This window comes from Ixodes scapularis, unplaced genomic scaffold (genome assembly GCF_016920785.2).
Source record: "Ixodes scapularis isolate PalLabHiFi unplaced genomic scaffold, ASM1692078v2 PGA_scaffold4__175_contigs__length_147842914, whole genome shotgun sequence".
NCBI classification, from domain to species: Eukaryota; Metazoa; Arthropoda; class Arachnida; order Ixodida; family Ixodidae; genus Ixodes; species Ixodes scapularis.
The window spans coordinates 22,266,939-22,411,117 of NW_024609879.1; the positions used below are offsets into that span (position 1 = coordinate 22,266,939).

Below are 144,179 nucleotides of genomic sequence, written 5' to 3' on the forward strand. Positions count from 1 at the left end.
TTTCAAGAGAACGAGCAATACTAAAGCAATTGCACCCCACCAGTACAGAAATTATGTCTATAAACCAGTGTGTCGAACCGAAAAAAATACCGGTTCGGTTACGGTTCAGGTTCAGGTAAGTTTATTTTGTTCGGGTTCAGTTCCGGTTTAATTCGATCCGCGAACCGGTTCGCGAACCGGTTGGGGGCGCTGAACCGGTTCGCGAACCGGTTCGAAAATTATAAATGATAAATTGCATCATGAAAATAAATTACAAATAAAACATCTGAAATCAGCACATACGAAACGGGATATATCGTAGTGTAAGGCTCAGGGATTTCTACCAGGAATGGTTTTTTTATGTGCACTCAAAGGTTATTTCACCGACGTTTACGCATTCGGACTTTATCTAATCGGGTCCGACGCAGTAGCTGTAAAATCCGCGACCTCCTTACAAACCCACCTACAAGTAGAACTCGCTAACTATCCCGCCACCTCGGCGTGTAAGCAATTGAAGGAACAGTGGAGAGAAAATACAGCTTTCTTTATTTGAACTAGCATTCGGTAACTCAAATTAGACCCTTAAAGAAGTTTTCATTAAACAAGATACGGAATATGAAAAACGCTTCACCGAACGCAACGCCTGAAGGATGTAAGAGGATAAATATTAAAATAGAGGAGTTCGCTGCCTCACAAATATGTTAGCTTCTAAGTGCCTATACGAAACCGGATGTATTATTAGAGAGTTTTAGCGAACCGTTTTTGCACATCCGATACGGTACGATGGGCCCTCCGGCACTAACTGCGCATGCGCCTGTCTTCTGCGATCTTACCGTAATGCGCTGGTGGAACCGTAAGGCACGACCGGCACGAACAATGGCCGACATGGACAGTCTCGCTTGGTTGGCAAAACGGCTATTTCGCTGGCGGAGAGAGCGTGCCGGGGCTCCAAACATGAATAAAATAGATCGTGGCAGTGCCTGGCAGGAGCGCCATGTGTGACACCAAGTCCATAAAGTTTGAGTCAGAAAATAAGAAAAAGAATAAAGAACAGAACGCAATAGGACTTCTTCAATAGAAATAAATTGGTGTTTAGCGTTCCCAGAAACCGTCTGCTCGGTAACTCAGTGGATTGGAGCGCCGATTTCTTGAGCTCGTAGTGGACCGGTAGTGGAGAGTTCGAATCCCGCTGGCGCAGAGACGTGTTTTTTTTTTTTTACATGTTATAAGTTTTTTTTTTGTTCTTTTTATACAAACATTGGATGTGCATTTTGAACACTTATCACCCGTTTTTTACAGCTGCTATTATGACTGAGGATTACTGTGGTGGCAACAGAGTGAGCACCAACCTTCTGCATGAAGGCTCTGGATACTTTTTAGTTTATAAATGTTGCATGAAATAAAAATTTCTGTACAAATGCTAATCACATATATCCTATAAAACGAGCCCTTTGAATATTGGGTGATAGTTTTAATAAGTGTGCAGCAGTAAAGTTACAGGTTTTCCTTTATATTTTCTTCGTGGTCGTACCGTGCACGGCGCAACGATCGGTAGTCGGGCGTACGACCGTGATCGTTGCTATCTGTACCGTAAGGGAGCAGCATGAGCGCCGCATCTACCACCGTCCCTCCACCTCCTCCTCGCAAGCGGTTTACAGCAGTAGACAACATCTTTCTACTTCGGGAGGTGCTAGCCGCTACTCCTTTTTCACTCTAGCACTTTGGAATGACGCAGCGTTGAAAAAGAACTTCTCGTTGCGAGGAGCGAAGGAACGGATTGACCTCCTCGTAAATAAAAATAGAGATTTGAGACGTACTGAAAGATACGTCATTCCAAAAATATTCACACTGTATGGAAAGAAAAACAGAAATCATTACATTCCTTACTTATTTAACGAACTCCCAGAGTCCCTTATGAATATAGAATCCACTAGGGTACTAAAAAGGAAACTAAGGAATTGGTGTCAAGCATTTGAGCTCTAGATATCGTAGCCTAACCGTTGGAGATGTTTCGTACTTTTATTTCATGGTTGCGTGAGTAGACTTGGCTATATATACACCTATATTTCATGCTCTAAATTTTTCCTTTTTGTACTTATTTGTGCTGCTAATTTTGTGTTCCTTTCATTTTTTTTTTGTGCTGCGGAGTGTTTTCTTTTGTAACAACATGTATTGTAGTTCGTCGCCTGACCCCACATACAAGCAGAATGCTGCTTTTGTGGGCCAACTCTTTATTTTTTATGGCTTGATCTTAAAATAAAATTGAATTAAATTGAAAATTGAATTGAATTAGCTTTGTACAAGAAAAATGGCCGCATCAACTTGAGAAAGTGAGTATATTTTGGTTATTTTTGTATTTTCTTCGAGATTTAATATTTCTAGTTTTATTTGACCATGGCTTTCTTAATACTCGGTCCTGCATTGGGCCTCGAGGGAAAGAGACAGGATCGCTAGCAGACAACTTCGAATGTTGATGATAAGCGCGCGCGAGCGTGTTCTTGTGCCAAATCGAGTTTGCTTTCGGCAACGTTTCAGCATATCAGGACGTGTTTGGTGTAAACATCATATTTGGTTGATGTAAAACACCGAAGCTTGCCCGCTGAGAACGCATGATTTATTAGAAAACAAGTCACCATGTACGATCGAGGCATTATTTTATTCCCCAAGTATATAAATCTGGTAAACTGAAAGAAAAAAACCCAAAATACGCTGGCACATCATTCGTGGTATCCGCACATCATTCCTGGTATCACAACTTTTTTTACCATTCTGATGTTAGCCTGAGACTGAGGCAGGAAAATAGGAAGTTTCAAAGTAGAAAAAAAGGAACAGTCGAGGATACGTCTCTATTGAGACGTATCCTCGACTGTTCTTTTTTTTTTCTACTTTGAAACTTTCTCTTTTCCTGCCTCAGTCTCAGGCTAACATCAGAATGGTTAATTTCCACCAGCTCGCCTGCGCACTTACTACAATACAACTTTTTTGTTTACTCAAAAGCTACGCCAAGTTGAACGTCCTATGCCTTGTCGCCAACAAGCAGCTTCTCTTAGTGTATCGGTGCTCGGTGGCACCCGAAAGAAATGCGACTGACTCCGTGTCACGGCACACCAAAAAGAATGTTCATTCCCTCGTGCCCCTGCACAAGTCACGGGCCCCACGGCAGGCGCGTGCGTGCCTCGCTTATAGAAAGTGGGAAGTTCAAAAGAGACTCACGCCACACTTAGTGCGCAGACAGTCGTACAAAATCACTTTTTGATAAATTTCTTCCGCTGAATAGAGCAACTCCAAGTCACGGTCAAAAAGATGGAGCGCCATTGTTGTCGGAAAGCTCGTCTGCTTCTTAGCAGACGAACATTTTAGAACTTCGCTGTGCCAGGGGCGACACGCCGTGGTGCGCCAGGTTTTGTATTACGGAAGCGCATTCATTCCAGTAAAAAAACGAGACGAACTATAAGTAGGTATACTATATTTTTGTTTCTCTATATAATTAGGGTGCGATATTTATTTACTTGAGTTTCTGCGATTTGTACAAACACACGCAAATTTGTCTTTTCTCGATGAGGCAGATGCAGGTTTCCGTTGCCAGGGGGCGCGACCTGTACCGATCGTCTGCTATTGGCTGCAAATACGGTTCCCCCAAAGCCGTTTCAGGGCACACGATCGGTCCACACGCCCGATCCAAGGTATCGATCGTTTTTGTTTATCGATCGTATTTTGTTCCGGTTCCCTAAAACTCTCTATTATCAAACTCCACGGCCTTTTCTTTTCTCATTCCGATGGAAGCAAGCTTCAAGAACTCGCGCGTTCTAGAAACTGTTATGAAATGAGCACACAGCAGCATTTAGGATTTACGAGATTGTAGGAAAATGAAATCCCCTGACGCGATTTTTTTTTGCACAGCCTTCCAATTCTCTTTCTTCCGTGCAAGCCGCGACCAGCGCAATGCTGGTTCCTATGTCAAGATTCATGGATGCAGCGTTTGTCAAGATTCATGGATGCAGCGTTTATATTCCTAAGACTGAGTGGAGAAGGAAAATATGTAAGCGAGGTGTGTGTCAGTTGACGGCACTTAAAAAACAAATGGCATTGATAGCACATTCATTGTCAACAGCGCGTGGCCGAACCGTTTTGACATGAGCCGGTAACCGTTATTTTTTTTCCGGTTCAGTTCCCGTTCGGGTTCATCGCGACAACAATATAACGGTTCGGGTTCGGGTTCAGTTCCGGAAAAAATACCGGTTCGGTTCTGGTTTTCGGTTCGGTTCGGTTCCGGTTCGACACTCTTTCTTTTGTCAAACTATTATTAAGTGGAACACCCTGCTAGAACAAGTTGCTAATTATTGCAGTCCTAAATTGTTTTAAGCAAAGCTGAATGAATTGTTTAGTGAAATTTTGCATGTGTAAATGTATATTTTGAGCATGCGTGGGTAGCTACAACCTACAGGGCTCACTTCGCACGGTCAGTGCATGATTGAGTTCCTTATTTTCTGTGTGCTTTTCCGACAGGTCTGCAGTATCTCAAATAAATAAAATAAAATAAAAACTTTCCTTCTCTTGCGCCCAAATCAACTCCTGCGGGGAGCGCGGAGGGGCAACTTCAGCGGCCGGGTTGTAACGCGTTGACGACACCACGTAGTGGAGCTCGAAACTACGCCAGTACCCAGTCAGCTTTGCCCGTGCCGTGTCACGTCTCCCGTGATGCAACGCGCTCTCCGACGGTTGATCTTCAAGTGCTTGCTGGAATCGGTACTTTCGAAAGAAAAATACAGACATCCGTTCAAAATACAAACGTGCGATTGCCATTACAAGATGGAGTTAACTGTGTTTAACGCATGTCTGAACATAGCTTTTTCCAAATCTTACCCGAGTAACCTGCCTCCTACGTCAGCGGGTAATACCACGTGACATCGCGAGTAAACGATCCGCGACTCGGTTTTGGAACGGCCGGGATAATCACCTGGATACTAAGCGGATTGGCTTCGTCTTGGGCTACGGTCAAAAGAAAATACAGCAGCGATGGCAGAAAATAGCAGAAGATCCTTTTGATCACAGAAAAAGCACTCGAAGAACGATAGCATTAATGACGACGCGGTGTTTTTCGGGGTGGAACCACCAGCTCCTTTTACTCACCTTCCTTTTGAGCTGTATATTGAGATCAAAATCATTTACTCCTTACAGTTAGACATTAAAAAAAAATTGTTTTTATTAATAAGCGCGATCACGGTGATTCTAGTCGCGGTGCCCTAAAGCGCATATATTCAACGCATTGTAATTTTCACCGATTATGTTTGCAGAAAATTTATTCCACACGGTGTAGCGGTACAGCGCGAGAGTGCTTTCTCGAGAATGATATGAAACTCACGTTCGCTATGACGTGAATGTAATTACAGTGAAATTTTTGATGCCTTCACTGCTTTACAAGCGTTATCCTCTCATTACACACACACACATTTTCGGCCTTGAACGTGAGAATACGACATTCCCCCCGACGCCGAGGACGAGGATGCGGAGAAGCTCCTGTTAACGCTCGCACTCTGATAATAACAAGTATACTTTACCGGGGAAGGTGGACGGTCTGGATGTAACGCAGTCAATTCCTGCGTAGAAAACAGCAAATCGCAATAACCACACATGCTGCAGCTAATTCTTTGTCATTTCGAACGTCCGTCACCAAAACCAACGGAGCAAGCGAGCTTTGACGGCTGTCGGCGCAGGAAGCAGACGACGAACAGATCACGTGACGTATTTACTCGATTTCATCCGACTTTACCTCCCGATCGAGGAGGGTAGGGTGAGTAATTACTTCGGAGTAAACAACCCGCTTTTGGAACGCGAGTTCTGACGTCATCGAGTAAGCTCGAGTAAATTTTGGAACGCCATGGTACGAAACCTTTACTCCGGAGTCGGATCGAGTAAATTTTTGGAACAGAGCCAATGAGCGGTATATTTTGACATTCGCTTCAGTATGCCTTTATTGAATGCGCCGATGGCACAATTGACGACGTGACCTAAACCACTACGTTACTCTTCCAACCGTCAATGTGGGCATATATATATTGTTACGAAGACGACGACGCACATCTTTGGGAAATAGGGGCGCGCGCTGGCATGTTTTCCGACTCGAGCTGAGAGCGATTCGGCTGTTCCTCCATTGATCACCTCTGGTCTTCCTACAGCGCGCTATCAAATACACCTCTCACAAACACCCTCACAAGTGGTGGAGTTGCGGACGATTCCCGGCTTCTCGGTTCCTGTGCTAGCACGATCGGCCCTGGAGCTTCGCAGCGGACGTTGAACGCACAACGCAATGCCGGACGAGGCGGGCAATGCTAACAGACAACGCCCACCCGCTGCACCGCCCATCAAGAACCGCCAGCGAGATCCTCCAGTTTTCAACGGAGCATCAGAGGCAGATGCCAACGACTGGCTAAGAAGTTACACTCTCAAGAAAAAAGGGTGTAAGAGGGTGTATCGTTACAGCCTTTGTCCAATATAATACACCCCAAAACTTCAATTCGACATATATTGCCCTATAGTCGAACAGACGGCCCCAAATTTTACGAGGGGCTTGATAGCCGTGTGGTACAACCTATTAAAATAGCTAATGTACGTGTTACTGAATACAAAGAAAATAATCGGAGTTTTCTTGGCCCTACTGTAGAAACTCGGTGTCTTTTTTTCTATGGTCTTTGATACGTGCTTTAGCTATGTAAACGTTATATTGCACCGTTATTAAGCCGCTCGTAAAATTTGGGACCGTCTGTTCGAATATAGGGCTCAGTGCGTCGAAATGAGGTTTTGGGGTGTATTATATGGGACAAAGGGTGTAACGATATACCCTTTTACACACTTTTTTCTTGAGAGTGTACGACCGGGCTAGCCTGCATAACAGGAGGGACAATACTCTCAAGCTTGCGAATGTAGTATTCTTCATGGAGGATAAAGCACTCCAATGATTCGATAATCGCAAAGAAGTGATAAATGCCTGGGGTGGATTCCAATTGGCTTTCGCGGAAGTATTTGGCAAACCCGAACGCCGGAAACAGCAGGCGAAAGATAAACCTGCCCGAAGATATTAGACCACAACCGAGTCCTCCACGTCTTACATTGAGGACGTCCTTCGCCTGTGTTGCAGCGTCGACACTAACATGACCGAAGATGACAAAATCCGGCATTTGTTCAAAGGCTATCGCACGACCTATTCTCAATCGTAGCTCCGAAATGTCTTCCAACTGTTGACCACCTCATCACAGGGTGCAAGAACTACGCAGAGCTCAAGAGCGCCGGCATAACGAAGGAACCCTTCGAAGTTCGAACTCTTGCCTGAAGTATCCCCACAAACCACAACGGCGTCCGACCTCTCCCACAATTAGTTCGGCAAATCATCCGCCACGAACTGCTGCCGTAGTTCGGCACACCACGATCGTCAGATGTCACCCCAAACCAACGGAGCGACACCAAAACTATACAGAAGGTAGTACAGGGTGAAGTAGGCGCTGCTCTCCAACCACTCGCTCCGCCTACCCCTACGTATGTGCCAGCACCACCAGCACCCGCACCCTGCGGCCCTATGCTGTTCGACACGCAACCCAACTACCAGACGTCCTTCCCACCCCACCCCAACCCCCACGACGAATTCATGGACAACGACGACGCGACGATTTGTGGAGAATAGAAGACCAGCGACAGGTGTGCTTCCATTGTCACACCGGTGGTCACTTCGCCCGTTACTGCCGTCGACGAATTGATAACACCTATCATCATGCTACTGGCAATCCGTCTCTCTATTCCAGAGATTTTGACGACAGCCGCTCCTCCGACGCACACTGCTCAGCCAATGCTTCACAAACACCTCAAGATCGCCGCGGCCAATCACCCTTGCTGTACCCTAGACGTTAAACGTCGCGATCAGTATCACCCTTCAACCACGCAGCCGCAGCGTCGACGCCGTAGTCAAACTAATTAGGGCAGCCTGTGTTGCCACCGGAGGTCATGCTGCACTGCCACAAGCTGCTGAAAATTCACCTCTTATTGGACCGGCGACACTCGGCGTTCATATTTCAGGGCAAACATTCGCTGCCTTGGTCAACACAGGAGCCTCCAAATCATGCATATCAAATGATGTCTGCCGTCGCTTAGGTAAGGTAATTGCTCCAGCCAACGGACACCTACTGCGCGTAGTTAACGGTGAATCGGTGCAACCTCTCGCATGTGCATCAATGTCCAATCTCATGGCAGACATATCCTATATTCTAGTATTCCTCGTCGTTTACAACTGCGTCGCTGATGCTATTTTAGGCTGGGATTTCTTGACGTCCAAAGACCTTTATTAACTGTGCTAGAGGCGAAATAGAGCTGAGCTGCATCGACCCTGTCGCTGACCGCTCTCATTCGACAAAGTTGACCCTTCGCACAGACGACGACCTTCTTTTGCCGCCCCTATCTGCTCTTGCCGTAGCGCTCACAGCCGACTCTTCGTTTATAGGCATCTCTGGACTAGCGGAACCTGTCGAATCACTATTTGCGAAGAAAAGTATTGTCGTTTCATACTCCATCGTGTCCCTAGTAGAAGTCAGCGTTTGTCTTTGCCTCACCAACGCATAGACGGAGTCGCAGATACTTCCCCGGAACAGTCGTGTCGCCAATATGACCAAGTATGAAGAACACCTGATGGCCCTCTTTCGGAAGATTTGTCCCCACCTACATGTCCACCCGCTTTTCCGTGCAAGGAGACCCCGCAGGACTCCTTGGACGATGGTCCCTCAAATTGCAAAATTATAGCTTCACCGTCCTCTACAAACCTGGAAAACAAAAACACCTGGATGCCGATGGCTTGTCTCGATTCCCTCCGCCGCTCGCCGCTCCTCATCAAGATACAACAAACTTGCTCACGATAGCACCATTGACACCAGTTGACAGTTCCGGAGCTCAAGTATCCGATCCTTACTTAAAAGCGATAATCGATCACCTTCTTGGGGTAACCCTACATGTCTCATAGAGCACAGCACACTCAGCGCGTTTCTTCGCCTTTCAATACGGCAACCTATTCAGATGAAATTACGAACCGGAAGGACGTCCTTGGCTTCTTGTCGTTCCACGAGAACTGCAAAAAGATGTTATTCGCTCTAATCATGACGACCTTACTGCCGGACATCTCGGCTTCTCTGACACGTACTTCCGAACCTGAACCAGCTACTTCTGGACAGGAATGTACCGTGCCATCAATAAATACGTCCGTTCTTGCCAACAATACCAGACCACGAAGAGTCCAACGTTAAAACCGTCTCTACACTACATTTCATCTCCCCACCACACCATCCCTTCCAAAGGGTAGGAATTGATTTCTTGGGCCCATTTCCCGTCTCTGTCATAACAGCCGGTGGATAGTCGTAGCTATTGACTACGTGACCCGCTATGCACAAACCAAATCTGTTCCTGAGGCTACCGCAAGAGAAGTTGCGAACTTTATTCTCGCCTCCATACAACTACGCCATGGTGCTCCGCAGTCCATTACGAGTAACCGTGGCACGCCCTTCATTGTAAAACTTCTGAATGAGGTCCTCAGCCTCGTCAGTACGATTCATCATGTGAAAGGCGCTTATCATCCGCAGGTTAACGGCCACACCGGGCGGCTGAATGACACACTAGCTAACATGATGTCCATGCATATTGCGAACAACCACACCAACAGCGCAGGAAAAAACCGACGAAGGACGAGTAGAAGAAGTGCACAAACACAGCGCTGACTAACAACTGAATGTTTATTTTCAAGCGAACCAGAAAGAAAACACTGGGTGTGGAAAGAAAAAAAAACAGAAGCAAAAAAAAAAAAAAGGAGGGAACCCGATAAAACAAGACACTACTACGCCATATCACTTTCACACACGTCTGCCACAGTTCTTGATAAAAAACACTTCGTCAGCCCCCAAGTTAACCGACGGAGCACTGACGCATTCTTCCTCCCCCCTTGATAAAATATAAAAGGCCTCATCAATCTCCCGGGCAGTCTTGTTTTTGTTGCGCGCCAAGATCGTCAACTCATTGAACAGGGGAACGCAGCCGCACCTACTACAATGTACCGCAAGGTGGCCAGAGGGTGAGGAACGGAGAGCAAGGGAATGCTCCCTCGCCCTCACGTTCACACACCTCCCTGTCTGCCCAATGTAAACCCGACCACATGTGAAGGGGATCTGGTATACAACCCCTACTGCGCATGAGACAAACGGATCGCGGTGGTTAACATCACAGTGGTTATCCCTGTTCAACCCTCGGTTAACGGCGGAGCATAGTCGAGATAACTTCCGGGGCGCCGAAAACACCACAGGCACCTTATACTTGTTGGCCACGCGCTTGACTTGATGTGAGAGGGCGTGAATGTAGGGCACCACCACTGGTCTGGTTGTCGGTTTTTGCCTCGCCTTAGGACTGGTTCTACCTCCGAACACCTTAACAAGGGACTCAGCCACTCCCACAATCATCGCCACCGGGTATCCCGCAGAGGTCAGCCTAGACACCTGTGAAAGCAGGCTGTCCTCACACCTATGGTGGCATGACTTGAGCAAAGGGGCGCGCATACCCGACGTAGTGATCGCACGCTTCACAAGCTTTGAGTGCGCGGAGCCGTATGGCAAAAGCCTCTTCTTAGAGCGTGGCTCATAGGCCCAACAGGTGTGTGACGGCTGAAGAGTGAGCCTCAGGTACAAAAACTGCAACCCCTCTCCCGTAGGTGTCTCGTACTTAAACGATAACCTGCTTTCACAGGTGTCTAGGCTGACCTCTGCGGGATACCCGGTGGCGATGATTGTGGGAGTGGCTGAGTCCCTTGTTAAGGTGTTCGGAGGTAGAACCAGTCCTAAGGCGAGGCAAAAACCGACAACCAGACCAGTGGTGGTGCCCTACATTCACGCCCTCTCACATCAAGTCAAGCGCGTGGCCAACAAGTATAAGGTGCCTGTGGTGTTTTCGGCGCCCCGGAAGTTATCTCGACTATGCTCCGCCGTTAACCGAGGGTTGAACAGGGATAACCACTGTGATGTTAACCACCGCGATCCGTTTGTCTCATGCGCAGTAGGGGTTGTATACCAGATCCCCTTTACATGTGGTCGGGTTTACATTGGGCAGACAGGGAGGTCTGTGAACGTGAGGGCAAGGGAGCATTCCCTTGCTCTCCGTTCCTCACCCTCTGGCCACCTTGCGGTACATTGTAGTAGGTGCGGCTGCGTTCCCCTGTTCAATGAGTTGACGATCTTGGCGCGCAACAAAAACAAGACTGCCCGGGAGATTGATGAGGCCTTTTATATTTTATCAAGGGGGGAGGAAGAATGCGTCAGTGCTCCGTCGGTTAACTTGGGGGCTGACGAAGTGTTTTTTATCAAGAACTGTGGCAGACGTGTGTGAAAGTGATATGGCGTGGTAGTGTCTTGTTTTATCGGGTTCCCTCCTTTTTTTTTTTGGCTTCTGTGTTTTTTCCTTTCCACACCCAGTGTTTTCTTTCTGGTTCGCTTGAAAATAAACATTCAGTTGTTAGTCAGCGCTGTGTTTGTGCACTTCTTCTACTCGTCCTTCGTCGGTTTTTTCCTGCGCTGTTCCCACCTATTAAGATGCTTAACCAACTCGCCCAACTCTCTGCCGTGTTGAACCACACCAACTTGAATGAAATCCTCCCTTACGTCACCTACGCCTACAATACCGCACGTCAAACAACTACAGGATTTCCTCCTGTTATCTCCTGTACGCTCACGACCCTCCTACTGCTCTGGACACTGTTTTGCCCTTTATTGACACACCTCCGGACCTCTTCGCCTCTGAAATCATTCGTCGAGCCGAAGACGCCCGTCGACTCGCCCGGCTACAAACTGCAATCACAACAGCTACAACAACTTCGTCACACGGACACCCACGTACCAGTGTCTTATAATATTGGCGACCTTGTTTTACTCAAGACACCGATTCGCCAGACTGAAAAATGTGAAATACTCCTATCTAAATTCACCGGGCCATATCGAATCCCACGTCCTCTTTCCGACATCAACTACCAGCTGGTTCCAATATCTCCGCCCCGCGACCATCGCTCCAGACCGCAAGACATCGTAAACGGTCTCTCGCATCAAGCCTTACTCGCCCCAACCCTGACGACCCTACAGTACCGTATGACCGGCACTACTCCACCGGGGGAACTGTTACGAAGACGACGACGCACATCGTTGGGAAATAGGGGTGCGCGCTCCTTGTTTTCCCACTCGAACTAAGAGCGATTCGGCTGTGCCGCCATTGATCGCCTCTACTCTTTCCACAGCGCACCATCAAATACATCTCTCATAAACACCCTCACAATATATATATAGGGTGGCTTCATCTCAAGTTGGGCAGGCTAAGAGGGTCTAATTTTTACTGCTGACGAAAAAATATATGCACTGGGGGCATTTCTCAAATCGTGCCAGATGCCAGTCGTTATTTTGGCACGTAAAACCCCCGTATTTGTCATTTTTCAAATGAAGGAGGGCGCAAGCCGCATGTTCCCCAGATTTTTTGTTCTCGAGTTACGAAGCGTAAAGCCGCAGTCGCAGAAAATAGTGTTTTTGCTCGCGGTCGCAGGTCGCGTGTTTGACACCCTCTGCTGGCGCTAGCTTTTTTTCCTCCGCTCTTCTAACATGTTCTTCTTATTTAATAGATACAGTACAAATGCCTCGACGTATTCAGATATTTGTAGTAATTTTATTGTTTTCTAAAACAAATGTCAAACTCGTCACTCAGGTCGGTGTTTGGTCAAATTTGACAGGTCATTACTTTGTCTGTACTTAAGGTAAACTTTCTTTCTTTAGTTCTATATAAATTCCAAAGCAAGCCCAACATAGATATAAGAATATCATTATGATCTGCGGAATAGCCGCTCCGCTACCTTCACATAAATGTTGTGAAAAATATCAAATGTTGAAAGTTTGAAATAATTTTCTAAAAAAATCTGTAAATTTGATTTTAGACTTTTTTAGATATAAGAGTTGAGCACAAGAAAAAACAATCTAGAAATGTAATTTTTTGGTTGTATGTCCTCTATTTGAGCCGCGATCACTTGAAGTGTGTGCTCATTGTACTAAAATACAGCCACGTTACCGGCATTGTGTGCCTCTACAATTTGAAAAAATGTTTTCATATTTGTTTAATTTTTGAAAAAGAAACGTAAAACAGGCGAACTTGTGGTATTTATTGTAACTCTAAACTTGAAATAAGAGAAAAGCCACATAAACACACTAAAAAACAACGAGTATCAAGTATATAAAAATCAAAAGGCAACGAAACATGTCAAAAATTGTTTCTGTATAGAACGGTTCAAAGTAAACGAGGGTGTTTTTCGGTATTCCGTTATTTTAGTAAACTGAGCACACATTTCACGCGATTCCGGCTCAAATAGCGGACATACAACCAAAAGATTACATTTATAGATTGTTTTTTCTTATAGTCAACTATTATATCTGAAATAATTTAAGAAATAAAAATTTACAAGAATGTTTTTTTTTTTAGAAAATCAATCTGAAACTTTAAACATTTGTTATTTTTACAATGTTTACGTGAAAGTACCAGAGCGGCTAGACAACAGATCATTATTATATTATTATATCTATGATGGGGCTTGCTTTGGGCTTCCTATAGACGTAAAGAAAGAACATTTACCTTAATTACAGGCAATGTAATGACCAGTTAAATTTGACCGAAACTCAACCTGAGTGACGAGTTTGCCATTTCTTCTAGAAAACAATATATTTTCTAACATTATTTCAATATGTCAAGGTATCTTTTTAGTACCTAATAAAGAAGTGGGAAAAGTTAAAAGGATGGAGAGAAAAAGAATAGCGCCAGCAGAGGGTGTCAGACACGCGACCTGCGACTGCAGGCGAAAATATTAGTGTCTGCCACTGCGACTTCTACGCTTCGTAACTCGAGATTTAAAAATCTGGGGAACATACGGTGTCCGCTCTCCTTCATTGGAGAAACGCCCCCAAAAGATATGTTATGTTCTTAAAAATTATAACTTGGGCCCGTTAAGCCTGCCTGATTTGCGATGAAACCACCCATATATATGCCATTTGTTGGAACGGGGATTGGGGTGGTGTGATGGATTGTAGAGGACCGGGTGTCTTGGTGGTGCGACTTTTCGGTGTTTGGCAAAGAAGGCAACTTCGAATGTATTTGTTAATTGTGCGTGACACGCCGTTCCAAAAATAGCGATCACGAATACGGAAGTACGTCTTGCTAAAGCCGAGATGTCCGGCCTTCGGGTCATCATGATGGGCGCGGATGATGTCTTTTCGAAGCAGTCGAGGCACGACCAGAAGCCAAGGGCGTCCATGGGGTTCGTAGTTTTTTCGGTAAAGAACCCCATCATGCAGCGTGAAAAGGCGTGCACGCCGTTGTATGCGCCATGATGAGGGCGTGGTGGGTCGGAAGAGGTGACGAACCATGGGTTGTAATTCTTGGTCCGAAAGTTGAGCATTCGCGACGTCGATAGTGTGCAAAACTGCAGAAAGTTCAATCTCGGTATGTGGTTCGTGAGGGGAAGAATCAGCCGAGAGTGGACACCGCGACAAAGCGTCCGCGTCTAGGTGGCGTTTTCCGGATTTGTAAACAATCGTAAAGTCGTATTGCTGAATCTTGAGCGACCAGCGCGCCAAGCGACCAGATTGATCCTTGAGCCCGGTCAGCCAGCAAAGGGCATGATGGTCTGTTACTATGCGAAAGTGAATTTCGTAAAGGTATGGACGGATTTTGAAATTGCCGATATGACCGTCAAGCATTCGCGTTCGGTGATGTGTAGTTGCCTTCACATTTGGTTAGGGTGCGGCTAGCATATGCGATCACAAGCTGGGTGTTACGAATGTTTTGCGCAAGGAGAGCGCCCAGGCCATGACCGCTGACATCTGCGCGAATTTCTGTATCGGCACCTTGTAAGAAATGCCCAAGGATCGGGACAGAGACCAGGGCCGCTTTCAGAGAAATGAACGCTTCCATTTGATCTTGGTCCCAGTGGAAGAGTTGGCCAAGACGAAGTAACTTGTTGAGGGGTTCGGCTATGTTGGAAAAAGCAGTTATGAATTTTCGAAAGTATGTGCAAAAACCAAGAAAAGCGCGGACATCTTTTAAGTTTCTAGGAACTGGAAATTCAGAAACTGCTTGAATCTTGCTTGGATCAGGACGAATTCCGTCGATACTGACCAGATGACCAAGTAACTTGATTTCTCGAGCTCCGAATTTACACTTTTTAGAGTTCAGCTGGAGGTTTGCGTTACGAAAGCAATCTAGTACTTGCCGAAGTCGGTGTAGATGGTCGTAGAACGTTGTTGAAAAAAGCACAACGTCGTCGAGATAGCATAAACATATATTCCATGTGAGGCCCCGGAGCAAAGTGTCCATCATGCGTTCAAACGTTGCTAAGGCATTGCACAGCCTAAACGGCATCACATTAAATTGGTAGAGGCCGTCAGGAGTAACGAACGCTGTTTTTGGTTTGCCTTCCTCAGAAACGGGGATTTGCCAATACCCACTGCGTAGGTCTAATGAGGAGAAAAAAGATGAGCCCTGAAGAGCGTCTAGCGTGTCGTCGATTCGAGGTAGCGGGTACACGTCTTTCTTGGTGACTTTGTTAAGGCGGCGGTAATCGACGCAGAACCGCCAGGAGCCATCATCTTTTTTCACGAGAATTACGGGAGATGACCATAGACTTGACGAAAGTGCGATTATTTTCTTGTCTAACATGTCGGCGACATTTTCTTTTATGGTCCTCCGCTCGGCTGGTGATATTCTGTATAGCCGGCTTTTCAGGGGAGTGACGGGGCCGGTGTCAATTCGATGTGTCAGGGTGATCGTCTGAGTGAGAGCGTGGCGACTGAAGTCAAACAAGTCGCTGTATGTGCTTAGTAGACGTTGGAGAGATTCACGTTCAGCATTCATTAGGGAAGAGTCTATCATTTGGGCAGTTCGCTCGCTGAAAGTGTCAGCCGAAGCAGCTTGTAGCTTTGTCGTAGTAGTTGCTGGAGATAAAGAGGCGATAGCATGCTCGTCACACGTTTGGATTGTGGCGATACGCGATCCACGAGGTAGCATGAGTGGTTCCGGAGAAGGGTTTATAATGTATAAGTGAACTCGTCGTTTTTTCATCATGGCAACGGAGTGGGGGAACAAGAACGCCCTTTTTTGCAAAAGTAGTCGCGATAGGCTCGCGATAGCTGTACGGAAACTGCTGAAAATGCGAGCAGGCATATGTCGTCTGCAGTACGAAGAACAACCGGAGGCGAATCGGGAAGAGTGTCTTCTGTGTTGCAGATGTTAAGATGGAGCTCGCCGCTGCTACAGTCAATAAAGGCCTCGTTTGAAGTCAAAAAGTCGCACCCGAGGATGACGTCAGCGACGCAGTTTTGTAGTACTGTGAAAATGAAAATGTAAAGGCTTCCTCCGAGAAGCATGAACACGGTTGAGTAGCCGAGGGGTCGCACCAGTTCTCCATTGCCCATGCGTAGTAAGCGTCCATGAGCGAATGTGAGCACCTTACGCAAACTGCGGCGAACGTTTTCGGCGATGCATGATTTGGCGGCACCGGTATCCAGTGAAGCCGTAAATGTTTGTCTGACAATTACAACCTGAACGGTCGCCGGTCTATTACAAGGAGGGTTGTTGTCGAGTTTGAAAAAGGCAGCCTGACCTCCGGTGTTTGTACAGGCTGCTGGGCTTAGCTTGATGTCTCAGTAGTTGCGGCGACGGTGTAGAGGGGCGACACAGAGCGCGAACGGCGAGGGTAATGCGATGGCGACCGGCCCCGGCCAGTGGTGGGCGACGAAGGGGAAACTCGAGCGCGTCGGTCTCCAGAAGGGATACTCTCGTTCTGAAAGTAGGGGGACGGGCCGTGGGGAGAGTGTCGGTAGACGGCAGCGTCCGCTGATCGGCGGCAGTAGCGTGCAATATGTCCCGGCGTTTGACAGTTGTAACAAATTGGGCGGTTGTCTTCTGTGCGCCAGATGTCAGTTCGTCGACGTGGGTCATAGGACCCTGTCGGAGGGTAGACCTGGTAAACGGGAGCCCTGGTGTAGCGGGGCTGAGGGTCATGCGCCATGGAGCAAACAAGTGGAGCCACCGGCGGTGCTGGTATAGGCGGCGGTGTTGGCGGAGACAGGTGTCCTAACGCAGAGCGAATTTCGTGTTGCACAACCTTTTGAAATGATTGCACATACGGATCTTGGGGGGCAACGTCAAGACAGGGTTGTAAGTGAGCCAGGTGAGGCCGCAGTTCATCACGGATAATGTTCCGGATCATTGTTTTAATATCTGTGTTAGATGCAGGTGCAAGGCATACCTCAGGGATCCGCTCGAACAGTTGCTTGTTGATGCGGGCGCTTTGGAGTTCCTCGTATTTCTTACATTCGTCGATGAGGTGTTGGACCGTTGGAGGAGAATTGGGAGCGACGATGGTAAAAAGTTCCTGCGAAAGGCCCTTGAATAGGTGTCGGATGCGGTCGTCCTCTGGCACGTGAGCATCAACGCGGCGACACAGCCGGAGAACATCTTCAATGTAGGCAAGGGATGATTCGGTGTTAACCTGGTAGCGGTGAGCCAATGTTTCCTTCGCCTGCTGTCGGCGCTGTTCCGGCTTACCAAAGGCGTCGGCAAAGCGTGTCTTAAAGGCGTCCCAGGAGTTAAAATCATCTTCATGGTTGTCAAACCATTGAAGTGCTGTTTCTTTCAAAAAAACACTACATTCGCTAGTTTTAATGAGTCGTCCCACCGGTTGTGTTGACTTGCCCGGTCGTAGCTCTTAAGCCAGTCGTGGACGTCGTTATCGGATGAACCAGCGAAGAGTGGTGGGTCGCGTTTTCAGGTCTTAACAGCTTGAGTGTGTAGCGGCGTTGCGGCTGAGGTTGTGGCCACAGCTGTTGGCGGAGTAGGAGAGCCATGGGCATTGTCCCCTTCTTCAGGCATAATGGCTGTTGTGCGGCCGCTGCAGAGTTTCAGACCGAGGACTTGAGGTGGGTCGATGCGAGTGAGAGGTTGGGGAACGGAGAGACCTCCACCACCTGAAGGGGTTTTTAATGGGGATGATTTAATGGAGGTAGGTTGGCAACAGACTGCTCTACAGAACGGTTAGATCACCAATTGCCTTGTCCTCGAGCACTCAGCACGAACTCTCCAGGCGGGGGCGCTTCGTCTTCTTCCTAACAATATACTGTAAAACCCTTTATTTTTGCGGCCCCTATTTTTCGCGAATCGGTCACAGATGACATAATCGCGACCAATAAATTTCGCAAATTTCAGACGCCTGCATTGAAAATCTTAAGGACCGAAATTTTCGCGCGCCCTTAAATTTCGCGAATTCTTCAATTCGCGAAATTCGCGAAAATTGAGGGCTCGCGAACATTAAGGGTTCTACAGTATATATATATTATATGGGTGGTTTCAACTCAAATCGTGGAGGCCAAAAGCGTAGAATTTTTAATTTCGATGAAAAAAATATATGTTATGGCGCCGTTTCTAAAACCGCAGTCGACACAAACCGCAAGTTCGTCGGATTTTGTGTTCTCGACTTTTGAATTTTTAAAGAGGCCGCGGCGAAAAGCAGTGTTTTTCACACCCGTCGTGGGTCGGATGTTTCGCTTGATCTTCCGCCATGAATTTTCAGTCCACATTGTATTATCTTTTTTGAAGCACTCTGTGGACACATTTAGAAGGCTCCAATACCATGAAATAATTTTAGGCCTTGTGCTTTTTTCTGTAAAAATGTCAAAAACGCCTCCTCGGTCAATTGTTGACGAAATTTGACAATTAATTACTGGCGATCTACTTGAGTTACACCGATATTTTTTATGTCCACGGAGAGCCCAAAACACGCTCTTTATATTTATTATAAAATGCCTTGGCTGTATAAAATATCCTTTGCGGTACGTTTACGTTAATATTATGCAAAAACCAAAAAGTACCATTTTTGAAATTGATTTTCTAAAAAAAAACATTTTTTTATATTTTTATTTTTTGTTCAAACGTAGATATGATAGCTGTCTACACGAAAATCAAGCCTAGAAAGTGTATAGTTTGTTTGCATGTTTTACATTTAGGCCTCAATGTCGGAAAAAGACGTCTTTGCTTTGCAAGACCTAAGTCAGACATAGAGACCCATGCGTCTCTATGAATTCTGAAAAAGTTTTCTTGAATTTTCTTCTGCATTTTGTAATCAATTATAAACGGATATTGTAGTATTGAATATTTATGTATGTTTTGATAAGAGCGGGAACCATGAGATACATATCTAACCAAATCAGCAGGCCTAGTAGACTTTCAATAACCAAAAGGCACAGACGTTGTATTGTTTCGATTTTAAACCTTTCAAAGTGAACTAGCACGACTCGCTATTAGCTGTCATATTACTCAGACAAAGAAAGTCACCACATCGTCGATATATTATATACAATTCTTTACGAAACCAAACACTGGGGCTTGTTCACCGCACATCGCACAGGTCACCAGGAAATGTCCTTTCACTTCCGTAATATACTAAAGTGGTGACACAGAAACGGTCCGAAACACACAGAGAGTTTGTCATGGAGAGGGGTAGGAAATAAAAATAAATAAATAGGAACTAAATTGCCCAACTCCGATCTTAACGAAAATTGCGTTAAAAAAAAGAAAATAAAGTATTTAGGTTCGAGCGGTGGCAAGGCGATAGGTCCACGCCTGGTGGAGAGTCAGACAAAGAAGTCGACGGCACGTAAAAGTAAAAAAAAAAAAAAAAAAACCAATGATTTCATAAAGACGGGAAAACTCAGCCGCACTTGGCAAGAACAAAAACCAACTCCCCCGGGCATTCCCTAAACGGAACGCAACCAAATGCGTGCGAACACGCTCTCTACATCACCGCCAGGCCGCTACGCCATGACGAAATAAACCCAACTGAACAGTGCTAACAAACAGTTAGTAAGAAAACATTGAAAAAAACAACAAAAAACGTTCAGAAAAAACCGGACCTGAGAAACAAAGTTCAGCGGGGCGAAGAAACAGACACGAGTCGGTCCCACGACATTGAAGTCTGGCAGGATGACGGTGTCCAGATGGTGCTCGAATGCGTTCCTCCCTCTATTACGCACATCCACGACGGCTGTGCGGAACAGTGACTGTACGAAAGAAAGTGAAGAATAGATTCGAGCAGGCGATGCGCGGGAAGGTAACCGAGACTATGCTTCAAGCTTCATATCGGGAGAGGAGCTTTCGAGGTAGTTTCTGCAGTTACTCAAACTTTCTCTTCCCCCTTCCCTTTTTCAAAAGAACACGTCAGCCGGCGCTAACGTTTCATCTCGGGAGAAGCCCACTCTTCGCAAATGGTTATAGTTGACAAGGAGGCTGACTTCGACCCAACTAGTCTCCGGGCAGAATACAAACACAAGTATATTTACCAACACGCTCGTTTTAATGTCAGTCCCCGGGCTTTGCTGTTTCCAAAAGAGATAACCCTTTATAAGGACAGAACGAGCGGGTTGGTGGGGATAATTAAACTCAAACACTCCCTTCTCGTTTTCTTCCTCAAGTTTAATAGATAACCCTTCGGTGCTACCGGATCTCCCCGGAGAGAGAGAGAGAGAGCACGGCCGTTTCAGGGTAAGGATAGGGCGCTCGAAGCTAAGGCAAACAGGCGGTATCGTTTCACGCATGCACGGATGGCTGGTTTCAAATTTCCCCACATGCCTAACGAAACCGGCCCATCTTCGTGTGTGCGTCTGCGGGATTTCTGTCCTGCGCAGCCGGTTTTAGCGCGCACGCGGCGTTGTTTTGGCTGGAAGAACAGTTGTTGACCGTCGACATTGTAAGGCCGTGGTGTCCTCATCCTTTCAGACAACGATTCCTTTGCTTTCCCTTGTGCAATACGCTCCGTGCGGGAACTATAGGGGGCGCTTTGAAAAACGCGCGCAGCGCCGCTAGCGGAGGAGCTGGCGTTCGACAGTAAGGCGCGCTCAGCTGCCTGCGGCGCCTTTTCGCGTGCGAAGCTGTGGCGGCGGAAGCGCGCACGGACGGAACTTTTGCTTTTTGAGCCGATAAGTTGAGTGTGACGCTTGCATGAGTGCTGGGGAAGATTTAAGAAAGGCATTTAGCTGTTCTCCGCTTCTTATATATTCAGTTTGAGTCGTTATTAGGGGTAATTTCTTTAGTTGCGGTCGAAAAAGGGGTTTGAGCTATTTTCCGAAAAGCAAGACGCCCGCCACCGTAATTGCTCTCAGTGGGAAATTTGTTTCGCTCGTCGCTGTAAACGTAAGACTGCTGGGACGATGATATTTGGAGGCGAGTGAGATGTTCACTAAGTTTGTGCACTAAGTGGGCCAAGTTTTATTAAGACAGCAGGTGTGAAAGTTATGGTTCGAAAGAATAAAGGAATAAAGCTGTCAGGAATATCCAATATTGGACCCGAAATATTGTGTTATAACCGGGCTGTGCGAAGTGCAGATGTGGACTCACATGTTCTTGGACTTGACCGTAACTTGACACAACAGTTATAATACCAAAAATAGGTGGCAGGGGAAACCAGGTGGAAATTCGGTTTGGGCGGCGTAACTGAATGGCAAACGGTTTTCACCGTGAAAAGTCTGTCAAGAGAATACCACTCGTCGTGGTAGATGGAGACTTTACAGGTAGGAAGGAGCTAGAGGCACTGTACTGGCAATTCAAACAACTTTACGAAAGGTGGCTTCAAAGCCGAGAAAACCAAGTTGCCGGCCAACACACGGTTCGGCCGTCAAAGGCTTTTGCGGTCAGCTGTTGTGTAGTAACCTGGTTGTGCGAGGTGCTGATTCAAAAGATCCAAAAGGAGGTTGATAAAAAAAGAAAGCACCCCATCCATAGATTCCAAGTTTCATTGTAGTTTTCCTTGGACTTATATTTGTCACTTTTTGTACCGTCCGAATCTTTCTTAATGAAGTACAGACTGCGTGCCATACTGGTCCGGAAATATCATCGACACGTACGATGGAGATGAAACTTCTTTGGAGGGCATTCCTTCAACGAAATTCGCTCTGCATACCCGCGACTGTGGGATGGCATTTCAGTTCGAGCTGAGGTGTGTAAGCATTACTAGTACAAAAACAAACGCAGAGTGCAAAGCGGCAGTGTAGAATATGTCAACCGTGCCGACACAGTGGCAGACGTGATCGGGGGACCAAATCTCTCGCGTCGTACGGCACGGGTTCATCGTTTTCGCTGTCCCACAAAGCATCGACGAGGTGAAAAATTGTGAAACTTCGTCCCCATGAGATACGACGCAGAACTATTGGAGCACTTAACAACGCAGCAGTTCATGCTGTCAACCGCAACCGCACCGCTCCGACTTAATGCGTACCAGTGTACGCGGCGCGGTTTCGTTTCGCTGGGGCTCTCACTGCCTGCCTTCGGTAACAACCGCGCGGCGGCGCGCCGGTCGCGTCGCACGGAGTGTATACTCGGACAGACTCCTCCTGGGTGGCTGTCACTGTACGCCGCGTCAACGACACAATCGTACCATTTCACTCCTCGAGACACAAGGTGCGCTGTTAGCTTTACTGTCACGGGCCGTCCCATCTAACACAACGAGCGCGAAAGTTCGTGGTCATCTGCTGGCTCCGAAAGGGCGGGACATTCATGCAGGCCAATGAGGGCCCCGAATCAATAAGACGTCTGCCGACTCCTACGCGTTTGTCATGATTTATAAGACAAGGAAAAAGAAAAGGAACCAAGGAGAGATTTGTGGCAGCATGAAAAAAAAGAAGAAGAATAAAGAGGCGCGAGAGGGGTTCGAAGCAATCCGACGAGGCGCGAGATTTGACGGCTGTCTTCTGGGGTTGCGGAGCTCGGGTCGGCTATGTCCCGTCCTCGAAATCGACTCCGCCAGGCTTGAACCGGTCGGCTACGTTCCGTCCTCGCAAACGACTCCGCCAAGCTTGGATCACCGCGCTCGGCATCGTCAGCTGGTCCGAAGGGCACCAGCGGGCCGGACATCATTCTCCGACGATCCGCCCAACGACGATCCACCCGCCACATCCCAGGGTGACTATACAGGGTGATGACTATTTGTGTTGACAGTATATATCTTTACTTTTGAATGCAATATTTATCTCATTTATCCGACGCTGATCGTATTCCAGTTTTTTTTCTTTTTTCCTTTTTTTTTTTCTCTTTTTTCCTTTTTTTTTTCTTCTTCTTACAGTAAAGTACGTTTGAGTTCTCCCGCTGGCGCTGGCTTCCATGATTCTCCCTCACCTTCCCGAACGAACCTGACAGCGTTAAAAATTTACGACACCTGCTGGTCTGTTAAGAAGTGTTGCTTTCTCTTTTTGGAACTCCTCCGATGTAGCTTGCCGCCTATAATAAGATTTAAATAATCAATAAATATATCAGGGTGGAAATACTGTATTTCATTTTTATGTGGGAACGTTGAAAAAAAGAAAAAAACTATTTCCAAGCTCGTGAAGACGTGCTATTCGCAAGTCCATTTCGAGCCGTAAAAACACGTTTTTGTACGATATTGATGCTTAAATGTAGAACATACAAACAAAATATACACTTTCTAGGCTTGATTTTTGTGTAGACAACTATCATATCTACATTTAAACAAAAAAAAAAAAAATAAAAAATGTTTTTTTTAGAAAATCAATTTCAAAAATGGTACTTTTTGGTTTTTGCATAATTTTAACGTAAACGTACCGCAAAGGATATTTTATACAGCCAAAGCATTTTATAATAAATTAAAAGAGCGTGTTTTGGGCTCTCCGTGGACATAAAAAATATAGGTGTAACCCAAGTAGATCTCCAGTAATTAATTGTCAAAGTTCGTCAACAATTGACCGAGGAGGCGTTTTTGACATTTTTACAGAAAAAAAGCCCAAGGCCTAAAATTATTTCATGGTATTGGAGCCTTTTAAATGTGTCCGCAGAGTGCTTCAAAAGATATAATATAATGTGGACGGAAACTCCATGGCGGGAGATCAAGCGAAACATCCGACCCACGACGGGTGTGAAAAACACTGCTTTTCGCCGCGGCCTCTTTAAACATTCATAAGTCGAGAACACAAAATCCGACGAACTTGCGGTTTGTGACGACTGCGGTTTTAGAAACGGCGCCATAACATATATTTTTTTAATCGAAATTAAAAATTCTACCCTTTTTGCCTGCATGATTTGAGATGAAACCACCCATATATATATATATATATATATATATATATATATATATATATATATATATATATATATATATATATATATATATATATATATATATATATATATATGGGTGGTTTCATCTCAAATCGTGCAGGCAAAAAGGGTCGAATTTTTAATTTCGATGAAAAAAATATATGTTATGGCGCCGTTTCTAAAACCGCAGTCGACACAAACTGCAAGTTCGTCGGATTTTTTTTCTCGACTTATGAATTTATAGAGGCCGCGGCGAAAAGCAGTGTTTTTCACACCCGTCGTGGGTCGGATGTTTCGCTTGATCTCCCGTCATGGATTTTCAGTCCACATTATATTATCTTTTTTGAAGCACTCTGTGGACACATTTAAAAGGCTCCAATACCATTAAATAATTTTAGGCCTTTTGCTTTTTTTCTGTAAAAATGTCAGAAACGTCTCCTCGGTCAATTGTTGACGAACTTTGACAATTAATTACTGGCGATCTACTTGGGTTACACCGATATTTTTTATGTCCACGGAGAGCCCAAAACACGCTCTTTATATTTATAATAAAATGCCTTGGCTGTATAAAGTCTCCTTTGCGGTACGTTTACGTTAATATTATGCAAAAACCAAAAAGTACCATTTTTGAAATTGATTTTCTAAAAAAAAACATTTTTTATTTTTTTTTTTTGTTTAAATGTAGATATGATAGTTGTCTACACAAAAATCAAGCCTAGAAAGTGTATATTTTGTTTGCATGTTTTATATTTAGGCCTCAATATCGGAAAAAGACGTCATTGTTTTGCAAGACCTAAGTCAGACATAGCGACCTATGCGTCTTTATGAATCGTGAAAAGTTTTCTTCAATTTTCTTCTGAATTTTGTAATCAATTATAAACGGATTTTGTGGTATTGAATATCTATGTATGTTTTGATAAGAGCGGGAACCATGAGATACATATCTAACCAAATCAGCAGGCCTAGTAGACTTTCGATAACCAAAAGGCACAGACGTTGCATTGTTTCGATTTATAAACCTTTCAAAGTAAACTAGCACGACTAGCTATTAGCTGTCATATTACTAAGGCAAAGAAAGTCACCACATCGTCGATATATTATATACAATTCTTTACGAACCCAAACACTGGGGCTTGTTCACCGCACATCGCACAGGTCACCAGGGAATGTCCTTTCACTTCCGTAATACACAAAAGTGTTGACACAGAAACGTTCCGAAACACACAGAGAGTGTGTCATGGAGAGGGGTAGGAAATAAAAATAAATAAATAGGAATTAAATTGCCCAACTCCGATCTTAACGAAAATTGCGTTAAAAAAAAAAGTATTTAGGTTCGAGCGTTGGCAAGGCGATAGGTCCACGCCTGGTGGAGAGTCAGACAAAGAACTCGACGGCACGTAAAGGTAAAACAAAAAAACAAAAAAATCAATAATTTAATAAAGACGGGAAAACTCAGCCGCACATGGCAAGAACAAAAACCAACTCCCCCGGTCATTCCCTAAACGGGACGCAACCAAATGCGTGCGAACACACTCTCTACATCACCGCCAGACCGCTACGCCATGACGAAATAAACCCAACAACTGAACAGTGCTAACAAACAGTTAGTAAAAAAACATTGAAAAAAAAAAACAAAAAAAAAAACGTTCAGAAAAAACCGCACCCGATAAACAAAGTTCAGCGGGGCGAAGAAACACACACGAGTCGGTCCCACGACATTGAAGTCTGGCAGGATGACGGCGTCCAGATGATGCTCGAATCTGTTCCTCCCTCTATTACGCACATCCACGACGGCTGTGCGGAACAGTGACTGTACGAAAGAAAGTGAAGAATAGATTCGAGCAAGCGATGCGCGAGAAGGTAACCGAGACTATGCCTCAAGCTTCATATCGGGAGAGGAGCTTTCGAGGTAGTTTCTGCAGTCACTCAAACTTTCTCTTTCCCCTTCCCTTTTTCAAAAGAACACGTCAGTCGGCGCTAACGTTTCATCTCGGGAGACGCCCACTCTTCGCAAATGGTTATAGTTGACAAGGAGGCTGACTTCGACCCAACTAGTCTCCGGGCAGAATACAAACACAAGTACATTTACCAACACGCTCGTTTTAATGTCAGTCCCCGGGCTTTGCTGTTTCCAAAAGAGATAACCCTTTATAAGGACAGAAGGAGCGGGTTGGTGGGGATAATTAAACTTAAACGCTCCCTTCTCGTTTTCTTCCTCAGGTTTAATAGATAACCCTTCGGTGCTATCGGATCTCCCCGGAGAGAGAGAGAGAGTCAGCACGGCCGTTTCAAGGTAAGGATAGGGCGCTCGAAGCTAGGGCAAACAGGCGGTATCGTTTCACGCATGCACGGATGGCTGGTTTCAAATTTCCCCACATCCCTAACGAAACCGGCCCATCTTCGTGTGTGCGTCTGCGGGATTTCTGTCCTGCGCCGCCGGTTTTAGCGCGCACGCGGCGTTGTTTTGGCTGGAAGAACAGTTGTTGACCGTCGACATTGTAAGGCCGTGGTGTCCTCATCCTTTCAGACAACAATTCCTTTGCTGTCTCTTGTGCAATACTCTGACAGACTCCTCCTGGGTGGCTGTCAGTGTTCGCCGCGTCAACGATACAATCGTACCATTTCACTTTTGGTAACACAGGGTGCGCTGCTCGCTTTACTGTCACGGGTCGTCCCATCTAACACAACTAGCGCGAAAGGTCGTGGTCATCTGCTGGCTCCGAAAGGGCGGGACGTTCATGCAGGCCAATGAGGGCTCTGAATCAATAAGACGTCTGCCGACTCCTACACGTTAAAAATTTACGACACCTGCTGGTCTGTTAAGAAGTGTTGCTTTCTCTTTTTGGAACTCCTCCGATGTAGCTTGCCGCCTATAATAAAATTTAAATAATCAATAAATATATGAGGCAGGAAATACTGTATTTCATTTTTATGTGGGAACGTTGAAAAAAAGAAAAAACAATTTCCAAGCTTGTGAAGACGCGCAATTCGCAAGTCCATTTCGAGCCGTAAAAACACGTTTTTGTACGATATTGATGCTTAAATATAGAACATACAAACAAGATATACACTTTCTAGGATTGATTTTCGTGTAGACAACTATCATATCTACATTTGAACAAAAAATAAAAAAAATAAAAAATGGGTATTTTGAGAAAATCAATTTCAAGAATGGTACTTTTTGGTTTTTTTATGACATTAACGTAAACGTACCGCAAAGGATATTTCATACAGCCAAAGCATTTTATAATAAATATAAAGAGCGTGTTTTGGGCTCTCCGTGGACATAAAAAATATAGATGTAACCCAAGTAGATCGCCAGTAATTAATTGTCAAAGTTCGTCAACAATTGACCGAGGAGGCGTTTTTGACATTTTTACAGAAAAAAAGCCAAAGGCCTAAAATTATTTCATGGTATTGGAGCCTTTTAAATGTGTCCACAGAGTGCTTGAAAAAAGATAATATAATGTGGACTGCAAATCCATGGCGGCAGATCAAGCGAAACATCCGACCCACGACGGGTGTGAAAAACACTGCTTTTCGCCGCGGCCTCTTTAAAAATTCATAAGTCGAGAAAAAAAAAAAATCCGACGAACTTGCGGTTTGTGTCGACTGCGGTTTTAGAAACGGCACCATAACATATATTTTTTTCATCGAAATTAAAAATTCGACCCTTTTTGCCTGCACGATTTGAGATGAAACCACCAACATATATGTATGTACCTCTGCTGCGCTGTCATCGCGCGACGCAGCAGAGGCTGGTTGCACTATTACTCCACGGGGCGCGGCGCTGTCGGGGCTGAGATGCGCTCCTTAGCGAACCGAAACTTAAAAACTCGTCGAATTTTCGCGGTTTTTCAGAAAGACGGAAAATACTGCGCGTGCCATCTGCCGTTCTGCAATTTGTTGATTTCGTGCTTTTCGATGATGCTGTGGAATTTTCTAAATGAAACTATGCCCTTAAACACAATATTAAAAAGTTAATTCCGCGAAATAATTAACAACTTCATTATCCCGGACCTTAATTATTTTCCTAAATAGGCCCTGGCCCAGGACCAAAACGAGAAAAGCATTTTTTTGTTGCGACGCGTAGTTTTCGCAATATCGAATTCGTCCACCTGACAAGATACGTGCGCAGCGCTTCATCTGCCCTGCGTCTCGACAGCACCGAGTTCCGATGAGGTTCGTAGAAGCGGTTGGAAAGGTCGGTCGTGAAGCCAGCGCTTGTCGAAAAACAGTCTGACAGCGCCGTGAGGTGTAAAGGACTGCAGACGGAGCTGGTGGAGCAGACGACACCGCTTGCACCCTGCCACCCGCTACATGCCGTAAATGTTCCAAGCGATTCAGCACGGACGTGGGAACAAGGAAGCAATCTGGGCCGCCGCCAGCAAATTTCCAGTTTTCGTTTCTAATCGTTTCTAAATTATGATTGTACGAATAGTGTTTGACCCCTTGAGACACGAATTGAGTACAGCCGTCTTTTACTACTTTGCGACGTGTAATCACCTGTTCTCCCGACATTTCTGGAACTAAGTCAAATCGTCCTCAAAGTCCGACTGGGACCGACGCTTCTATTCGATGGAGCCAATGAAGAGGCGGCAAGAGTTCTTCGTCGAGAGGTACCGTCGCCACGCCCTACCGTCAGTTGTATCTATATTCACGCAAAAAAAAAAAAAACTTTAAAGGGTTTATGAAGAGAACTTAAAATTCCACTTCAATGATTAAAAGAAAAATCGTGTGTGTGTATTCCGGGTAACCTTTACGGAGTTTTAGCCCTAAGTGGAGCCTCTCCGCTGCGTAATTTACTCGAGCAGATCAAGCAATAATCCCATGAGACCGCCCACAGTAATGCGGCAGAGCAGCGAAAAGAAAAACCTCTCACAGTGACGTAGAGCGCTACATCAAATAAAACTCGTCAGACGATTGACCCAAACGATCACAGTCATCTCGTTTTCGTTTTTGACGTTGCGAGGGTAAGTAAATTGCGTGTTTTTAGGTAAAAAACCACAAAATACCTATACATTTTTTAGAAAGGTTTAGTGCAAAAATACATTACTTTTTCAGGACGCGGACAGGCCGACAGGATGTCCCAAGAAACCTTCACTTGTGGATCTTTGGGGTAAGATTGTCTCAAAAAGCGTTTAGACTGGCGACAATGCACCATTATTTTACTGTCTTTTTTACGAACGAACAACAAAAAGATGGCGCATCATTGTGTGTAGTTCATTTTTTTACGCAAACCTCGGTTCTACGCGGGAAGGAAGCTGCAGGAACTGTTTCCAGCTTACGCGTTGCAGGCACAGATATCATCCGGGTTCTTCTGGCAGAAACTTCTGTTTAAATGTGTCCGGAGCGCTGCGACCTTTTGTGCTTATGCGCCGAGCCTTTCAACCAGCAATACATCTTTTAGCCTGTGCTCCACTAAAGTGTTCTAGGCAAGTGCGCTCGTATGAGGACATCCGCAAACGTCCCTTTAAGTGTATAGTACTCCCTCGCTTCTACACTCTTAATCTGGTTCCACTTACGTTCCAGATAAGTTCCACTTTGAGTGCGCCGAGGCAAATTTTTAGCGGATCAGGCGGTTTTAACTGGAACGCTCTTTCTGTATTTTTCTTTTTATGTGGAACACATGCATTGAAATTACACGGATCCGCTGTTCCAGTTAATTATGTTCCACTTACTCAAATGTTGTTGCAGCTAGGTTCTCGGCAATTTTTTTTCTCTCTAGGTGTTTATGCGACTCTGTTCCACTTACCTTATGCTCTGCAGAGAAACACGACAAAAATGAAGGAGGCGTTCGGTTTTTGAAATTTACGACGTGGTGAAGGAGTTTACTTCCTGTACCACTTTTTGATCTCTAAAAAATATTAATTATGATTAATTCGCTTCAAGCGCAAAATCAATTTTTGTAATTATGCAAAATGTTATTGTGATATAAATAATTAAAAAAAACAGTTAGTGCGACGGGGAGCTGGTGGATGTTGATCATGATGTAGATTACTCGAAACTGTGGTAAAAGATGGCAAACTTGGGTTGCTTTGCTCGAGAACCCTAGTTCCTAGTTTGAAATTGAGGTCACCGGTTGCGGCTCAAGTAAAATTCATTGTGGATTGAAATGTATAACAAAGGTTATAACGTTGTGATGTCGGTGGTCAGTGCATGGTCCCTCTCAAACACTAGGTTTCGCGTTTAAAGAAAAACGATCACACACTATTCCTGTCACATTTATTTCGTTAAAATTTTAAGGAATTCGGAGCCGGTGGAAAGGTATTAGACACGATGTTTAACGCCACTTATCGCGTAGAAATGGCTAGCGGCAGAGGGCACTGAACCGACCGCAGCCGACTACGCGCTCCGCGCTTCCTCCGTGGTATCAAGCAGCCAAGGCAGATCAAAACGACATGCCCTGCGCCGCGCCTGACTTCATGGAGACGCGGGAGAGAGCGTTGTTTCGCCGCTAAAACCACGTGGCGACGAGCGCGCACCTGCTCTGCGCAGGAGAGGAGCTATTCGCTCCTCCCTCCTGCAGAGCGCGGCAGCTGCCTCTGTTTCATCGTTTCACCTTATAATGGACCGCAGCGAATGCTACAACCCCACACAGCCAATACCGCGCCGAAAAAGTAGCACGTGACCCCTCAATTGAGCGCGGCGACGAGCGGAGTTCGAAGGCAAGTGACACTCTCGCAGCGCTGGATTGGTTGGAAATGTCTGTACAATCGCCTGCGGTCGGTCGTGACGTGAAACGGAAATTCCTTCGCCGGTTGCGGGCGGAGCAACACAAAAGGCGCCCAACGTGTGTTTTTTTTTTTTTACTTGTTTGTAGAGCAGCTGTGTTTATGGCGAAAACCATTTCAACATTATATATATATATGTTTAACGCCTTGCCACGTAAAACGGAAATCGATTAGCTGGTTTACGTGTCTATAAATATATATATAAAAAAAAAGAAAATCAACGCCACACTATTTTCTGAGAGCTCGGAAAGATTTGGTCTGGCGGTGATTGGGTCGTGACGGGATTTCTCATTACTCATCGCGTTTTGGTGATGTTCAGGCCAAGTAACCTATGGCAGGTGTAATGCCGGACACATTGGGGAATCAGTAACGCAGCGTTGCATTTTGCGTTCTGCTTTCTGTTTGACGGGAAAGACTACTGGATTTGTGCCCGTTTCGTGCGATTTCGTGCGACATCGTTTGGGCTGCAGCGAAGTTTGCGTTGGCTAAAAAAGAGGTAGGTAGGCTTTTATATTTTTTTCAGCTGTAGGAGTACGAAGAAGCGCGGTACCTTGTATTTTAAAGTCAACGTACATGCGGAAAATCGGCGCTTGCTGCTGAGGCTGTTTGGTGCGTTCGGTTCTCTTATTGTTTCTTGAGATTTTCTGCGCTTGTTTGGCGGTAGGCCCATTCACACAAAGCGAGGACGCGCTTTCGGCCTGCGCCGACCTTGCTGTCGTGAAAAGAGGAGTGGCTATACACGGCCTGCCGTCGTCGGCGTCTTTTCGAAATATCTCGCGCCTGTCGAAAGAAAGCGCGGGAATTTTTCTGTATATCTTTGTTTATTTGTCTGGCTTTCTAATTGTGGTACGTTTCCCGTTCAGTGTGTGCTCGGAGACGGTCACTTTTTACAAAATGATCAACAGTGGTGATTCTACGATTGCGCCCAAGTTGTTGGCAGTGTAGTCGGAGGCACGGGCTCCAGCCAGCAGCTTTGAAGGACCCCTCTCTTCGTACTAGGCGCAGAACAAAGCTAAGCTGGCGAAGTCCGTGCCTTTGACATCGCTGCACCCAGCTTGTGTGCTCATGTATATGGCGCGTTAAGTAGTTGCATCGTACGCGCCACTGTAGAATGAAGAGCAAGGTAACATCCTGTCGCTCGCTGAGTGGCTCAAAGAGCGTGGGTCGATAAAGAAAATTAATTCATCCGTATACGTCGAAAAACTCATTCCTCGGAGACGCACGACTCGCTTAGATACAAAAACTAGAAGAAAATTCTTTCCGAAACGCACGTCTGTCTTGGCTAAGTGTGTACGGGCCTTGCGGCTTTCCTTTCCTTTATAGGTGGCGATTGCGAAATTTCTGTTAAACTTTTGTTATGTTTTGACTTTCTTCAATGTCGGCACTGCTTTTTTCTTTTTTTAGGGTGGAAGTTGTAATGCATGTGCTTGTGAAGTCAATGAAAGCTGTCCTAGTGTTTGGTGAGAATATCAAGCGCCCCTGAACGGTGCAAGTATGTGGTATTCATTTATCCGCGTGGGCGTCTGCATGCATTAAAATGAATGCATAATAATACGGTGACCCTTAGGCGTCACTTGCACCATTAATTTAACATGTAGCTACACGAGGGAATTACCCATGCGAACGGCCAATTGCTTCTGATATCATGCGAAGTTCAAGTAAGGCCGCACATTTCAGTTTTCTGTAGGAGACCTGTCCAGTTCGTAGTGTTTAAAAAAAACAAACGAAGGCTAAGCTGCACATGTGCTTGCGTTTCTCGGAAATGGAGTTTCAGTGATTTCTTTTAGTTTCTTAATCTAACGGAATTTCATTAGCCATTCCTCCCCGCGAATCACAAGCAAGGTCTAGCTTGTCTAGGTTCCCGTCAAATACCGCGGCATAAAAAAAAAAAATCCAGCAGTCATGTCACAGCAGTCGCTACCAATATCCTTTGGACGTCCACAGGACATTTATGGGACGTTAGGACATCCGTAGGACATTAGCTTCTCCCAATACGTTCCTAACTTCCCCTCATGATACACGTTGTAGTGTACAGTGACCTGCGCAGTCACCTACGACGTTCAAGACAACGCCAATGAAACAACCGGAACACTTCTGCTTAGAACTAGATAATGTATTGCTTGTATTGCTTTGAGCGCGCGTAATATAAATTTTTCTGCAGCTGCTGCCCGTGCACATGAGACATGGCTTGCTCGACTGTTCCGGAAGACATAACAGGCATACTGAGGGGCCGCTGCTCTGAATGTGAACGTGGTGGATTCAGAAGACTCGTGTAGCTGGTCAACCACAAGAGAGTACCAGTTGGCTGGTGCATTTTGTGCGGTCATTCCCCCATCTCGCATGGTACCCTTACTGGTTAGTATAAAAAAAATTGGGTTGTGTGTGTGTTTATACAGCCTAGAACTTGGTCTGCCTCACAGGGGCGACGAGTCTCCCAGCTGTAGATGAGCAATTTAGCCAGTGCGGTACAGCCGCTAGCCTGGGGTCTTTAACGTGCATCACGCAGTAGTGATACACGACCGCACGTCGGTACGATGCTCATCCAGATCGAAACGGGCAGGGGTGGGGCTCGAACCCAGGACCCCTGGGTTCTGCAGCTCGAGCTTTCGCTCCACGTGCTCCGAGCTGGTGTGCGCTAGACCACTCGGCCACCGATCCCCCACTGGTTAGTATAATGATGCCGTGAACTGTTTGCCGACTTTCATTAAAGGGAGGTTAATATTAAAGACGAAACTTTGCTGCGGGGATTTGCCGGTACATATGAAGGAAAAATATTATTTTTCTTAGTAGTTTGTTCTTGTTGGTGTAAAATTACATGTTAAAAAAAAGAGTATGAAGACTAAAAATGTCAGTGGCGAGTTGCATGCCGGATCAATGTTAAGAGTGCATCTCCATGTAGTTGCCTTCTTGCCTCATGCAGGACTCTGGTTTGTAACAGGCTTTTCTCGACATCATATAAAGCTGTTTATTGCTTTGCTTGTCACAGGCCTAAATAATTTAAGGTAAAAACTTCATGCAGAACAGCTGCGCAAATGCTGGGAAGCTCCTACCGAAAAAGTATCCGTAAATCTTCAGACGCCACTTTCCATAGAACTGCATTAACAGGTTAAACACAAACCAAACATCAAATAAAGCAAAAATTGTATTGCATATATTTTCTTGTGGACAATTTGGGCTCAGCCTGTATAGCTACGTATCTGCAGAGAGATTTACTCTTGCACTGCATTGCGTGCAGGTGACTGGGGACAAAACGCAAATGCCCCGACCTCCACATTTCGCGAACAAGAGGACGGGTCGGTTGTCCACGCAGAAAGAAAGGACACCGCTGAGACTGTTATCTTTGCAGAGGAGATCTAGGAGTTCAGTGTAAAATCTGCTGCAACGGCACTGGCTGCTTCTGGGCCATCTGCACATTAATCAGCTTCCCCACCAGCAGGAGCACATTGCGAGGTACATCATGCATGCAGACACTGTGCCTTTCTGACTAGTTACTTTAGTCGGTTTATTGATCTCATTAAAATAAATCACCCTGAGGTGAAAGGGTATACATGCTCAAGTTGCAGGAGAACATTCAATGCAGCCAAGCGTTACAGGGAACACTTTGATGACTGCCACAAACATGGCTTGTGCTGCCCTGTTGTGGATGGTGAATACTCAAGTGTGCACACCCCCATCCCGGAAAGTGTGCTGGAGCTGGAATGTCCTGAAATCACTGAAGAAGCAATGATATCTGATTTATGTCGGCTGCTGGAGGGACAGCACAGGTGTGCGAATGTTGCTGTTGAAGCTGTAGTGCAAGGTGTATCTGAGATACTTCATACGAAAGGGCTAAACCTTGACATATCGCAGCTCACCAGTGATAAGAGAAGAAAACGCACGTATATGCAAACTGGCATCTACATAAAACCTTCCGAAAAAGTTCTGAAAAATGACTCTAAGGCTTACTATGTCTCATTCACTGCCTTGCTCCAAAATGTTTTCAAGCACCTTGAAACGGCCAAGTACCTGGAGCAGCCTTTCTCCTGCTCTAGTGATGGGTTTTTCAGAGACTTTTGGGATCGCATGAGGTTTAGCACCCATACCGTCTTGACGGATCAGAAAAATTCACTTTCCATTCTGCTCTAATCTGACGATATTGAGCTTGCCAATCCTTTAGGCATGAAAAGAGGCACTTGTGGGAAGCTTGCAGTCCTTTATGTTATGTTTGCAGACTTTCCTCCTTCGAAACAATCATTGCTTAATTCAATTTTTTTTTTTTTGCTTTGGGCAACTCAAGTGACCTAAAAAGTGTAGAAGCAAAGAAAGAATTGCTGGAAGAGTTCATTTCAACAGTAAATGAATTATCATCTCCTGGGATTAGAAGTTGAAGGAGAACAAGTGAACATTTGTGGGTGTCTGCTCGCATTCTTGGGTGAAAACATTGCATGCCATAAAATTGCAGGTTTCAAAGAGTCCTTTTCCCGCAATGTCCGCTATGGTTGCCGCCGCTGCACTTTGCGCAGCTGTGATTTTCCAAAGGCGTTTTTGCGTGCCGAATGTCCCTTGAGACATACAGCGAAATTGAGAGGCAGGTGCAAGAGCTGCTGCACATATATAATGTGAGAGAGAAAAGGCTGCTGTCAGCCTCTTACGGCATCAAAGGGCCATCCATTCTGAGTCTTGTGAATGTCTTTTCATTAGCAATGGACCTCTATTTTGACCCGATGCATTTTTTACTAGAAGGTGTAGTTCCAAAGTAAATTACTTTTTTTTCAAAACACCAAATTCACAATCTGCTCGATTTTACGAGGAGGCAACTAAATGATGCTTTGAGCGCGTTTCAGTTTGACAGGGCTGTCTGCTCCATCTACTACCCACGTCCTTTTGATGCCAAACTAAATTTGGTGACATCTGCAAGTGCTACGTCTGTTTTAATATTGCATCTGCCACTCATGATGGAGGGTATACTCACTGTTTGGGACCTCGGGCAAACATCTGAGTGTTTGGTACTGCTTGCCCAGATCACACAGCTTGTATTGTCTCCAGTGGTGAGCACTGAGGCTTTGGGTGATCTAGAAGTTACAGTTATTAGGCACCAAAGATTGTATTTTACGTGCTATGGAAAAAAAAGCATTCACGCCAAAACTTCATATGCTGGTACACATAGTTAAGCAGTTCAAACTGCACGGACCTGGCCACCACCATTGGACAATGAGGTGCGTGGGAAAGAATGCACTACCAAAGTCCAAAAAACTTTTTAACTTCAAAAATGTGCCGCTCACTGTTAAGTGAGTTCTTTCAAATAAAACTCTTTTAAGGCATGAGGCATGGCGACGGTAACGCAAAGTACGGCTTTCTTGAAAGCTCTAGTGAAGACACAAAATTTGTGCCCTATTCCCTCACTCCTGCTTTGTCCATGCAGGTCTTCCAGCGTGTGCAGTTGGCTCCGTTGGCTTGTCGTTATCATCTTGCACGTGGGACAATTTTCTGCTCAGGGTGGATGATATTATGATGTCTACGACAGTTTCTGGCAGCATTGGATTTTTAAAGATTGTTCCTATTGTAAGCGGTGTAAATCGCATATTTTTTTCTTTGCAACATAATGGTGCCACAGTGCCATGACCAACGCCTCAACTGCTATGTTCTGAGGGAAACGTTGCACGACTGTTGTTGCCAAAGAAAGCTTTTTGATTCCCTGGCCTCTGTACATCTATCGGCACGAGGGTCACTTCCATGGCGTACCTAGGTATTATGCACAGCTGCCATAAGTCACTGCTGCTGTGTCTCATGAGAGTTTAATTTCGTTGCACGCATTTCTGAATTAATTTATTGTTATGGTGAGACCAGTTTTTTTTTTCATTTTGAACATTGCGTAGTCACCAACAAACTGTATAGTGTAAACAACTTCGTTTTGCGGGCTCAATTTTTCATATTTTGCGAAGTGTCGGCTTCAAGAGTGTCTCACGATTTGGAGTGGTATGATATGTGGCAAATTACCGGCGTAACCTAATATTTGCGATTTTGATCTAGGCGCAAAATTCCCGAAAACTATATCGTTTATAGTGTTGTACGCAGACTCGGTTTCATCGGGTTGTGTTGCACCGAAGGGGTGCTACACAACCTGGTGAACCGGATTGATCTCTGTGTTCCTTATCTTGTTAAGAATGGCTTTGGCATTGTAACTTTTTTTCTTTGTCACACACCTGTAATTTGTGTTTAGTGTGAAAGTGTTTTTTGTACCTAGTTTCCTGTTAATAAAGTAGCTATAAAAACTCAAATATTGGGGTGTTAATGCAAAACACTTACGGTCGTGTCACGAATGACAAGTGATGAGGCGATAATAACTGAAAAAACTAAACGTTTAATGGGGCGAACTTGCCCAAAAATAAAAGGAAAAAGAAAGATAACAACAGAGCGTCGCGGGCGTCGAAGCTGCGGGATCGAACGCTGAGGCGAAACTGACCCCGGCTTTCCACACCGAGCCGCTTTTGTACACGCGTGGGCTTCTGGAGCATTCGGCGTAGAAGGTTCAACGCATAGAACATTCTAACCTCGAATCAAGACGGTTCTCGAATTTACCCAAATAATAGTCTGCAGGAATAAACACAAAGATGCACCGCTCCCAGGGATCGAAACCTGGGTTTTCGCGTGGGAGCCAGGTACGATAACCGGTAGGTCACGCGCGCGCTGGCTACTTGGTCAGCTGCGCGCGCGGAAATATATGCATGTACACCTTTAACCTTTTTCTCGAAAACTATGTTTTCCTAATTATAATCGCTGTGTGTGCATCATAAAATATAAAATAAAATTTTGTTCTTCGGTTACAAAACAGCCAAACTCTCATGGACTCTGCCGTTGCTGGAACCAACAGTGTCTTCCAAGTTTCGCAAAGTACTTGGAGCCACTACTTTCGGTCCAGAATCCGCCAAGCTCTACATGGTGCCACATGAACGGCCAACTGAGGAATGAAATGATAAAATTTCTTGAGTGAGTAGATGTGACAGTTGTGGCAATAATATAAACTATAAATTGATGTAATTGGCAATAATATAAATGAAGCTCTAAGGCAAGCAAACTTCAATTTTCAGTGAGAATCATGTTATTGAAAGTTCGAATTGTGCGGTGAGAAGACGGCAGTATTTTGGTCTTGGCGAAGCTCTGGCAGAAGCATACCCCGACTTGCAGTGGAAAACTGGCAGCAGTACCAAGAAAAATACTTCTGACACAGTATGGGTAAGCCCACTCTCCCCATACCTATCCAACACGTGCGAAAATACGTCGGACATATCTCTGATGGTTTATCCATATTTTTGCAGACGAAATTTATTCAGTCAGTTTCGTCAACACGCAAGACAAGGTGGCTACGTGCAGAGAAGTTGCGCTTTACAAAACCTGTGACACCTACTAATGTCCCAGATGACGTTATTTCATTCGCCGAGGCTCGTGCTGAGCTGAAGGTGAGGAGCCATTTACCAGGAAAAGTAGTGCATAAATAACTCTGCAGCATGTGTAAGCTTCTATGCTGCTGGCAATATTCCGGTTCCTTGATTATTGTAGTGTTGTATTATCATTTGTTGCCTTGAATGCAGACTTGTACACGTTACTGAAAAAAGTAACCAATTACAATTACTCCATTTTAGAATGTAACCGATTAAAAATACAGCCTCAAAAAAGTAATCGAAAAATTACTAAAAAGTAATCGATTACATCCCACTTTACATTCAACTTGTTTTTATTACGGTAGCATAATCCTTTGGGTGTCGCGCTCAGCAGTTCCGAAAACGAAAAAAAAAAAGCCTTGATTGTTTTCGCTTAGCGCTGAGTGAGTAACGCAAACACACTTAATCCCTCTTGTGAAAAAAATAAATAAAATAAAAACAGTGTTGTTAAAATACAATACTCGGGAGGGGCTGGATTAGGTAATTTTTCATACCCGAACGTAATCTGCAGTGTGCCCCCAAAAAATTGTACCGAGGAAACGAAGCACAGTGAAGTGGCCCACTAATCCTCGAGGTCCCGCGCTATGTGGTTTCGAAATAAAAAAAAAAAAAAAGCCCGTTGCCCAGAACTAAATGACTCCAACACACCTAACCTCACCCCCCCCCCTCCTAAGAAGAGGAAAAAAAGAAATTGAGGAAAATTGTAATGGATAATTTTGTAATCGATTACAGCAAAAAAGTAATTCAATTACAAGGATCATTACTCCTTAAAGGAAGTAATTGAAGCGTTACAAAATTACAGTGAAATGTAATCGACTACAAGTAATCCATCACTTGTAACGCGTTACGTACTAGTCTGCTTGAATGTAACTGCATCCCATGTAATTAAGGCGTTGTAAATGCACCTCCATTCTATATTTTGAAGGTCCCCCTTTACTTCAATGCGGTTTGTCATTATGTATACATTATTGGAGACACTGTGGCCGATCCAGGAGGTTTGAATTTAAAAACAAAATGAATCTTCTTCTCAAAGCTACTCTACAAGATCGTAGGGCTGGACCACCGGAGGAACTACCTGTTTATTTTTTAAATCCACACGTGGTAACCTTGCTTATGACAAGTTAAGTAGCGCATATAGAAAACTGATGAAAAATTTCAACCCAGCCAACCTGACTTATTAGCATAGCACAGGGTGTCCTAGTGAACTTGCGCCCAACTTTAAACTTAAGAGGTGTGCTCTGGTGGACTTAAACCAACTGTCCGTTGTTGGCAGATGTGTTGCGGAGGTGCTCAAATTTGGTTTAGTCTGCCCATTTTTTAATTGATATTTAGCTGACTTCTTAAATATTGATTTAATGGCAAAGGTATCAATTACGAATTGTCGAGGGCCTTGAGAAACACCCGATGGAGGTGTTTTCAATGTAGTATGATTTGTTTGATTCTGTTTTACAGCCTTCGAAGAATACCAAATCGTAGCGCTCCCACATGCAGCGATTGGATGGTGCATGTCACGTTATCTCCTTCCAAGCTAGGCTGGGAAAAAAAAGCAGGGAAAGCGTACCATGTATATTCTAATTGTCACCATTTCCATGAAATTCTTATTGAAGATGTAAGCGAGTTAGTTACAAGTAGTCCAGCAGTTAGGGTCACACAAAATGTGTACACCTTCTCAAGCCGCTTGCTAACAACAGAGCTAACTTTCCCAAAAAAATCCTTCTTTTAACAAAGTTTGGTGCAAGTTAACTGTGAAAGTAAACATGAAGTGGTAGAAAAACTGCCTGCACGGTTTGCAGAGCTAGCGGGCACCAACACGCATGTTCTGTGGATGCATCGCTTTGCCCCTCCGCTTCATCTGATAACTTCTTGCATCATTCTCTCCGCGGGCCAAGCGAAATTGCGTTCCAGCTATATGGCAATGCTGGTCATTGCACTGGTGATGCCAACATTATTACTGATAGCAGCAGGTGCCATTCTGGGCGAGCTACATTAGTTCCACCCAAATTGTCATATTGGGTGCCATAAACCGCCGTCACCGAAGCGTAGTTTTCTGAACCATCTGTCCGACCTAGTCACTTTGTATTTTGTGTCGTAGGTGTGCAATAGATATAAGAGGAATACACATGGTACATCCCAGCATTCAAAGTGATCTCTAAAATATGCAAATGACACAGTGCCTAATGCCAGCTTAAAAAAGGTACTCTATGAGCTAGTTACACTTTTGTGCCTGCTTTGGCGTGCCCATGGTTGTCCAAAGTTTGGGTGCCCATGCCTTCAAAGCATTGGCACGCCCGTCAGGCTTGCACAAAACAGTCCCTGCTGCTGTCTGGAGCCATGTCGCCCGCCCAAAAAGCAGTGCTTAGTGTTCCTTTTACAAAGCGGCTCCTTGTGGCTCAGTTTGTCGGTAGTACCATGCTGGAAATGATTAGATTGTACAGTGGCGACAGAACGCATTTGTTCTTCCCTGCCTGCGCTGACAGGCAGTGCGGCCATGTAATTCAGACACTGCATGTAAAGAAGTATTAATATGATACTTAACACAGTGTTAAGGTTTACAGGTCCTGCGACTATAGATTGTACTTTTCTTTGCAGCTGGCATTTGAAGCCACACTCCGGTTCAGCACTACGGTTTTCGAGGTGGAGCTCAAACTTCGCGAAACTCGAGCACTACTAAACAGAGAAAATTTCCATGATATTGACCAGGTCCTAGAGCCCAGCAGGGCAGAGTTCTCTCTGATAAGCAAGTTAAGAGCGGTTTTCCACTCCAATGTACAGAACGCAACCAGTGTGATTCTGAAAGCAGATATGTGAGGAGGCAGATTGTTAAAAAAGCATATCATTATTCTTCCAAAAAAGGCAGAGGAAAGGTGAGGAAGGACCTGTGACCTGCATACACAGTGGTTATAAGTGTTACTCTCTGAATGCTGCTTCTTACAGTTATGATCATGTCATGGAAATTCCTCTGCCTGTGCTGCTATATAAATAAAGCACACTTCAATAAATACTGGAATGAGATTAAAACATTGAAGTGTAACACTCAGATTGTTGATCCGAATTTTTTTTTAAAGCCATGTTCGGGCTTACAGTTTCTGATTCTGGTCCAGAAGGCAAAAATAACGGTTGAAACTACATTAAAGCATCGGCTTTAAAAGTGATTACAATTTCCCTGCCTATAGCAAACAACCGGAATTGATCACTGCGTCTGCCACTTCTGACACACCGGTGCAATGCTTCATCTTCACTCGAACTTGTGTGTGGAACTCTAGAAACATGTTAAGGATGCAATAATTAAGAAATGTGATGCACCATTCATCCGCTCCTGCTTGTGGATGCCAATGATCTTATTCCACGCTCTGGACCAACGGCGCAACTGGACGCTCGTGTTCGACGCAGAAAGCCGCTTTATTCGGAGCAGCATTTAGTTTTTTTTCTGTTGTAGTGCCCTTGTAGGGATGTGCAGCTAATGATGTCTAAGTGTCTTACTTTGAATCCCACAAAAATAAAGTGGCATTAAATCGTTTCAGAGCTAGTAACTGTGAACTTTTTTTATGCTTCGATAACGGTTTAGTTTGAAGATGGCGGCAAAGTTTTTGGTTTAGTCCTGGTTCGGCTAAAAATAGCAATTCAGTTTTGGTTTTGGCTTCGCTTCTGGTTTGCCACTTGGTAGCAACCATTCTGCAAATTTATATCATAACGAAACAATAAGATTAACAAGTCGTTTTACAACATGCACAAGAGAGACTGAACAATTCACTTAGTTTTATGTGCAACATTTACCGACGCCTATTTTTTTATTCATGGGTCAACATGAGGTTGGGTCGCGTCTGCCAGGACCAGGTATTTTCATCGATGGCAACCAGATGGAAATTGTTCTCTACAAAAGGACGGCTCACCTCCCTCAACATGGCTCATGGATTACGCCTTGATAGAACTACTAACCATCTACTATGTCCTGAACCTTTCCTACCCACATTGTTTTGGTCAAACCTTAGGACTAGTGCAAACAGTATTGCACGAAAGTGAAAGGTTTGACAGGTGCCTCATGTCTTTTAAGCTAAAGGTGATGCTTAAAGGGGCACTGACACATCAAAATTATATATTTTTTATTATCCGAAACGATTGAAAACGATGCCGGGACATTACCCTGAAAATTCAAAATTTGGAATTTCAGTATTTGTAAAGTAAAAAAAAAAAAATTCCAAATGCCGAATTCGAAGTTCCCGCGCGATCTGCTCCGGTGCGTTGACGTCAAATATTGCGGAGTCCTGAGAGTCCACTTTCTTTCACGACTCCCTGCTGTTGCCATCGCAGCCCAAAGCAAGGAGGAAAGGAGTGATCGCCGGCGGACCGGTTTTGAGCGGTGTCGCCTGTTTTCCGTGGGAAGATACAAATCCAGGAGACGGCACCACAACGGACTCCGATTTTTGGTATTTCAAAAAGAAGGGCCGTAGTGCGTTCGCAATTGCGTTAAAAAACATGTTTTACGACTGCTGTTATTAAATGTTATAGAAATTTCACCTACAAAGCTTCTAAATATCACGATTCTTGACGTCACAAATCAAAAGAAGCGAGGAAGCGAGAGGCGGGAGAATCAAACGCCAAAAATAAAAAGGTGCGCGCGCGCGCGGAAAAAGTTTTTTTTTCGCGATGCGTTTTTTTTTTTTTTTTTTTGCGTGTCTATGACTGGAACTTGCATCGTTTTACACAATAAAAAATACGACCTTTGGGGTTTCAGCGCCCCTTTAAACAGTTGCAACCCACGCAGAAAAAACACGCAGCGAAAAAACGGGTGGCGGGAACATTGCCCACAAACTAACGGTTCGGCTACAAGATTATGTGCACTTTGCTTTAAAAGATTTTTCGATTATGCCAATACTCAAATGTTTAAATAGTTACTTTTGTTGTGCACTACTTTTGAAGGAAGTACCTTATGCCTAGTAATTCTGAAGAATAAAGAATTCAAATGGGGCATTGTTATGGGATTTATGCTTTGTTACATAACAGCTCTTAATTGTGGTGTGGATCTCAATGCTACACAATTTCACCATGCATTGCTGTCGTCTACTGTCACTGTCTTATGCATGTTTGTAAACTGTTCACAATAGGGATCTAAACTTGATATTTCTGATACTGTGGCACACAGTTAAAACGGTAATTAATGGAAAGTGCAACACACAGCAAACGGCATGGAGCCGATCATTGCTTTGTTAACGACAAAAGCCAGAAAGAGGAACGTTGGTTTTGCAGGAGTTATGCATTTCAAACTCGCTTTGCTTTTCCAGGAAAAATCTGACTTTAGATCCCAGCTTGGAACATTTAAAAGGCAACAGGTCTATTTTATCTGAACAACATTCTAGAGAAAACCTACCTTTATTTAACAGGAACAGTGTTCCAGATACCTGTAGCTGGAACACGGTTCCACAAGCATTAAGCGGAACATGGATCCCGTTATTGCACCATAACATATGCGGAACAGTGTTCCACCTATTTTCACGCTATCTGGAACGCAGTTCCACCTAGATTCACTGGAACATTTTTGCAAAAATGTTCCACTTACTAAACGGAACTTATGTGGAACCAGCTTAAGAGTGTAGTGTAGTTCGAGCCTCCTCGACGAGGATCAGGCTTGGGAAATGCCATCGGTTAGTAAAGCTTAGGCAGGTGAAATTTCTTGTTTGGACAAAACAGCGGCACACAAAGGTTCTTCTACGTCGTAATTAGATAGCCCCGTGGCCGTAACCAAAAACACCACTTTCGCAACAGAGTTATCGGTAGGGACCTACCATATAGTTACGGATAGGGCTGAACAACCTGGCATTGAACAGAATTTCGCGTTTTCGGAATTTCATTTGCGTAGTTCGGTGGTGTATTTCTGGGTTTATTTTTTTTTTGTAGAGATTCGGTGTCATTCTGAATCACTTTTAGGTGTCGCAAAAAAATAACAATACAAATTAACGGGCTAGTGTTATAAAAAAACGCGACACAACATGGTATTTTTTCACCGAACACTGCGATGCCTGATATTTGTACACGGATTGGGCAGTGCTCTTTTAACATTATATTTGAAACCGTCAAAAAAATTTCAGAGGTCGAGAGGCGAAAATGGTTTTCCCCAATCCTACCGAAAAACCCAGTATATCTGTTCGAAATGTAAATTTTCGAACTGGATATATAACTGGAATTGTTTCTCAAAACCCGCAATCCTTAAGGCGGACAAAATAATAAGTTATGAAAACTTAAAATTCATGTACAATTGAGGTATATTTCCAGTTCTATATCCCAGATTGCTAAAGGCCGTTCTTAGTTTTTTCGGTAGGGCTAATTCTCGAGCTTTATTTAATCATTTAATTATACTTTTGGCCTGTGGGCCATTAGTGAAATAACCGAAACTTTAAAGTACATTTTATGAATAATACACAGATCTATGATTCAGAGACAGATGCATTTAAACGTGTATAAATCTCAACAAAGTAAGGAACACAGAAAATAAAATAAAAAAAAAATTATATAAATATTGTTGAGCGAGGCCTCTCAAGCTGACTTCAAAACCTTCAACGATGTCTCATTCAAAAGTATCTTGAGGTAGGTTGTTCCACTTGGCCATGGTCCTCGGAAAAAAGGAATACTTAAAAGGTCGATCCCGGCTTTCATCGGCGTCAGCATTTAAGTATGACTGCCCCGAAGTCCCCTAGTAGAGCGAGACTTTAAATATTGAAGCGAAGTCTATGTTTAACATTTTGCGTTGCACCAAATACAGCAGTTTTAATCAGGCTACTCTCCTTCGTTCTTCCAATGGCGGCAAGTTGAGTTGGGTGAGCATCGCACTGACACACTCAGTCCTTCGGTATCTGGATCCGACACATCTGGCAGCTCTCCTTTGTACCTTTTCTAATTTTTAAATGCATTTTTTTTATGAGTCCTGCACACTGCTCGCACATTCCAAGACCGGGCGTTCAAATGTTAGGTAGGCAGTTACTTTTGCTTCCTCTGTTTCTAATTTGAGGTAAAGTCTCAAGATTTACAATTTTCCTTCAGTGGTGCTTGTAAAGTTGTCGATACGGGATTTCCGGCTCATCTCCCAACACGGTTACACGAGGGAATTTAAAATTACTGGCGAACACTAGTGGACTACCGTTAAGTTCTTAATAAAATAATCGCTTTTTTCAATTTTACTTGAGAATACCGTCTTTGCGGGATCAATTTGCATTTTGACCGCTTGAACCACTCATTAATAGTGTTTAACGCTATGATCGAAGCGATCAGAGGCCAGATTCACTAAGAATGTCTTATCTTAAGAGATTTTTTCTAAGAAGTTCGTAACTCAAGAAGTTCTTAAGATGAGCGGAAATCGGCATTCTCGAAGGGGTTCTTACGAATTACTTGCGAACGAACTGGCTACGGCAAAATTAAGTGAAGGAAAGAGAGAAACTTCCGGTATCTCGCGATGCTCGCAAACAACGAGAGCTGCGAGAGCGAAGCGTTGCCCTGACGACGACAGGAGACGCCTTGCCCGCCCCACGTGTAGTTGCCTCATCGACGGCAGTAGTGCGGACCGTGGTCTACGCGAATGACGGCGACAGAGGGCAAAAAGCAGCGAATGCCAAACTTTACGGAAGTTGAATTGGAAACACTAGTCGACGGTTACGAGGCACGTGAAACGCGATAGACGCGAAGGGCGATGACCCGCATGGCTCCGCCGCCAAGCAGCGTGCCTGGCTGCAAATCACTAAGGATTTATATGCCGTTTCCGGCGTAAGACGAGACGTGGCCGAGGTGAAGAAGAAATGGGCCGATTACAAGAGCATCCACAAAAAGCGAGGTAAGGCATCCTTTCAGCTTTCTTACAGTTCGCGAAATACGCGAAATAAGTTGCGATAGGATCGTTAGACACACGCAGCAGAAACCGACTATCTCTAACAGTGTCGCGCTGTGTGTATAAGGCGCGAAATGTTTGGCGTGAATGCAGAGTCGACGACCGAGCGCATTTTATTACTTAGCTTAGTGCTGCCAGATACTGCAGAAGTCTGTTGGCTTCTTTCAACAACAAAGGACATCAATAGCCCAAGCATGTAATGAGGTAGGTCGGCAATTAAGTTCGCTCATACCTAGTGCCAAACACGAAAAATGATCGCATAGCTCAAAAATATCCTTCGTACATTCTACCAACTAGCCCAAGCTTCAGTCTTAGCAATTTTCATACCCACAGACATCGATCGCACAAACAGTAGGGTGGTAGCCTTCGCTACGCGAACGTAATTCGAAAATTAGTGATATTGCTTGGATTAGCATTGCAGTAAAATCTGTTGGAAGTTATAGCCAATCGTTGTCATTAACGTCGTCCCGTGCTTGTCCTTTTTGTGTCTAAGGTTTGAGAATGTTTAACGGTAACCAGCTCGACTGCCTAATCACATTTCCTAAAAAAAAAACAGGTCGTATGTTTTTTTTACGCAATTGTTTGTATTATTTAATTAGTTCTTAGTACGAACCAACTAACCTAACGAAGAGTCGTGATGTAACTGATAATTCGCGCAAACTGCACCCCACTTTGACCCGTTACTTGATACTGACATGATGCACAGGTGCATCCTTGAAGCGCAGCCAGGGAACCACCGGAGGCGGCGTTGATGACAAGCCTCTCAATGATGTGGAGGAGAGAATGGTGGGGCTCCTGAGCGTGGAGGCAATGGCCGGCATCCCTGGCGCCTTCGATATTGGGGTTGCGGTCGAGGTGCCAATGGACGAGCCCTTCAGCCTGCCGTTCTTGGGTAGGTTTACACTTGGATGAACAAACTGCTTGCATCCCCTCATTAATGGGTGTCATGTGTTGTCACAAATGGTTGCCAAAACGTTCCACAATTGTTATGAGGTTCTGCACATGCAGTAGTTGCATTTCATATGGTCGTGTTTCCCTACTCCAACAACCGGTTTAAATTCCAATCATCCCAGGCACTCCCGCAACATCACAGGCAGCAAGCCCGGGCTCAGTCGAGCTAGTTCCCTCCATTGGTGAGCTTTTCAACCTCAAAATTTAGGTGTAGCATGACTGATCATTTTGCTCTGTATTTAAATGATCTAGACGATGGGACCTAATTATTCCGTTAAACAGGACATGACTGTTCTACATTTCTACGAAAGATTGTGTTTGTATCAGAACAATGTTTTTTTTTTTGCAAGATACGACTCCAGGACCATGCAGGCCTGCTTCATCTAGACCGCCACGTGCAAGGTTTGCTGCATATAACTTTTCGATTGCTTTTATAATGGTAGCACCTGTATCATTCGAGTAAATTGCATTTGGCGTCCAGTATAGACCTACATTTCAAAATAGAAACTGTTATTTAACTCTTTTTGTTCGAACAGCGTTAGAATGGAGAGAGTTTGATCATGATCTGTTTGCACCTGCATTTTGACCGAACAAGTTTTCTGAAACCCCCTCTCTGTAATAATGCCTTCAGGACACTGCAGGTAATCATCGGTAAATAAATACATAACATTGCCCATAGTGGTTATAAGTTGAACACCTAATGTCTCTTTTTTTTTTTGTCTTTCAGCTTATTTGGCGTTCAACGCGTACACCCACAGGAAGACGCAGGTGGGTGGCTTTGGTTCTTTGGGTTGAGCAATCAAGCTTGCTCATCACAACTTGTTCTAGTCTATCGGTCATATATTAGCCAGCAGTTTACAAGGCAGTGTACTAAGCTCTATTCGTTTTTCTATTCAGAAAACCACGATGCCGGCGGATGTCTGCTGCAAGACGACGGTGGGGCTTCGCTCCGCACTTCAAGGAGTCACAAACCCAACCAAAGGCGTTAGTATCATTCTACTAGATGTGGATTGCAACACCAACCTCACATTGAATCCAAAGCCACACTGCACCAAATATCCAGCAGTGTGATAAAACTAGTCTGCAAATATCGAAACAAGGCAATCTGCCCAGTAACATCTACCGTAGAAAAGACCACTCCTCCCGTCGGCTTTTTTTCACTTGTTCCACGTTTCTGAGTGCCGTGCATTTCTCTCCGAAAAAAAGTATGACATTTTTTTGCTGGCTAAAACTGATTGAATACCAATATGCCTTTCGTTAAATCACCTAAGCTCCAAGAAACATGATGTGTGTTGTTGCACGCACTGCACATGGTAGTGCGTGCAGCAGCAACTGTTCCGTAATAGATACCTACTTTACAAATGACACCTTGCAAATGCTTTTGCCAACTTTATTTTGATCATTTACTTCCCTAATTTTCTATAAGATAAGGCGAGTGAATATACCTACTTCTTGGTGTTCGGGTAATTTAGCAAAAGGTCCCTTGTCTCATTAACAACTTGTTTTTATCATTCATGCACGCTTCGTATGCCCAACCTGGACATGTATTCTTTACGCGAGTTTCACAACAGTATCATGGAAACATGATCACAAAATGGTTTTCCAATTCTCAATAAGGCAAGCAACCATTTTCCTTTATGTGCAGGTGACATGGAGGACCATAGCCACAAGATTATCGAATCTCAGCAAGCTATTGTTGAACGCCTGGACCAGATTATAGAACTGCAGAAGCAGAGGGTGGCACTTGAAGCCTACAACCTCAACGTGCAGTTTGTAGATGGCTAAATTGTCCCTATGTAATAATAAGAAGACACTCAAGTACAATAACAAAACATTGTTTCTTTAATACACACAAGGCTTTTCTTTTACCTGCACCCATTGATGCTTAAGGTTTAGACGGAAGAGCTCCAACCGAAATCCAAAAAATGGTTCAGCCCGACCTTTCAAAACCTGCTCAGCTTCTTCATCAGGAGTGACTAAATCGTGAGGAGCAGCAGCAGTTTTCATCTTCTTCTTAGTTGTTTTTGACTCGAATTTTCTTCTTCTATTATACAGATGGTTTCTCGTTTGTTGCCGTCGTCAGGTAGCGCAATCCATGGACATGGACTGCACCACAGAAGAAAACTCGAGTCGAAAACAACTAAGAAGAAGATGAAAACTGCTGCTGCTCCTCGCGATTTAGTCACCCCTGATGAAGAAACCGAGCAGGTTTTGAAACGTCGGGCTGAACTGTTTTTGCATTACGGTTGGAGCTCTTCCGTCGAAAATGTTCTCAATCAAGCCAATGATGCTTTGTAGCATGCTTTCACAAACTCACTTAAAAACGGTGTTGACAAGCTCATTTCTGACTGCTTTGCCAGAGGGTGTGTCTTGGGCGGTGCTCGGCCTGTCCTCTTCTTCCTCTTCCTCATCGTCGGATTCTTCAACTGTTCAGAACACCATATTTAGCACAGCACAAAGGGACATCAACAAGGCTTGCAAGAACAGTTATAACATTGCAATAACTCAATAAACTGCCGGAAGCACTTTCCAAGGAACGTGTTTACAAACTATGGGGTTCACACATCATTCTACAGGCTCAAACTGAAATATGTAAATTGAACTGTAAGAAGATAACAATATGCAAAGGTTACGGTAGGTGGTGCCACCGTACTGCAACATCCTGGAAATGCCCAGATTTGAGTCACTAAATAAGCTACGCTCAGAGTAACTAAAATTTCTCTTCAGACTGTGTTGTGGGGGTACAGTTGGCGATCATTATAATTTTTAAATGTGGCTTCCTGAGCGGTGGCAGGAAGTTCAGGCGACACTGTTTCGCTCTGTTGCGGATTCTTTGAATATTTCTGGAGGATGGAAATCCATTTTTTTGGCTTTTCAGACATAGCTTCAGATAACTGGCGAATATAACCTGAAGCGCCAAGATATAACAAGCATCATTGCTCTGAAGCGTAGCTTATTTGGAGGCCCTAGCCCAGACATATATTGGTTGTGACCTGACATCGCATGACTTGTTTAAACAGTGACTAGGTTGTTTATGGCAAGGCGATGTGAATCATCGGATTTTGAACGGGGTATGGTTGTGGGTGTCTGATGGATGGGAGATTTCATTTCCAAAGCTGCACAGATAATCAACATTCCTTGATCTAGAGTGTTATGATATTTACTAAAAATACCGCGTGTGTGTGACCTTCGTTAAACAAATTTAAAGCCTGTATGTGTGAGCCGTGAAAGTGCTCATCGAACAATGTGTGAATTTATACCTACAGACTGGAGAATTTCCAAACAAAGAATAGAGCTGCAGTTGTAGGCAGCTAGACTTAGTCGCCCTCTACCATCACGTCACTAGCGGAGGAGAATGGTACCTCTCGCAGAGCAGATGTGAAATGAGCCCAGAGTCGCACCAAACAAGGCTGTTGCTAGCCTCATTCATTTGTGGAATTTTTAGTTCATCAAAGCACAAAACCTTTAGCAAATATGTCTTTCTTACCGGGTGGTTCTGCAAGGGAGATGTGGTGGCGAGTGCAGTAGTTGTGCAGGACTGCGCAGGCTACGATCAAGCGGCAGCACACACCAGGAGAGTATTGCAGGACACCGCCGGACCTGTCCAGGCACCTAAAGCGGGACTTCATTATGCCAAAAGTTCTCTCGATGACTTGTCTCGTCTTCGTCAGGCCGTCATTGTAGTTCTCCTCCTCCTTCTTTTGGAACTTGCGGAAGGGTGTCATGAGCCATGGCTGGAGGGGGTAACCTGCATCTCCTACAATGTTGCAAATAACACAAGATTTAATGTCAGAATGTGCATAAGTAACGCACTCATCACAAGGTTGAACCTGAATTAAACTAACTCACCCTTTCCGCCTCATACCTACATTGGCACAACTCCCACCAATATTTTCTTTTTTAACAACCAAGTCAGCTATTTTAGGCCTAACGCAACAAAGCACTCGAGCAATGCTTGGGTTGAGAGCCAAAGGGTCGGCAAATTTAGCTCCCACTATCTGGTAGCTCGGACATGAACAGGCGTAGTATTGATGTGCTTTCATAGATAACTACTTTGAGATTTACAGTGAACTCCCAAGAAGGTACACACGCAGCACTTTCCAAACTTCACTCGGCACAACACATATTGACCGCGAAAAAATTGGTAAGACGCTTAAAGGGCCCATAAAACAAATTTTGGGCTGGGATAAACGAATTTGGATTGGGATTTTACTAAGAACATTGTTTAGTTGGCCAAAAGAAAGAAGGCAGAAAGTGAAAAACCTAACTGCAAGTACAAACATTTGAAAACACAGCAGACTATGTCCTACCTCCTTCCCTTTGAAAGCTCTCTGCCTTTTCACTGTGATACATCCGCGGTTCCCAGAGCGTGTCACCCGGCCAAAACGCACGTCACACTACACCGGACCACACTTATACCCGATACCTTTCAGCTGACAGTGTGGTGGAAGCTATGCAATTGCCGGACCAATCAGTTGCCTCCCTTTCATCACTAGTCAAAGTGTGGCTGGCCCAACGAGCACGTAGCTTCCACAGCATTGTCAGCTTCCGGGTGAACGGGGTGGGGAAAGGAACTTTTGTCAGAGTTTTGAGCGACAGGCTAATCTTCCAGGAGTAGAATGGCAGTGTCGGGTACACAAACAAGGGCCCAAGCAAGAGTTGAGAAGGTAAGCTAAACAGGAAAAAGTTTAAAAATTGTTTCCTGACCCCTTTAAGCTTAACCGAAATCTGGATTTCACAAAACATGGCGGCAGACGCGTGCAACGGGATGCTACGAACACCAAAACATCACTCGTGCAGCGATATCTCGAACGGATGACCGTATTTTTCTAAAAAAGGAGGCACATTTGACAGGTATGTTGACGTCTTGTTTAGTCGAGGAGAGGAAATGGCCTTGCGTCTTCTCTGCGTCGCCGCCTTGAAGCGAAGAGAGGAGGAAACTAGATATGTTCACGTCGCGCGCCTCGTTCAATCTCGACTTCTTTTTCAAAAATGCAGCCGTCCACTCAAGATATTGCCTTGAGAGTGGTGTTGTATAGATTGTAGCGTCCCACCTACCGCTCCTGCATTGTTTTCTGAAATCCAAATTTTGGTTCACCCACCCTTTAAGAGTGGCACGTGGCAGTTTTTTTTTTTTTTTTTGTGCCCTATGTTTATTGTGGCCTCCGAGACTCCCGCAGAATCTAGGAGGCTATACCATATAGGCCCCGGCTCGTTCCCAAGGCATGCAAGCGGGCTGCGTGGCCTAGTCGGTAGCATGCCGGGCTCGCAACCAAATGGTCGTGTTGGCAAAACAAGCTTCATGACGCAGTTCAAGGTGTGCAAATCGCTGGAATCCCACGATTATTTCACGAGCGCCTCTAAAAGCGGCGATTGAAAGTTCTTAGTAGCCAAATTTTTTGGTTACTAAGAATTTGGCTACTTCTTAGTAGCCAAATTTACCAGCACCAAAGTGCTGGTAAATGATGTAGGGCTACCATGTCTGATTCGCTGACTGTTGCCAAGCTGTTAAATTATTGGTACAATGAAGCAGAGGGCAACCATGTCATGAACGTGGAAAGCCGATGCAAAGGCTTGCATGAACATAACCACATTAGAAATGTGCTGTCACACACTGGAAATGAAATGCATCAAAACTAAATAATTGACACTGTGTAATCAATTTTCATTGTCCTTTAGAGCTTTCTCTGCCACCCATACCTTTTCTTTCTCGACAGCTGCTCTGTTACAAGTATGCCGATGCAACGATTACCGGCATATGTTAGAAACTGCCGTCTCTTTTTTCCTTGAGGGATTTCTATGCGGAGCAGTTTACCATAATTTTCAATGCAAACGGCTGTCGACTCAATCACCAGCATGTGGTGGTCGCTTGTGCTTAACATAATCTGTCGCAGGTACAGTGGGCATCAGTATGAGCTGGCTCGACAGAACGCCGGCTGGAGCGGTCAAAATCCCTCATTGGCCACCCCTGATGCGATAAGCTGTCAGAAGCGAGGCTGGCATGTACTGCCGCCATTTTATGCAAGGGGCAGGGTGAATCTATGAAAGTCACCACCGATGCACAGCTTATCGCTACTAACATCCCCCCTCCCCCCCCCCCCCCCCTTGCATGAAACTTCGGTATTTGTTCCAGCCTCTATCAGGGGAGCCCAATGCGGAATTTTCACGGCTCCGGTCGGTGTCTCGTCGAGCCAGCTCATATGGGTGCCCACTGTACAACCCAAGTAAAAACAAAGTATGTAGCAAGCAACCACCCTTCAGGCATGTCCCCCGCCTCAAACTTGTCGGCAAGGTCGCAGTTCCGCCACATGAAACTGTCATGCGTGCTGCCAGGCCATTTCACCGTCAGCTGCGTTATTTCCTTTGAGGCATTGCAGATGGCCTGCACGTTAAGAGAGTCATATCCCTTCCGGTTCCTGTAGATGTGCTGGTCTTGTTTGGCAATCTTCAGGGCGATGTGGGTGCCGTCTATGCACCCCAGCACCTTGGGGAACCCATTGATCTCCAGGAAACCTGGAGGATACACATCAAACAAATGTACAATATTCTGTCATGCCATGTGCATTCTGAACACTGTTTGCAGCATTGAAACAAGTGATGCAAACACTTTGCCCGAACGAGAGGGGACTTTATAAGTCAGTCATGCCTTGAATGAAGCAACATAACAATAATTTAAACGCGATTAACTGAACAAGGAAGAGAGGTGAGGGTGCCACATGTAATTTTACTTTCCTTTTTTTATGCTGGCCATCGTTCAGCCTACTGCTGCGCGGACATTCAATATGCAATCTATTACTAACAAAACATCGCAGCGAGCTGCCTACGCACTCGCATTCCGTACGCTATTCTAGTTCCTGATCGGCTCCCCCTGGTAACTCATAAATTAGCGGCGCCCACGGAAAGCGATCTTCGATGGCAGTGTTTTGCCCCTCCCCCCCCCCCCCCTATCAAATACGAGGGTCAGGCAAAGAGAACGGGCTAGAGTGCTTCTTGGTGCGCGTTTATGTCGCTAAGCAAACGGTGCACGACATCAGCGAAACACTTACCGCGTGCAGTGAGCAGTGCGGCCCGCGACGTCGCTGGAAACTTCATTCCGGATTTCGCGAGTTCGCACAGGGCACCGCTCACAGTATTGATAATCCTCGAGGCACTGGTCTGGCTCATGTTCGCAACATCTCCCACCACAGACTGAAAACTGCCGCTCGCGTGAAAACGGAGCGCCAGCAGGACTTGGGCGTCTACGGGCAGCGAATGTGACCGAGCCGTCGGTCGGCGAAGCGCTGGCGCTAGGGCGTCACAGAGCCGCTGCACAGCGGACCTCGGCAGACGGTAGTATCGCTCAAGGTGGTGATTGGCTATTGTATCTAGTGTCCGACGGGTCCGGAAGACGCGCTGCTGCCGCAAACTTCTTCTGGCGTCGTTTTCCTGCTCAATCAAGAGCGCGATGTAGGCAGCCATTTTGGTCGAATGGTTGCCAAGAAGTTCGTAAGTGCATTTGGACCCCTGTCGTAGGATTTTGTCTTAACTTACGAAAAAACTGAGAACATTTTGCTTCGGGAATACCGAAAGGTTCGTAACTTTTGCGTAAGTTATATTTACGAACTTTTTTGTCGTAAGATAGCTTTGAGAATCCGGCCTCTGATCTTCAGGACACATACCGGGTGAAACAAGGAGACGGTAGGCTCTTTAAATCGACCGTAAAATTCGGTTTCTTAACCTATCGCGCTACGACTTTGTGCAGCGTTGCCCACAGATGGTGCATTTTTTTCGTAAAATTTGCAAAGAGCGAACTTACCTGAGGAAAAAGTAAAGAAAGAAAAAGGCTTAGCTCCTATGGAAACGCAGCGACGCCACCGGTCTGCAATCAACACGGCGCCATTTCGCACGGTAGACAAGAGATGGCGCAAGCGGTCGCGACGCCAACTGCCGCCAACGAACGACCAGGCGCCACTGAGAGCCGGCCCTTTAGCAGACAATCTTTCGACTCAAAAGCGGCGCGAGCTTTTCTGGTATCAGTTGGCAATGCATTATTTTATCATTTTTACTAATAAAACACAATGAATGGACACATGATCGATTAAAAAAATGGTTTGTCGGGTTATTTTGACTGTTTTTTTTTTTCGGGGTACTGATGTCGTCTGCTTTGCAGTTCGTCTTTACTACCGCCTCTGCCTTTGGTTCTGCGACTGTTATTCGCGCTGTTTTCTTACGTTTGACGTCGGTATGGTGCGTTTAACTCCCAGCGAACGAGCTAAGGTCGTACTTTGGTACGGGGAGTGCCATAGGACTAAAGAAGTCCGCCGACGCTTCCGAACGGAGTTCAGGCGACGGCCTCCGAACTCGCCTGCCATCCTGCGCTGGATGAGGCGCTTCGAAGAGAACGGATACGTCCGCGATAAGAAACGGACCAGTCTGTCGCCCTCACAGCACGATGTGTACTTAGAGAATGCGATCCTTGGTGCGTTTTCTGCGGATCCGCACCTGTTATCCCGGAGGGGGGCCAGGCTCTTCGACGTTTCTCAAATGTACGTTCTCCGGGCATTGAAGAAGAACCGCTTGTTTGCGTACAAAATGCAGACCCTGCAAGAGCTCTCAGATAATGACAAGGCGAAGCGCCTCGCATTTTGTCAAGATGAGCTGGCCCGAATAGACCGATCTCACCAGCTAGTTTGAGTACGCCACCGCTGCCGATATGCATCGTGGGAGCTGTAGTCTTTCTACACGTGCGACAACCATGCTGGAGGTTTGCGCGAGCAGACCACGAGGCAGCATGAGCTGTCGCGTGAACTGGAGTCTGCCTCCTACGAACTACAGTTATGGCGGCGTCACGCATGCGTGGAACGCTTCGTGGGATCTGTCTATTGCAACTGACCCAAACCATCTCCAGTTTCTGATGTTCAGCGACGAGGCAATCTTCCACCTCGATGGCCATGTGAACAAGCAGAATTTCCGATATTGGAGTGAGGCAGACCCCCACTGGAACCAAGAGGAAGCTGCCCACTCGCCAAAGACTACAGTATGGTGCGGAATTTGGAGAGGAAAAATCGTCGGGCCATTTTTTTTTTTTTTTTTTGATAGCTCAGTGACTGGCGAGTTTTATCTTCAAATGCTGCAGGAAGAGTTCCTTCCCGAACTGGAACAGCTGCACATGCAGAAAGAAAGCTGGATATTTCAACAGGATGGGGCGCCTCCGCACTACGCGTCCACGGTGCGCGCCTGGCTCGATAGCACGTTTCCAGGCAGGTGGATGGGCAGGGCATCCTCCGCCATGCCGTGGCCACCACGCTCCGCGGATCTCACGATCTGTGACTTTTTCGTTTGGGGCTTTATTAAGTCCAAGGTGTACGTCGGCCGCATCGCCACCGTGGCCGACCTGAAGGCTCGCATTGAGAGAGCCTTCCTCTTGATATCTGACAGGATGCGAGGCGCAGCCTTTGAGGAATACCTCCGCCGGCTCCGTCGTTGCGTCGACCTCCGTGGAGGGCACGTCGAGCTCCGTTAAACGTGCTGCCCAGTTGTTTTTTTTTTTTTTTTTGGGGGGGGGGGGGGGGGTTGGTTTGTTTCGAAGCCTCTGATCGTTTTTTTTTTTGTTTTGTTTGTTTGCTTTTATTGACAAGCATCTCGAAGACTGAACTGTGCCAAACGGCCCTCATTAGGGCCAACCACATATGCATTTGGATGCATCACTTCCGTGAAGCCTCCTCCCGTGTTCCTATCTCCGCTCCACCTAAAAACAAACAAAAAAATGTTTTTGCCGCTCACACGAACGAAAAAAACGCATGAATACTCCACTGAACATATTTGTGTGTTCGTGACCACGGTAAGCAGAAACACGATAAAACGTAGGCTGGGATTGCCTCGTCCCGAGTTCTCGCCACCTGCGGAACGCACGACGCTTTTGAGTCGAAAAATTCGTCTGCTAAAGAGCCTTTGAGGAATACCTCGGCCGGCTCTCGGCGCCCGTTTGCTCGTTCGTTGGCGGCGTTCGTTGCGCCATCTCTTGTCTACCGTGCAAAACGGCGCCGTGTTGTTTGCAGACCGGTGGCGTCGCTGCGTTTCCATAGGAGCTAAGCCTTTTTCTTTCTTTACTTTTTCCTCAGGTAAGTTCGCTCTTTGCAAATTTTACAAAAAAAAATGCACCATTTGTGGGCAACGCTGCACAAAGTCGTAGCGCGATAGGTTAAGAAACCGAATTTTCCGGTCGATTTAAAGAGCCTACCGTCTCCTTGCTTCACCCGGTAAATCTGGAATAAATTAGGCAGTCGTCGTCGAATGACCGAGTGTTGAATTTGGATCTAATGTTGCCTGCAATATCTTTAATATAACTTTAAAATATTACCGGCCCCAGCACTGACCCCCAGGGAACTCCCGACCCGACTTTTAATATATTAGATGCATCACCGTTGACTTCTCCAAATTGAGTAGGATTCGTGAGGTAGGTTCTGATCCACTTCAATACCTGTAAATTTATACGGGCGTCTACTAACTTTTTAATGAGTTGTGCATGTGAGACGCGATCGAAAGTTTTTGGAAGGTTCAGGCACATTAAATCCGTCTGTCCCCTCTCATTGCGCGAAGTCACAAAATCGTGTATGGTTTTTGTCGGTGTCGGACTATGGATAGCTTCCGCCAGAATTCGTGCTGGTTTGGGTTAAAAGAGTATAAATACCCAAAGTACTCAGAGGTCACTAGATAATATACCCTCAAGTATTTTGTAACAAACGCAGGTGCGTGCAATATAACAGTAGTTTTTAATGATAAGTTTGCTCTCAGTTTTATTAAAGAGGAAACGTAGTTTATCAGGCTCCTTACATATTTAAAGTTTCTTTTGTGCCACTGGGCGATAAGAGTTTTGTAAAACACAAAGCATATCGTTTTATTGTTCTTGAAACGGCTACTAATATCTACAAAGTGCAAATGCAATACGTTCCTAATTCTTATATATTTTCCGTATGCCATATTTGCGCCTGCTTTGAAATTATTAATGCAAATTATAAAATGTCAAATAAGCTTTCTTTTTCTGAAGAACAACTTTATGGAGCTTCTACCTTTTAGCTGATTGTTAATCGTAACCTTTCGGTAGACATGACGTCTCCTGCAGCAATTTTATCAATTTTACATACATTGTGGTGCGCTCATTAATGTTGACCGTATGTACATCTAGACATTAGAATAGTAACAACGGCGAGGGAGCTTTTAGAAGCACCCTAACGTTCCAAACGGAGCCTAACAGCCTACTGTTGAAGGACAGGGAAAACGCCCAGATCAATAATGAAAGCAGCTTACCGGGCGTGTCTTTGAAAAGAAGCGGTACGCTATAAACCAATCACGTCAGTGAGTGAGAGTGGAAGTAAAGGGCACAGGGAGTCCTCCTCTATGGCAGGTTGGTTGAAGATTTAGTTGCTTCAAACACCCAGTCAGCGAACGTCTACGTCCAAGAGCATCAGTGAGAAAATCGGATTACTGATACGATTCATAACATAGTATTGTACGTATTATTGTATACTAGGAACTTAGGGTACAGTTCAGAAACGCAATAGTTTCTTATTCCACGGAAGGCATGCCGTCTCTGCAGTTCTTTATACCGCTCTTCAAAAGTGTTTCTAGACAACGAGCTGTTTTCCTGGGGACAGTCATCACGGCTACGTTGCTGACAAGAGGAATAACTGCAGGCGAACCGAATGAGGTCTTGACCATGAAATCCTTCATTTCATCGGACCTATTCGACGGCTTCTTGTCATCCTTCAACCCCGAAAACAAGCCCCTGGACATATTTGTGCCGCAGCATTGCCTCGTGGAAAACGCGACAATGTTCAAAACTTTTGTGAATTCCTTAGCATATACAGTGACAATCTGGACTGACGGAATTATTCAGCGTGACTCATGCGATTTCGCAATTTGCTGTCTTTTTAGGGGAACTTATGTTCCGATCTTATATTTTGTGTGTAATGATCTTGTTTTAGGAGATTTATTGCGTAGCATGTTTTCGGCATATTACATGAGAGCGTTCATGATTTCTGAGGTGGTGACGTTCAAACGTCTATTGAGTGGCATACACAAGAGAGCTCCGTTTATGCCAGAATTTCCCGGAGCCAGTGGTACCTTCAAATTAATGCTGTTTAACGGCAGCGTGCACATCCAAGACGAGTTCCGAGTTCAGTCCTTGAAAATCTTGCTCAACGATCAACAAAACCTACGATTTTGCGCCCCAAAAAGCTTATGTCGTACTCGCTATAGAAGATCTTGCACTAAACGCGGCAAATATTGGCGCTCATGTGTCCTCAAACAACTACCTCTAAATGGAAGCCAGATATTTATCACCTCGGACCAAAATTTTCGTGGTGAGTACCCTAATCTTGACGTCACAATTGAACTACTGAAACATCGCTTAGCACACGTCAAGCTCAGTAATTTCTAAGTTACGCCGGTAGATCAATTATTTAGTTCAGGAACGCTAGTGCTAAGCGAGTACAAGACACGGGAATCTGCTTGCAGCAATGTGGCTGCACAGTATATACACTCGGTTGGTTACTCCTTGTTTGTTCCAAGGCCGAAACGTGTTTTGAAAGAAGTTGTTTTCTTATTGCCATTTTTATGGGAAGTGTGGATCGGGCTGCTCATATCTCTTGGGGCCTTTCTCGCGGTAATTATTTTGATCAACAAGATTTTCTTCAAGGACACTCCGGACACCTTCACTTTTTTAGCTCCTATTTTAGCATCGCTCCTGCAGCAAAGTCTTCGTGTCCACAGCGTTATTCTTGTGACTCAGTCGTGCCAAATGGTTGTTTGCGTCATAATGGTGTCGCTCTTTATCACATCTACAATTTTCAAAGGTCGGATCACCTCACTTCTTACTTCTTTGCCGTTTAAGAGCGCACCTCTTCAATTCATATCGGTAGAGGATGCTGTCCAAAAAAGATATCGTATTTGTTTCCTCAATTACCTTCATCTTGTCCAGATATTGGATTATGATGATTACGAGAGCGCCATCCGGTATGACGATTCCGTCAAGGCAGGTTCAGATTGCTTCGTGGCCAGTCACGACAGCAGTAATAGAAAGGTAAAAAAATTGGGAATGATAAAAAGGACATGTTCTTCATTTCAACGCTAGAACCGGAGAGATCCGAAGCCCTACGACGGGAGCTTCTTGAAAAAGGTTACGTCGAAGCTGATGAGCCAGTGCTGACATACCTCACGGGGCCAGAAATAAGGCGGTCCTCTGTGTTATTTGACGCCGTCAAGGACACGTTGACACGCGGGCTAGAGGCAGGACTCTACACGAAGTCTCGCTCACAGAGCGATTCCACGAGCCCACATGGCCGAGAGGGCAGTGTCGGGCGTGCTTGAGAAATAGTTGTCAAACTTAAAGATCTCAGACCTTTTTTTCTGATTTGGATTGCCGGAATGGCCTTGTCTGTGATTGTGTTTTTTGCAGAACTTAAGTTCTACCGTTCAGCATAGAAGTGTTGCAGAAAACTCATTTCTTCGTTACTTCAAAACATTAATTTACTCCGGCGTGTTGCTCGTGGGACGGGGGCTCCATCTGAGCAGCGCGGTCAAAGGTTATCGACTTGAGATATCGCCCATAGAGCAGGGATCTTTTATCGTCTTATAAGACCCGTCCTAGTACGCAGTAAGTATGTAATTAAATCCTAGGGATAACAAGGAAAGATACTTTAAATGAAGAAACGTAAAACACGCAGGCGAGCTTGTGAATGACATTGATAGTAACCCTGGGACGTAGGAACAATAAAAGAACGGGCAGAACAAGCGTGAAGCGTTGTCATATAACCTCCAGCAAATATGCTTGTCTCTGTATTTGCGACCGTTGGCAGAACACTTCTGTGTATTTAATTGTCCCTTCAATGCGAAAAGCCTATGAATATGATATATGATCTTGAATTTCTAAGCTCCGGAGTTATAACACTGAGGATAACGTTTGCAAATGAACTTTAGGGGCAATTCTATATGGCTTTCAATCCCACACGTCTTTACATAAGGTAGTGAACGGTGCTGTTGACTCACCACTTTTTGTTAAGTACTGCCTCTTTTCATCCACTCTTGCGGTCAAGTCAATTCCAAATTCCTATTTACTCTTCTGCTGTAAGTGACACGTTACCCCTTGGAAGAATGCACCTTGAATTCGACGAGCTGGATCTGTCTGTCTTAGGGCCGGTTGCACCAACGTCGCTTATCTTAACCCAAAGCGGCGCTTTCCTAAGCCGGCTTAGCGCCCTAAACCGAGCTTAGGTAAGCACGGGTTTAAATTCCGGTTGCACCAAGGTTAAGCCGGCTTTACAGACGCGCCCCTAGCTAAACGCTGGATTTGCGTAGGGAATCTAGGGACAAACAGAGCAAACTAGGGAACGCTCAGAGCGACGAATACGATTGGCGGAGAGGAATCACGTGATGTAAACAAAAAAAAAAAAAAAAAAACTGCCGTAGTAGTTGTCGTCGGCGTCTGCTTTTGGCTGTATTTCTTCGGTGAGTAACAAATTAAAGGTCTCCAAATTCAATCATTTTTTCGTTTAACTTGCAATAACAGAAGTCAAAGCTTCAAATAAACACGAATGCTCTTTACATCTGTGATTGCGTGTTTAATATCGGTTGATAACAGGATATTTTGACAGTGGTAGTAGTTTTCGTGCTCACATTTTGAGGCAAAGGAGCCATCGGGGGCCCCAAAACTCACCGAACGCGAGAAGGACACTCTACTCACTACATCGCTGAAGACAAAACATCATGGATATAAGTAGGCAGGTAGGATGACTACTAAAACCAAGTCAAGCCTGAGACCGATGAAGTTCAAAACAGTGACGAACTCGCCACGGCAGCTGCGAAAATGGCCGGAAATCGTCGAATAGAAGTCGAGAGGTCAGGTCACGAGACCTTGCATCGACGGTACTCGTTGCTATCAGCAAGGTGACAGAACTGCACTGTACCGTCGTTGAACATCCGCTGCAGCCTCAAACGGACTTCAGTTTCACACTGTCGAGTTCAGAAAAAAAAAAAAAAAAAATCTCCCACTAGTACATTACATCGCGCCGATAAGAACGGTCGTCTCTTCGCATCACCTGCCCCAGCCTGCCCCGATACAGCAATGACCGATTCTAACATAGTAGTCGTTACGATTTGTCGTCGCCACGAATGAAAGATATAAAGCAAAATATTCCTAAAAAATCGCGATCACCAAAAAAGTTACGGAGGACACAACAAGGCGCAACTTTCAAGTGAATTTTATTGAAAACGTGTTCCGGTATATAGTCTCAACCATCGTCACAATGACAACAAACGACAAAAGTAAAGGGAAAACACCATCACAGAGCACAACTCGGAAACAACAGTATCTCGTTCTCGGGAAACGAATGAAAGTTATAAAGCAAAGTATATTTAAAAAAATGCGATCACCAAAAAAGTTACAGTTATGGAACGATACAGTTTTCTGAAGCCAAGATTCTACTCGCGAGATAAGGAAAATTCACTGAAGATTGTCTCAAAACTCAGAAAACGAAAGAAATTGAATTTTCGCTGTTTTATTACTTAAAAGCGCCGCAATCTAATGCAAACGGCAGAGGTGTCGACAATCAGCTGATCGCCGAGATCATGTACTGCCACTATTCAACGCGCTGATCAGATTGAAGGATACGCGCTGCAAGTGTAAATAAACAAGGTGGTAAATAACAATAAGTTACAGCTATGCGAAAATAAGTAAGTACATACGAATAAGCTCGTTGACAGAAGAACCAACGGGAATACAGACGTGAGCCCCACAGCTCCGTACGTTTCTCGGTTAGGGCTAACACGCCCTGAAAGTGGAGAGCCAACTTGAAAACAGGGGTCGATAAACACTTCACGCGACAATATTTTGCATCCTTGTCACAATCGAAAGTCATTTTGTCGAGACTTTCACGCTGATGTAGCCTAAAACACTTTGCACAACCAATTTCGTCCACCGCGTCGACCGTGACAAACCAGCCGCCATGTTTTTAATCCAGGATTAAGAAACAACCAGAAGCAAAGCGCCCAATGTTGGGCGCTTAAGTTAAGCGTAGTTTAGTGCTAGGTTTAGCGATAAGCGAGTTTGGTGCAACCGAACGAAACCGAAACTAAGCTTAAGTTCCCGGCTAAGCTCCGCTTTGCGCTAAGCGACGTTGGTGCAACCGGCCCTTAGGCAGTTTAGCGACCCAATTGTTTTTCGACAAAGGCTTGAGTCAATTCTTTTTACATAGTTACGAACTTGCTTTGTTGCCTGCATTTCTTCTTGATGATGACGGGTGTACCCCTATTTAGGCCCTGTGCTGTTTTTGGATACTAGTCAAAACTAAAGATTATTATTATTATTAGTAGTAGTAGTAATAGCAGTAGTAGTAGTAGTAGTAGTAGTAGTAGTATCAGTAGAAGTAGCAGGAGCAGGAGCAGTAGTAGTGGTAGTAATGGTAGTAGGAGTAGTGGTTGTGGTAGTAGTAGTAGTAGTAGTAGTAGTGGTAGGTGGACGCTTGTCGTTGAGGCTGTTCTTATATTTTCTGAATAGGAAGGTGTAGCTATCTCCTCTGACACATATCTCTTCCCTGATTGTATATTTGATTTGCAACTCTACGTCATTGTAAAAGTGTTTCTTTCTTGTCCTAATTTTTATTGGGTTATGCATTTACCACTTCATGTGTGTTAGGTATAGAAAGTGCTTATGTGTACTAGTACTACGACAGAAAGGTCGTTCCTAGGCACCGAATAAAGCCGATTCTTACTTCTGGATTGCTTATTCTTATTAACGTTATTATTATTATTAAAGGCGCACAATTCGCGCATTTGCCAAAAAACAATATTGAATTGATCATAAATAATTTGTAGCTGCTATTGAGATGTAGCGTTGAGGCTACAAAAATATTTAATACCTTATTTTAAAATACTCCAGTTAGAACCAGCAGCCTCCGCGGGAATGATTCCTAAAACCTTCAGTCTCGAGATCTGCTCTTCTTCGTCCGCTTCGATCTGGCCACTCACTACAATATTCCCCCTCCCTCTTAGAGACACCAAGTGGTCGTCTTTCTTTTCAAACGTTTAAAGAGCTGGCGTCGATTAAAAATATTAACCCGATTAATCGCCACCCTTTAATCGATTAATCATTAAATTAATCGGTTGCGTTTATTTTTATAAATAATATATTAAAAATAATGCAATAGCTCGTCTTGTCTCTGAATACTTATTTTCTGTTACACGGCGCAAAGGACATTTAGAATTGAGGATGGCTCACATATTTTTGCTCCAGCTCCGAAGACAAAGAAGTTTGCCCACATTTTCCGCGGGGAAGACAAGAAGTCAGGGCTTGGGCGATGCTTTCTTCTTTTTTCAGAGAAAGGGGCCTCGATGAGAGGGCGTTGATTGTTTTCTGCGTTTTGGCGGATGGTCCTTGCTGCAGCGGCATACATGGGTGCTTCGTTCGTAGGTGATACTGATACTGAAGCGAACTTACGCTTCCACTGTACGAAAACGGCTTTTCGAAGATGATGCAGTGGACTTCCTTCGAGTTAAAAGCTTCACGGCTGGAGTTTGCGTTAAGCCCAAACTTTCCAGCGTGAACTCGTTCATTTTTACGGGCCGAATACTGGAACAAGTAACCACGGCGTCAATGGTGTTGTTAGCTTCTCAGCTTGTTTTTCTGCTTGTTCGTCTCGCCTGGGCAGGATGTGTAATAGATCCTCAACACGTGAAGTTTCGCGGTCGCGCGGGGATCAATTGCGGGCCCGGCTTGTTCGCCTGGCCTCGGTAGAACTGTAATGTATATCCTCGAACACGTGACGCTTCGCGAGCGCGAGAACTGAACCTTGCTCGTAGCACCAGGCTGGGAACGGAACACCGCTGGGGACAAAACGACCGGATACACGCCCGCAGCGTTTTCCTTAAGGGGGAGGGGGAGGGGGCCCAAGCAGCCCATAAACGTGAAGAAAACGTCGAAAGAACGTCGAAGACGTCTGTAACGCGACGTCGTAAAACGTCGAAGGTCCGGACGTTACCTTACTTCGACGTCGATGAAACCTTTAAATGTCCGCGAAAAAAGGTGCACAGAAGGTCGAGGGGACGTTCCAAATGACGTTTGTTGCACGTCACATGCACGTCTCAGAGGGCCGTTGCGTCCTCCCTCGACGTTTATGATACGTGTGTTTACGACATCCGGGCTACCAACGATGGTCAGAGAACGTCGAGAAACCTTTCCAAATTACGTTCCCTAGCCGGCGTGGGAAAACGTTGTGTCCCCCCCCCCCCCACCCCCCCCCCCCCCCCCAAAAAAAAAAAGGTATATTTTTAGTATTATTGCGAAGGCAAGTTGCTATCATGCAAGTACGAAGTAAGTAACTAAAACACAGGTTTGGTACGAACTATTTATTTGAGCATGTTCAGACACGAGATACAATACGGAGCGCCTCCAAAAAACGTCCCTGGATGTGCCAGCCTCAAAGATATAAAAGAACGAACAAATTCACGTAAATAAATAAACAAGAGACGATGTCACGCAGCGCGGAATGTTCCACCACTTACCTCGTTCTGCTTCTGATTAATGCGCTGACGTGCGTGCTTTAGCCGCCCCATGGCGCGTAGCTGGTACTCTCGCTGCGTGCACGGGAATGGATTCAGAAGGGGGACCCCGTCCGCTGGGCGTTCTTGATTGGGATCGTCGGAGGCGTCTGAAGGCTCTTGATCGGAGACTGGACTTGACGCGCCGTTATGTGCACTGCCACTTGTTTTCTGGGGGGCGTCATTTATATCCTCACAGGCACCTTGGTCCGAGCAGTAGTACGATTCAACGTGTGAAGCGTTATGGCCTTGAAAAAGGTCCTCGAGCCGTAACTGAATACGACGGCGTTTTGGCGATCACCGACTTCTTCATAGGGGCGACTTGAACGACTCATTCAATCGCAGCACTTATACTGTATGCAGACTCGGAAAAAAAATCACGGCGACATAGCAGCCTGCCTCGTAGACCCGTAGACGTGACGGCCGGTGCTAGTGACTGGCTTTCGGAAAAGCTGGACCGGGTCCCAGAGCTGTTCTCTCTGGGCCAATTCGAAGAACAGAACATTCAGTGAAATATTTTGGGAACGACTGAGAAAATACGTGTACCCGGAACTTAGGCTTGTCAATTGTTCGTCGTTGCTATCTGCCCCCACTTTTCTCTCTCGCCCTCTTCTTGCCGGGTTTCGCGACGCATCGCATGGGGCTCTATGGAGTTGCCACTGGCATCTCCTCTGCCTACCTTTCCCCCCCTCTTTCGCGCCGTGCCGGTTTTTTTTTTTCTTTCTTTTTTTGTGTTTTTTTTTTTCCGGCACGTAAGTGCGGACTGGGCTTGAACGCTTCTTGGACTGTCATCTGGGCCATGCAGGGGTTGGCATCATGAATGTCAATTTCCACAAACCGTTGACAATATCTACCGGATTTCGTCATTGCCGGGCATTTTATTATTTTTTTAGTCAACTCCAAAAATGCGCAAGTGTGCAGTGAAGTTGTGCTCTGGTACACACTCCGTGCGACGCGACTGGCGCGCCGCTGTGCGGCCGTTACCGAAGGTAGGCGGTGAGAAACCCAGAGAAAACGAAACCGAAACCACGCAACGTAGGTTGGTAGCATTGAAGTCGGAGCGGTGCGGTTGCGCTGGGTTCACAGTATGAGGTGCTGCCGGTGCTGCGTCGTTAAGTGCTTCAATAGTCATGCATCGTATCTCGTGGGGACAAAGTTTCACAGTTTGTCACCTCACCGATGTTTTGTGGGACAGCGACAGCGATGGACCCGGGCCGTACTACGCGAGAAATTTAGTCTCCCGATCATATCTGCCACTGTGTCGGCACGGCTGACATGTTCTACACTGTCGCTGTGCGCTCTGCGTTTGTTTTTGTAAAAGTGACGCCTACATGTGTTAGCGCCAATAGGACGAACTGAAATGGCATCCCACACTCGCGGGTATGCTGTGCCAATTTCGTTGGAGGAATGCCCTCCAAAGAAGTTTCGTCCCCATCATACGTGTCAATGATATTTCCGGACAAGTATGGCACGCAATATGTGCTTCATGTAGAAAAATTCGAACGGTAAAAAAAAAAAAAGTGACAAATATGACTCTAAGGAAAACTACAATGAAACTCGGAATGACTGGAGAATCGATGATTGAGTATGGAAGTTTATGTGGTGTGCTTTCTTTTTTTATCAGCCTCCTTTTGGATGTTGAAACGCTGACACCCCGAGTTCTGTAGACAACAATTTTTTCTTCTCGGCTTTGGAGTCACCTATCGCAAAGTGGTTCGAACTGGAAGTACCGTCCACTGGTCCCTTCCTACCTGTAAAGTGTGCACCTCCCACGATGAGTGGTATTATCTGACAGCCTTCGACGGTCAAAGCCAGTTCCCATTTAGTTACGCCGCCCAAACTAAATTTCCACCTGGTTTCGCTATGCCAACTCTTTTTGTTCCTATAAGTGTTGCGCCAAGTGACGGTCATGTCAAAGTACCTGTGCGCCGAAAATCAGCACCTCGCACAACAGGTTATTACACAACAGCTGACCGCAAAAGCCCTCGGCGGCCAAACCGTGTGTTGGCCGACCACTTTGTTTTCTCGGATTTGGAAACACCTTTCGTAAAGTTGTTTCAATTGGAAGTACAGTCCACTAGTCCCTTCCTACCTCTAAGGTCTCCCCCTCCCCCGACCAGTGGTAATCTCTTGACAGCCTTTTCATAGTCAAAACCGGTTCCCATTGAGTTACTCCGCCCAAACCAAATTTTCACCTGGTTTCCCTATGTCACCTTTTTTCGTATAATAAGTGCTGTGTCATGTTACTGTCAAGTCCAAGCACCTGTGTGCTCAAATCTGCACTTTGCACAGCCCGCTATAACACAACATTTTGGGTCCAATATTGGATATCCCGCACAGCTTTATTTCTTTATTCGTTAGAAACATAACTTTCACACCTGCTGTCTTCAAGAAACTTGGCACTCTTCGTGCACAAACTTGGTGAACATCTCACTCACCTCCAAGTATCATCGTTCCAGCAGTCCTAGGTTTACAGCGACGAGCGAACTAAATTTCCTACTCAGAGCAATTATGGTGGCGGCCGTCTTGTTTTTCGGAAAATTGCTCCAACTCCTTTTTCGGTCGCAAATAGAGAAATTATCCCTAATAACGACTCAAACTCAATATATAAGAAGTGGAGAACAGCTAAATGCCCTTCTGCCCCAGCACTCATGCAATGTCACCCTCAACTTATTGGCTCAAAAAGCAAAAGTTTCGTCCGTGCGCGCTTCCGCCGCCACAGCTTGGCATGCGGAAAGGCGCCGCAGGCTGCTGAACGCGCCTCACAGTCGAACGCCAGCTTCTCCGCTAGCGGCGCTGCGCGCGTTATTCAAAGCGCCCCCTATAGTTCCCGCACGGAGTGTATAGTGTGTGCTGGCATGCGAGTTTCGTTTGGGTACGTCACCGGGCGGCGGAGAAAAGCTCACCGAAGAAAAGCTCACCGGAGAAATGCTCACCGGGGATAAGCTCACCGGAGAGAAGCTCACCGCAAAACCGGCAGATGCGGAGAAAAGCTCACCGATTTTTTTTAACTATGTCCTCTTTCTTGTAATATTCTTGAAGGCCATTGGGCATATTTTCTAATTCCTCAGAAATTAGTAATCACCCATTTTGTATATTAATGAAGCCTCGAAAATGATATCAGAACATCGCACACCAGTAAAAAGGACAATTTATTGACAACTAAGGGTGCGTCGTCGGTAGCTCTGTCAAATAAAGAGGTTTCTTCTTTGTGAGCTAATATGAATAGCGGTGTGTGAACCGTTTCAGCTCCAAACATTCTGTAGCGCTTAATAGTTAGGTATAGGTATTTGTTGATGCAGACAGTGTTGGCTACGCTGTTTTCTTTCTGTTGATTTCACTAAGGCCCGCTCCAGACGGGGCAACTTTTTCAGCAATTGCGGTGTTGCTGGCGGGTTGTTCCCTAGCTTTCCCTAGATCGACACGAATTGCTGAGATCGGGTTCGGCTCGAACGAGCGAGCAACTCGGAGCAATTCGAAGACGTTTGAAACGGCTGCAGCCAATCAGGGACGCGATATTTTCACGTGAAACCACTGTGGTGGTGATGATGATAGCTATAAACTTGGTTCTGGTCTGAAATGGATCGTTTTCGGAAACAAACCTTTCCAGAAAGATGAGTTAGTAATCTCAACACCATTCAAAGATATAAAAACACGTTTTTAGCGCGTAGTTGTGCGTCTAAATAGTGTAAGAAAAATCAAATTTCATGATGATGATGGCAAGTCGTAGCAATTCGGTTGCTGCGTGTGAACGCGGGCGGCCCGTGTTGCTGGAGTTGCGACGTCAAGTTGCTGGGCGAAATTGCCCCGTCTGAAGCAGGCCTAAGAAAACTTTAGTTGCAAGAAAAGCTTTGTCCTGTCATGTTTGTTGTCTTCACTCCGTCGTCGTCGTTTGAGCGGTTTTCATCATGTATAACGTTTACCAACTCGTCCTATTCGCTATCTTACAGATGACCATTTCTTATGTAGGTCACGAGTAACAACGGTGCCAGTGTGCAGCTCTGAAAGTCATGAGTCGCTCACTTTAGAAGGACACTATGACACAAAGGCAACGTGCGGAAACACCAGCACGAACGGCTAGAAAACGTGCATGTCCGTGGAAGAAAGAAGCCTCGATATTCTACTGAGTGTTTTATCCTGTTTTCAAAGGTTAATAAAAGCTTCAAAGAGAATTTCAGGCACCGCGTTGTTGCGCATGCACTTTCGGATTTTCGGTGTTTACAGTTTTGATTTTTAGGTTTTAGGGAGACATAAGTTTTTGAACTCTTTCATGTTATTCAAGTTCATAAAATTTTCAGTTAGGCTTTAGTTGCCTATAGAGTAAGCCGAAGAAAACACTGGCCCGCCATTATTAATTTGGGAGCAATATACTCAACAAGCTTGGCAAATAATACAAAAAAGGACATTTTCTTTTTGACAAACCTGACGAACTTTAATGATAATAAATTGATATATGTTACGCATGATCCAACAGCCTCGATAAAAAAATAAGAAAAACAAATCGGTGAGCTTTTCTCTGCATCCGCTAGTTTTGCGGTGAGCTTTTCTCCGGTGAGCTTATCTCTGGTGAGCTTCTCTCCGGTGAGCTTTTCTCCGGGATTCACGTCACCAGTGGCAACGAAAGCCGGATCTGTACTGACAGTCACGTAACAAGACTTTGCGCCCCGATCTACCGAAAGCGCTAAGGCGCTGGAAGTTGGTAAATAATAATTGGGTTGTGTGTATGTTTATACAGCCTAGAACTTGGTCTGCCTCACAGGGGCGACGAGTCTCCCAGCTGTAGATGAGCAATTTAGCCAGTGCAGTACAACCGCTAGCCTGGGGTCTTTAACGTGCACTACGCACTGGAAGTTGGTGTTATGAACTGTGATGCTGATGCGAATTTTTTGGTTGTGCGCAGGTGAGCATGGGTTACAAAATACGAAGAGGAATTGACGAACCTTAAAACAATCTCGGGTGGTCGGGGAGCATTATGAATGCTCCTAGGAAAGTATGCAGGCCTGAAATCACCTGGAGAGGGGATAGTGTAGCGGCGCCCCTGAGGCGCGTGCCAGGGCCCAGGACACATGGAAGACGACAACGCGCGTGCAAAATGCAAGAATACCACAATTCGATCCGTTCTAGACGCCATCGGCCTTCGCAAATTAAACCCGTAACAGTATTTTAAACAAACCAAAATTATAACAAGCATATCAAAAGTAATGATATTCCCAACATGATTTCATATTATTTTTTTTTCTTCCGTGTACATTGAGTTTTGTAAATGCCCTCTTTAGTGTCATCGATGGGCAATTAATAGCATTTTGAAATACGCAAATTAATGTATAAAAAATTAAACTTCTCAACCTCTCAAAAATTAAGTTTTATTTGCGGCTCTTGAGCACTGTCACCTTGACCACAGTGATTCTGCGGCTGGAGATTGAGCTGAAAAATCTAAAAACGTCGAACAAAACGTGAATGGCCGACGTTTCCAGCACGTCTTGTGTGGCGTTTACGACATTTAGGTGTGAACGCGACGTCGCTGAAACGTCACTGACGGGGCAATGATGTAACGTCACCCTGGACTTTATTTTAACTTTGAAGACACCTGAGTGTTCGACGTTGCTAAAACATCTTGTCTTGACGTCGTGGCGACATTGACGACATTAAAGTTGAAACGTGACGTCGCCAGCACGTCACGGACAGGACGATAATGGGACGTCATTCATGAACTTCAGTTCAACGTCAAAGAAACGTGAGCGTTGGACGTTGTGAGAACGTCGTGCATCGACGTCGTGGGAATGTTTACGACGTTTGAGTTGAAATACAACGTCGTCACAACGTCACTGATTGGACTCTAATGGAACGTTATATAAGGAAGTCACCTCAACATCGAAAAAACGTGATCGAAGTCATGTGGGACGTCACGGACGTCCGGGACTTTTTCTCGACGTTTCCACGACGCTTTGTGCTGCCTGGAAAGGCATCGTCCTGTCTGCCCTCTGTATATTTTCCCGCACGAAAGGGGAAATAGGTACACCACTTCCTCGGCGCACTCAACGAAACTGTTCTGATGTGTTTTGGCACAGCTTACTGTTCGGTGGGAATTAGGTGAGTTGACTTATTTGCACAAATGGCAAGCTTATTAGGAGCAGAGAAGACGACGTTGGTGTTGAACTTGTTTGCGATTTTCTTGATGCCATGGGAGAACCTGTGGAAGTAGGGAGGAACGACTGGTCTGGTGGTTCTGTATCTGGCTCTTGGTGTGACAGATGTTCCCTTATTTTTTTTTTTTCAGGATGCTCTTTACAATCGATGTTAATAACGAGATGGGATATGCGGCGGATGTTAAGCTTGAAATTTGCGCATCAAAGCGGACAGAAATAGAGTGCTCGCAGGATTTTTGAACAGAGTTGTTTAAACATAATTTTACGATTCCTCTTTTTATCAGCTTTAGAATGTGCCGAATTGAATGGAAGAATTGGTTTTTTACCCTTTGGCTCATATTTCCAGCATATATGAGTGTGTCGGAAATTGAGCCTGAGATCTAGGAATCGGAAAGTTCTTTCTTCCGGAAGCTCATGAGTAATTTCCAATTGTTTCAGGCAGTTTTTAAAAGTTGATAGAACGCCGGCTATTGTGGTTCGAAACGATGGTTGGAAACAGTGGTTGGAAACAGTGGTTGGACAGTGGTTGGAAGGCAGGGAAGTGATGCTGTGTGCAGTAGATACTTTATGAGGCGGAAACGGCAGTCACTGGGCCCCTATCTTTATTTACTATAGGAATATCTGAATATCCATTTCCGCGCATTGTGACATCTTTTATGTGACGGTCTTTTAAAGTGTCCGGAGACCTCATGGTTGAATTTGACCGAACAGAATGCTGAATGCTGCAGATTGTTATACACGAAGATGGGCTTTTGAACCGTAGCACTGTCCCGTTACAAAAACGGCTTTATTTTTCTTTTCATTGTGTACATATTTACAAATTTTAATTATTCTGTGATAACGAACTTGTTGCACCAGACTATACGCGTTCTGTATTTTGCTACCTTTATTTTTTCCTCTTTCTTGTCCTCTGTTTTCCCACTCCCCATCCCCACACAAAGTAGCCAACCGAGACTTCTTCGGTTGATTTCTCTGTTTTTTCCTAATCATTAAATGAATGACGAGTTGTCAGTCAGCGCGGTTTGTTTAAATTTTGCTTTATTTTTCGTGTGTAAGGAGTGAGTGTTGTTTGGAATAGAGCGCTGTAGTGTGTGTAAAAATAAGCAACCAACTCGCCCAAGCTGCTACGTCTTCATTGAATTGCGTCGGTAAACGAGCGACCAAAACAAATGCATCGCCATGGCGGTAGAGGCCTCGATAATGTGCGTTTTATTTTACTGTGAAGAAACTAGCTAAGTCAGAGGGGTGGAAATGCCGTAAAATCAAACCACGTCACGCAGATCAGTTATGACGACGACCTGAAGTGCATGGTGTTATTTGATTGGCGACAAGAGCTCATAGCATACACTGCACTCCGACCGCATAGGCATTCCTTCTCCCTTTTCCTCTGACGCGCACTCCTTTTAACTTGATGTTTCCCTTTTTCTACACCCCCCCCCCCCCCCCCCCCCGTCGATTGTAGCGCCGCCTGCCTGGATTAGCCCAAGTTAGCGGGCGGCAATTTTCGAAGGATGTCGCGACTTTTTCGTATACATGGGTTGCACTGACATAAAATCGCATACTTTTGACCACCATGTAAGCGGAGGAGAGGGAAGCTGCTTTTGTAAGAGTCTTGAATGATGGGTTAATCTTCTATAATCTTCTGAGAGGAGAATAGCGACGTCTGTGCAAATCTGGGAGGCACAAAAGAGGATCTAGCTAATAAGAGGGGAGCTCCTTCTTCCCCTCTTCTCCGGATAACAGTTGAATATCTCGAAAGCACGAATATCTCTCGCAGAAGACGCGACAGCGTGAAAACTATACATCTAGACTGTGTTTCATTTCTATTAAAAAGGCAGCGAAGGTAGCGCGCGAACACGTGGCTGCAAGCACATCGAGCATTGCGAAAGCACGTCCGCCATTGCAGCAGTCAAACTACGAGCTCGCGCATGGTGCTTTCTTCCTTCGGGCGCAAGCCGAGCTTCTGGCCGGCGCAATTCCAGTGCACGAGCGTTCTGAGCGCCGGATGTTCTTCTTTGAACGGCTCCTGTGGGATATGCGGTTTTTAAACAGAGATCGGCAAAACCCTAATTTGAAAAGGTCTGCTGCTGCTAGAAAGGCAAAAAAACTGTGAAGTGGGCCTCTTTCAAATGAATGGAAAAAACAGATTGTTTACTCTGCAGAAAACGCAGTTTCTGCTGACCACAACTGTGGTGGTGTGTTCTCGTTTATAAATGTGGGTTTTTCTAATTGTGCTCTTATGTTTCACGTGTTATTCATTTTATTGTTTCCTGAAGTGCATAAACTGCATTAATCTTCTATTTTATGCACGAGATCTGTGTAAATAATGAAGTACAGGGTATCACAAAAGAAAAATTACACGGTCTTTCTTACCGCAAAAATAAACTAGGCATCGCCGAACGCTCATTCTCCGCCCAAAGGTAACGCTAGAGGTCGCAACCAGATGAGAAAGTTTCAGCCCGATCAGATAATTTAATCAAAAGTTAGAAGTGATTTTCTAAAAATTTCAATAGAAAAAATTTAGCCCATTTTGGCCCGTTTTCGGTTTCTGGTGCCATACAGCCCCATGTGTACGAAAACTTCGTCGGCCGACATTTTCCCACTGAAATTTTCAGAAAATCACATAACTTTTGATTAAGTTATCGAATCGGGCTGAAACTTTGGCATCTGGGTGTGACCTATAGCTCTACCTTTGTACAGAGAATGAGCGTTCGGCGATGCCTAGTTTATTTTTGCGGTAAAAAAGAGTGTGTAAATTTTCTTTTCTGACACCCTGTATGTATGAAAAGTAAACATGTGATCCTCGCCTCCTACCCACCCGGGAATCAACTCTAAAGTTGCCTGCGGTGATCTATAAAAAAAAAAAAAGCTCGAGGGAAACCTAAGCACTTCTAATGAGCTCTGAATGCGTAACTATGCGAGCGGCTCGTCCGCTTTTTTATTTCGTCTCCTGCGTACCTTCCTTCACCGGTCAGCGCGCGCGCTCTCCTAGGCGCGCTGACCTTGAACGCTCCGTGTTAACGGCGCGCTAACGGACACGCAGCACCATGGGGCGAGCGGTCGTTGAAACTGACGCGCAGCGGCCAATGGGAGCCTCGTTGACGCGCGCCAGCCAATGGGACCGAAGCGGGGAAACTAGGTTTCGTTCTCAGGTTTTTCGCGTGGCTTCACTGCTGGGAGCTGGCTTCACTCGAAGAAAGGATTTAAGGGGCCATTTGAAGCCGGTAATGTCGGCTCGATTTATGGAACAGTTAATGATTTCGTAATAAAAAAGAATGCGCGGAAGGTGCGACAAAAATCAAAGAGAAATAAAATCGGGACAAAGAGAAATAAAAACCGGGCGAGCGGTGGGGCGGACCGGCCGCTCAGTATGCAACATCACATCTTGCGCCATCTAGGGCAAAATAGGGGCTGCCCGGCGGCAGTGTTGATTATAGCGCCATGTATTGAGGCGGCGGAGTAAGGGATCCTATGCTTGAGCGCAGAGTGGGCGCCCAGATAAAACATGAATGTTAACGGCTGTTATAGGCTCCTTGCACATGACGTCACTTCCGATGCCCTCCAGAGAAAAGGGGAAGAGGGAGCTCCCCTCTTATCAGGATCCTCCTTTGTGCCCCCCGGATTTGCACAGGCGTCGCTATTCTCCCCCCAGAAGATTATAGAAGATTAACCTGTCACTCAAAATTCGTACAAAAGCAGCTTCCCTCTCTTCCTTTTACTTGGTGTTCAAAAGTATGCGATGTGACGTCAATGCAAGGAGCCATATTTGACGTCGTCGAGACTCCACCCTCTCCATTTTACTCTTACCCTTTGTACTTTTTTCTTTTATTCGCTATTCCGTCGCTTTTTTTTTTTTTTGCTTCTTCGCTCGCTTAGACGCCCGAAGTGCGTTACAATAGCCAAGGTTACGGGCGCGCCCGGCCTCCCAAGTAATGTTCTTCTTAAACGATCTGTAAACTTTCAAGGCCGATTTACTCTGCCTGCCTGCTTCCCATATTTCCTTCTCAGTTTATTTCGCTCTCTTCTTAACATTTATTTTCTGATCCGCCTCCCTGCTATTGCCCACATATTTAGATCTAGGTTTTCTAGTCCGCGTTCTCCATTTCGTATCGACGGTTTTCACACGTAAAAAGCTAAGAACTCTTCGTGCCCATTGTTCTGCATCTATTGATCTTAGACTATCCTCAAATTCTATCATGCTGCTAGCTTTCTTGTCCTCGGTAGGGAAGCCAGCAATACAACGTATCCGAAATACACAGCTCCATCTTGTGTAGCGCCGAAGGACATGCTCCGTCTCACCGGTTGCCTCCGGCGCTGGCGAAGGCGAGTGCGCGAAAGCGTAGTTCTAGAGAATCCCTCGCTCGCAGAAGCACTAGCGCAGAGAACGCGTTTTCGAAAACCAGGCGCCCATGCCTGTCCCTTTGCCCGCACTCAATGCCAAATTTCGAGCTGAAGTCTTTGTTCGCCATATTGGTTGCAGCGAGAAACCAGTGACCGGCGGGGCGACGAGCAGTAGGCGTCGATTGTTTCCGGCAAGGCTATGAAATTGACAAACAGCATAGAAATCTCGACGCAACAAGGATGGCAGCACACAGATTGTTCCCAGACGTTCGAACAATTTTGCATGTGATTCATTAGAAAACGTAACACAAATTTAGCTAACATAAAACTCAGCGCGCAATAGAATCATAATATGTAAAGTCAGAAGTATATGGGAAAAAGGGATGGTGCCAGGACTGTCTTTTGGCAGCGAGGTACATGAAGTCAGAGATTCAATAAAAACTGGAAATTCGCCAAAAAATTGTGGGCAGTTTGGCAGTGGCAGCGCATGGGAAGGCACCAAGTGAGGAAGTACGGAAGAACATACAACTTTCTAGCGCGGCTGGAAGCAGGGGGGACAGAGGAAGATATTAACTTCCTTTAGCCTGACTGTGACTCAGTCTCAACCCTGTCTCCCTGTAGGTTCGGTTTCGCGGTAAGGCAAACAAAGCTTGTCCAGAGAAAAATTTACGCCACACTGACCACAAAAAAAAAAAAAAAAAAAAAAAAAAATAAACAAAGAAAAACGCGTGTTTTTTTTTGCCTATTTTCAATGTTTCTCTTAGCTATATTCCACGCAGCCGTGAGGTAGTTACAGAAATGAATAAAGAGGGGGGGGGGGGGACTGGCTTAGTGGAGTGGGATGAGGAATCACGTATTTTGCGTTTTCAGGCAGGGCGGCGTGATCTGCCGCCACTTATAGACCGTTCCATTAGGGTCATAACAGAGAGGGTAAAAAGAGAAAAAAATGCCCTCCCCCTCTCGCCCGCAGGTCGTCTGCTCAGCCGAGTGGGCAGTACCTAGCATCCGGCTGGCGCACAAACTCTGTTTAAAATCGCGTCATTTTGGAAATTTCAAGCGCGGATGCGCAGATTTCGGTATGCCAGTTCTCGTGTATTACTATGCTAGATAAAAAGACTAACAGAGTCCAATTGCGCTGTTATCTGCGTGCAAATAAAAAAAAAAATAGGGAAAACTGTGTGAGACTGGCCGGTCTCTCCGGCGAAAAGTGAATCCGGTGGCTGTACCTTTTTTTACTATACAAAGTTCGTACTGGTGTAGGCCTTTAGCGACCATGAGTGGAAGTCTGAAATAATAAATAAAAACGTGCTCTCCTGCCGCAATACACGCCGTAGTTGAGGGTAGTACTGCCGGCTGACTCAACTGCTATTTAAGTAACGGTAAAAAAGATATGTCAGTTGATCATTTACCGAACTAGAACAACAGAGAGCTCAATGCTGATATTGGAGTAGCCATAACTATTCTAAGAACTCGATCCATTTCACAACGGCAGCCACGAGCGAGAGTTCGATGTTCCGAACAGCCCGCCGATACAGCCCAAAGATGGAGAATGGCAACCTCCCGTTTTGTCGTCTGCTAGCGGGGTCGGGCGCGTGCCCTCTCTCTCGTTTTACCCCGCCGAACCCGCTGAATTTCCCGGATGTATGGAGAGGGCGCCGCTGTCGAACAAAATGGTGCCGCCCAGACAGCGCTAAATTTAATGGTCGATAGAGGGCAAAGCCGTTAACATCCATTCGTTTATTTGCAAGCGATACCTGCCTGTCGACGCACTGCGGAGGTTGATAAATTATATTGGGGTGACCATTTTCGCTTTCTGTGTATTCGCTACGACTTGTCTCTGTGTGCGGAGACCGCTATGTTCCGGCCGCCGATTACTTGTGCTAATTGTTTTAGTGTGAACTGTACATGCGGCCAAGATTATGTAGAGGAAACGGACAGATGTATCGACGACAGGGCAAGTGAACACGCTCTGCCAGTCACAGAGAGTGTGAAGCTCCCAAATACATCTTTTTTCAGAACTGGGATCTACCTAACTTAAAACAAAACGAAAAAAGAAAGGAAAAAAACTTTCCCAGGAAGAAAAAAAGTATTTCTTTATTTTTATCGCCACAGAGATTTTGAATTAGAAGTGTTTCCGAAAGACGTTCCTTTTTTTAAACGGCGGACTTAAAATAAAAGTAATTTAAAATCATTAGAAGCAACGTGAATATGGCGAAAATTTGTTTTTCTCGAGGAGAGTTTTTGTTTCTTTGTTTTTATGTTGGTGCGTTATTTAGGGGTTCTATCTTGGTGAAAAAGAAAGGAAAAGCGTTATCGGCTGTTGATTAGACATGAGATCACATCTTGCGCATAATCAACGATTGATAAAGTTTTGACAGGTTCACGAGTAAACAATTAGATAAAATATTGTTGGAATGTATTATCAACATATAAAGCACGAGATAGGTCTTGTGACCTATGATGCGCTTGTCCTTAGTACTCGTTCATCCACCGGTCAATATCAGCTTCTATACGGCAGCAGAACGACATTCGAATTGGAAACGAAGCGCGGGTTGTCAGTAACTTATAACGTGAAAAAGCAGACGGTAACAATTGCAGCCTGCGTCCGATCTCACTTCGTCGCGGCGCCCTTATTGTAGCAGATGGTAGGAGACGATGAACCATTTCCCTGTATGCTAGCAGACAACGTACGGTGTTTTCTTGTTTTGTTTCGGACTGCGAATGGCTCTTCGTAGCAGAAAAACCGCGTACTTCACTCGCATTAGCAGACGAGCACTCTTAGAACGATTTTTCACTCGCCTCACGAGAGGCAAATTAGATCTCACCATCGCGGCGACCCAGCACTTAAAAGTTTTTCAAAGGTGCGTTCCTTTCCCCTCCTGACTTTGGAAGAGCTAAGATTATTGGGAGATTAAGAAACAGGAGAGAACGAAAAATATATTGATAGACTGATTGATAGACTGATAGACTGATTGATAGACTGATATTTCGGTGTCCCTGAGGACACCAAAAATGTCAGTCTATCAATCAGGTTGGCAGCAGCGACGGCACAGGGCTGCGACGCTGAAAACTGCTCATCTTTACAGATAGCCGATTCCTACTCCAGCGTGCCGCTATCCGTTGGCATCTCCCTCTGTCAAGCGACAACCCGTGGCCTCCGTGACTGCGCTCTTCAAACCAACCTGCCATTGGACGCCGCCGCCGGACGTCCAGCTGCTCTTCCCTACAAAAGAAGAGTGCATCAGGTCCCCTAGTCAGTTGGCAGCAGCGACGGCACAGGGCTGCGACGCTGAAAACTGCTCATCTTTACAGATAGCCGATTCCTACTCCAGCGTGCCGCTATCCGTTGGCATCTCCCCCTGACAAGCGACAAGCCCGTGGCCTCCGTGACTGCGCTCCTCAAACCAACCTGCCATTGGACGCCGCCGCCGGACGTCCAGCTGCTCTTCCCTACAAAAGAAGAGTGCATCTGGTCCCCTAGTCAGTTGGCAGCAGCGACGGCACAGGGCTGCGACGCTGAAAACTGCTCATCTTTACAGATAGCCGATTCCTACTCCAGCGTGCCGCTATCCGTTGGCATCTCCCCCTGTCAAGCGACAACCCGTGGCCTCCGTGACTGCGCTCTTCAAACCAACCTGCCATTGGACGCCGCCGCCGGACGTCCAGCTGCTCTTCCCTACAAAAGAGGAGTGCATCTGGTCCCCTAGTCAGTTGGCAGCAGCAACGGCACAGGGCTGCGACGCTGAAAACTGCTCATCTTTACAGATAGCCGATTCCTACTCCAGCGTGCCGCTATCCGTTGGCATCTCCCCCTGACAAGCGACAACCCGTGGCCTCCGTGACTGCGCTCTTCAAACCAACCTGCCATTGGACGCCGCCGCCGGACGTCCAGCTGCTCTTCCCTACAAAAGAAGAGTGCATCTGGTCCCCTAGTCAGTTGGCAGCAGCGACGGCACAGGGCTGCGACGCTGAAAACTGCTCATCTTTACAGATAGCCGATTCCTACTCCAGCGTGCCGCTATCCGTTGGCATCTCCCCCTGTCAAGCGACAACCCGTGGCCTCCGTGACTGCGCTCTTCAAACCAACCTGCCATTGGACGCCGCCGCCGGACGTCCAGCTGCTCTTCCCTACAAAAGAAGAGTGCATCTGGTCCCCTAGTCAGTTGGCAGCAGCAACGGCACAGGGCTGCGACGCTGAAAACTGCTCATCTTTACAGATAGCCGATTCCTACTCCAGCGTGCCGCTATCCGTTGGCATCTCCCCCTGACAAGCGACAAGCCCGTGGCCTCCGTGACTGCGCTCTTCAAACCAACCTGCCATTGGACGCCGCCGCCGGACGTCCAGCTGCTCTTCCCTACAAAAGAAGAGTGCATCTGGTCCCCTAGTCAGTTGGCAGCAGCGACGGCACAGGGCTGCGACGCTGAAAACTGCTCATCTTTACAGATAGCCGATTCCTACTCCAGCGTGCCGCTATCCGTTGGCATCTCCCCCTGTCAAGCGACAACCCGTGGCCTCCGTGACTGCGCTCTTCAAACCAACCTGCCATTGGACGCCGCCGCCGGACGTCCAGCTGCTCTTCCCTACAAAAAAAGAGTGCATATGGTCCCCTACTCAGTTGGCAGCAGCGACGGCACAGGGCTGCGACGCTGAAAACTGCTCATCTTTACAGATAGCCGATTCCTACTCCAGCGTGCCGCTATCCGTTGGCATCTCCCCCTGACAAGCGACAAGCCCGTGGCCTCCGTGACTGCGCTCTCCAAACCAACCTGCCATTGGACGCCGCCGCCGGACGTCCAGCTGCTCTTCCCTACAAAAGAAGAGTGCATCTGGTCCCCTAGTCAGTTGGCAGCAGCGACGGCACAGGGCTGCGACGCTGAAAACTGCTCATCTTTACAGATAGCCGATTCCTACTCCAGCGTGCCGCTATCCGTTGGCATCTCCCCCTGTCAAGCGACAACCCGTGGCCTCCGTGACTGCGCTCTTCAAACCAACCTGCCATTGGACGCCGCCGCCGGACGTCCAGCTGCTCTTCCCTACAAAAGAAGAGTGCATCTGGTCCCCTAGTCAGTTGGCAGCAGCGACGGCACAGGGCTGCGACGCTGAAAACTGCTCATCTTTACAGATAGCCGATTCCTACTCCAGCGTGCCGCTATCCGTTGGCATCTCCCCCTGTCAAGCGACAACCCGTGGCCTCCGTGACTGCGCTCTTCAAACCAACCTGCCATTGGACGCCGCCGCCGGACGTCCAGCTGCTCTTCCCTACAAAAGAAGAGTGCATCTGGTCCCCTAGTCAGTTGGCAGCAGCGACGGCACAGGGCTGCGACGCTGAAAACTGCTCATCTTTACAGATAGCCGATTCCTACTCCAGCGTGCCGCTATCCGTTGGCATCTCCCCCTGTCAAGCGACAACCCGTGGCCTCCGTGACTGCGCTCTTCAAACCAACCTGCCATTGGACGCCGCCGCCGGACGTCCAGCTGCTCTTCCCTACAAAAAAAGAGTGCATCTGGTCCCCTACTCAGTTGGCAGCAGCGACGGCACAGGGCTGCGACGCTGAAAACTGCTCATCTTTACAGATAGCCGATTCCTACTCCAGCGTGCCGCTATCCGTTGGCATCTCCCCCTGACAAGCGACAAGCCCGTGGCCTCCGTGACTGCGCTCTTCAAACCAACCTGCCATTGGACGCCGCCGCCGGACGTCCAGCTGCTCTTCCCTACAAAAGAAGAGTGCATCTGGTCCCCTAGTCAGTTGGCAGCAGCGACGGCACAGGGCTGCGACGCTGAAAACTGCTCATCTTTACAGATAGCCGATTCCTACTCCAGCGTGCCGCTATCCGTTGGCATCTCCCCCTGTCAAGCGACAACCCGTGGCCTCCGTGACTGCGCTCTTCAAACCAACCTGCCATTGGACGCCGCCGCCGGACGTCCAGCTGCTCTTCCCTACAAAAGAAGAGTGCATCTGGTCCCCTAGTCAGTTGGCAGCAGCGACGGCACAGGGCTGCGACGCTGAAAACTGCTCATCTTTACAGATAGCCGATTCCTACTCCAGCGTGCCGCTATCCGTTGGCATCTCCCCCTGTCAAGCGACAACCCGTGGCCTCCGTGACTGCGCTCTTCAAACCAACCTGCCATTGGACGCCGCCGCCGGACGTCCAGCTGCTCTTCCCTACAAAAGAAGAGTGCATCTGGTCCCCTAGTCAGTTGGCAGCAGCGACGGCACAGGGCTGCGACGCTGAAAACTGCTCATCTTTAAAGATAGCCGATTCCTACTCCAGCGTGCTGCTATCCGTTGGCATCTACCCCTGACAAGCGACAACCCGTGGCCTCCGGGACTGCGCTCTTAAAACCAACCTGCCATTGGACGCCGCCGCCGGACGTCCAGCTGCTCTTCCCTACAAAAGAAGAGTGCATCTGGTCCCCTAGTCAGTTGGCAGCAGCGACGGCACAGGGCTGCGACGCTGAAAACTGCTCATCTTTACAGATAGCCGATTCCTACTCCAGCGTGCCGCTATCCGTTGGCATCTCCCCCTGACAAGCGACAAGCCCGTGGCCTCCGTGACTGCGCTCTTCAAACCAACCTGCCATTGGACGCCGCCGCCGGACGTCCAGCTGCTCTTCCCTACAAAAGAAGGGTGCATCTGGTCCCCTAGTCAGTTGGCAGCAGCGACGGCACAGGGCTGCGACGCTGAAAACTGCTCATCTTTACAGATAGCCGATTCCTACTCCAGCGTGCCGCTATCCGTTGGCATCTCCCCCTGACAAGCGACAAGCCCGTGGCCTGCGTGACTGCGCTCTTCAAACCAACCTGCCATTGGACGCCGCCGCCGGACGTCCAGCTGCTCTTCCCTACAAAAGAAGAGTGCATCTGGTCCCCTAGTCAGTTGGCAGCAGCGACGGCACAGGGCTGCGACGCTGAAAACTGCTCATCTTTACAGATAGCCGATTCCTACTCCAGCGTGCCGCTATCCGTTGGCATCTCCCCCTGTCAAGCGACAACCCGTGGCCTTCGTGACTGCGCTCTTCAAACCAACCTGCCATTGGACGCCGCCGCCGGACGTCCAGCTGCTCTTCCCTACAAAAGAAGAGTGCATCTGGTCCCCTAGTCAGTTGGCAGCAGAGACGGCACAGGGCTGCGACGCTGAAAACTGCTCATCTTTACAGATAGCCGATTCCTACTCCAGCGTGCCGCTATCCGTTGGCATCTCCCCCTGACAAGCGACAAGCCCGTGGCCTCCGTGACTGCGCTCTTCAAACCAACCTGCCATTGGACGCCGCCGCCGGACGTCCAGCTGCTCTTCCCTACAAAAGAAGAGTGCATCTGGTCCCCTAGTCAGTTGGCAGCAGCGACGGCACAGGGCTGCGACGCTGAAAACTGCTCATCTTTACAGATAGCCGATTCCTACTCCAGCGTGCCGCTATCCGTTGGCATCTCCCCCTGTCAAGCGACAACCCGTGGCCTCCGTGACTGCGCTCTTCAAACCAACCTGCCATTGGACGCCGCCGCCGGACGTCCAGCTGCTCTTCCCTACAAAAGAAGAGTGCATCTGGTCCCCTAGTCAGTTGGCAGCAGCGACGGCACAGGGCTGCGACGCTGAAAACTGCTCATCTTTACAGATAGCCGATTCCTACTCCAGCGTGCCGCTATCCGTTGGCATCTCCCCCTGTCAAGCGACAACCCGTGGCCTCCGTGACTGCGCTCTTCAAACCAACCTGCCATTGGACGCCGCCGCCGGACGTCCAGCTGCTCTTCCCTACAAAAGAAGAGTGCATCTGGTCCCCTAATCAGTTGGCAGCAGCGACGGCACAGGGCTGCGACGCTGAAAACTGCTCATCTTTACAGATAGCCGATTCCTACTCCAGCGTGCCGGTATCCGTTGGCATCTCCCCCTGACAAGCGACAAGCCCGTGGCCTCCGTGACTGCGCTCTTCAAACCAACCTGCCATTGGACGCCGCCGCCGGACGTCCAGCTGCTCTTCCCTACAAAAGAAGAGTGCATCTGGTCCCCTAGTCAGTTGGCAGCAGCGACGGCACAGGGCTGCGACGCTGAAAACTGCTCATCTTTACAGATAGCCGATTCCTACTCCAGCGTGCCGCTATCCGTTGGCATCTCCCCCTGTCAAGCGACAACCCGTGGCCTCCGTGACTGCGCTCTTCAAACCAACCTGCCATTGGACGCCGCCGCCGGACGTCCAGCTGCTCTTCCCTACAAAAGAAGAGTGCATCTGGTCCCCTAGTCAGTTGGCAGCAGCGACGGCACAGGGCTGCGACGCTGAAAACTGCTCATCTTTACAGATAGCCGATTCCTACTCCAGCGTGCTGCTATACGTTGGCATCTACCCCTGACAAGCGACAACCCGTGGCCTCCGGGACTGCGCTCTTAAAACCAACCTGCCATTGGACGCCGCCGCCGGACGTCCAGCTGCTCTTCCCTACAAAAGAAGAGTGCATCTGGTCCCCTAGTCAGTTGGCAGCAGCGACGGCACAGGGCTGCGACGCTGAAAACTGCTCATCTTTACAGATAGCCGCTTCCTACTCCAGCGTGCCGCTATCCGTTGGCATCTCCCCCTGACAAGCGACAAGCCCGTGGCCTCCGTGACTGCGCTCTTCAAACCAACCTGCCATTGGACGCCGCCGCCGGACGTCCAACCGCTCTTCCCTACAAAAGAAGAGTGCATCTGGTCCCCTAGTCAGTTGGCAGCAGCGACGGCACAGGGCTGCGACGCTGAAAACTGCTCATCTTTACAGATAGCCGACTCCTACTCCAGCGTGCAACTATCCGTTGGCATCTCCCCCTGACAAGCGACAAGCCCGTGGCCTCCGTGACTGCGCTCTTCAAACCAACCTGCCATTGGACGCCGCCGCCGGACGTCCAGCTGCTCTTCCCTACAAAAGAAGAGTGCATCTGGTCCCCTAGTCAGTTGGCAGCAGCGACGGCACAGGGCTGCGACGCTGAAAACTGCTCATCTTTACAGATCGCCGATTCCTACTCCAGCGTGCCGCTATCCGTTGGCATCTCCCCCTGACAAGCGACAAGCCCGTGGCCTCCGTGACTGCGCTCTTCAAACCAACCTGCCATTGGACGCCGCCGCCGGACGTCCAGCTGCTCTTCCCTACAAAAGAAGAGTGCATCTGGTCCCCTAGTCAGTTGGCAGCAGCGACGGCACAGGGCTGCGACGCTGAAAACTGCTCATCGTTACAGATAGCCGATTCCTACTCCAGCGTGCCGCTATCCGTTGGCATCTCCCCCTGACAAGCGACAAGCCCGTGGCCTCCGTGACTGCGCTCTTCAAACCAACCTGCCATTAGACGACGCCGCCGCCGGACGTCCAGCTGCTCTTCCCTACAAAAGAAGAGTGCATCTGGTCCCCTAGTCAGTTGGCAGCAGCGACGGCACAGGGCTGCGACGCTGAAAACTGCTCATCTTTACAGATAGCCGATTCCTACTCCAGCGTGCCGCTATCCGTTGGCATCTCCCCCTGTCAAGCGACAACCCGTGGCCTCCGTGACTGCGCTCTTCGAACCAACCTGCCATTGGACACCGCCGCCGGACGTCCAGCTGCTCTTCCCTACAAAAGAAGAGTGCATCTGGTCCCCTAGTCAGTTGGCAGCAGCGACGGCACAGGGCTGCGACGCTGAAAACTGCTCATCTTTACAGATAGCCGATTCCTACTCCAGCGTGCCGCTATCCGTTGGCATCTACCCCTGACAAGCGACAACCCGTGGCCTCCGTGACTGCGCTCTTCAAACCAACCTGCCATTGGACGCCGCCGCCGGACGTCCAGCTGCTCTTCCCTACAAAAGAAGAGTGCATTTGGTCCCCTAGTCAGTTAACAGCAGCGACGGCACAGGGCTGCGACGCTTAAAACTGCTCATCTTTACAGATAGCCGATTCCTACTCCAGCGTGCCGCTATCCGTTGGCATCTCCCCCTGACAAGCGACAAGGCCGTGGCCTCCGTGACTGCGCTCTTCAAACCAACCTGCCATTGGACGCCGCCGCCGGACGTCCAGCTGCTCTTCCCTACAAAAGAAGAGTGCATCTGGTCCCCTAGTCAGTTGGTAGCAGTGACGGCACAGGGCTGCGACGCTGAAAACTGCTCATCTTTACAGATAGCCGATTCCTACTCCAGCGTGCCGCTATCCGTTGGCATCTAACCCTGAAAAGCGACAACCCGTGGCCTCCGTGACTGCGCTCTCTAAACCAACGTGCCATTGGACGCCGCCGCCGGACGTCCAGCTGCTCTTCCCTACAAAAGAAGGATGCATCTGGTCCCCTAGTCAGTTGGCAGCAACGACGGTACAGGGCTGCGACGCTGAAAACTGCTCATCTTTACAGATAGCCGATTCCTACTCCAGCGTGCCGCTATCCATTGGCATCTCCCCCTGACAAGCGACAAGCCCGTGGCCTCCGTGACTGCGCTCTTCAAACCAACCTGCCATTGGACGCCGCCGCCGGACGTCAGCTGCTCTTTCCTACAAAAGAAGAGTGCATCTGGTCCCCTAGTCAGTTGGCAGCAGCGACGGCACAGGGCTGCGACGCTGAAAACTGCTCATCTTTACAGGTGTGCATTTACTTTTTTGTTACATACATTAATGAGGTGTTACCGTCGCTGCTGCCACAGCTACTATTGTTTCAGTTCAGACTGTCTGCTTTTTTTATATTGTTGACTAGTGATTTAACTTGTCGAAGGAAATTTCAAAGCTACTGAAAGACCTGAGGGAGGAACTTCAGCAGGAGTGGAAGGCCTTTAGGGTGACACTGAAGAGAGACATTAGAGGTGACATTCGACAACTGCGGACTGATATAACAGAAGCCAAAGAGAGTATGGACTTCAGGAACCATGAATTTGAAGACATGAAAAAAAAAGATTAAGGAAGATCTAGACGAACATGTCGCACTTAAAAGACAAAATTTTGAACTGTCACAGCGGTGCGACGAAATGAAACGACAGTTGCAGAACTGTCAGGAACGACTGACCGAAACAGAACAATACTCAAGAAAAGCAAACTTGGAAATCAAAGGGACCGTGGAACGTGACATTGAGGGGCTTCTAGATTTGATGGGAAAGCTAGGCGAGTTCATCGGTGAACCGATCGTTCGAGCGGACATCGCGGCGTGCCACCGGGTGCCGACCCGCGATGTTGGAAAGTCTGACATCGTACTGCAGCTTACGAACCGCGCAAAGCGCGACGCCGTTCTTTATGAAGCTAAAAAGAAGTGTCTGAAACGCCGATATAGGCCTTGACACGGACGCACCTATATTTGTTAATGAACATCTTTGCCCCACTTTGAAGCGTGTTCTTGGAAAAGCGATCGAAAAAAAAAACGTCAGTGCAACTGGAGTTCCGTGTGGGTACGAAACGGCAAGATTTTTGCTCGTCAAACGGAAAAGTCTCCCCTTGTTCAAATTATCAATGAGGATGACGTCGAGAAGATTCGATAGGTTGTCATTTCTACTTTACAGCATTTTTTTTTCTTCATATTTTTATTTAATACATCGAGCTTGTTTTGTCCGATAACGTAAAACAGTGCCTACTATCTAGAGATGCTACTCATGTCTTTCATTTAAATGCTCGTTCTGCAAAAAATAAACATGATTCAATCGTATCATTTTTTAATCGCTGCCGCGTATCGTTTGATATTTCAATGTTCACAGAAACCTGGTATCAGCAGGACGCTGACATGCTTATCTTGCCGGGCAACAAGCATTTATTTCTGAACCGCAAAGATAGGCGCGGTGGTGCTGTCTCATTTCATGTGAAAAGTTCTATTGCGTGTGAATTACTTTAGGGTTTTTCTTTAATTACAAGCGACTATGAAGTATTAAGCATAAAATGTGGAAGTAACATTGTGACTGTTTTGCACCGCCCACCTTCGGCGGATTTCGGCAATTTTATTTCGTTTCTTGAGAACTTTTTGGAATACATATCAGTAAATAACTACCGCCTGATCGTCGGGGGCGATTTCAATGTAAATATATTAGATGATTCCCTTAAAACAAGAACGCTCAGTAATACGTTAAATTCTATGGGATTTCATAACGTTATTTCATCCGCGACCAGAATTACATTATCTACGCCAAACGCCATTGAGCTATTCATAACAAATGTTTCAACCAAAGTAATAGTGGCCGGTACCATTAGCTGTGACATCAGTGATCACGTTCCAATTTTTTTGTCGTTATTTAAACATCAATTTTTAAAGGATAATACGAAGTCCACGGTCGCTTTTCGACAAATGTCAGATAAACGTTTATTGGCATTTAGGAACGCAATCTCAAACTATGCTTGGATGCCTGTTTTCTCAGAGTTAGATGCAAATAATGCATACAATAAATTTCTAAACATCTTCAAAGAGCTCTAGAACACACATTTTCCGTTCAGAACTATTACTGTAAAGAAGAAAATAAGAAAACCTTGGGTTACCCCAGTGCACATAAAAATGATGCAAAAGAAAGATGGCTTATACAAGTCATTTTTAAGATCAAGAGACCAAAGCAAGTTATCTAGTTTCAAAAATCTTAGGAATAAATTAACGTCTGAGCTCAGAAAAGCAAAATCGTCGTACTATAAGCAAATATTCAAAGATGTCTCTAAGCAACGCCCAGATGTTGTTGGGAAAAATATTAATGGAGTTTTAAATCGCAATCAGGTTTTCTCTGGTATAGCTGAATTAATTATAGATGGTCAAGCTATGTCAGGTACGACTTTGGCGGAATGTTTTAATAACTACTTTTCATGTACACACGAGACTGCCTACAATGACGACGCCATTTCGTTTGCCAAACGTGTCAATGAAAGTTTTTTTTAAATCCCACCGACGAACAAGAGGTATTTAACATGTTTTTAGGGCTTAAGAACAGCAAGAGTATTGATATAAATGAGATACAGATAAAACCAGTGAAATTTGTAATAAACGTCATCGCGCCATGCCTCGTACACATATGTAATTTATCTTTATCGTCCGGACATTTTCCTGCAAGTATGAAGTTGGCGAAAGTCGCACTTATATTTAAAGGTGGTAATAAGCATATTATAAGTAATTATAGGCCTATTTCTGTGCGGCCTGTTTTTTCAAAGGTACTTGAAAAAATAATTTTTACGCGCCTTGACAACTTTTTTGCAAAACACTGTGGGTTTACCGACTCCCAGTTCGGTTTTCGTAAAGGTAAGTCTACAGAAGCAGCATTGTTATTTCAAAAAGAAATTATTTTACAAATCATAGAAAGAAGGCTCATTACTTTAGGCATCTTTATTGATTTCAGCAAAGCGTTTTATGTCCTAAACCACAAAATTTTACTTCAGAAATTAAATCGTTACGGTGTCCGTGGCACGCCACTTGCTTTACTTGAATCCGTTAACAGTCTGTTGCTATCGATGGTCCATTGTTCTTCTTTCCGAAATATTCGCGCTGGTGTACCACAAGGAAGTATATTGGGACCCCTTTTATTTAATGTCTATATCAGGGGTGGCCAAACCGCGGCTCGCGAGCCGCATGCGGCTCTTTGCTGGTCCAAGTGCGGCTCGCGGATCCCTCGTAAGGAACACCCCCCCCCGCCCCTCTCTGCGTTTCCCCAGGAAAAAAAAAAAAGAAAGGATTTCAGAATAAAGCATGGCTCGCGGTTTGACGGCCTTGTCCCCCATACGTACCCTCGTACGTATGGGGGACAAGGCAAACTTAAACAAAGTTTAAGTTTGCCCCCCCCCCACCCCCCTTCCGCGGCTCTTAGAAATTTCGTGATTTCGTTTGCGGCTCTTTGGCCGGGTCAGCCTGACCACCCCTGGTCTATATTAACGACATTGTAAACATCGATGACGAAGCACAGTTCATTATGTACGCGGATGACACCAGCTTGTTTCTATATGGTGAAGAAGCTGATGTATTAGTATGTAAAGCAAATTCTATTTTAAGTAAGTTTTTTATGTGGTCTGAACCAAATGGGCTCAAAATAAACAGAACGAAAGCCAAAGCAATTTTCTTTAGGTCAACAAATAAACCTGTTTCTATAAATAATACAATCAATCTTGGTACTTCCTGAATTGAACTTGTAAACTAGCATAAAACCTTGGGTGTAATGTTTTCAGAGCACATGACGTGGGATAACCATATAAATTATATACTTGTAAAACTTTCACAGGTGGTTGGTATTATGGCTCGCTGCCGTAATATTCCAGTCCCGCTTAAACTATTGCCATCTTGTGTGGGCCACTACGACCGAAACAAGCCTTAATAACATATTATTGCTCCAAAAGAAAATTTTACTTTATATTGGAGATGTTTCTTATTATGACCGCAAAGAACCATTATTTTCCAGATTTCACATACTGCATATAGAATCCATGTACGAGTACCGTTTGCTTTATACAGTTTGTTTTTCCTCCCCAGCTCTTGTAGAATTTTTGTATGCAATTTCACATCTTAGAAAGCATGAATGTGTTGTTAGCACGCGTCACACAGTTTCATGGGTCCTCCCTCGGTCTCGTACAACTTATAATTTTCAGTCCTTACATTATAATATACCTCTTCTGTTAAACAAGTGTATCAATAGCAACATAAATATATATACAATAAGTAAGAGAGCCCTTCGTTTGTACTTTTCTAGCACTGTAAAATTTTAATGTGTCATCCATTTGTTGCTGCTGCCAATGTAAAAGGATCCCATACCTAGTCAAGCTGTTTTTAACAGTGTTTTGTATGGGCTTTCCCACCAGAGTTTCTGAAAAAATAAACTTGAGTTGATTTGATCTGATTTGAGACCAAAAATGTGGTGTCCTCAGGGACACGGCAGAGAAAAAGAACAGGACCAGCCCAGTCAATGTTCCAAATCAGACTTTAATAATGAAAAATATATGCCTTCATCATAACATCGCACGTCATCAACAGTTGTATCAGCGAACCTTTTTTTAATAGGAGGTTTTAATTCTTACGTAAGGTGCCCGACGCGGCGGATAACTTAAAAAAAAGGAATGTGCGTTCAAAAGTTTCGCAGCTTGTTGTTACACCTTTCAGTTGTTATTTATATTTCGGCCTTTCTAAGTCTGCGAATATGCATGCGAAATTAGCATGCATGCACCATTTTTTAATGTTTTCGTTTGATAGAATACAAATATGAAATTTTCATCAGTAAGGGAGAACACCGAAAATAATCTTACGAGAAAGAGGCTAAACCCTCGTTGACTCGATTATTAGTCTTTATTTCACAATATGTAGAAAGGGACCAAAAGACCTTGCCTCTGCTTCGAAAACCAATGGCGAATCTATAGCGAGCGCGCTCTGAAATGACCTTTGAGTCTTTTGCACGAACATGCACTTGTAATGACAAATCTATCCACATCGAAAGCTATTAAGCTGGTGGGAAAAATAGCTATGCGTCAAATCGCACACAAAACATTGATGCTTGTGAAGATACTTATTCGTTACCGTTATTTAAGTACCTATCATAATATCGCATAATAGTATGCGACAACGCAAAACAATACAATGCGCACAAACGTGATTACGTACCTTGTGCGCGAAGAAAGCGAATGCCAATTACGCAGTTTTCGCACAAAAATATACGCACCACGCCACCTTTAAAAGAAATTTCACTAAATTCAAACACATGATTGTTTCCACGGGATATGCAGAAAGGTGCCTTCAAATATTTATTTTTGTATATTCCGGCTATGCACGAACTCATCTCTGTTACGTCACGGCGCGGTGGTGCCGCGTCGGGCGCACTTCCGGTCTGGGGCTGTCGGCGGATGTCCCAATGCGAGACGTGTATTCCTGCGTTGTTTTGAAAGGAACCTGGCAAAAAACTACCCTCTCGTCAAAATGCCGCGACTTCAGCTGTATCAAAAGAGTCGAGAAAGGTTTGAAAGTCAGTTTTCATGTGCTCGGTTCGTTCGAGAACCTGGATATGTGCCGTGGAATTGGAGAACCAGACGCCTGCCGGACCACGATTGCTTCGGCGGGAATCACTTTGGGATGAATTCAATGATAATTGTGGCCATCAGAGTTATTTGTTTCGTTTCAAAATAAAAGCCGGAAAGCCATCAAGTTGTAGGACCACCTGCGGATTGCGTTCAGTGCCTATTCGAGTTCGAACGGCCGCCTGATCGTTCGAACTGTCGTCTGTTTTTTCAAACGCTTCTGTTTGTCGTCTGCTCTTTTAGACGACACCGCCCCGTAGACCAAATCTTGGCACGGTATTTCGATAACGAGTAAGTGCAGGCCTCAAAATAATTAAGTTTGAGGGTTGGTAAGCAGACTCGATGTAAACAGTAGATACAAGGAGATGTTGATCATTGCAACCAGTGGCCATCACCGACTTGTTATACCTGATTCACTTGGTCCGATTCTGCCTGCGATCTTCAGTATCGACGTCGACCATCTTAGCTATGGTTCACGCTGTTGCAGCCCGAGTGACTTCGCGACTGAAAAATCCGAGTGAAATCTCATCACGCGAATCAGGCTTTAGCGTACATTCTGTGGCGTCCACACGAAATGAATCGCCGCATGTCACATCGTTCACCCGAAGTTTTGCGGTGTAACAAGCCTCGGTAATTTCGCAAAGTCCGCTCAAGTAGTCAGGCATTGCCAAGAAGACGTAGAATCAACAATTGAAACGCGAAAAAGGGCAGGTGGACTCATACAGACGCCGACAACATCGTATTTCAAAGGTTTGTTTATGGGCGACGGCGAGCTTCTTGTCCACACTCCGTCGCGCATGCCCGGCACCGGTGGCGTCCGTAAGGGGCGCTCCGGTTTGTTTGTAAACATGAGTTGGTGTATAGAAGTAAATTTAAGTGAAACGAAGGAGTTCTCTAGCCTTGTTTACGCTCCATCAGGCTAACTGGCTACTCATAATTTCCTAAAGCAAACCTCATAACCAAATTTTTATTTTTTTTACGTTTCTGGGTAGAAAAATTAAGTGTAAAGTTCGTAAGCAACACAAACGTATACAAGAACGGAGTGAACACGGAAAAAAATGGATTACAAGCCTAAACTTGCGCCGCAAAATGTCGAACATTCGCGAGGCGTTCAGGGAGATGTGGTCAGGAAAGCGATCCTGTTGCAGATCAGAGGCAAAAGATACACCATTATTTAGATTATTTTACAGTTACAAGGTGTTCTCACTTCATTCAAAATTAAACGCCGGTGGTTATATCTTCCCTATAAAAGGGACGTGCACAGTTTTTTTTACATTGAGCCATTTGTGAGTCTGCCACCACGATTCAATGAAATATCAGTTATTTAGCAAAAAATAAAACTATCGTGTTATCTGTTGATATCTCTGTACAGAACACAGCTATCCGCCAACATTCGGATGGTTTATCAAACATTAGCAGATATATTATTTATGTCATTCAGAAACAAAATGGGGTCTGACGCCTCAGCCTTGAAGTATGCCCAAGTGACGTCAGCTAGATGGTATTGAAAGCCATTCGAGATGGACTACTCTTTTCTTAAAAGATAAGTGCTCATGATTCCATCTTCAAACTTTGTGGTGAATGTTAAAATTCTGGAGCTTAGAAATTAAAGATCATGTGATATGTTTTTAGGCTTCATGCATTTTAGGAGCAATTAAATGCTCTCAAGCCCCCTGTCATCATTCGGAAACGGAGAGTCAAAGATAATTGGTAGAGGTTATTTTTCATTTATTTATTTATGCACATACCTACATCGGCCAGGGGCCATTATTGAAGGGGGGTTACACGAAAGAAAATACATGAGAAACAAGTGAAATAACAAGAAAGGCTAAAATAACATAGAAGTTCCAGATACCTATTGCAAACAAAAGTTTTGTAAAACTGAGAAGAACATGTTTTAACGAGAATTGACAATTGAGCTGTCCAGACGATTCCACTCGGAAATAGTATGGGGAAAAAAGAGTGGGCAAAAACATCCGTTCGGCAGTTAATTTCTCGAACTTCATCTGGTGATCCGTTCTTCTTGATACGTAATTTGGTGCCTGCATATACATACTTTTATCGATTCCGGTTTGGTCGTTATAAATAGCGTAAAATAGCTTTAACCGTAGAAATGTTCTTCGTTGGCAAAGAAGACTCCAATTAAGTAAGCTTTTTAAGTTAGTGATGCTCAAACGAAAATCATAGTTACTGGTTGCAAAACGGGCTGCACGGTTCTGGATGCGCTCTCCTTTATAAATTAAATTTTGAAAATGAGGGTCCCCATATTAACATGCGTATTCCAAAATTGGTGGCACATTTGTTGTATAGAACGCCTCCTTAAAGGACACTGGCGCAGTTTTGAAATTGCGTTTAATAAAGTTTAGAACGCCGGTCGCTTTATTAGTCACGTGGTCTATGTGCTTATTCCAGTTCAGATTCTTAATTCTTAACGCGATCAAGGAAGTGATGACCCAGATGATAGTTCGGTAAATAAGGCTTACGCTTTCTGGTAAAACTAATAAAGCAACACTTTTTTTTTGTTTAAACTCATTTTCCACTTGTCACACCACGCTAAGACAAGATCCAAGTCATACTGGAGGGCCGCAACATCTGATGCATTTTGGACACTACAATACATGACACAGCCGTCTGCATAAAGCTTTATACTAGACGTAATTCTGTTTGTGATATCATTAATATAGACGAGAAAGAGCAATAGCCACAAGACCGAACCTTGAGGGACCCCTGTGGTTACGTTGACGTAAGATGACATTACACCGTTAATAATGACACACTGTTTTCTGTCTGATAAGTAATGCTCTAGCCACCCAAGAACATACGTAGGTAACCCGAGAAACGACAATTTATGTAAAAGAAGAGCATGATAAACGGCATCAAAATCTTTCTGAAAATCGAAAAATGCAGAATCAACCTGTAAACCTTTGTCGTAAGAAGTCAAAATGTCGTGGGTGAACTCACTGAACTGGGTGACACAAGAAAGGCCAGACCTAAAACCATGTTGGTGAGGTGTGAAAAATTTGTTAGCTTCAAGATGCTTCATAATGTTAGAATAAATAATATGTTCCGAGGTTTTACAGCATACACTGGTGAGGGAAATAGGCCTATAGTTCATGACACTGTCTTTAGCACCGGATTTGAGTATTGGAACAACATTGGCAGTCTTCCATTCACAAGGGAGTTCACGGGCTTCTAAGGACTTATTAAACAGTATAACCAAAAAAGAGGGTCAATGCTCGGGCACAATTCTTCAAAACATGGTTAGAAATACCGTCTGGTCCGGGCGCTGCCCCCTGATTTAGACCGTGAAGTAAAGAAAAAATACCGTTTTCTGAGATAACAATTTTGGGCATAACCTAAGAGATAGACTCCGCCGCGGCTGGCATAGCCCAGTTAAATGGTTGTGAAAAGACCGAATCAAAATACGCGTTGAAACATGTCGCCTTTTCGAGATCGTCAGAGACAGTGCCCTGTCCGTCAGAGATCGCGGGAATACCAGCTTTGTCTTTTCTATTAGATTTTACATACTCCCACTCTTCTTTTGGATTACTCACCAATTTTTCTTTAAGGGAAATAAAAAAAAATGATGTTGCTTCTTTCATTTGTATCTTTAAATAAGAGCCTGTCCTCTCGAGCCGATCGCGTACGTCACCGCGCTGCGTTTTGCGGTAACGTTGATACAGCCCACGTTTCTTATTGATAAGTGAGCGCAGCTCTTTATTTACCCAAGGTTTATCAACTCTACGTTTTCCGGTGATAATTTTGGACGGTACATGACGATCAACTAATTAAGCAAGCTCGCTCTTGAAAAGATTCCACAAAACTTCAAACACAAAACTTCACGGCACTGTGCAGTAGTTGTGGGAATCTGAAAAGTATTGAGAAGCGGGGGAGGGGGGGGGGGGGAGGGGGGGGCGCCCTTAACAAAATGCTGTATGAGGGGGACGCAGGAGAGGAGCTAGGCACGAGCAAAATGGAGAAAATGGAAGAGATCGGGGGTGGGAGAGGGGGGGGGCAAAGTCCCCGCCCCCCTTTCCTTCTGGATACGTGCCTGGTCTAGGCACTGATCCGTAAGAAACACTGCACGTGCCATGTGCGCAAATCTTCGAATTCGCAGGACTGCTCGACAACGCCGGCTGTGCACACAACACTCACGTGGCATGTCGCCTCTGTTGAGGTGAGAGGTCAGCCTCCGGTTAATTAGCACTTCAGATGGACGGATCATCTCCCGAGGACGGAATAAGATACCTGGAGCTTACTAGGAATTTTTAGTTGGGCAAGTTGGCACACCTTAGATTCGAAAAGCGCCCAAGAACAAAGACAACTGGAAGATTTGGACGATTATACATACACTCTCAAACAAAGCATACTCTCATAATCAAACTTCTCGCGAGATGAATTCAAATTCCGTATCTGATAAAAAGGTTGTCGTTGAGATTTTGGGAAAGTATAAAACAAAACCGGATAGAGAAATATTTGGGGCTTCTAAAAAAGGGTGATGGGCAATGGAGCGTACGTCAGCACATTGTCAATCCTTTAATCAGTTAGGGAATTTGAATTCAACTCGTAAGGAGATTTATTGTAAGCGAATGGTACGCTTAAGAGTGTATATGTGCTCGTCGTTTTCGAATAAATACTTAGTTAACGTTAGCGCATTCCTTCTTCAAATTATTTCTTTTTTTTTTCTTCTTTTTCGGATCTTTTCGAATTCAGGATGCAAAAGGTATGGTTTCATACGCCGAATAAAAATGCCTGCGCTAAGGATGGTATCTCAAGTCGGAAAACTTTGACCGCGCTCCTCACATTGAGCCTCCGTCTATGAGATGCACGACAAAGTAATTTAGTGTTCTGAAAAAAAGAAGACATTAGCTTTCTGCAACACCTATTTGCTGAACGATACAAGTTAAGTTCTGAAAAAGGCACGATCACAGCCAAGGCCACCCCGACATTCCAGATCAGAAGAAAAGGCCTCAGGTCGCTAAGTTTGAGAACTATTTCCGAAGCAGCCACGACACAGCTCTCCCGACGGCATATGGTCTTGAAATCTCTCTGTGAGCGAGGCTTCGTGTAGAATCTGAGAACCAAAACTATTTACAACACATCCTATCCCGCAACGTTTCATCATGAGCACACAGGGCACAAAAATTCATTCAACACACACATAGTCGCAGACATAGTCGTCGAGCCAAGCTGGTCGTTGCTTGGGTCGCTGCGGTCGGGCTGGGGGACGTGAAGCTGGATAGTCATTCATCAGCCCACACGCAAAGTCGTCACCAGATCCCCGTTCTGGGTTGTTTTTACGGACTTGTCAAATTTCAGGATCGGTCGGCGACTATTCTTTTTTATGTTGTTCGTGACGGCCGATCGCTCCTTGGCACCGATGCCGTGCGCGATCTGAAACTTATCCTTTCGGGCGCGTCTCTGACGTGTCGTATCGTTCATACAGGTGGCTCCCGTTCAACCATCCCGGGACATGTGACACCGGCTGGTGTTTCACAGCCAACGAGTCCCAGTCCATCAGGTTCTTTAGACGAGTCTCAGAGACCTTCGAAGGTATCTTCAGATCCATTGAACATGCCCAGTCCTCTATATCGTTTTTCAAGTATCCCACACACTCTAAGAAAAAACGGGTGTAGTCGGGTGTATCAGCAGCACATGCACCCCTTTCCTGAAAGATGCACCCTCAGTTGCCCAGCCAGTGTATTTGTGCACCGGCAATGAGCATCCTCCTCTCCCTTAAAAACCTCTAGGTGTATCAATGCACCGCCAGGCTAACCACGCGCCCCGACCAGCGTGTGCTTGGATGTCCTCTTGGGGGTCACTTTTGGGTTGGTCAGTTTCTTAGCAAGTATGGAACTGTTTTGTTCACTCGGTATTGACAGTAGAGTAGACGCTATGCTTGTTTTAGGCCAATCGGGTCTCCGGGTAGGATCACGTGACTACAGTCTCCAAGCTAGAGATAAGGCAGAGCACGGCACCTGCCTGAAGGCCAAGGCCACGGGTAGCATCCACTGCACTATTAACTTTGGGTCGAACTTTTAAGAGGATATAGGGGACAAATCCTCTAGCTGCGTTCATTGTTGGGATAACCCTGAAGATAAGCCTTCGCGAGGGCGACCACTTTTGGCCTTGAAGGAGCTGCTGTTTTCGTATACTCCTCTCTTTTCTTTCTCTCCCTAAGCTAAAAGCGCGGAACAGGCTACGCAGTCGTCGGACCGATGAATCGGAGGCTTTTTTTATGCCTTGAGTCCGCTGTCTGGGCGCGGGTAATGGCAGGAGCGTGATCATGTGGCAAAGGTTTCACGGGTGACGTAGTAGCTCTTTCCGATCCGGAAACGTCTGATTCTCGGCCTAGTTTCTTGTGTGTTGTGCTGCGACTAGCGGGGCTGCCAGAGATTTCTTCCGTGACAACGTATTCGAGTGTACCAAGGCTTCCAGTGTTTAAAAAGTCCAACGTACATCGGCAACAAGCGATTTCTTCAAAAAAGCCCAAGGAATTCATGTGATGCGTTTAGTGTTCGGTTTGGCAAATTACTTCTTCTGCCACATCGTGTTGAATCTTCACAGACCCCTTTCTTTCCGTGTTTCTGTTTGTGTGGTTCTGCAGTGCCCGTGTCAACATCTATCTCGGATTACATATGTCAAGTCCGATATTTTCATCGTAAGTGCGCTGCAACCTACTCCTTTGCAGCAATTGACCGTTCCGTTCCTGATTACGTCTAAAATTATGCAGTGTCTATTTCCTAGCAGCCGGGAGAATAATTTCCCCGAAATTCTATCGGCAGTCGCCTGCCATTAGCTGTTTACAATCATGTGATAACTGCAGGTGACTTTTTTATTCTCCCGGCGTTTTGTGAACACGCGTTTCATGGACACCTTTTCGTTGATACACGTTTTCTAGACACGTTTCGTCGACACTAACGTTTCACCGTTACTCGTTACGCGAAATACACGCTGTAGGGACATTTCGTCGTGCGTGTGTCTCTGAGGCGTGCGCTCACCGACCCAGCCCACCCGTTCACGTCGCTTCGTGGCGACAGTATGCGGCGGCTCATTAAAGAAAATGTTCACCCTACCTGTGATACCCTTATATATCACCTCGCGCACATAGCCTGGGGCGGCTCATTACAAAAAAAAAAGATGTTTATAGAAGAAAGCTAACCTGAGCTGTCGATGACACGTCGTTCGTTGAAGTGATTATATCGACAATGAGCGACGACTGCCGACACGATTTCGGGTAAATAATTCTGCCGGCTGCTGAGAGAATAGCCACTACCTAAGAATCACTCCGGTTCTTGTTCGCTCAGTAACCTCCTCAGTTGTGTAACAGCTTCGTTGTACATCTTCACTGATCGCTTGCACGTTTGTACTTGTTTACGGAATAGGCTGTCTAATAAACTTATAGGAGATTTGAAAACAATCCGTTGTGTCTGTTTACCTGCCTTTTTGCAACCACCCGGGGCGCGTACATTTTTTACAGGTTTCCTTGAGGTGGGTGCACAAAAAGGTGTAATGGTACATCATCGAATGAGGTGTATATATGTTCCATATGAGCGGGGTGGGTGTAAAAACAGTGTAATAGTAAACCCTGTTGGCGGGTGTATCTCCGTTCCCTATGAGCGGGGTGGGTGTAAACAACGGTGTAATAGCAAACCCTGTTGGTAGGTGTCGAGAAGGGAATACTTGTACACCTTAAATTGGGGTGTACTTGCACACCGAAACGACAGTGAGGGTGTAAGAAAGGAGTAGCGGCACACCCCAGTATGGGGTGTATCTGTGCACCCCCGAATGCTGAAGGTGTATAAAAAAGTGCACATATGCACCCCTAATGTGGGTGTATATATGCACCTCGTTCTGGAGGTGTACTTGTACACCTTTATGGGTGTAGTATATGTGGCAGCACTTACACCCCCTGTGGGTGTACCCACTACACCCTTTTTTTTTAGAGTGCATGAGCCATCTGTGCCAGGTGTATCTCCACCGAGGACACCAAGCACAGCTACGTCGAGGGACGTTTCCAAGCTTTCTGCTGGCTTCGAACATTTCGAAGATCTCTTTTCACCTGGTCTAGGTCTGGTAAAAAACCAAACCCATACGATCACCGTCCGTCGAAATGTGCCGCCAGTTCAAGCCAAGCTCCGTCGACTGCCGATCACCCTGCGTGACGTAGTAACGGCGGAGATCCTGAAGCTCGAGCAGCAGGGAGTTATCGAGCGCGTGAGTGCTTCGGAGTGGGTTTCGCCCATCGTGGTTGTTAAGAAGAAAGAGGGCGGCATCCGTATTGTGTGGATCTCCGAGCGCCGAATAAGGCCATCGTTGTCGACTCTTTTCCGCTCCCACACATTGACGAGCTGTTGAACTCCTTAAGTGGAGCATCCCATTTTTCCAAGTTGGATCTCGCATCAGCATACTATCAGGTCCGGCTTGATCCTAAAAGCCGTGACCTTACAGCGTTCATCACTCATGAAGGCCTTTTTCGTTTCACACGAGTTTGTTTTGGCCTGGCTTCCGCGCCTGCAGCGCAATGGGCGAACGCCAGCTCCTTGCGTAGACATCAGGGTGACCAATGCTTAGTGGTCGGTCCGGATGGTAAACTGTCGACCCCAGAGGTAGATGTGCCATTTCTCGCAGGCCCAGAGGATTGCGAGAGCCTCTTTCTACCCAGTTGAGTATTTTCGCTCTGCTTCCGTGAGAGAACGGGAGGCGAAAGCAACAGTCCTCAGCTGGGATCCATGCTGTTGCTGTAGAACAGCTCCCAGCCCGTAGTTTGAGGCGTCCGTGGACACAACAACTGGGAGGCAAGGGTCGAACATAGTCAAAATGGGTGCCTGCTGAATGCAGGCCTTGATCTGCTGGAAACTGGTGTCGGCTTCGGACGACCAGACGAAAGTCACACCCTTGCGTAGAAGACGACGAAGGGGCTCCACAATGGTGGCACAGTGCTGGATAAACTTACTGTAATATTCGACAAGGCCCCAGAAAGCCTTCAACTGAGAAGGGTCACATGTCGCAAAAAACATCAAGAACGTAATCCAGCATTGCACTGTTTGTCACTCCACCGACAAGCCCGCTAAGGCTTCCCCGGCGCCCCTACAGCCGGTAGCATTTCCTTCCCGTTCGCGGACCAAGCTTGCCATCGACATCGTTGGGCCGCTTGAGCAAGCCCCACCAAAAGAACGTTACTTCATTACTTTGGTGGACTACCACAGCAAGTGGCCGGAAGTGGCTTCGTCCCACAACGTCACGACAGCGTCAGTCGTTGACTTTTTGAAATCGATTTTTTCTCGAGAGGGCCTGCCTCTCGAGATAACAACAGATAACGGTCCACAATTCACATCCCATCCTCGTCGCCAGAATGTAGTGTTTGAGGGGCTATACTGCATTAGGATATATGCGCAGGAAGGCTTACGGTACGACGACGATGGCGTGGAGGGCAGCGGCGGCCCGCGGCCAAGCGGACACGCCGAAGGAAAAAGGACACGTCCAGCCCCGACGAACGCTGCTACACTTCTTCTTTATTCACGCGCACAAGGCCGATTAAAGGAAAAGGGGCACCCTGGTGGCGATTCATAAATTCAATTACAACACAGTCCACCTTCTTTCTCTTCTCCATCCTTCCCTTCCCTTGCCCTAAACTCTTCACCTCTCACGGACTATAAGTCTTCACCGCACCTAGCATACAGGAGGATTCCTGTGCCCCACACTATTTTTCGGTTCAACTAGCGATGAACCGCCGAGGACGCTACGATCCACCCGGAGCCAATCCAGTTCCGAATGAATGTCACGTGACCTTCAGTAAGGAAGCAACGACCACTGATTTCTATTGTAGTAGGCTGGACCGCGGATCGGGAACCCGCCGGTGGCGCCACCGGCGGCCATTACATGACACCGAGCAATACACGCAAGGTTTTGGGAAAAACACACGAATGTGGAATATTTAAGCTTGTATGCTCTACTTGAGGGCGAGTATATTACGATGTGATGCGACCATTATATCGAGTGTTAAAAGGTTGAACCTGCATTTTCGAGCGTTGGAATGCCAATTAAAAATTAAACGTGGCAGAGCACCTACGGCTGAGCTGGCAAACTTGCTCTCGTAGTAAGGTAAACAAAGGAGCTTTCCATTAATAACACCGACCTCGGAGAAGCCCAAAAGTTGATGAATGTAGAAACAGTTCAATGTTGACAGCGGCTTTCGGGAGTGAGCGAATTCCGAGTAGCAAAGCCATCAAGCTTGTCGTCTTCTAAACCCAACTTGCCGAAACCGCCACCGACTCCCTGGTAAATATAGGTAACTCTCGTCTCGTCTTGTTGCATTGCATTTATCGCCCAGCGGAGACACTCTCGACCACAAAACATTTATTTATAAGAGCTGCGGGGGCTTTCAGTTTTGATGTTTTTACACATGCTATTCGACAGGCTTCCCGAAAAGCAGCCACAATGTTTCAGTGCCGACAACAGCTTAGAAAGGGGGAAACGAATCTTTTTCTCGTTTTCCCCACAGAGTCCCATGCATTTTGTGGCGTCAATCAATGGTAGCCGGTGGCGACACTCAGCCCCAGTTGCCGAGGACGCGGTCCGCGATCCAGCCTTCTAGAATAGACTTCAGTGGCAAGGACGCACGAAGCCGTTAGACACGTGCTATGTTCACAGCCATGGATTGGCTCGGACAGCTCGTGGCGTCCGGTGCGGTCCATCGGAAGGTGAAACGAAGTATAGCACTCGGAGTCATGGAGTCGGTTGGCTTACTTTCGACCGCTTATTTTTGAGGACACGCCCAGTGAGCTGCTTTCGTTATTGATGCTGGGCGCTTTCCCTGTGTTTCAAGGGTAGGCACTTAGGCGCCGTTTGTCATGTTAAGGGTGCTTCTAAAAGCTCCCTCGCAACTGTTGCTATGATAAGGTTTAGGTGTAAACACGTTCTTTGTTACCGGGAGTGCCGCGATGTGCGTATAAATAATAGGAACGCTGCTAAAAACGTCATCTTGACCGAAAGGGTACGATTAACGATCAGCTAAAATCTAGAAGCTTCATAAAATCGTTTGTTTGGGAAAACAAAATTTATATTACATTTTTGATTCTGCATTTGTAGTTAGGAGGTTTGGCCGGAATACATATGGCGTAGTGAGATATATAAGAATAAGGAAATTAATGGAGTTGAATTTTAAAGAGTTTTGTAACAGTTTAAGGAACCATAAAGCGACATAAGTTTTGTGTTTTATTAAATCCTTATCGCTTAGTTGTACAAAACAAAACGTGTAAAAAGTAAGGAGCCAGATACTTTTCAAGTAAATTTACCGCCAAAGATCCCCATGTGAAGGTCGCTGGACCTTTCCTGTCGGCCTGTCCGCGTCCTGAAGTTGCCATTTATTTTTGCAGTAAACCTTCCTGAAAAAGAGCATATGTTTTTTTGTTGTTGACCTAAAATATGAATTTATTTACCCTCGTAACATCAAAATCGATAACGAGAGGACGCGCTTTCACTTGGGCCAATCGTGTGACGAGCTTAATTTGACGTTGCGCTATGCGTCACTGTAATGCTCGAGTCTCACTAGAGAGACGAACAGAAACAAACGACAGCGACAAGCCTCGAACACGAGCAGCATGCTGGCAATGGCAACTTTGGCAGGCGTTTACTCGTTTGGAACTCGTGAAGTAAGCAGGATGTGATTGCGAGTCTGCCAAACGTACCCTCGAGTGCATGATGCTCGTGTTTGAGCAGAACCTCCTTTATGCTACAAAGCCTGTCAGATCGCGAAAGACTGTGCTTTGGGGCTTTGGCTGTCGTTAGTTTTTGTTTGTCACTGTAGCAAAAAGTAAGCATAATCTTTTTTTTTTTTTTTCGCTGCTCTGGGGCACGGCAGTCGTAGGTCTCAGCGGGATAATTGCTGCATCTGCTCAAGTAAAAATGCGCGGAGCGGCAGCTCCACTCAGGGCTAGAACTCCGTGAAGGTTGCCTCGAATACACACACGTGACGTTTATTTGAATCGTTCAAGTGAACGTCCAAGTCCTCTTCATAGTCCATTTATAGGTCCTTTGTTTGCGAGAATAGGCAGGTATACCAGCGTAGTGCGTGTCGTCGGTATCTCTTGACGAGAAACTCTCGCCGCCGCTTGATTGTCTCCATCGGATTGAAGTGTCGGCTGGGGTGGGACTTCGAGGGCGTCTTTACTGGGTTCCAGGAGTGTCCGAAGAATTGATGATTATACGTCGTAGAGTTGTAATAGACGGCTCTACTCAATTCGTTCCCCAAAAGGTTACATACTCTTCGTACAATCGTTACTTAGAAATATCAACAACGAAAACCGCAACATTGTAGGCGGCAGTCAAGGTTGCTCCATTGTCGTCACGTCCATGATGAACCGCCTGGAACATTTACGGCATGTAGCGGGAGGCAGGGCGTAAGCGGCGTCGTCTCCTCCACCAGCTCCGGCAGTTTTAGGTAACAGCTGGCTTCAGGACCAAACCATTCAAACCGCTTATACGAGGCGCGTCAAAACTTCGTGCGGTCGCGACGTACGGGAGGTCAGGCGGTGGACAAGCATCCCATTATGAAGATTCCAAAAGATACGCTTTATTGCTACTTGTTAAATTTTCTATCGCCGTCGCGTTAGAATAGGGAAGGGGGGGGGGGGGGAGGGGGGAGGGGGCACGCTGAATACATAATTTGCACGTAGCAGGCAATGCGGAGGTTATCAATGCGGCCTTTATATGAGCGCTTCTTCGAACAAAACAGCAGATCGAATCGGTGAGAGCGTCGACCACCACCATCAACTATAAAAAGTTACAAGAGAACGACGAGGGGACAAGACTGGCCTTCTAAACATAAGATAGAGATTGAGTCTCAGGCTGGCTATTCACAGGAAGAGGTCTACATTAGAAAAAAGAAAAAAAAAACAGGTCTTGCGGGAACATTTTTTAGCGAGACAACCGGTAGTGGGGGAGGAGTGGAGCACTTAAGCGCCTTGCAGCGATGCCTCTCCTGTGCAGTGCGGTCGGTCGGCAGTAGATGGGTTGCAGTCGCTGTTCCTGCGAATCCGCGGAGCCAGCTGCAGTCTCGCGGAGTGTAATTGGATTTTTTTTTTTAACTTTTAGTAGGGGTTAGAAAGCGCTGGCGCAATCGCCAAATTCAGATTTCTTCAATTTCGTTTGTTTCGGTTTCAACGTTTACGTGATTGTTGCTTTTCGATGCCGTTTTCGCCTAATTTTGAGGTGCAAATTTATTTTTTCTAGAATATACCAAATGAAACAACGATACTGAGCCACTTGAAGAGCTAGGAATTGGTTTCGAGCCTAAAACGAGCAGTTTTACGAACACCAGACGCGCCTGATTACGTCCATCGTTAATTTCGGCCAGGTTTAGAGGTGAAATTACTGCGCTGATGCACAGGAAGGATTACCATCGCCCACGGCCGTACCCGCGGACACTAGTTCTTAGAAATGTAAATAAATGAATCTCCCCCTTAGCACCCGTTCGTTGCCTGCCGCCGTCCTTTTTTGGCCCGTGCACCGAGTGGCACGGAAGGTCAATAGTTCGCGCTGAAGTCAGAGCTGTTATCGCTGACTTTATATTGGAACAGGCAAATGCATGAGTGGTTAGTGAACAAGCGGATCGACAACATGATTAACAATGTGCTGAGCCACGGAGAACAGACGAACTGACAAGATTCCTGCTCAATGTTGGGTTTTTGTGTGCCAACTTTCTCTGAACTTCGCAGGCTGGAAAAGTTTTATGTAACGACGTGGATAATATAAATAAAGAAATCTCGGTCAGTTTTTTTTTTAAAGTTAAGTTCTCAATAAATAATTTCATAAAAAAAAAGACTAGGCAGACTAGACAATATAATTTATATAAACTACTCATTAAATGGATGCTGAACCGAAATCTGGATTCCACAAAACACGGCGGCAAAAGCGTGCAGCGGGACGCTGCAAACACCAAAACATCACTCATACAGCGATATCTCGAACGGATGACCGTATTTAAAAAAGAAAGAGGCGCATTTGGCAGGAATGTTGACGTCATGTTTCTCCATGAAGGAAAGGGAACGGCCTCGCGACTTCTGCGCATCGCCGCCTTGAGGGAGCGAAGCGAAAAGAGGAGGTAACTAGGTATCTTGACGGTCACGCGCCTCGTCGGCCTGCTTCAATCTCGAACTCTTCTTTCCGAAAACACGGCCGTCCATTCGAGATATCGCCCTACGTGTAGTGTTGTAGGGATTGTAGCGTCCCACCTACAGCTCCTGCATTGTTTTGTTCTGAAATCCATATTTCGGTTCGCCAACCCTTTAACAACATTTCAAAATTTCGCTGTTATGATATTGACTGTTTATTATATCTAGATTTGATTACGCCGTTCTCAAGGTACGAGATAAGTGACAGGCATGTCAAAGTAGGTTTGACATTCATCTACCGTAAAGTTTGCAAAATGAAATAGAAGGCCGCAAAAGAAGCGATCTTTGGGAAGTTTGGCGGCGAGCGTCAGGCGCTATCTTGCGGACCTCAAAAGCAATTGGTCTGACTCGTTTGAAGCGATGCGCTTTTCAGATTTCGGCGTCGCCAGCTACTGAAAGTAAATCCCCATTCGCCGTCCACAACTCTGCACTTGGGCAATTTTCATGTAGGCGAATTCTTTTCGGTGTCGCGCATTGTACACCCCAGGCACTCTTAAGCTCTCTGTGACAGTTTCTTACGCGGGGAGTCCCAGCCATTGTGTTGAAATGAATTAAGTTAATTGAACTGGTTTTCTTAAGAAAATAATTTAAAAAATTGAAAAACTGCAGCCTTGTACGAGTTGCACTTTCTTATAAATCATTGATAAAAAGATTAAGCAACTGCATATATCTAAAAAGAAAACAGTTAAGACCGTCAGAAAAATGTTTAAGTGTGATAATGCAAAAAATCAAATTGCGCCATGTTTTCGTGTGATTATATCTAGCATCAGAAACATATCTTAATTAATCGTTTGCTTAAATTGTCCAGGATTTGCCACGTATAGTCAAAAACAAGAGTTTTCAAACCCTTTACAAGATTTGTACCACTTAACAAAAAGTTACCTCTTTTTGTCGTCTTGCATTCTTCCCGAAATATGTACCCAGCGGTAGTATATTTAACAAGGCATGTCAGCCAACATCGGGAGCTGTTGCCTGAGCAACGAACGCGAAATTTCAAGCGCTACTAGGAGAAGACCGCTGCTATGAACCACGACTAAGCCGGTCGTGCAGTGAACTCATTCGAGGCACGCAGTGCATGCGACGACCCACACGTGCAAATCAAATACTATCAATCAATCAATCAATCAATCAATCAGTTTATTAAGTCACAAACAATTACATTTGGGACTAGGGGGCTGGAAAAAAGCTGCGTACTCGCAGCTTGACAAAGTCCAGCGCCCCCCAAAACCAAGGAGCAGTGATGGGGGCACAGCTAGGTTACAGAAATTCTAAATATACAACTCTTACAAACCGAAGGGACGGCCCAACTAGGCGGCCGTCCCTTCGGACGGCCGCCTAGTTGAAAAATATACAAACCGAAAAATATACAAACCGAAGGGACGGCCCAACTAGGCGGCCGTCCCTTCGGTTTATTGTTCGGCGTGCTCCTGTTCACTTAGCAGGTTACGGCACCGTCAAGGTTATATCTTACCCAAATTTGTTCCTCGAGGTTTCGGTGATGTGATGCACTGTGGCATATGTCTTGAGGAAACCGAGGGATTCTCAAAACGCCCTTATGCTGGTGCAGAACGGCAGAACCCGCCGTTCCGCTTCTGCTACCGAGGACCTTCGAGGCGTTCGTTACACATCGTTCGTGTGCCGGCGTCTCTCGGGCGGTCCAGTTGACAGGTGCCATTTCTTTCGCGTATAAACGCGTAAATGTGGAGCGCAGTTGGAACTAACAAACCGAGAGCCGACCTAACCGAGCAGACTGCAGGCTCAGCGGTTCAGAGCCATTGGGCCTACTGGATAACTGGAGCCATGAGTAGGTTAAACGATTAGGAGCGTAAGTTATGTGCGAAATGTACTTTAAACACGTTATTTTCGCAGTTAAAACGATGTAAAAATTGTTTTCGCAATTAATCACTTTGTTTTTTTTTGTTTTTTTTTCGAAATCCCGTAGCTTGTGTCGAGCGCTGCCGATGAGAGTACGCTTTGGCGAACTCAGGGTACTTGAAATGCCATTTAGGTTAAATGCCATTTCAGCTGCCGTGCTGCAGTGCCTAAATGACATTTACACTGAATGTCATATGGCGTAAATGCAATTTTAGCTGCCGTCTGACAGGTATTAGACGCGCCACAGAGAAAATAGAAAAGAGTACAGGCCCCAGCGGCGACCCCCGAGGGTCCCCGGACGTGACACCATATCTAAGCGAGTATTTGCCGTTTACTCGAACAAGGCAAGCTCTGTGCTATAAACAATTTTGTAGCCATAGGTGTAATGACCAAGATACACTATATTGTGATAGTTTGACAGCAAAATGCGGTGGTCAACAACATCAAAAGTCCCACTAAGGTTAAAAAATACAGCATACACCTGTCCCTTACTTCACACGGCCTTCGAGACCGCAGACATAAAAATAACCAAATGTGTTGTTGTAGAGCTTTCCGATATAAATCCCTGTTGGACTGGCACTAATACAGTTTTTAAAGAAAATTGCAGTTTTATTTACTGCCATCACAAATAACTTCGATGAAGCGTACAGTAGCGATAGCGGTCGGTCATTGCGGATGTCCTCTGTGTTACCTGATCTGAGCAAAGGAATAACTACGGCAACTCTTCACGCCTCAGGAAACATACCTGACTACAACGAGATGCTAAAGATAGGTACAAGCACAGGGGGGCGTATTCAGAAGAACCCGAACAACTATGTCTGGTGAGCATTTTTACCGTCTCCAACAAGCCTTCAATCCCTCAATTGACAGCGCCGAGGACTACGCTACCCGGTTTTGGCTCCTAATGAAAGACCTACGCCCCGCTGCTACAAGACTTCCATACACACGGAGTACCTTCGTCAGCCCTCATCTGGCAAAGTGTACAGATGTTGGGCATGGCGGTGTCAAAGCGCCCCTCCAACCTCCTTTCGATGGCCCTTTTACGGTAATTTGTCGTGACGCCAAAACGTTCGCTGTGCTAATAAAAAAAAAAAAAACACAGAAAAACAAGTGTTGTCCATTGACCGGGTCAAGCCCGCCCACTTGGACTCACACAGTGCAACCTCTGCCGTCTGCCTCACAATACCTCAAGTGGAAAAACCGGCGTTCATTTTACGGAAACCGCAAACAAGCCCACTCCGCTTAACGTCAGAAAAGAAAGACGACCACTTGGTCACTGCGCTTCCTCTCTAAGAGGGAAGGGGAATATTGTAGTGAGTGGCCAGATCGAAGTGGACGAAGAAGAGCAGATCTCGAAACTGAAGGTTTTACGAACCGATCTCGTCGGGGCTGCTGGTTCCCACTGGAGTATTTTAAAATAATGTATTAAATATTTATGTAGCCTCAACGCTACATCTCAATAGCAGCTACAAATTATTTATGATCAATTGAATATTTTGTTTGGCAAATGCGCCGATTGTGCGCCTTTAATAATAATAATAACATTAATAAGAATAAGCAATCCAGAAGTAAGAATCGGCTTTATTTGGTTCCTAGGAACGACCTTTGTGTCGTAGTGCTAGCACACCTAAGCACTTTCTATACCTAACACACGTGAGGTGGTAAATGCTTAACCCAATAAAAAAAATAGGACAAGAAAGAAACACTTTTACAATGACGTAGAGTTGCACATCAACAATACAACCAGGGAAGAGATATGTGTCAGAAGAGACAGCGACACCTTCCCATTCAGAAAATATAAGAACAGCCTCAACGACAAGCGTCCACCGACCACCACTACTACTACTACTACTGCTGCCACTACTCCTCCTACTATTACTACTACTACTACTACTGCTACTGCTCCTGCTCCTGCTACTTCTACTGATACTACTACTAATACTAATAATAATATTAATAATAATAATCTTTAGTTTCGATTGGTATCCAAATACAGCACAGGGCCTAAATAGGGGTACACCCGTCATCATCAAGAAGAAATGCAGGCAACAAAGCAAGCTTGTAACCATGTAAAAAGAATTGACTCAAGCCTTTGTCGAAAAACAATCAGGTCGCTAAACCGCCTACGACAGATAGATCCAGCTCGTTGAATTCAAGGTGCATTCTTCCAAGTGGTAACGTGTCACTTACAGCAGAAGAGCGAATGGGAATTCCGAATTGACTGGACAGCAAGAGGGCATGAAAAGAGACAGTAATTAACAAAAGTGGTGAGTCAACAGCACTGTTCACAGCCTTATGTAAAAACGTGTGGGATTAAAAGCCATATAGAATTGCCCCTAAAATTCATTTGCAAACGTTATCATCAATGTTATAACTCCACAGCTTAGAAATTCAATATCACATGCCATGTTCTTAGGCTTTCTGCATTTAAGGGACAATTAAGTACTCAGAAGTTTCCTACCAACGTTCGGAAATGCAGAGTCAAGCATATTTGCTGGAGGTTACATGACAAGGCTTCACGCTTGTTATGCCCTTTTTTTTGGTTCCTACGTCTCGGGGTTACTACCAACGTCATTCACAAGCTCGCCTGCGTGTTTTACGTTTCTTAATTTAAAGTATCTTTCCTTGGTATCTATGGTTCTGTAACCATAGTGGTGAACCCTAAAAGGTATCCCCCAACACCATTGATGATTTGGCAATGGAATTGTCACTCATACCGCGGCAAGCAAAATTCACTATCACTGTTTGCAAACGTACATTCGCCGGCCGTTATCGCTCTTCAGGAAACTGGCACAGATTAGATAACGCTCAGGGGGTACTCCACGTTTATCACCGATCCTGCCTCACGAACGGCCACTTTGGTCCAGACAACTCAGAGAGCGCAGGCACACACCCTCCCCACAACCTTGGACTATGTTTTCGTAGAACTTATCCCAAAAAAGAAGACACAAGCCAGCCTTTTCATCCTCAACATATATAGCCCCCCATCGTCACCCCTCAATGAAATTGACCGCCTCTTCAAGACCGTTAGACAAAGAACAAAAGGGCACGGACTGGTGATCATTGGTGATTTCAACGCGCATCACACAATATGGGGTTACCATAGGGACAACAAAAAAAGGAAGGCAACTCCATGAAGCCAGTAGACAAAACAATCTTCACTTGTGTAATTACCCAGATGCCCCCACGCGGATGGGTAATAGTGTCTCACGAGACACTACTCCGGACCTTACGCTTACTTATAAACTCAAAGATCCAACCTGGGAATGCCTCACAGAAACATGGGAAGTGACCATTATATCATACAGCTACAGCTCCCCCATCATGAGGCAGCAGCACAAAGAATAGGCACTGCCCGTCTCACCGACTGGAGAAAATTCCGGGAAATAACACCCACCAGTCCCATCCACGCGATTGAAGAATGGACAGCACAAATGTTGGAGGTAGCTAAAAAGCACACTAAGGAATTACCGTTAACCCAAGACTGCCCCGCAATTGACGCACACCTCTTACACCTATGGAAGGCCCGACGAAGGCTAGCAAACGCTGGAAAAAACGGAGAACCAATCGAAAACTCCGCCTTCGTATAACCCAGATAACAGTAGAAGCGGCAACATATGCCATACACCTCAGCCAACAGAACTGGTCGCAGTTCTGCACGAAGCTACAAGGTACCCTCGGCACCCGGCGCACGTGGCACCTGCTTCGGTCCCTTAGGGGCAACAAAGAATCCAGATCGACCGCAGCCAATCACCTCAGACGGCTTATTCATAATTATCAAGGCACAGAAGAAGAGCTCCTCGAGGAGCTCAAGAAACCGTGGCATGGTACGAGCGACAAGACCCAGCCTCCCGCCCAACCGTACATGGGTACTCCCAATCCCGAAATGGACGCCCCCTTCACGCTTGTGGAGATAGAAGCAGCGGTTTAAAACTTAACCAGGAACACCACGCCAGGCAAGACAAGGTTCACAATAAGTTGATCCGGAACCTCGACGTCACTGCGTTGGAGGCCCTCCTAAATTATATGAACGAACATTGGACTGCCGGCACGCTGCCCCCCCAGTGGAAGCATGCTGACATCGCCCTAATACCAAAACCTGGAAAACCGCTTGCTCCAGGTAACCTCCGACCCATCTCCCTGACGTCATGTGCGGGAGAGCTCCTGGAACATATGGTGCAAAACCGCTTCTCTCCATATATCGAAGACAACGGCCATTTCCCGACCACCATGTACGGCTTCCGACCCCATCTCTCCACCCAAGATGTCCTCTTGCAACTAAAAGAAGTCATCGATCGGCTCACCAGCACACACAAGCGTTGCATCCTTGCGCTGGACATCAAGGGTGCTTTTGACAACATCTCCCACCAAGCCATCCTTCAAGGACTAACCTCCATCGATTGCGGAGAACGAACCTACGACTATATCACGGCTTTCCTCACCGGTCGCACTGCAACTATCGGCATCGGACATCTCCGCTCGAACACATTTAAGACCATCTCCAAAGGCACCCCTCAAGGCTCCGTAATATCACAGCTTCTATTTAACATCGCTATGAAGGACCTTCAACCAATTTTACAAAATATCCCGCATCTAAGGTACGCAATCTACGCAGATGACCTCACTCTATGGACCCCTACGAGATCCATGGGCGAGCATCAGGACGCCATGCAAAGCGCCATCGAAGAAATATATCAGTATCTCAGCGCCAGCGGCCTTGAGTGTGCCCCCGAAAAATCCGCCCTCCTTACTCTCTGCACAAAGACAGCGTACCAATGTAAACGAAGCATCTCGGATCCGGAGATCACTATAGCAGGAAAACCTGTCCCCAACGTTCCCCATCTCCGTGTTCTTGGCCTCACGATCCCCAAAAACGAATCTGGTTTCCACACCATTGCACCGCCTCAACGGACACTCTCCCAACTCATGCACCTAATACACCGTGTATCAAATCGTAGATTTGGCATGCAAGAATCTGACACATTACGGATTGTACAAGCCATACTCATTAGCCGGGTCGCCTATGGCACGCCATATTTGTCCCTCAAAACAACCGCAAAATCAAAACTTAATATTGCCCTGCGCGAAGCATACAAGACCGCCTTAGGACTACCTCCCAAAACTTCAACGAAGAATTTGTTGCTACTAGGAATTCACAACACCTGGTAAGAGTTACAAGAAGCACATCACATCTCCCAGTTAGAACGCCTTAAATTAACACCTACCGGACGAGCCACACTGAGAAAGTTAGGCTACGCGACACCCTCCTTGCAAGATCACAAAGAACGCGTACCTCTGCACCTAAGAAAAGCCATTCGTGTAGCCCAGATTCCGAAGAACATGCATCCGGTTTACAATAAGGCTCGGCGCGTCGCTAGAGCACGAACCATGAACAGCAAATACGGCGATAGCCCAACTGCAAGCTACACCGACGCGTCCCCGTATCCGCATAAGCCAGCCCATGCTGTATGTGTAACCAACGCAGCAGGGCAAGAAATGACCGCCCTCACAGTCCGCACAACATCTACAGAAGCCGCCGAAGAAATTGCCATCGCCCTAGCCGCAACGGCAGGCGACGATATAATCAAGGTGCTCACAGACTCTCAGGCAGCGTGTCGGAATTACCTACGGGGACGCATCTCGAAAACAGCGCTTCGCATCCTCAAGACCATCCCCCGGCTCCCCGACGTACACCTAGTCTGGGTACCCGGACACGAACACCTCGAAGGTAATGAGGCGGCACATGCCGCTGCCCGCGCGCATACACACCGGGCCATTACCCAAGTGGGAACAACCTCACTTGTTGCCCCCACGACCTACCTGCTCATCAACTATGCCGACATACTAGCCCACTACCGTCACAACTGAAGAAAATACCCGGCACCGCACCCAAGATTATCAAGAGATGAAGCCACACCCTCCGAAGACTGCAGACCAACACATATCCCCACAGCACCCTTCTTCACGCCATCTATCCCGCTCAATACCCCGTCACTTGTAATTTTTGTCCTTCTCCCGGCAACCTTTACCATCAGGTATGGGAATGCCAACCAACCCCGGACCTCACTCCCAAAACCCAGCCCATCCTACGAGCAGTGGATGGCCTGTCTGACCAGCCCGGACCCTGGGATCCAGCAAGACTTGGTGACAAGGGCCCGGATAGCCAGCCGTAGCCAGGGTATCCCGGACTAAGGATGCCCTGCACCGGGCGGGTGCCCTGACATCTGCACCTGATGCTCGATAAATAAAGGTTTATTCATCATCATCATCACTTGGTATGCCTAGGATTTAATCAGATACCTGCTGCGTACTAGGACTGGTCTTATGCGACGATAAAAGATCCCTGCGCTATGGACGGTATCTCAAGTAGATAACCTTCGACCGCGCTGCTCTGATTGAGCCCCCGCCCCATGAGCCACACGCAGGGGTAAATTAATGTTTTGAAGTAACGAAGAAATGAGCTTTCTGCAACAGCTCTATGCTGAACGGTAGAACTTAAGTTCTGCAAAAAACACAATCACAGACAAGACCATCCCGGCAATCCAGATTAAAAAAAAAGGTCTGAGATCGCTAACTTTGACAACTATTTCTGAAGCACGCCCGACACCGCCCTCTCGGCCATGTGGGCTCTTGGAATCGCTCTGTGAGCGAGACTTCGTGTAGAGTCCTGCCTCTAGTCCACGGGTCAACGTGTCCTTAATGTCGTCAAAGAACACAGAGGACCGCCTTATTTCAGGCCCCGTGAGGTATGTCAGCACCGGCTCATCAGCTTCGACGTAACCTTTTTTAAGAAGCTCCCGTCGTAGGGCTTCGGAGCTCTCCGGTTCTAGCGTTGAAATGAAGAACGTGTCCTTTTTATCGTTCCCAATTTTTATGACCTTTCCATTACTGCTGTCGTGACTGGCCACGAAGCAATCTGAACCTGCCTTGACGGAATCCTCATACCGGATGGCGCTCTCGTAGTCATCATAATCCAATATCTGGACAAGATGAAGGTGATTGAGGAAACAAATACGATATCTTTTCTGGACAGCATCCTCTACCGATATGAACTGCAGAGTTGCGCTCTGAAACGGCAGAGAAGTAAGAAGTGACGTGATCCGGCCTTTGAAAATTGTAGATGTAATAAAGAGCGACAACATTATGACGCAAAGAACCATTCGGGACGACTGAGTCACAAGAATAACGCTGTCGACACGTACACTTTGCTGCAGGAGCGATGCCAAAATAGGAGCTAAAAAAGTGAAGGTGTCCGGAGTGTCCTTGATGAAAATCTTGTTGATCAAAATAATTACCGCGAGAAAGGCCCCAAGGGATATGAGCAGCCCGATCCACACTTCCCATGAATATGGCAAGAAGAAAACAGCTTCTTTCAAAACACGTTCCGGCCTTGGGACAAAAAAGGAGTAACCAACCTGGTGTAAATACTGTGCAGCCACATTGCTGCAAGCAGATTCCCGTGTCTTGTACTCGCTTAGCACTAGCGTTCCTGAACTAAATATTTGATCTATCGGCGTAACTTCGAAATTACTGAGCTTGACGTGTGCTAAGCGATGTTTCAGTAGTTCAATTGTGACGTCTAGATTAGGGTACTCACCACGAAAATTTCGGTCCCGCGTGATAAATATCTGGCTTCCATTTAGAGGTAGTTGTTTGAGGACACATGAGCGCCAATATTTGCCGCGTTTAGGGCAAGATCGTTTATAGCGAGTACGACGTAAGGTTTTTGGGCCGCAAAATCGCAAGTTTTTTTGATCGTTGAGCACGATTTTCAAGGACTGAACTCGGAACTCGTCTTGAATGTGCACGCTGCCGTTAATCAGAATTAATTTGAAGGTACCACTGGCTCCGGGAAATTCTGGCATAAACGGAGCTCTCTTGTGTATGCCACTCAATAGACGTTTGAACGTCACCCCTTCAGAAATTATGAACACTCGCATGTAATATGCCGAAAACATGCTTCGCAATAAATCTCTTAGAACAAGATCACTACACACAAAATATAAGATCGGAACATAAGTTCCCCTAAAAAGACAGCAAATTTCGAAATCGCATGAGTTACGCTGAATAATTCCGTCAGTCCAGATTGTGACTGTATATGCCAAGGAATTCACAAAAGTTTTGAACATCGTCGCGTTTTCCACAAGGCAATGCTGCGGCACAAATATGTCCAGGGGCTTGTTTTCGGGGTTGAAGGATGACAAGAAGTCGTCGAATAGGTCCGATGAAATCAAGGATTTCATGGTCAAGACCTCATTCGGTTCGCCTGCAGTTATTCCTCTTGTCAGCAACGTAGCCGTGATGAATGTCACCAGGAAAACAGCTGGTTGTCTAAAAACACTTTTGAAGAGCGGGATAAAAAATTTCAGAGACGGCATGCCTTCCATAGAATAAGAAACTATTGTGTTTCTGAACTGTACCCTAAGTTCCTAATATACAATAATACGTACAATACTATGTTATGAATCGTATCAGTAATACAATTTTCTCACTGATGCTCTTGGACGTAGACGTTCGCTGACTGGGTGTTTGAAGCAACTAAATCTTCAACCAACCTGCCATATAGGAGGACTCCCTGTGCTCTTTACTTCCACTCTCAGTCACTGACGTGATTGGTTTATTGCGTACCGCTTCTTTTCGAGGACACGCCCGGTAAGCTGCTTTCTTTATTGATCTGGGCGTTTTCTCTGTCCTTCTACAGTAGGCTTTTAGGCTCCATTTGGAATATTAAGGGTGCTTCTAAAAGGTCCGTCGCCGTTGTTGCTATTATAATTTCTAGATGTACATACGGTCAACATTAATGAGAGCACCACAATGTGTATAAAATTGATAAAATTTCTGCAGAAGACGCCAGCTCTACCGAAAGGTTACGATTAACGATCAGCTAAAAGCTAGAAGCTGCATAAAGTTGATCGTTCAGAAAAGGAAAACTTAGTTCACACTTTATATTTTCCATCAATAATTTCATAGCAGGCGCAGATATGGCGTACTGAGAAATATATAAGAATTAGGAACTTATTGCATTTGCACTTTGCATATTTCAGAAGCCGTTTCCAGAACAATAAAGCGATAGGTTTCGTGTTTTACAAAACTCTTATCGCCTAGTGGCACAGGAGAAAAAAACAACTTTAAAAGCGTAAGGAACCTGATAAGCTATGTTTCCTATTTGATAAAACAGAGCAATCTTAACGTAAAAAGCTACTGTTATATTGAACTCACTTGCGTAATTGTTACAAAATACTTGAGCGCATATTATCTGGTGACCTCTGAGTACTTTGAGAATTTACACTGTTTTAACTAAAACTAGCACTAATTCTGGCGGAAGCTATTGATAGTCCGACACCGACAAAAACTATACACGATTTTGTGACTTCGCTCAATGAGAGGGGACAGACAGATTTAATGTGCCTCAACCTTCCAAAGACTTTCGATTGTGTCTCACATGCACAACTCATTAAAAAGTTAGTAGACGGCCGCATAAATTTACAGATATTGAAGTGGATTAGAACCTACTTCACGAATCCTACGCTTCGTAACTCGATAACAAAAAATCTAGGGAACATGCGGTTTGCGCCCTCCTTCGTTTGACAAATGTCCCCAAACGTATATTTTTTTTTTGTCAAAATTAAAATTTGTTCCTTTTAGCCTGCCCGATTTGAGATGAAACCACCCATACTTATATATATATACATTGTCCGATTGAGAAACGTGAACCCTACTTTTCGGCCCGCGTAATAAAACTACGCATCACAGAACGCTCAAACTCTGCCAAAAAATATTCCTAGCGGTCCAAGCAAGATGCCAAAGTTTCAGCCCGATTGGATAAATTAATCAAAAGTTATAAGTGATTTTCTGAAAATATTAATGGGAAAATGGAGCCCATTTTTGTCTGTTTTCGGTTTCTGGTGTGATAGAGCCCCATGTGTTCGAAAACTCCGTCGGCGGCCATTTTCACATTTGAAATGTTCAGAAAATCACTTATGACTTTTGCTTACTTTATCGGATCGGGCTGAAACTTTGGCATCTTGTTTGGACCGCTAGGGTTACATTCTGGCAGAGTTTCAGCGTTCTGCGATGCGTAGTGTTTTACGCGGGCCGAAAATTAGGGTTTACTTTTCTCGATCGGACCCTATATATATGTCCACATTGACGATTAGAAGAGTGACGTGGTGGTTTAGGTCACGTCGTCACTTGCGCCATCGGCGCATTCATGAAAAGCATATTGAAGTGAATCTTAAAATATACTCCACACGTTCATATATACGTTAAACATAGTTAACTCTAATATCTGCTAATGGCAATTGCACGCGCTTGTATTTTGAACGGATGTGTATATTTTTCTTTCGGAAGTACCGGTTCCAGTGAGCACTCGAGGATCAGTCGTCGGAGAGCGCGTTGCATCATGGGAGACGTGACATGACACGGGCAAGGCTGACTGGGGAATGGCGTAGTTACGAGCTCCACCACGTGGTGTCGTCAACGCGTTAAAACCTACCCGTTCAAGTTGCCTCTCCCCATTCCTGCAGTAGTTGAATAGGCCGGGAGAGAAGGGGAATCCGGTTGAACAGGGCTCACACGGAGCTTGCCGCTGTACTTCCGCGCAGAAGCGCAGCTTTTAAAGGGGCACTCAAGCGGTTTTTGGAGAAGCTACTTTTTGGTGCGATGGCGTTAAGGAAGTGTCAGTGATTGAGTACCTTCTGTTTTAGAAGGCAGAACCGCCTATTAATCACCCAGGAATAAAATACGTGCGGACTCTTTTCTGTACTTGCGAGGACCAATGAAATTATCGTATGTTTGAAAATTTTGGCGGTTTTCGTAAAGTTTCGCTGAAGAAACAATTTTCAGTTTATTTAAATATGTTGTGCATGATAATTTCACAAGACGTAAAATATTTCTAGTTTAGAATACGCGATACTGCAATTATCGTTTCACAAACAAGGGACTACGTTTTCTCCCTGCCTTCCTCCGGGGGGGTTAATTCCCGTTCCCTGCGGATGCGCGGAAGCGCACGTATCTCCGCGCGTTGCAGGCCGGTCGTGCCGATCGCGGGCCGGCCGGCTCCTTCTATCCGCAAACATGGCGTCGGTGGTGATCGTCGGCGTGGACGGCGTGGTGAAAGCGCTATATATCCTTGACTGTGAATTTTCGTCGTGTGTCGCTATGATAACCCAGCACGTACTAGAAGGGAAGATCCACCTACTCGTGCGGCGATGTCGTGGCGGCACTCTCAAGACAGCAGAAACGCCCGTGCCATCGTGTTTGTTTACTTCGGCTACAGTGGTGCTTTCTAGGCATTTGTGTCCTCGAACATCGCCCGGGTTTCTTATTTGGCGCATTTCACGCGTGTGCTCAGGTTCATGGTATTACCGTATAAAGGATGCGAATTTTCACGCGTTTTCATCACCGGAGGAAAGTGATTAGTGTTAGCAATCCTGAACGCTCGCAACGTCTATCTGATCACGAAATCATATTTCTACGTTGCTATATTGCCGCTATATTACATTTCAATTTCAATTTCAATTCAAGCTTTATTTTCCAGATATACACTGGAGGGACCTCCAGACAAAAAGCTGCTATGTGAGCAGCTTGACGGGGTCTGGGGTCCTGTAACAAATGACAGCAGCAACTTCGCGAAAATATCCTATGTACATTCTGTAAAGTATATAATATCACAAATTAATACATTTCTCACGCCACAACGTCAGACCAGCATGTAAAAAAAAAAAAAGAAAAAAAAATTTCTTATGATTTTAAGCTAAGTAAGTGCGAAGTTTATTTTTAGGAAGAGTAAAAGCATTGCTACTATGAAGATGCCATTTATTTAAGAATGTTGGAATGTTGTAGTGAAGAGACTGAAGATTGTAGTTTGTGCGATTTCGAGGAACCAACCATTTCTCTGGAAAACGTGTATTCATTGTGCTTTCATGTAAAGTTAGTTCGGAAGTGCAATATAAAAAAATTCATGAACGTAGAAGATGAGAAGCGGATTGTATGAAGTAGGCGGTACTAATAGAAATGTTCTACACGAATTACTTTGTATTTATGAAATAAGGATTCAGTATGATAGTTATACGGAACATCCGCAATAAAACGCAATATCTTTTTTTGAAGTAATAGAATGCTATTTAAGTTTGTCTTCGTAGTTGTTCCCCATACCAAGTGACAGTAATTCAAAAGAGAACTGAATAAGGCGTAGTATATTTTTAGCTTAATGTTTACCGGCAAAAAACTACGGCACCTAGCGACTGCCCCCACTACTTGAGAAAGTTTTTTCGTTAAATATTCAATGTGGTAATTCCACATCATATGTTCAGAGAAGTACACGCCAAGAGTTTTGTGTTGATGTACTATTTCGATTGACGCGTTTCCAATCACTAGGGGATTTGTAATATTTACTAATTTATTAACGGGTCTAAATAGAATTGTTTTTGACTTTAATGTGTTAATTTTTAAACCATTGACATCTGACCAAAAGAAAAAATTTTCTAATACGCAATTTGCCCTTCTTATAAGCTCATCAACATCATTACCGGAAATTGTATTTTATAATCGTAGAAAAGGCGTGTGGTAATATTTGTACTATTGCAATGTCGTGTATTAGAGTCGTGATCGTCCAAGAAGGCAGACTGCATCTTTTTATTTTATTTTTTTTCATCCACTGTATTCTGCAAGCCTATCATGAAAAAATAATAAAGCTTCCGGCTATAGAAAACTGTCTGTCTATATTCTGTTACGGCATTGAGTTGCAGTGCGTCCTTTTTTTAGAGGGGCCGCTCAAACAGCTCGACGGCGGCGTATAGAAGCGGTCGCCGTGCTGACGACCCGCTGCGCTTGTTGTAGTGGTTGCAGGTGTGTGGTACGCGCACCGTAGAGCGATCGTTCCGGTCGCTCTGGTTACAACGGACGCAGTCGTAGGTACGCGCTCGTTGCACATGTCTGAACCAGCCCTCCCCCCGTCCTCCCGAGGCGAAAGTCAACGTGGCGACATCGTTTGACATCACGTACCAGAAGGAACGCTGCGATGTCAAACGTTGGTTTGGTTACGACTTGCCCCAACCGCAAATCGAAGAACGCCCGAAAAGGTCTGCGTTTCGTCGTCCTCGGAACCCGAACATGACTCCGAAGCGCTGCTATCGTCCACATCGCACGTCGGAGTGGCGTCATAGAAAATCTTCCCCAGGTCGGCTGTCCGCCGAAGAATTTCAACCTCTAACGGCGTCAGGTCCTCGAGCGTAGAGAACTCCGCCATGATCGAAGCTCGAATGGCGAAGAGGTTCGGCCGATGTGGCTACCTCGGGATCACTGCACAACGGAAGGTCGTCCAACGCCATTGGCCCGAGCTCCTTTTGATAAGCGTGCGAGGACCAATGAGAGTGGTTTCGTTTTCGGATAAATCCGAGGTTTGGCGGCCTTCAATTACATTTTTATTAAAGAAATAATCACCGTATGACTATACTTTTTGGTTTCTAAGCATACTTAGGGCGGCTAAATTCAGCTGTCATCATCAAAACACGAACTCGAAAAACACTTGAATGCCCCTTTAACTTCGAATTGACGGAACGACATATGGTTTTTATTTGGGTGCCTCGGGCCAGACCATCATTTGTACAGGGTTGTTTGTTTCCTCAATTCACGTACGCTTTTGTGGTCAAATTTGTAATTTTCACGAAAAAATACGTTTTGGAGTATAGGGTATCCCAAGTCACCAGGCTCGATATAAAATGGACCGTAAAATTCGACGCCTGCACATAGCAATCTAAACCTCTCTTCAAAGGTGTATTTAAAGCGTCGGTTTTTTTTTTTCTTGTAAAATAACAAAACATTGCTCCCTTTGTGTAATGCATAGGGGCAACACTTGCCAGGGTCAATGGCGGACGGCAACACGGACGACCGAATCGAGTAGCGGGGTGCGTTTGGCTTGCGTATTGATAGATGGCGACGGGAGCAGCGTCTGAAGGTGTAGCCCACCAGCAAAAGCAACCAGACGAAATCCGTTGGCAGCAAAAGCGCCATCGTTATGCAAACGCGTTTTCTCCATTAAGTTTTGATTTCATTGTCGGCATTTATTTTTTAATTAAAGGTAACTGCAAAACGATTATGTTCATTTTAATAAAGCACGGTGGTCGCGAGCAGCCTCGATAAGAAGGTAGCGCCATCTATCAATACGAGCGCCAAACGCGCACTGCTATCAATACGAGCGCCACCCGCATAGATCGTGGCAAGTTTCTTGACCCAATATATTTACAGAAAGAGAACTACACTTGGTAAATTTAAGAGAAAAAACTGGTCTGTGAAATACGCCTTTGACGAAAAGGGTTGATTGCAACGCGCAGATGTCGATCTTTACGGCCCAATTTAGATCGAGCCCGGTGACTTGGGACACCCTATATATTTCAACACAAATGACTTGATTCGAGACACAAAGAGAATCCATTGAGCCTCGCAGGACACAGCTGCACGCCAGTTACAGAAAGAACGCCGCGTCTCGGTGGCTCTGTAAAGGCAAGCACACAGCGCAGCGACTCTATTATCCTCCAAAGCGCTGTATCAATTTGTGTCGCAGATCGCAATTCTCTGTAGCGAAGTGAGTCACCGGATGCAAGCTCGATAAGGAAGCGTGTCTCCGTACTTAAATCTCGACGCCCAAACGAGCAGCGAAAGCAGTTCAGCGTGTTCAGCAGTGACGATGCAAAGTTATTTCGATCGAACGTGAATTTGATTATCTGCTCTTGAGTCGCGTAACCTTTATCATCACAATCGCATTTGTTACAGCCAACACCTCTTCACTTAATTTTAATCGTGTTTGTCCAAACTGCGTGTGAAATAAACATCCGAGATGTTATTTTTTTTCACAAACACGATAGATATTCATTACAATGGGGTACTGCAAATAGGGAAATAATCCTCAGGATGGCGTACTCGATCGCGGCGGACGTCAGGGCACGGGTACACAAACTGAATTAGTGGCATAAACAACTGAAATTACTGTTTCTAACTATTCAGATGAGTTGTTTTATCTTAAAACCCCAAACCTTCGAGTTAGCACGTTGAAAATTAAATAAATTCGGCTCATAGTCTGACAAGTATTCTGGCATTGTTAACGACAGATTAAAAATCTTAAATTAAAATACTGTCCGATAAACTGAAAAATGCCCGATAAACTGAAAAATATATTAAAAAAAAAGATTTCAAAATTTACCTAAATGAGCCAGTTATTGTGTCCGCAAACTTGTGTCCTGACGTTCGCTTCGGTTGATTATGTTATCCTGCAGGAATAATTTCTTTATTTCGAGTGTACTTTTTGACTTAAGTTTCGCCATTTTAGAAAAACACAAAAACACAATGGATATTGTATAAACATAAGTAGGCAGAGGTGCTTTTGGTTCAGTCATTTTCCGCCGAGTCAACTCACTGCAGTAGTCATTACCAGGCTCATACAATGCACGGAGTGCAAAGCATACATATATCTTGAAAATATCTGTCGCATTTGGTGTATTTTATTAGAATAAATGAAATGCTACACATACGAATATGAATACATTAAGTTCCACCAGTAAGCTAAGTAGAAATTTCCTGGCGTTTGAGACTTTTGACTTCAGACCAGGGGTATCCAAACCCCGGCTCGCGGGCCCCACCCGGCCCGCCGAAGTCTTCCGACCGGTTCGCGGGGCGCCGCTGTCCTTCCAATGAAGCGCGGCCCGCTTCCAGCAGACGCGCTGCTACCGGGGCAAAAGGAAGCACCCGTCAGGGTTGGGCAGTATCGCGATACATTTGTATCGCGAAAGTATTTCAGAAATACATTTTCTATCTAGATTTCTGTATCACAATATATATCTTTAGCAGTATCTGTATTCCGGTATCAAAATACATCTGGAATGTTTCTTTGCATCACAATAAAAGCAGGATGAAATGCACTCCGTTACCTTTCTTCATAAATGCCCCCCTCCCTTTTCTTCAATAAAAAAAATCCGAGACTTTTTCTTTTTCTGAGAGTTTTAGAGTTAAGGAGGTGCTGAGGGCTTTAGTTTCAAGGAGGTACCATGCTGACCAAGGTTCGTTCCGATTCTCTGAACGATTTTTCCATGCGTCCTCTTCTCTCTTCTGAGAAGTGTTGCGTAGTCGGGGACTTGAACCAGGTAGTGTGTCAGGAGTGCAGTCTTAGCATCTTCTGCCGCAGGTCCCTAGGTAAGTATTTCACGAGTCATTGCTTGCCGGCAACCGATGCCCACTGCGAACCGTCTCGCTTGCCTTAGCGTACACAGTACACCTAGCCGGCAAAGTTGAGTCAGTCCGTTGCAGCAGGAGCCTGGCGGCCGGTGGTTGATTTGAAATAGTAGGTTAGCTCACGCAGTGAAGTTCAACATATATCCGAATTCATCTGCGCCCATAATATTGGACGGCTCAAGGGTACGTCATCAGTCGATATGATCGTGACCCGCTGCTCTGGTGATCCGATACCCAGAAAGGAGGCCAGACGCGGCCTCGCAATGCCGACCCAGGAGTTAGCACACTTACGACTCGTCACGAGCGCGCTATTTCTCGAAGAGCTCACCGCACCTGTGCCGGCAATCTCAGGTCTCATGACACGAGGGTCCCTGTTTGGATGACGCAAGGCGAAACTTGAGGACTCTTATTCATGAGTCATAGCGTCGGCGGGTCGGCAGGAAGGACCTTCACAACAGGGATACCACCGTATCGTGTTTACAAGCGTAACAGAAGTTGCTTCAGGTGGTTTACTATCGTCGAAAATTTTAAATGCAACTGCCTGCATAATCTTCAACAAGGTCACCAACAAAGAGAATATGTATTGTCCTTTCATACAGCAGCGTGGGTACAGTTTCATGTTCAAGGCCACACCTAAAGTTACAAGGACACCAGTTCAGTCCACCGCGAGATCATGGGATCACTGTTGACATGAGCGTCCTTATTGGACAGGAGCGTGGTGAATTTTTGATGAGAGTAGGGTGACATGGAATTTATTTAGAGGTCGAAATCTTTTCGCTTCACTCGTCAGACAGACAGAATGCCAGGGAGGGACCGCGGTCATTCCTTGTGAAAAAGTGGAAGCCGTTTACAACTCCCTGTAACACCGAATTAGAGCGCAGCTCTTGAGGAGGAGGAGGGAAGGGTACAGGGGGGGGTTAAGTGGCCTGGGGGGGGGGGTCACGTGACCTTGGGGGTCACGTGACGATGCCGATGATGCCATCAGTGACGTCACTGATGATCAGGGACGATGACGATGCGGATTCCGATGACGTCATCAGTGACGTCACTGATGACGTCATCAGCGATGATGACAATGACGATGCGGATGTCAGTGACGTCATCAGTGACGTCACTGATGACGACATCAGTGATGATGGCGATGACGATGCGGATGCCGGGGACGTCATCATCAGTGATGATGACGATGATGATGCGGATGCCGGTGACATCATCAGTGACGTCACTGGGGACGTCATCAGTGAGGATGATGATGACGATGCGGATGCCGATGACGTCATCAGTGACGATGATGTCATCGGGGAGGTCACGTGACCTCGGCGGGTGGGGTCACGTGACCTCGGGGGGGTCACGTGACCTTGGGATGACCTTGAGGTGACCTTGGTTACGCCGACGCCGACGCCGACGCCGCTCAAGCCGGGAACGGGCCCCTAACAGCTGCGCTCTAAAACGGTTTTGTGAACACACAGAAAACTCCTTTTCTTCCTGAACGACTACCTTCAAGGAGAAGCGCCAAGCCTTCTGGAAGGTAATTTCGGGATTAAAAAGTTCCACTGCAAGCTTCATCGGGGTTGGCGTGTCAAACAAATTTGAAAAAAATGTATTGCAGTATCAGTGTTTTAGTATTTGTATTTCTGCCCTCCATAAAAAGCATTCTTGTATTTGTATTTCTAACGATATTTGCCACTTTTTAAAATGTGTTTCCGATACGTATCATGATACATTTTTAGATATATTTTAGTATCAGTATTTGAGCTACTATTTTTATGTATCCCAGTATTTGTGTTTCCAAATACATTCTTGAGTATTTTTACCCAACCCTGCCGCCCGTAAAGAAACGGCTCCAAATCGGCAAAAATATATCATCAAGAACGACAGAAACTACATTGTGACGTGGGTTCTCTCGCCATATTATTAGTTGAACATTGTCATCATCAGCATCACCATTCTTATTGCCCTGCTTTATGCGGATTAACTGTTTTCTAGGAAAATCGCTCTCAGTTTGTAAATGTTAATTATACTAATTCCCCTGAGATTCCTGATACGTCTGGTGTCCCTCAAGATTGCTTATTAGGGCCTCTACTGATCCTCATTTATATCACCGACTATCCCTCTGTGTTTCAACGAACCTTAGTTTATTTGCGGATGAGTGCCTGATTTATCGTGAAACTACTAGAGCTTTTGACGCCCTGCCTCTCCAGAATGACCTGAATGCTGTGGCTGCTTGGTGCCAGCAATGACACATAACACTTAATACTACCAAATGAAAAGCAATTGTTTCACGTCATGGCACATCATCTTCCAGTTATTGCCTGAGTAACATTCCTCTAACTTCTGCAACTTCCTATAAAGATATCCATGTACACATTGCTTCCAACCTATACTGGAAAACGCACATCATTCACATTCTTGTAAACGCTAATTTTATGCCAGGTTACCTAAAATGAGACTTTTCTTTAGCCCCCGTTTCTCTTGAACATCTATTATTCAAATCTATTTGTAGACTGCTGCTGTAATATGGGATAATGGGCAAACTGCACTCACAGATGAGTAAGAGTCATTTGAAAAATGCAACACTCGTTTTATGTCTATGAACCATCAGTGTCAAGACAGTGTTTAAACCTGAAAGCTAACTTCTCTGTACCTCTTCATCCATTGCGCCGTAGATGCTTCCGATTACGTCCGAAAAATGTTATCTGGTGACCTGGGCTTCACCTTAACGCTTACACGTATCTGAGAAAAATGCTATTAGCCCGAGCTCCCGAATAAAGTCCACCTCGATGTCGGATCGTGCCGCGAACACCCCCGACGAAGCCGGCAGGACTCCTGCCGCCGATCACTCACCGACTACGCCTTTCCGGCAGATCGGAATGAACTTTCTTGGACCGATCCCACCTGTGGAATCCGGTGGATCATCGTCGCGACAGATTACCTCACAAGGGACGCGGAGGCAAGAGCGCTCCCGTCTGGAACCTCTGTGGGAATAGCCCAGATCCTTCGCCGAGGCCTCGTCCTTAGGCATGGTGTTTCCGAAGCATTAATTACAGACGGAGGGTCGTCGTTTTTGGCACAACTAACTCAGGAGATCCTCCGTCTCAGCCACACCAGCCATCGTCAAACGACCGCGTACCATAGGGAGACAAACGGACTGACAAAACGGATAAACAAAACTATCACTGAGATAATCGCCATGTACCTCGAAGTGGAACACAAGACGTGGGACGCGGTCTTAGCCCTACGTCACGTTTGGCTGCAACACGGCAGTTCGAGAGACCACAGAAATTTGACCTTTAGAGCTGGTACGTGGTCGGGAAGTAACGACCATGCTGGGCTTCATGCTCACCCTGTGTGCCAACTGATCATTGGAGCGTCGACGCCCAGATGGTTGCTCAATGGGCTGAAAAAGTAGGCCAGCTCGCCCGACCCCGGATTCAAGACCTGTAGCGTGTTGACGCTGGCCCGTTGAACTTTCGTCGTTGGGACGTTCACTTTCAGTCCGAAGATAGAATATGCGTCCACCCAATATTCGTCGACGTGGCCTCAGAAAAAAACTGTTAAAACGGTACTTGGGACCCTGCTAGGTACTCGTGGTGTCGGGGAGCTCAGCTACGAAGTGGTGTCCGACGGAATGGAGGCATCATCACAACGCCAACAACGAACCGAGGTGATTCGCGTCGTTAGACTTAAGCCGTTTTACGCCCGGTAGCAATAAAAACCTTTCGTTTTTCAGAAGATTTTTAGCTTATCATTATTTTGTTTTGTTCTGTTTCGTATCGGGGCGATGCGCTTTTAAAGGAGGAAGTATTGCCGCGTGCACGATAAGAAAGATACGCTTCTGCGTTCATTTAAAAGATTTGCATTCACTTTTTCCCTGAGAGTATACAATACGGAGGCCAGAGTGACTTTCAGTAGTCAGCCTCACACTAGCTCTTTCCCGAACATTCTAGGGAGAATATTCTAGATGAAGAGTATATTAGATAAAGAGCCGTGCGCTGTATTGTCGATTCATTCACTAATTCTCTCTCACGATAGCCAGTTGTTACGCCGACGGGCAGTCGCTTGATGCTGACACAGCCGACGCCCGCTGCTGCTTTCTCGACGCGCGTTCTTCTTTTTCGTTTCTGGCACAAGTTCGCCCCCAATAAATCTTTATTTCAGTTAACCACCCTATTGGAAAACCCCAATATAAACAGCGTATTATGAATATTGGTAAACAATATCTTTTATTGTATTGCAATACGATATAGACAGTGTATTGGAAAACATTACATTTATTGTATTGTATTACAATAAGGGTTTGTTATGGGATTCCAATATCCATAATACGCTGAAAACATTGGAATCCAATACCGTATAAACCCTTATTGGATCCCCATTTTGTCTATGGTGATCCAATAAGGGTTTACGATTCCAGTGTACTTAGCGTATTATGGATATTGGAATCCAATATATTATATCGGCTACCAATAAAACTATACACGAGTTGGAAAATCACGTTCAGCGCAGCATTTCTCCGCAACGCAGTCTCTTCTTGTGTGTATTTCTGAGTGATAAAATATAAATGTTGCTGTTGTCAAATTATGAATAAAGAAGCAAAACACTGGGCTTATCCATACCAAATATATTTAACATATTCTTGAACTGGAGGATCTGGCATTTACTGCAAAAGAAAGTTAATTGTTTAGGACCCTCATTCAAAAACTTGCTGTTTGAAAACAGAACGTGAAATCCTCACCTTTCAATGAAAACAGCACCTGCTAGCTGTAGCCATATAGAAGCTTCAAAATAAAAATTTGGGATTAGTTTGCAACAAGTAGCAATCCTTCACTAAGCTGGATAGATTCAAAATTATGTCTGTGTTTGATTGCGGAAAGATAAGCTTCCATTCCACTTCCACGGGTCATTCTGAGCTCGGTCAGTTAAATACACCTATCCGCTCGTCTGGCTTCACAGTTCCTGCTTTGCACCTAACCACGGTGAAAGATACACTCTTTAGGTGAGGACACGCCGGGGCTGAACGCGCGGCGCGAGGAATCAAATAGTGTTCGTTCGACGGGCACCCGAAAGACTGCATCATTCGGCTGCCACCGTGCCCGCGACTGACAGTGTCACCGGCGGCCAAACGGCGGAACTGTGTGACAGCAAAACAACATTACCTTGTTGTCATGACACCCCGGTACACCATGGTCTTTCTGCACGTGTGACAACCTCGCTGGAGCTCTGCGCGTGTGGTACATAAGGCGGCACGAGCCGTCTTGAACGTGCGCACCTGTCGACGAGTCACCTGCTGGCATTGCTTGAAACCAAAGTGAGAGAGTGTGAAGAGCGAACTTCATCGGGCCGTGGCCAAGAGCGCGCTGTCCTCACCTGAAGAGTATTATCTTACACCGTGCACCTAATTAAAGTATCTGGAATGCTCACCTTTGAGGAAAAACGAACTGGTGCTTGCTTGCTTGTAGGCCGTGGAAACTAGGACAAACTGGGAGAGAGATTTGCGATTAGTTGCGTTCAAGTAGCAATTACATTGAGTAGCCCCGTAAAGTACACTAAGTCGATAGGATGGAAGCTTGGGCGAGTTGGTGAACCATACTTGGCGGTTACAGCGCAGCAAAATTAATCTCACACCAGACACTCAGGAAGACAAGCACACGCGCTGAACTTACAACTCTTGTGTATTCGACTGCTTCATTTTTCTCTTCAGCGTCTCGGTTGACTTTTCAGAACGTGATAAGTAGAAGAAGTAGCACGAAATACAAAGGAAAATTCTAAAGAGAAGGCAAAAGAACAGTAAAGGAGAAGACAAATGAAGAAACGGAAAAAATATCTAAACAAAAAACTTTTCAAAATTGTCCCTCTCCCTCATCGCTATCATTTAGATAGAAATTGGAGCTCTTTGGTCGACAGCGTTATAGAAGGACTACTTACAGACTTGTCCTTCAGCTGTGCTATCCTTTCCGCTTCCATTATTTCACTAGTCAATGCGTCTCTACTCCTACCTATTACAGAACAATTTTCAAAATGTGCTATACAGCCACAATCGCGACAATGGATTCCCAAGTGTCCAGCTACGACTCGGTGGGTGTTATAAAAATGCTCTCTTAAACGATCATTCAAACACCTTCCAGTCTAGCCTACATACTCTCTACCACATGAGAGTGGGACAGAATATATGACTCCTTCAGTACAATTTACAAAGCTCTTTTGGTGCTTTTTCAAACAACCAGCTTCCCGGTGTGCCGTCATTTACCTTCCTGCACAGGCTTAGAAGCTTATTTGGTGCTGAAAAAGCAACATTAATGTTAATGCAGTTACCTATCTTTTTTAGACCGTGCGAAACTTTATGTATATATGGAACAATGGCCGTACTTTTCTATTCTGTATTGCGTTTAGGTCGTTCACCCCCATCTTATTCTCTTTAATAAATCCTCTGCAACGGCTGTAAGTAATGCACTAGGATATCCTATTGACTTTAACCTGGCGATTTGAGCATCAAAGCTAACCTTAAGTGAATGAATACAAGACTTATTAAGCACACTGGTGAGACATAATTTAACAACGCCTCGCTTAACAAGCTTGGAGTGTGCTGACTGAAAATTAAGAGGTTTCTTCACTCTCGGTTTGTATGACCAACATACATGATGTTCCGAAAAGATTAATCTGAGGTCCAAGAACCGTAAGGAACCTTCTGTGGAGAGCTCATGAGGGATTTCTGGTGGATCTATACAGGATTTACAACAGAAAAGGACATTAGAGACTAATATTTGAAAGTCTTTAGCTGCACAATCTAGCACAATCAAAAAATCATCTACAAAGCGAAACACCTTCACAACAGAAGAAGCATCTAAGCTACGTGAAAGGATCCGGCCCCGATGCGCGAGGTAAAGGTTACTCAAAACTGGTACTATGCATGAACCAATGCATACCCCTGCTTTTTGGAGAAAGGTGTTACCCTCCCAACACGCAAACATAGATTTAAAATATAAGGTGAGCAGTTCAAGGAAACCACCTTGCAAAAATCCTGACACGGTCTGAAAAGCAATAAGTCATGTATTCATTCAATCAAGGTTAGCTTTGATGCTCAAATCGCCAGGTTAAAGTCAACAGGATATCCTAGCGCATTACTTACAGCCGTGGCAGAGGATTTATTAAAGAGAATAAGATGGGGTGAACGACCTGAACGCAATACAGAAAAGAAAAGGACGGCCGTTGTTCCATATATACATAAAGTTTCGCACGGTCTAAAAAAGATAGGTAACTGCATTAACATTAATGTTGCTTTTTCAGCACCAAATAAGCTTCTAAGCCTGTGCCGGAAGGTAAACGGATCGGCACACCGGGAAGTTGGTTGTTCGAAAAAGCACCAAAAGAGCTTTGCAAATTGTACTGAAGGAGTTGTATATTTTGCCCCACTCTCTCATGTGTTAGAGAGTATGTAGGCCAGACTGGAACGTGTTTGAATGATCGTTTAAGAGAGCATTTTTATAACACCCACCGAGTCGTAGCTGGACACTTGGGAATCCATTGTCGCGATTGTGGCTGTATAGCACATTTTGAAAATTATTCTGTAATAGGTAGGAGTAGAGACGCATTGACTAGAGAAATAATGGAAGCGGAAAGGATAGCACAGCTGAAGGGCAAGTGTGTAGGTTGTCCTTCTATAGCGCTGTCGACCAAAGAGCTGCAATTTCTATCTAAATGATAGCGATGAGGGAGAGGGACGATTTGTAAATGTGTTTCGTATAGATATTTTTTCCGTTTCTTCATCTGTCTTCTCTTTTACTGTTCTTTTGCCTTCTCTTTAGAATTTTCCTTTGTATTTCGTGCTACTTCTTCTAATTATCACGTTCTGAAAAGTCAACCCAGACGCTGAAGAGAAAAATGAAGCAGTCGAATACACAAGAGTTTTAAGTTCAGCGCGTGTGCTTGTCTTCCTGAGTGTCTGGTGTGTGATTGTTTCCTTGCACTGTCACCTTCAAGTACACTAAGTAGGAAAGATTAAAAAAATTACATGCGCGGGACATAGATAACCTCTTGCGACGTAACTAGGCATACGTCAATTGCGCTCGCGTGTATTACAGAAAAATAAGCTTCAATGAAGCTGCCCCCAGTCGTTCTGAGCTTCGTCAATTAAAAATGCTGTACCGGTCGTCTGGCTTCAGTATTCCTGTTTCGAAAATCTCGGATTCTCACCTCTGAGGAAAAGCAAACTGGACCTGCTGGCTCTTAGGCCTTGGAAACTGCCAGAGAGATTTGCGATTAGTTGCGTCCAAGTACCAATTTCTTTGACCAGCCACCTACAGCACACTAAGCCGGATAAAATCAAAATTACATGTGCGTGACATAATATGCCTCTTGTGACAAAACTTGGCACATGTTTTGTCGCCTACAGCAACACTGAAGCCAGACAGACAAGCGATACGACATATTTAATTGACGGAGCTCAGAACGACTGGGGACGCTTTCACTGAAGCTTGTTTTGCTGCAATACAAGCGTGTATTGCAGCTTCAGAGCAATCTAGAAAATCTAGAATCCTCACCTTTGAACAAGAATGAACTGGCGCCTGCTGGCTTGTGGGCCGTGGAAACTGCAAGAGATTTGCGATTAGTTACGTCCAAGTAACAATTGTTTTGAGTAGCCAACTACAGCACACTCAAAATTATATGCACGGGACATAGATGCCTCATGCGACGAACTTCCTTCATCCTTGTTTTCTGTTAACTCTGCCCACCTTCACTACCCGCCTCCAATTTCTGTGCTACTTTTTAAATCTCGATTCCCTGGTTCCCAAAGGCCATGCCATGGCTTGTGCCAGTCACGGGTCTGTCAGCTCTGCAACCGGCGCCATTGTGGCAAAGACGCCAAAGCACCTGGCGCTTGATGTGCTCTTTTAATAATTTGAGCATGGCTCAAAACAGGTGTATGGGTGTCTGGTATGCCCTTTGCTTATTTGCGGATCGTTTCGAATCAGAGGGTAGGCGCTTCTGCGATCTGAGCGCATGCTCGGTTTTTTACAATAGTTGAAATTGAACTCTGCAGGAATCTTCAATCATAACAAACAGAATGTGCATGCCAAAAGGCATAGCAAATGAAACATCCACCGTCTATCTATTTTCATTTCTTGTCCGCAAGAAACTGTCGTATATGTAGCCTTCCTTGCTTAAGCCACTCATCCCTAATGTCCCGGTTGGGTCTCGTCCTGATGAATTGTCGGTGGAGACTTGAGGTGCAGTCAACATCATATTAGACCTTTTGAGACAGAACCATATACTTGCTGGAAGGAAGTACACCCAAACTAATTTTAGACATGTCATTTATAGTGAGTTTTAAAATGAGAGGCCTGATGTAAAATGAGAAGTCAATACTGACGCACCAATTTTGCGAACAAAAATTTTGAAGGCCTTGTCCCCCTCGCTAGGGGGACAAGGCACATGAATCCCGGCATGTGGATGAAATTTTTACCTTAACATCCCGACTCAATGCCCATCCCCGAATATTCGACCACCACACTTTTAGAAAAAGATAGCTTTTTAGAAAACACAGAGTAATCGACCACCCCTACAAAAGCCTGAACCAAGCCTACTCGTAACGTGGCTTGTTTGCTTCGTGCCGCCCCCAAGTTAATTCGGGCTGATAATTTTTTTTTTCAAATGGAACCCAGATTCCTGGTTTCGATTTCACTTGTAGAGGCAGGTGGATACTTTTGTAAAGCTTCCTCCCTATGCGCTTCCGAGTCAACATTTGCGCAATGGCCAACCCCCGGGCTGTGATTTTTGCGCTCCTTGAAAAATGCTGAAACTTATATAGCAGTGATGTGATTGGCCTAAGCCATTTTGGAGCAGAAAAAGAGGCCTTTGGAGCAGCCAAAACAGTGTTTTGGAGCAGCAAAAGTAGCTTTTAAAGCAGATATTCTAATAACAATTAAAATATTTGTTTTAAATGCTGGACACGCGAAGGGAATCTTGCTCGCCGAAATAAACCAATTATGGTCAAGTTTGGCCACCTGGGAGTCTTTCAAGATGTAACTGAAATGCCAATGACATGACACATTTCTTTTTGGTTTTCGAAACATTCTGCAAAGCTGGAGCAAACTTTGCTTTAGCTTAGGGTAGTATTGAACGTCCAATTTTAATGTCTCCAAAGAGACATTGCGACATCCCACAAGTGTACAGTGCTGTAGGCATTGCAAAGCAATTCCGAAAAACCGCTTGCCACCGTTTTACTGATTGCCGACGTGCCAGATTTTCGTCAAAAGTAATTAAATGTAAAACACTGAATTGCAAGCGTCCCGGCTGGTGCCTCTGTCGTGCAATTATGTTCGCATCGTTGGTTCGCATGCACGTGAGGGCAACTCCGGCAGGCTTGCAGGTGCACGTGCTTTGTCGCGCGAGCGAAACGGCTGTTTAATCGAAACCGAAAGCATGCCTCTCCGCTCCGTCCCAACTGGTTGCGAAAAATCTATGCAAAATGTAACTGCCCAGCATGCGACAAAAAAGAGTCCAGCGCCGCGTGCTTGCAAGGCCGGCAGGCGAGGTACGGGCTAAACACAGAAAAAAAGAACCTGAGCGCATTAATGCAAGACATCGCGAGCCAGAGTCGCTTTGTGCAACGACTGAACTCGAGACAAACAAGCGTTCTCTGCGGGTTCAGCGTGCGGACATTCCCTTCTTTGCTTTAGCTCACTTCAACTTTTCTTCACAACACATTTTTCACGTACCGGGGTCCCTCTCGAAAGAAAGCCCACCAAGAGAAACCTAGGTAATCAATACTTCGACACAGCAGTCTTTGAGTTAGAGAGGGATTTTTGTAGCAGCGTATGTTTTAAACAAGAACATCAATGTTGATGAACATGCGGCGGTCCTTATGTTTCAGTTTAGGAAGCTCCATATCTGCAATGTCGCGTGGCCGTTGATTTCAAGAGCGAGAGCTTCAGCTCAAAAAGCAACTCCCGCCGCGCCAAAACATAGTTTCGTTTCACAGCGCCACGTCATGGCTGGTACCCAGCACGCTAGCGTCGCAGCACACGCACACGCCAACATCTATCGTTAAAAAAAAAATCGCGAGACGAGACTGTTGCTTACGAGACGACGAGAGCGTGAAAGAAGAGACGGCATGGCGGGAAAAGACCATTAAAAAAAAACCATCGACGATTGATGCAGGATATTTTGTGTCGGGCGGCCGTTTGTGCCGCCTAGCTCATGCATGCTCAGTTACGGTACTTAGTTTAGTTTCGGTTTTGAAAGGCGACCAAAATTGGCCCTTTGGCGCAGGCTCGGCGCAGATTACCCATATTTTGACAAAATGTAGCAGGGTTAGCCCCTTGGTGCAGTTTGGCGCAATTGGTGCAGCCATCACATCACTGATATAGGCGGGCAATAGCTCGCCTTGAAAATACTTGCTCTTGGTGGCCGAGAACAAACTCGTGTTTCTGATTGGCAGCCATTTGCTGCGAAGGATACCTGCACATATCCTAAAGAACCCAGTCTTAGTCTAATACAAATGCTTTGGCCAGACAGAGACACAAAAGCCTGACACAAGACCACTATAAAGACCGGAAATAGAGTGTCTGTGAGGAATAAAACACAAAACTCAGATAGGCATCAATCACTCACCTTGAAAACACTTGCGATGAGCGGCAAAGAGCAAACCTCTGGCCTTGATTGGCTGGTGCTTGCCACCAAGACCTGCATGTATAAGAAAGAACCCGGTCTTAATTAAACTTGGGTGTTTTTGCAGAAGCGAGACAAAAAATACTAATGCAAGACCACTACACATAGGAAATGGCAACCAAGGGGAATGAAACACTAAACGCAGTGTGTTAGTGTTGACTGTTTTTTCCCCCCGAGTCACCCGTTTTCTCGGGCGAGCCCCTGGGCTCGGTCCTTGGGCCACTTTTGTTTATAATTTTTATTAACGATTTAAAGATACACCACCCCAATGTACAAAGCCGATTTTTTGCTGACGATTGTGTTTTATTTGCTAAGGTAAACAACCCGTCTGATCAAGAAGAATTAAATTAATGTCTATCTTTGGTTCATGCAGTGTGCATAAAATGGAATATGGTTCTAAACTGTACAAAGTGTGTTCAAATGACCTTGACGCGGAAGAACAACCCTTTGTTTTTTTACATATTCTATCAAATGAGTACCACTCGATACTGTTAACCAATCTCAATACCTCGGAGCTTTAATTACCTCTGATTTGTCATGGAATGCACATATTGAGTTTATAGCTCGTAAAGCAATGCGGAAGCTCTGGTTTTTAAGACGAAATATTAACCTGTGTTCACCTGAAACTCAACTGACTGCTTATAAAACCACCATAAGACCAATGCTAGAATATGCATGTATTGTATGGGACCGTCATACAAAGCTGTCAATCGATATGTTAGAGACTGTGCAAAAAAAAAAAACATTGCAGTTTGTGTACAACCATTATGGTTTTATGTCATCAGTTTCAGATTTGTACCCAAGATTGGGATTGAGTGATTTAGCAACCCAGAGAAAAACAGGACGGCTGAAGTTTCTTTATAATATGATACAGGGTAATTTGCGACTGCGTCTCTGTGATTACACTTCATTTAACGAAACAAGGCCCATGAGAGGCAAACACCAATTAACACTTGTCGAACCATTGTGTGGAACCGCTTTGTTCAAAGCATCCTTTTTTCCTGGAACCACGTGTGAGTGGAATAAGCTTCTTGAAAGTGTTTTGATTTGAGATGATTAGATGCTTTTATTGAAGCACTACTCTCGCACTTTGTTGAGTAGTGGCGCTGTCTGCTTGTTTGTACTACATCCGCTTGTCTTTGAATATTGTTTTTGTACACCTCCTGCTTGGGCGTTCCACAGAATGCTGGCAGTATCACAAAACAAATAAATAAATAAAATATAGGCAGGCAATAGCTCACCTTGAAAATACTTGCTCTTGGTGGCCGAGAACAAACTCGTGTTCATGATTGGCAGCCATTTGCTGCGAAGAATACCTGCACATATCCTAAAAAAACCAGTCTGAGTCTAACACAGATGCTTTGGCCGGTCAGAGACACAAAAGTCTGATACAAACCACAAAAACCAGGAAATAGTGTCTGCGAAAGATGGAAACAGACCCAGGGGGAAAGGCTCGTTCTGTTTCACCTTAGTCAAATAGTGTAGCTCATTTTGCTAAAACAATGCTTATTTGCTAAAAAATGTATAATATATATTTTGTCCCATTTAGCAGAGTTTACTGCCAAGGGTACCTGCACACCAGAAGAAGTCAGACTTAGTCAGGTTTTTTTTTCTTTTGATGAGCGACAACAGAATCCTAAACGGGTGATGAAACAAAATATAAGCCTACCAAGCCAGGCTAGTTTGCCTTGATGCAAGCACAGTGCTTCGGCCGACAAATGAGGTTCTATTCTTGGTCACTTGCCCTATTTGGTGGGAATAGTAAAGTAAATGAAAATAAGGCTATCTCTCTTGCAGCCGACAGCTGCAAACGAAATTCATATACCTCGATAAACGACCTAAAAATAAAATTGGGTGGTGACCAAGCGGTTTATGGTGTCAAATTTCAAATTTACATACTGTGTTGTTCTGGTTGAAGTCCTCCTGGTGTATAATTTTATCCTTATTAATTATACTTAAATTGTTTTTTTTTTATTTTTGAGGCACTAGCACATAATTTATACGCTAATTCAGCTTTAGAAGCGTTTTAAGAATACTCCACGGCTTCCTAGTGCTTGTAATAAATTCTCATTAAGAGCGGCTTTCAATTTTTTTCTTGCTCTCGCTGCTGCTTGCTTCCTCACCCTTAAAATGCTGACAACTCGACACAAAAGTAATAAAAAAAATTTTCTTCAAATGTGATCAAGATGAGCATTTCCAAGTTGTACCCCTGCTTCATGCCCTGACCATGCCACCATACCACAGCTGAATGCAGCGACGAATGGTCCGAGGTGCTGTGACCCGACCGTATATAGCCTTACGGTGTGGCGCGACTCATGCAGCTCCTATGCTTGATGATGGAGCCAGAGTGCGAGGTGCGACCTGCTGGAGCTGTGCAAGCCACAGCTTGACAGCCTGCAAAGGGTGGGAAGATGCCCCTCCCTTTGCAGAGCTTGCAATAGCTTAGCAAGAAGATTATTGCAAGCACTAGGGAGCCGCAGTGTGTGAATAAAAGCACTTCTGAATGTGAATTAGTGTGTAAATTGTGCGTCTATACGTTAAAACTTAAAAAAAGTATTATTTATAAATATAAATAAATATATATATATATATATATATATATATATATATATATATATATATATATATATATATATATATATATATATATATATATACTGTATACTAAAAAAAAAGGCAAAAAGAAAAGAAACGTCTCCAGGTGGGTTTGAACCCAGAGCTCCACTGCCCTTGATTTCAGTTCCCTAAAACCCGCTTCAGATGGGGCAACTTTTCTAGCAATTTTGAGGTCGCTGGCGGGTAGTTCCCTAGGTTTTCCCAGATCAGCACGAATTTCTGAGATTAGGCTCGGCTTAAAACGGACACGCAACTCGAACAAACTGGAAAAGTTTGAAGCGGCAGCAGCCAATCAGGGACGCAATATTTTCACGTGACACCCCTGTGGTGGTGAGGATGACAGCTGAAGACTTGGTCCTGGTTTCAAATGGATCGTTTTTGGAAATAAACTTTTTCAGAAACATGAGTGAGTATTAATGCCAGTTAAAGATATAAAAACACGTTTTTAGCACGTAGTTGTGCGTCTATATAGTGCAAGAAAAATCAAATTTCATGATGATGATGGCAAGTCGTAGCAATTTGGTTGCAGCGTCTGAACGCAGGCGGCCTGTGTTGCTGGTGTTGCGACGTTAAGTTACTGGGGGAAATTGCCCCGTCTGAAGTGGGCCTTAGGCTTGCTTCCACCGTTCACGCTCAGCGAGCAAGCCCGCTTCAACCGTTCACACCTCAAGGCAAGCTGGACAGCTACAAGCCACCTAAATATCTACCGCCGCATCCCCGGCCAGGCCGTGACGCGACATAAGTTTTAGTCTTGCTGTCAGTGCCACGACCGGCCAGAGTGAAGTCGAGAAAGAATCATCTAAATCAATTCGTAGCTTTCTTGGAACGACCCCCCTCAAGGGAGAGTCGTCCCTCCGCCTTTTGTCGACTGTTGGACTGACGCGAAGAAACTTGCCGTCTTGGCCCATTAGTTACAAATCATAGTGCTCATTAACTCGCCTGCCAGCGTTCCAGGTGCCATCCGCAATTTCCGCCAGTTTACCCGACACCCGCTGACAATCTCGACTGCCAGTGTTCCTGGTGTCAACTGCCATTTCCGCAATCTTTCCAACACCCACTGTCAAAAACCCATCTGCACTCCAGGCCTCGACAAGCGCTTACTTGCCTACCGCATCACCCCAAGCCTAAATCCTAAATCTGCAATGAGCCCTTGCTGTTTCCCCTCCTGCCACTCGTTATCCTGCCGTGACTCTCCTCTGCCTCTGGAGACGACTTTCTTACATCTTAACCGCGCTCCCCGTCTCCTGCCAACCACTATTCTAGGGTACCCGAGAAAGCGTTTATTCAACCTCGTTCTTTGAGCCCTTTAGGTACTTGATTCGAGGAGACACCTGCTGAGCTCTGCCGTGAGACAAGTCGCTAAAATTCCAACATATTTGCCTCAACGGGCATCGTTAGCGTTAGTGAACAACCCGCTCAACGAATCCGTGAGACTCCCTGGGGACGACTAGAAGCAGAGGCATACCGAACGAGCCCCACGCTGGATGTGCCATTTTAATACTGGTTTCTTTATGGAGATCGCTTAGCTACTAATAATCACCGCCCAATCGGTATGCGCTCCGCCCGTCACCCAGAGAGTGACATACAGCACCGAGAAGACAGCGAATAAGTTTACTACCTCACGGTTGCCCGTCGTTCAGAGCCAGCAGTCCACGCACGCCGACCCCTGTTGTCGTCCGTCGATCAGAGCTCACAGTCGGAGTCAGTGTCCAGGCCTGCGGATCGTCCTTCCCATGCCAGCGCTGCGTAGGCTGGCTGTCCCGGGCTATCACTGCCCGAGTCTCGCTGCGGAACTACCCCGGGATCGTCGTGGCCTAGGCTAGATGGCCAGGACTTGCCGTTTCTACCGGTCCGGTTTGAACCTCGCTGGTGGACCGCTCCAAGTTAGGCAGCCCGGCTCTGATGTTCCTGCCCAGCTCCAGCCTCGCTCAGCACGCACTGTCTCGCGCCAGCTCGTGACTTCTTTCTCCGCCGACCGCCTGTCACGTGCCCTTTGCGTCGTCTTTCACCCTTGGCTCCCACAAAGTTAAGGAAAGGGAATGTACCATTATGCTCCGCGAAGTTCGGTGAGAAGACCCGGACTCGAGCAGGAATGCCGTTATCCTTGGTGTGACCCTACGAGACTCTCTTGCTGCTTTTGCTGGGGTTTATCTAACTGAAGTACCTGTCTGAAAAGTAGAAGAAACATATGTGCATAACACTCATTATTCACAAGAAAATTTGTCAACATCCAAAATGACCCATGAAGAAAATTATGTGAGGAATTTGTTGGCCACGTTGGCCGGGTCACCTCTCGTGGCCAATGTTTCATTGCAACTTTAATTGTAGTAAACAGTCAAAGGGTATATTACAAGGTGCAATTTGGTTTTGTGCGAACCTACAACGCACTAAACAGCACTCTAACACAGTATGTAGAGGTACCTCTAAACAAATTCCAGGGTTTCATGGAGCCTCCTTCAGATAACTGATGTTGAACATAAAATGTGTGCACCAAGGAGTGAGCAAACAGTGACTTCCAATTAGTCTCAAGCACCAGCGACATGTCGACAAGGAGTGCAATGTGTAGAACGTCGTCTAGAGGTGTGCAGCCAAGATGAAAAGGCGAGATAATATGATATCAGAATAAGATCACACCAAAAAGGTTCCGTTACAATCTAGGCACAGTAATGAGTCAACCGACGTACAGCCGCGATTCACTTTGTGTTGAGGTGAAACATGGGCAACAAAATATAAAAAACGCGTTTTTTTTGTTTTTTTTTTCTGTACATTATTTGCTCTGCGCCTTTGATAGAAGGACAGTTGGGCGGCGTCACAAAGTCACTCGCTAGCGCTTTTTCAAATTAGTTCATCGGCACTCATGGTATACCCGGGAGGAGAAAAGTACGAGCTCAGAGCCGAGCCGCCGAGCGTCGATTGCGACTTTCCTAAAGAGAAGCTCCGGTACACTTCGGCGACTCATCAGCTTCAAACGACGCCTCTTCGAACGAGCCTGACGCGCCCGCGAATCCAATGCGCCGAACGGGCGCGGCAGAAAGCACGCCGGAAGGAAGGGGGCTGGAGGCTGAGTATCCGAAAGAGACGCGGCGCTGGTTTCTACGTCTATTTCGCACATGAGATAACAAACTGGCAAAGCTAGTTGAGTGTGAACAGTGACTGACGTTACATTGGAGCACAAGCAGTCGAAATGACGCCTGCAACAGAGCACAGCTAGGTGCTTTCAACAGGGGACACAGGCGTTCAAAAAGGCCTCGATTTAAAAACTTCACGTCTCCTTTTTGTCCTTCGGTGTTTACTTTGATCCGCGTACGCCAAAGCACTCAATGCTGCAAGTAATAGAGTCGTGTATACATACCTTTCGAAGCAATTGAAAGTGTGTAGGTTTCGCTCGAAGCCCACGAGTACAGAGTGCGACGAACGCCAATCACGCCGGCTGGCCAGGCTGGCCGAGTCTCGCAACACAAAGTCGTTGACACAGACACAGTGGTGACAGTGGCGCAACCGACGCCCGCCCGCTGCGCACTGCGCATGCTCGTCTTGGCGGCTCGCCAGCACGCCGGCATCGCGCCGGGCCAGCCGGGCTCGCTTCCTTCGAAGTTCGAACAGTTCAAAGTCCAAACTGCTTGCGCGCGCGCGCGCGCGCGTGTTGGCGATGGAAACTGTCTTCTCGAGAAACGAGGCTGTAACGTATCGTTTGATGGCACAAGTGCACGTATTTTTCACGTCGTTTTTTGGACAGTGTGTGAATCTCTCGAAACAGGCGACGAAAAGTGGTGGGTGAAATGTTCTCGCATGTCGTCGTGGATTTTGTACCACGTAGGATTACCCAGAAAGGTGGGTCAATATCGATAAATGTGCGCGTAAGAAGCAACTACATGCACGTGACCTGTCAAACCTTTTCACCCTCATTATTTTATCGTGCGAACCGACATTGTCACGTATAGCGTTCGATTTCGGTCCCAACACCGGTAACTAGTATATCGTGTCATGATGTTGTATTTCTCACCGTCGGTAACTTCGTATTGATATCGTATTCGATGTGGTGGTCGTGTCCCAACACCGATAATTTCTTGTTGTATTGCGATGGTGTGTTGCAACATCGAATTGTATCCCGGTACGTTGGGTTTATCGTTTGGCGATCAACTTTTGTTGCATTACAACTGCAATAAACATTTGTTGGAAAACGATCACTCCAATGAGCACGTCGTTATTGGGCTTTCTCATTAAAAGGTAGGTCTCGGCGGGTGTTCCGGCTAGTTATTCTGAATGGTTTGGTGGTTGTCTAGTTTCAAGCGCGCGAGGCTGTGTGTACTGTGTGCCGTACTAACAGCTGTACATACTTGCACTGTCGATCAATGCTAATGTGTTCGCAACGCAGAACGTTTATGTTATGTGTGTATCCACACCCAATATATTTTTCGCGTATTGCCTTGTGGATATGCCAACGTAATGCATGTTGGTAACTTGGTACCCGCGTTCTGAGATACATGCACGCGATATCATATTGTATTCTCCTTTGGTCCCATGATCGACTACCAATATTTGTATATTGTGTGGCCGTACAGTATGTCCATGTCGGTCACCAATAGGCACGCGATGTCGTATTCTATTCCAATACCCGTGTAGTATATCGGGGTATTGTGCTCCGATATCGTGTTGTATACCAATAACCGCAAGTTATATCGGGATATTGTGCGCCAATATCCTGTTGTATACCAATAACCGCATACTATATCGGGATATCGTGCTCCGATATGAATTCCCATCGTGCATATTGGGTTAATCGGATAACAATAAGTTTTTATTGGTTTCCATCATCTTCATTGGAATACAATATTTCCAATAAGCCGAGTTCATATTGGCCTTTTTCAATAGGGCATTCATCGTCTCTTCGCATTACTACGTGACAATATCTGATTGGGCGGAGGTTATTTAAATATTATAAGGTACAGCGGTCTAAGCCATGAGGGCCGAGTAACAGGCTGTAGTTGGGCCTTGTTGGTGCATAATACTAAAAAAGGCCAGCTGAACTTAGGAAAATATAATATATAGAGAGAAAGAGACAGGCATACCGCTGGACTAACAACTGTGGTTTAATACTTCCTCCTCTTTCTCAACATCGACTTTCCGAAACCTAACTAAACTAAATTTTGAATCACCCGCACTTCACCCGGTCATAAACACCGTAAATATTGTTTTTGTTTGATATTGAGCTCGATTGGGGTCTCGCTGATGCACGTGGCTTTGTTTTCCTCGATGGCCAAGGTCTCGAGCACTTCTCGTCATACTGGTTCTTATGTTTTGCGATGATGGTAACGCTGTTGAACTCTGCACTGCACGCACAGCTGCGGCATTGTGCTGGTGGATGACCTGCATTTGCGCGTATTAACGATGCTGCTTGTTCTCTTGTCGTGTGGCAAGTGTTATGTTGGCCAAACTCGTAGATGCCTCAACGACAGGAGAAGAGAACACGCAACATCGTTAAAAGGCACAAATGCAGGTCATCTACCGGCACATT

General features: G+C 45.8%; 1 protein-coding gene and 1 pseudogene across 1 annotated transcript; one reads left to right on the plus strand and one right to left on the minus strand.

Annotated features, from left to right (window-relative positions):
* Positions 1–48,773: 48,773 nt before the first annotated feature.
* On the minus strand, positions 48,774–54,302 carry LOC115328958 (putative nuclease HARBI1). Its single transcript, XM_040217622.1, has 5 exons — positions 54,185–54,302; positions 53,482–53,651; positions 50,626–50,872; positions 49,456–49,564; positions 48,774–48,930 (listed from the first exon to the last, which is right to left on the minus strand). The coding sequence occupies exons 1-5, from the start codon at positions 54,300–54,302 to the stop codon at positions 48,774–48,776; spliced, it is 801 nt and encodes a 266-aa protein (XP_040073556.1).
* Positions 54,303–59,916: 5,614 nt separating this feature from the next.
* Positions 59,917–113,264, plus strand: LOC115321462 (annotated as a pseudogene).
* Positions 113,265–144,179: the final 30,915 nt, after the last annotated feature.

Bases quoted from the DNA above. Each gene is read 5' to 3' on its own strand.
- LOC115328958 (XM_040217622.1), bottom strand. From the start codon at position 54,302: ATGAGCCAGACCAGTGCCTCGAGGATTATCAATACTGTGAGCGGTGCC. The intron at 53,652-54,184 runs GTAAGTGTTTCG...TGTATCCTCCAG, and splicing joins CGCACTGCTCACTGCACGCG to GTTTCCTGGAGATCAATGGG. The intron at 49,565-50,625 runs GTAAGAAAGACA...TGTTCTGAACAG, and splicing joins CTCCCTTGCAGAACCACCCG to TTGAAGAATCCGACGATGAG.